Below are 129,516 nucleotides of genomic sequence, written 5' to 3'. Positions count from 1 at the left end.
AGACATGATACTATTGCACATTTGGACTACAGTGTTTCCATGACAGCATGCTTGCACAGATTCTGGCTAATGGACAATGCTCTCAAACTTTCACAGTCACCGATAGAGTGAAGCAGGGCTGTGTGCTTGCTCCCATGCTTTTTAGCATAGTGTTTTCAGCAATGTTCAGATGCCTTCAAAAAGGATGAAAATGGCATTAAGGTCAGCTACTGCACTGATGGTAAATTATTTAATGTGAAAAGGCTACAAGCCAAGACTAAAGTGGAGGGAGAGTTGGTGCTCAACTTTTTGTTTGCAGATGATTGTGCACTCAATTCAACCTCTGAGGCTGAGATGCAACAAAATTTGTAATGATTCTCTGCAACTTGTGCCAATTTTGGTCTGACAATTAATGCTAAGAAAACGGAGGTTCTCCACTAGTCAGCTTCACATCATCCATGCATGGAACCATCAGTTACAGCAAATGGAGAAGTTTTGAATGCTGTGGATAAGTTCTCTTACCTTGGTAGTACACTTGCCGGGGACGTACACATAGATGATGAGGTTGATGCATACATTGCCAGAACTAGCTCAGTGTTTGGGAGGCTCTGAAAGAAAGTGTGGAAGAAAAGAGGTATTAGACTGCCTGCCAAACTGAAGTTCCACAGAGACATTATATTGACCTCATAGTTGTATGCTTGTGAAACCTAAACAGCCTACCAGGGCCATGTCAGGAAACTGAATGGCTTCCATTTGAACTGTCTTAGGAAGATTCTCAAGATCACCTGGCAAGATAAAGTAGACACTGAGGCCCTTTCTCAAGCTAAATTGCCCGGCTGCACAGAGTGCAACTGTGATGGTCTGGTCATGTTGTTCATAGGCCAAATGTGTATTTGCCTTAAAGACCACTTTATGGAGAACACACACAAGGTAAGTGCTCACACGGAGATCAGAAGAAGTGATACAAAAGACATTCTCAAGGTCTTTCTGAAGAACTTTGGAATCTGCTGTGAGACATGGGAGTCACTGACACAGGACTGACAAGCCTTTCTGTGGTAGAGCCTTCCAAACTTATATTGGTTTGATCAGCCACAGCTAGACACATTATACCTTGACCCCAACAAAGATGTCCTTGATGGGGAGCTTGGGTGCCTGTGCTTGGACCCCAGTTCTAAAATCACATTTCTTCCTAGCCTCAAAACACTATTTCAGGTAGTTTAGGACAGCATGCTCTAGCAAAATAGGACAGCATGCCCTAGCAAAATACTTATCTCTCTTCCTGATACAGTAGCCAGCTGCACCTATAGAATTTATTAGTTTGAACTGGCTGTGTACTGGCTCATAGAGATATTTACTACTTACTGGACTATCATATGCATCCTGAACTCCTCATTATGCGTATCCTAGACTTAGATATATGTATACTCCCTTACATTTATCTTGTCTAACAAGACATTGATGGAGGGCAGCTTGGGTATTTCTCAGTCAGCCCTGGCCGTTAGTTGACTCAGTGATGCTTCAGGCCAAAAACCACACCTCCCTGTAGCCCCGCTTTGGGCTATTCCCGGTGAACTCTGGATAAAATGCCTGCGCAGTAGATACTAAATGTGCATGTTCCTTTAAGAAATGACTACTCCTTAACCACTCCCTAATCCCACTTTGAATCACCTAGTTAGCATATTTGGCACATGTTTTACTATAGTTTATCCTATATAAACTTTAGCCGTACCCCTCTAATGTTGCAGGTTCCCTAAGAACTCTTGCCCACTAAAAAGCATAACATATCTTTGCCATCTTGCCTTAAAGAATACTTGAGTCTTTGAATTCATTCCAGACGACCCTGTCAGGGAACTCCAGTCTTGGGTTCCTGTATCTCTCTTAACCCTCATCATCCTCTCTTGGTCCTCTTTGAGCATGAATGACAACAACCAAGACTACAGTATAGTGTGAACATAACTTTTATATGCACTGGGAAACCAAAAAATTAGTGTGACTTACTTTATTGCAGTCTATGTTTTACTGTGGTGGTCTGGAACTGAACCCAAAACATATCTGAGGCATATATAATAATAATAATAATACCAATAACAATGTTGACATTCATATAGCACTTTAAGGTTTGTTCTACATATATTGTCATGTTTGATCCTCACAACAACCCTGTGAGACAGGTTCTATTATCATTTCTATTTTACAAATGAGGAAACCAAAACTGGAAAAGGTTAAGTTAACTTGCTCAGGGTAACAACAGCTAGTTAAGTGTTTGTGTCAAGATTTGAAGTCAGGTCCCACTGATTCAGGTCAGGCACTTTATCTACAACTTCATCTTCTCTCTGGGCTTCAGCTTCTTCCTCTAAAATAAAGAGAATGGACTCGAAGATCTTTAAGTTTCCTTCTAGCTCTGAAATATCATGATTCAAAGACAATCTTTGGCTAGATGGTAAGAGATACCGTAAATCCGGGTCAATGATTTCTAAAGTCCATTCCAGGTAGAAATCCTTTTATTCTGTAAATTCAGAACCTTCAGGCCCCTTTGTGACTTTTTCTTTAGACCTGCTGCTGCCCCAGTGGTTTTGATGGAATAAATTTTCTCTGAAATACTAAGCTGGGACAGTTGCCTACTCCTCTCAGTCCCCCCACCCCCTTTAATGAGAGGCAAGCTGCACCTGCAGCTCTTGGTCACCTGCTTTGGCTGCAAATACAATGCTACTAGCCCTTGTCCCATACTGCCGAGGAACATGAAAGAAGGCAGAGAACAAATGGACTCTGTTCTGGGCTCAGAGACTCTTTTTGGTTTCTCCTACTTGCTAGTGGTATTCTTGCTAACTTTGACCTCCTAGGCTTTGAACCATACTCACTGCTAAAATTGCAGGCCCGTTGGGCATAAAACACCCTTGTGCTTGCCTTCTGCTTACTGTCACTACAGCTAGCTGGGGGCTTTATAGCTCTATATCTCCTTATCTCTCTTCTAGGCTTTATCATTCAAGCACTCTGACTAAATGAATGGAGATTTCACCTCTACAATTCAAGAAGGGGTTATTTTTTCGTTTTACTGAGCCCTTCTGAACTTGGATGGAGCAGGTATCCTTGGAGACATTGGGCATTCATTTTCCCTAATTTCCCACAGCCATAGTAGAATGGGTCAACTGTCTCTCTGTCCTACTTGTCTTCAATGTATATTAAATGCTTGCTCTGTGCAAAGCACTACTGGAGAAATGCCAAAATTAAATCAAACCAAACAACTTATGTTCTAAAAGGGGGATATGACACATACTGTGATAAATCAATGAATCTTTGATCTCTTCGATATGGGATTCCTTCCAATGGTACAGATAGAAACTCATCCATGCTGTCTTATGTGTGAGTCTTGTCTGTGTTTTTCCATAGATCCTATACAGGGAGTTCATCCCAGGTATTGTCGGTCTTCTTCTAGATTGCCTGATGTTTTGTGGATATTTACAACTCAAACCAAGCTGATTGTTAAATTTTAATGTGAGCATTTATACCTCAGAAATAGGCGATACTGAATGAGATCTATTGAATGTATGCTTATAATTATTAAAATTTTTTTTGTTCAGTCATTTCAATCTCATCTGACTCTTTATGACCTCATTTGGGATTTTCTTGGCAGAGATACTAGAGTGATTTGCCATTTCCTTCTTGAGCTCATTTTACAGACGAGCAATTAAGTCAAACAGGGTTAAGTGTCTTGCCAAGGGCCACACAGCTAGTAAGTGTCTGAGGCCAGATTTGAACTCAGGAAAATGAGTCTTCTTGACTTGAGGCCCAGCAGTTGATCCACTACACCACTTTGCTGCCCCATTTTTTGTTATATGTGTGCTATGTATGCTATTTCTGCTCATGTTTTTGCTTGTTCTTTGCAATTGTAATGCAGATGGCATATACTAAGTAAATGCATAATTAAGCTCATCACCTTTGACCTGTCATATGCTAATTTATGTGTGCTTATAATTTATATTTATAAATATTCAAATTTTTGTTCCATCTATCTTGAAGGAAATGCATTTTGGGGTTTTTTAATTAATTTATTTATTTTTAGTTTCATTCACTTCCACAAGATGTTGAGTTCCAAATTTTCTCCCTATCTCTCCCCTCTCGCCACCCAAGACATCATGCATTCTGATTACCCCTTGCCCCAATCTGCCCTCCATTCTATTATTCCCTCCCCTTCTCTTATCCCCTTCCCTTCTGTTCTCCTGTACGGCAAGAAAGATTTCTATACCCCATTGTCTGCATATCTTATTTCCTAGTTGCACGTAAAAACAATTTTTAACATTTATTTTTAAAACTTTGAGTTCTGCATCCTCTCCCTTCCTCCCTCCCCACCCACCCTCATTGAGAAAGCAAGCAATTTGATATAGATTAAACAAAAAGAAAAAGAAAAAAATGCTTGAAAGTCCTGTATTTCATTGAATATCCATTTTTTCCCTTGAAGTATTACATTCAGTTCTGCTGGGTAGGTAATTCTTGGTTTTAATCCTACCTCCTTTAACCTCTGGAATATCCTATTCCAGGCCCTTGTGACAATAATGGAACTAGCAGCTGCTGTGGGGGCATAAGACCAATAACACCAGCACATAGGAGGGCTTCTAGCACAGGTTCTTTGATCTGCTTTTCTAAGGAAAGCAACTTTAAGAGGTTAACAATCTTACTTTAATTACACATACATATATCATTCACTTAGTTCAGAGGAAAAAGTCAGCACCCTGAACTTTCAGAGAAAATACAAACAGAAAATAGAAACAGAAATTACAAGCAGAGAGAGTAACAGAAACCAACAAACAGGCTTCTATCTGTCCGACCAAATCACAATACATAGTTACCAGAGAGAGAAGCACCAACATCTGGGTTTTCAAAGCCAGGGGGGCTCTTAATGGCTACCCAGAGTCTCGTCTGGCCAAACCACACAACCACTCTTCCAATGAGTGAACCCCCCAGAATAAAACACTAACCTCCGAGTATATATACACTTCTTCAGGGTCAGCCCACAGAGAGTGTCACAACCATGTGACTCGATCTCATGTGACTTGGGCTTTCTTGTGACTCAAGCAGGTCATCAAAAACTCTTGATTAATCAAAGACTCTTGATTCAAACAAAAGCAAATCTCAGTCAAAGGCACTTGATTACCTTAGTGTTGAGAAGCATTCCAGAACAAAAGACACCAAAAAGTCCCACTTTGCTTGCCATTACATTTGAAAGGCAAGACTCATCAAAACTTGACTGCCTTAGTGCTGAGAAGCACTCCTAAAGAAAAAACAAAGGCAAAAAGTCCCACCCTGCTTGCCATCATAGCCCTCTATCCCTTAATGTAGCAGCTGATAAATCTTGTGTCATCCTGATTGTGTTTCTACAATAGTTGAGTTGTTTCTTTCTGGCTGCTTGCAATATTTTCTCCTTGAAATGGGAACTCTGGAATTTGGCTACAATATTCCTAGAAGTTTTCCTTTTAGGGTATCTTTCAGGAGGTGATCGGTGCATTCTTTCAATTTCAATTTCACCCTCTGTTTCTAGAATATCAGGGCAGTTTTCCTTGATAACTTCTTGAAAGATGATATCTAGGCTCTTTTTTTGATCATGGCTTTCAGGTAGTCCAATAATTTTTAAATTATCTCTCCTGGATCTATTTTCCAGGTTGGTTGTTTTTCCAATGAGATATTTCACATGGTCTTCTATTTTTTTTCATTCTTTTGGTTTTGTTTTATAATTTCTTGATTTCTCATAGAGTCATTAGTTTCCATTTGCTCCATTCTATTTTTTAAGGAATTATTTTCTTCAGTGAGCTTTTGGACCTCCTTTTCCATTTGGCCAATTCTTCTTTTTAAGGCATTCTTCTCCTCATTGGCTTTTTAGAACTCTTTGCCATTTGGGTTAGTCTATTTTTAAGATGTTATTTTCTTCAGCATTTTTTGGGTCTCCTTTAGCAAGCTGTTGACTTATTTTTCATGATTTTCTTGCATCCCTCTCATTTCTCTACCCAAGTTTTCCTCTACTTCTCTTACTTGATTTTCCAAATCCTTTTTGAGCTCTTCCATGGCCTGAGACCAATTCATATTTTTCTTGGAGGTTTTGGATGTAGGAGCTTTGACTTTGTTGTCTTCTTCTGGTTGTATGTTTTGATCTTTCTTGTCACCAAAGTAAGACTCTATAGTCTGACTTTTCCCCTACTGTTTGCTCATTTTCCCAGCCTATTTCTTGATTTTTTAACTCTTTTTTAAGGTAGGACTCTACTTCCAGAGTAGAGAGTGCACTGTCCCAAGCTTCAGAGGTTTTGCACAACTGTTTTCAGAGATATTTCTAGGGACCTGTAAATTTTTCGTTCTTCCAAGGTTATATGATCAAAAGAGAGGTATTTACTTCTGTTCTGGTCCATGCTCTGGTCTGCATGTGACCACAAGCACTTTTTTCTGCCTTGGAACTGTGAGGAGGATTCCTTATGCACCACTGCCACAAGCTCCACCACACTATCACTCCTCCTTTCCCCAGGACTGCCTAGGACTATGACCCAGATTGAAGCACAGGCAAAGCAAGAGAATCCTGCCTTAGTACCAGTAAAAAGATCCCTGCAATCCCCCTCTGATCAGCAGCTCGATCCCCCCACTGTCTGTGGAACAAGAGCTCCAGAAGCAGCTGCTGCCACTGCTGCCACCACCACCCTGGGGTTGGAGTCAGACCACGCTCCTCTCTCCCCTAGGTCCCACAGACCTTTCCTACTGACCTTCTAAGTTGTCTTTGGCATTTGTGGGTTGAGAAGTCTAGAAAACACTGCCATTGCCAGTGATTCCTGCAGCCTGCAGCCTATTCCTGATGTTGCTGGGGTCCAGTCTGTGCCAGCATGGCCAGCGTTGGTCTGTGCTCCTTTCCCAGCCTGGTGCAACAGCCCTTTCCTGTTGACCTTCCAGGTTGTCTTGGGCTAGAAATTTGTTTCACTCTGTCATACTGTGGGTTTTGCTGCTCTAAAATTTGTTTAGAGTCATTCTTATAGGTATTTGGAGGGGTTTGGGGAGAGTTCAAGGAAGTCTCTGCTTTCACTCCAGCATCTTGACTCCAACCCCCATAAAAACTATTTTTAATATTCTTTTTTTTATTTTGAGGTCCAAATTCTCTCCTCCCTCTTTACCCTCCCCCCTTAATTGAGAAGACAAGCAATTTGATGTAGATTATACATGTGGTGTTTTACAAAACATATTTCCATATTAGTCATGTTGTGAAAGAAAATACAACCCCCCCCAAAAAAAAACCAAACCAAGAAAAATAATATTTAAAAAGAAGTATGCCTCAATCTACATTCAGATTTCATTAGTTTTTGCCTCTGTAGTGAATGTTGAAAACTAAAAATAAAATAATTAATTTTTAAAATAGTTTTTTCATGTAATTGGAAAAAATAGAAATAATTTTTTTAAAGCAGAATTGGCCAAGTTGAATCAGAGATACAAAATCTCACTAAAGAAAATAATTCCTTAAACAGTAGAATTGGGTAAGTGGGACTTAATAATTCCATAAGCTTTAAAGAAAAAATAAGCAAGTCAAAAGAATGAAAAAATAGAAGAAAATGTGAAATATCTCATTGGAAAAACAACCAATCTGGAAAACAGATTGAGGAGAGATAATTTAAGAATTATTGGACTACCTGAAAGCTGTGATCAAAAAGAGAGCCTAAATATCATATTTAAAGAAATTATAAAAGAAAACTGCTCCCAATATCTTAGATCAACAATGTAAAAGAGAAATTGAAAGAATACACTGATCACCTCCTGAAAGAGATCCCAAAATGACAACTCCATGGAGTACTATAGCCAAATTCCAAAGCTGAATAGTTTGCCATTTCCTTCTCCAGCTTATTTTAGATGAGGAACTTGAGGGTCATAGAGCTATTATTTGAGGCCAGATTTGAAATCAGAAAGAAGAGTCTTCCTTTCTCCAGACAGCAGTTTACTCACTGTGCCACCTGGTTGCGCAAGATCCATCCCCAATTGACAATGGTCAAGGAATAGAAACAGCAATTCTCAGAAGAAATCAAAACTCTCTCTAATCATATAAAAATGCTCTAAATCATTATTGATTAGAGAAAGACAAATTAAAACAACTCTGAGGTACTACCTCATACCTATCAGAAGTGGAAAATGGTGGAGGGGATGAGGAAAAATAGGTACATTAATACATTTTTGGTAAAGTAGTGAACTACTCCAACCATTCTGGAGAACAAAGGGATATAAAACTGTGGATACCCTTTGACCCAGAAATACCATTTCCAAGTCTGTACCCCAAAGAGATCAAAGAAGAGGGAAAAGGATCTATAGGTACAAAAATATTTATAGTAGCTCTTTTTGTGATGGCAAAGAATTGGAAATTGAGCGAATGCTCACCAACTGGGGAATGGCTAAACAAGTTGTAGCATATAATTGTGATGGAGTACTATTGTGCTATAAAAAATGATGAGGGGCATGATATAAGAAAAATGGCAGAAGATCTATATGAACTGATGCAAACTGAAGTGGAAAAAAACTAGGAGCTCACTGTGCATAGTAACAGCAATGTTGTAATGATGAACTGTGAAAGACTTGGCTGCCCTGATCCAAGACAGTTTCAAAGGACTCATGATGAAAAAATGCTAACCACTTCCAGAGAGAGAACTGATAAACTCTGAGTGCTGAAATATAATTCAACACTCTGAAGTATAATTTTCTTGCTTTTTTATTTTTGATTTTTTTGTAACATGGCAAATATGGAAATATGGCTTGCATGACTTCACATGTATAACTGTGTCATATTATTCACCTTCTCAGTGGGTGTGGTAGGGATGGAGAGAATCTGGAACTCAAAATTTCAAAAGGAAAGAATGCTAAAATAAATAAATAAATAAATGTGTTTTTTTTTTTTTAAAGAAACTGAAAATCTTCTGCCCAGAAAATAATATCATATACATAGGACAAGAAAAGAAGCAGTTGAATGGGAAAAACTTCTTCATATTATTTTTTTCTGATATAGGGTTTAGTATACATGATATATAAATAATTAGCACATATTTATATCTATATATATAGCTCTTTATCTAGAGATAGAAAGATAAAGAGAACCAAAAGTCATTCCACCAGTTGATAAGTAGTCAAAAGACATTAAAAACTGTTCTCAAAAAGAGAATTGCAGCCACATGAAAGAATGCTCCAGATCATTAATAAAAGAAATGCAAATCAGTTTAACCCTGGTATTTCACCTCAGACCCTGCAGACTGGCATAGATGACAAAAGTTGGGAATAGTCAATACTGGGGGTGTTGCAAGAGCTGGTGATCAGCACAACCATTTTGAAAAGCAATTCTGAATTATGCAAATAAAAGGATTAAAATGCTCATACTATTTGACCCAGAGATTCTCTTATTAGGCTCATACCTCAAGGAGGCCATTGATAAAAAGAAAGGCCCTAAATACAAAAATTATTTAGAGCAACATTTGGAATTAAAAACATTAAATTCTCATTGTTTGGGGAATGGCTAAAGCAACTGTGGTACATGAATATAATTGAATATTACTGAGCTGTAAGAAATTATGAATGTGATGAATACAGAGAGGCATGGAAAGATATACAAGAATTGGTGCAGAATGAAGTAAACAGAGCCAAGAAAACAAGACACACAATACAATATGATGATGTTGATGGAAAGACTAACCACAAAAAAACATCAAAAGGGAATCCTGCAAAGTTATAAAGAAGAAATATAAGAAAATCCTCTTACCCTACCCTTTTCCAGAGGTAAAGGGACCACAAGTATTGCACCCTGCACATACTTTCATATCACTTCTTTGTTGTATCAGTCAATTATGCTGCCTTTTTCCTCTTGTTTGTCATTACTACTAGTAGTACATCAATAGTACTGAAGTAATACTACTTATTATCTGAGAAGATTTGCTGGAACAGGGAAGGGAAGGAACACTAGAGGAAACTATGATGATATATTTTTTAAAAAGACATCAATAAAAACTCATTCAAAAATGAATTGTGTTAGATTGTTTTTTTTATCACTATTTGAATCCTGACCTAACAATGTGACTCTGTCTAAGCAGAATGATGAAGTAGAGATGGCAAAAAAACTCAACAATTTCTATTCCCTGTTCTAGGAGCACTGCCAGAGAGGTATAGATATCCTATTTACCACCTGATGTTAAAACAAGACAGAACTCTAGCTACTGGGATCTGGAAACTCCAGGGAATTTCCTCCCTTAGAATGGTCAGCACATTTTCAGGAAGTTATCAGATACTGACATCACAGAGAAAAGTCCCACACTGACTTTGAAAACATCACCTAGGCATCAGCCAGTTTCAAGATGGAAACACTTTTTGGAACTACCCTGGGAGATCTTTGTGAAACCACAACCTTCTTCAATACCTACTTCCCCTCAATCCAATGGCCTACTAGATCTTTTTTGAACGTCATTATCTGAATGAGTCATAGGGAGAAGGAATAGGACTATTGGCCAATCATGAGACAACATGGTATAATGGAAAGAACACTTGCATTGGTAGCTAAGAACCCTGGGTTCTAGTTTTGGATCCACTATATATGTATGACCTTGGTCACATCATTTGCCTTCCTGAGTCTCAATTTCTTCATCTGTAAAATAAGGAAGTAGGACAAATTGAAGGTTCTTAACAAGAAAATCATGATTAGATTTGGGGGCGGGGGGAGTCTGTGAACTGGATGGGAAAATAATTACATCTTTATTTTCACTAGCATCTAACTGAAATTTACCATTTCCTTCAATTATGAATGTAGACAACAAATATTATTCTGAGAAGAGATCCACAGATCCATGGACTTCAACAGATGCCAAAGGCATCCATGACACAGAAAAGGTTATGGACTGGATGCCCTAAAGTCCCTTGTCAGCTCTTCGGTTCTTTGGTTCCGAATATGATCAAAGTCAGGAAAGGGCAGGGTGGTTTTTAAGGGGTGAGTGAGTGTGTATAGTGAGCATTGAATTCATTTCTCAGGAGGCTTAGAAGCAGAAATGAGTATTTCAGAGTTGTACAATTATGTAGTGGGTGTGTATCTGTGCATGATCTCCATGTTCCCACATGTTTAGAACCAAGCACATTTTATTCATTAGAACAAATTCTCTTTGGACTACACCTTCCAAAAACTTAAATATGGACTTCACAGCATGGCAACATCTCCCTCTTTGATTGGGTAGACATGCTTCTAGTGTGTAGTTTTTTAAAAGGGAGACCCTTCTGGGGTGTGGTGAGATACAGGGTTGAGAGGGGTAAATGAGTACAAGTGTGGCTGGGGAAAATGAAACAAAGAAATGGCAGCCATATCCAGACCATTCTGAGGGTGCAGGAAATGTGTGCAACAGAGCCAAGATAGCATAGGGAGTGAAGCGATGGAGATAGATGAGTGGTGAATACCAGGTATAGCTAAAGGCTTCCCCTAGTTCCTGAGAAAAGTTGACAGAACTTCCGCCTTGCCAAGAGAAACAATTTTCTCTAGATTATACCAGGATCCTAGAGACAATGTACATATGTGGGCAAACTTCCAGAGTCAGGGAAGATTTCATGTAAGAGATGGTGAGTTGGATCCCAAAGGAAAATATTTCAGCAGATGGAGATAGAGCTGGCCTGCATATAATATAACCCCCGGGCCACTTGCATCATCCCATCAAAGGATTTTGGGTGGCCTGTGAAAAATGTAGAGGATGTAAAAGAAAGTAAAGATGTAATGCGTGCTTTGTCCATGTCCCACTTAACCCACTTTCCACTAGTCACTATTGTGCCCATCATGTAACTTGGCAGACAGGTTACTAGTACACATTCTCTCCTGTTGTCACATGATCCATGGCAACCAACCATTGTCAGTCTGTCTCTAGTTTGAGAGGAGTGATTTCATGATAAATAAAAATCTTAAGTAGTAAGTATAATTAATTGATATTAATTGAAATTTCCCTTTTAAAAAAATATGTTTTATTTGCAAAATAGTTTAATCATTAATTATACCTTTACTTGGAAAGTGAGTGGCTAAAAACCTATCTGCGGCCTGAAGAAGTTTAGCCTCTTTTCATTTTGGCCCCTACCTAGTGCCAAGTTGTGCAGGTCTGTGCCAGGCACTGTGCTAAGTGCTGGGGATACAAAAAGAGGCAAAAGACAGTCCCTGCCCTCAAGGAGCTATTCATAGTCTGATGGGGGAAACAAGTAAATAAATATATGCAAACAAACTATATATAAGATGAATAGGAAATAATAGAGGGAAGACACTAGAATTCAGAATGGTTAAAGGGCATTAAAGGAAGCCAGGGAAGACAATAGGCAGAGATGAGGAGGGAGAGCATTCCAGGCCTTCGTACCTTTACTTGGAAAGCGAGCCGCTAAAAACCTATCTGCAGCCCGAAGAACTTTAGCCTATTTTAATTTTGGAAAATTAAAGTTGTGCAGGTCTGAGACAGAGGTTGGGGAGAGGAATCCATAGGAGATAATATGGGCAAAGACCTAGTTATGTCGATATAAGGAGTAGTTCAGGTTTGCTGAAACCTGAAGAGGTGTAGTATAAGATCAACCTGAACAGGGCCACCATATTGTGAAGGACCTGGAACGCCAAAGTTAGGAATTTAAAATTAATTCCATTTGTTTGCTATAGGTTGTTTGGGGTCCTCTGACTCCAGTAACGATAAAATGGAAATGGGAGAAACATTTAGGAGTGGCCAGGAAAGGAAATGAGAAACGTTAAGTGTCTATAGAGAACGTGCTGAAAACATGGAGTGTCTGGAAATACGCTTTTTACCCTTGTTGACATTATCGTCAACAGTTGGGCACGTCCCGAGGATCTATGACAATAAATTCCATCAAATTCAACAAACATTTATTATGCACTTACTACATGCAAGGCAATGAGGATGCAGATAAAAATCAAGCATAAAGCTTACAGTCTAGTGGGGAATACACTCTGTTCATTGAATTTAATTGGATCACATGTAACTTTCTCATTTTACAAATAAGTAAATCAAGTTTTAGAGAGGTGAAGTGAATTCTCCAAAGTTATACAGAAGATCCAGAGCTAGAAACCAAATCTCCTCAAAAAGACCTGTGTTTTCCCCATTAATTCATACTTCCTTTCAGTGTTATGCCTTACGTGGATGGGGATCTGACCCAACAGGGGAATGTGGTCAGACAAGATGACCTCTTGAGGTTTTCTTTTCAGCTCTAAAATGCTATGAAATATTCAAAGACTTGCCACTGACTTTCTTCTCTCCCAACCCCTTCTGGCCCTGTCTCTCCAAAGGGTATTTTATAACTCCTCCAGGCCACAGCTCTCTTCTCTGAAGTACTCCCCAAATTTTAGATTTCGAGGTATTAAGTCCCTGACCTCAGGAGCAGCATCCTGTGGAATCAAAGCAACTTCTCCCGTTCCTCAGCTCTCTAACTTCTAGGGTTCTGCTGCCCCCTGCTGGATCGGGGCTTAGATGAGAGGGTCATTTCTGTTCCCTCTATAACAAGGCATAGAGCTAAATAGAGGACAACTGACTAATAGAGGGTGGGGAGGGAATCAGTTTTATTTCATTCTTGTAGTAAGGGGGAAAAAGTTAATTAAGAGTTCAAATTTTATATACAATGAAATGTTTGACTTTTTTAAATTAGGAAAAGGAAATGTAAAGCTATATACTAGATTAAAAATATAGCACATTTCAGTTTGGGAATTAATGAAGAAGAACAGAGGGGGTGGGAAGAACGAAGGGAAAAGAAATATGTAGAAGAAGTGGGGACTAAGAGGTTAAAGGAGAAAATATAAAGGGAGAAAAGAAAAATACACATAGAGAGGGAGACAGAGATTGGCAACAGATTGGGAGAAGTGGGTAGGAGAGAGCAAGAGAGGAAAGAGGAATGGCAATGAAAGTAACACAGAATTGGAAGCAGATAAGTAAGATAAAAATGAGAGAGACAGAGACAGAGAGGGAGAGGAAGAGGATAAAAGAGCCAGAGGGAAGGAAGGAGAGAGAGGGAGACAGAGGGAGGGAAGAGGGAGAGGAAGAGGGGAAAAAAGATTCCTAATAGAAGTTGTTTCTTCTAACTCTTATCTTGGCCCTGCAACTCTTTGGTCATCTAGTAGGTTCTGCGGCATGTATATGAGTCCAATTAATTTGTCCTTGCCAGATTCTACTGTTCACTTAGATTTTAATCATGAGAGTAAATTTATCGTTTAACTCTGATTAAGTTTGGGGAACTTACAAGAACACTGGGCTTAAAGTTAAGAGACCTCAGTTTGCCAGCTAGTTCTACCGCTTACCAATATGATAATATTTCACTTTTCTTGGCCTCATCTATTAGTCCATAAACACTTATTAAATGCCTACTATGTGCCAAGCACTGTGCTAGGTGCTGGGGATAAAAAAAAGAGACAAATGATAGTTACTGCCTTCAAAGAGCTTACAATCTCCCTACCTGATTATCTGTTGTAAGGATCAAGTGAGATACTGCTCGTGTCTCTGCTTTGGCACTATAAAGCACTATCTATATCTATACACACGTAAATGTGTATTATATACATATATATATACACATATATGAATTCCTAGTATTGATAACTTTCAATTGCTCTTGCCAAACAATCAGTGGATTCTAGGAGAATCCATCCTTGTGTTATAGAGATACTTCTCATAGGCCTAGAGTTTGAAGACATCTCAGAGACCATCTAGTTCATCCTCCTTATATAGATGAGGAAACTGAGGCCCAAGACAGTTATGACTTGCCTGAGTAATGCAGGTAGTAGAGGTGGGGTTTGAACCCATGTACTCTGGCTCAAGTGGCAGTGCTCTTTCTATTATACCACAATAGATTATGCTTCACTAATTTGATAACTCTAATTAATATATCCTTCCATTAATACCTGGAAATGTCTTCTCATCTTAGATGTTTCGATTCTGTGACTTCCCCTAAATCTTCAGTAAGGATAGTGAATAGAGGAGCCATCAATCAATCTGTGGAGTTCTCCAATCAATTGGATGATGTCATAGGACTTAGGATATTGTTTGGAAGTAACTGAGGGATAATTCCTCAATGAATTTGAGTTCGCCCACTGGCACCACACCACTGTGGTTTCAGAGAGTGAAGTTGTCTTCTGATAATTGACAGATTGAGAATGTGTCCCTCCCTCAGTCTATAAAAGTGAACTAGGTGCTAGGAGCTAGGTGACGCTAGGTGATGCAGTGAGTAGAACACCGGCCTTGGATTCAGGAGGACCTGAGTTCAAATCTAGCCTTAGACACTTGACACACTTACTAGCTATGTGACCTTGGGCAAGTCACTTAACCCTAATTGCCCTGCCTTCCCCCCTCCAAAAAAAAAAAGTGAACTGGTTGGTCTCAAGCCTTCTTCTTTGCATTTCCCCCCTGTGCCTTCTTTGGAGTGCCAGAAGTATGTAGATTTGGGAAGAAACTGAATAACTCTGTGGAAGAAAAGAATTTCACCAGAATATCAGAATATTACTCTAGTGGCAACCCTAAATTGACCTCCTTTTGGTAGGGGAGGAACTGCTAATAGATTGTGTAGATGCTCTATGTATTTCTCCCTGGTTATGGCCTTTTGCATCTTTTGTATTTTCTGTGTGGTAAAATAAAGTTAGTTTGGAATGTGATATGCATTTAATATCTTGAGCCCTTATGTGGGAGCTGAAGAACCCTTTTTTCCACTTTTGGGGAGACTTAGATATGCTTATTCTCCAAGTATCTTAGGAGATTTTTCTGAAGCAGTTGGAGGTGGGGGGCAATGAGCCAAAGAGAGAAATAGACTGTGGGAATCAGTCCCCATGCAGTGCTCTGGTCCATGTCAGTCTATAACCTGGGAGGGCCCTGGGGAACAAATTATAATTCCATTAAGGATCTAACCAAGGGGCTGAAGGCTTTCTTTGAGGTTGTTTTTGTTATTTTTAATTTTTGTTCCTGTCAGTATAACCCTTGGTCTTTTTATAAGTTTTCCCTTGTTCTCAGTACCTGACTGGCCCATGTCCTTTTTTTATATATTTCCTTAACATCTTCTACACTACTTCTTGACTCACAAGTTACTATTGTATGTATATGCTTCAACCTACTTATATCCATCATTGTTCTTGGAGCAATGGAAGAAAACACTCAGTACTCTCATTTTCTGTCACAAGCCCCGAAAGAAAAAATGTATTAATTAGCTAATTCTAAGCATCTCTGCTCAAATATAGAGAAATTCAAAGGGAACAATCCTACAAAATCTTTCTGCCCAAGAGGAATTAGTTACAATTTATAAGGTTCAAAAACAAAGGCAAAATTCCATAGTCAAGATTAAATAGTAGTACAAAGTTTAGGTAGCAATGTTTGATCCATCAAACAGAAAAATAGTAACTTAATATTCAGTATACTCAGGAGAATAATTTCCCTAAAAAGCTCTACCCTCCTCCCTACTGGAACCTTGGCCTCTGCTCTTGGAATCACCCTAGACTCCAATAGCATAAAGAGACAGGCAAGAGGTTTGCATATCCTAAAGCTGGGTGGGGCTAAGAGACTGCCACTCCAGAAGCAAGTCATGCACAGGGAGAGGCTGTGTTCCAGTGTAAGAGGAGATCTCAGAGCCCTGCTGGAGCACCATTAGACCCATACCAAGGTACTACAATAGGGAGGGATGCTGCCAGCTTAGTTCCTCACTACCAGTTCTGGGTCAAAGATCTACAGCACCCTGAGAAAGGAACATGTGCACAAGGGTGACATTCCCAGGTAGGGAGTCCTTGGGTAGTATATTGAGAAAAGAGGAAGTTCAGAAGCCAACCAGGGCAACAGCAGTGGTGAGTTCAGAATCCAGGCTAAAGCCTGGAGGCTCATTTACAGCATCTAGCCTAGCCTGCAGAGGGATAACCAAGGCAGGCAATGAAGACCAATGAAAAACCTACAATTCTGCCAGTCTGAACCAACAGAGCTTTCCAGGTGGATGATAGGAGCAGAATCCAGGAGCATTCTACTATTGCTTAGAGCCAAACCCAGGAAGAAAACTGAAAGAGTTCAGACCAAGGCAAGAACAATCAGAGTTTGACCTCGATCAGGTAACTACAGGAGTGCTGAAAGCTTGCAGGTTTCCATTTCAGAATAATACAACATTCAACACCCAAGGAAAGCAACAATAGGACCAGCCTAGACTTTTCTTTCAGAATTGCCACAGAGGTCAGCCCTAACCTCAAGTCAAGCAGTCTGGAAGAATGAACAAACAAAAAAGAAAGCACCACCATAAATAGCTATTATGGTGGCAAGGAAGTTCAAGACATAAACCTAAATGAAGAGAATAACTCCAAAACATCTATAAGCAATAAATAAGAGAATGATTTTAAATGGAGCACAAACAACGAGAATTCCTGGAAGAGATGAAGCAAGAGTTTTTTAAGAGTTTGAAAAATATTTTTAAAAAATTTATAAATGTCAAAACATACGGGATGCAGCCAAAGCAGTTCTTAGGGGAAATTTCATATCTCTAAATGCTCACATAAATAAAACAGAGAAAGAGGAGATCAATGAATTGGGCATGCAACTAAAAAAGCTAGAAAAAGAACAAATTAAAAACCCCCAGTTGAGTACCAAATTAGAAATTCTGAAAATCAAAGGAGAGATTAATAAAATTGAAATTAAGAAAACTATTGAACTAATAAATAAAACTAAGAGCTGGTTTTATGAAAAAAAAACCAACAAAATAGACAAACTTTTGGTTAATTTGATTAAAAAAAAAGAAAGAAAACTAAATTACCAGTATCAAAAAATGAAAAGGGTGAACTCACCAGCAATGAAGAGGAAATTAAAGCAATACTTAGGAGTTATTTTGCCCAACTGTATGCCAATAAATCTGACAATCTAAGTGAAATGGACAAATATTTACAAAACTATAAATTGCCCAGATTAACAGAAGAGGAAATAAAATACCTAAATAACCCCATCTTGGAAAAAGAATTTGAATAAGCCATCAATGAACCCCCTAAGAAAAAATCTCCAGGACCCAATGAATTTACAAGTGAATTCCACCAAATACTTAAAGTACGATTAATTCCAATACTATATTAAGTATTTGGAAAAATTGGCTAAGAAGGAGTCCTACCAAATTCTTTTTATGATTCAAATATTGTGCTGATACCTGAACCAGGCAGAGCCAAAACAGAGAAAGAAAATTATAGACAAATTTCCATAATGAATATGGATGCAAAAAAATTTTAAATAAAATATTAGCAAAGAGATTACAGCAACTTATCTTGAGGATAACATACTATGACCAGGTGGGATTTATATGAGGAATGCAGGGCTAGTTCAATATTAGAAAAACTAGAGAGGATTCTGGGAAGATGGCAGAGTAGGTCAGAAAATTCCAAGCTCTCAAAATTTTCCCCCACAAAAGAGTTAAAATAGCACCTTAGGGCAAATAAAGTGTGGGTGGAGACAAAGAAAAATAGGTGCACAACCAGGGTCTTCCTCAGACAGTTTGAGAAGAAGTGAAGAAAAACTCCAGGACTAGGTTTGGTCCCCCACAAAGAGTAAACACCTCCAGGCTAAGTTCCGTTTTAACAACAAGCCAGGAAGCCCTTTAAACAGCTAGCAGCAAGCCCCAGGGTTAGTTGGTCTGAGAGGCTGCCTCAGCCCCGGCCAATGGAACTTTTCTACCCAGGATAGTGAGGGGAGTTGGGCCTTTGAGCCCAAGGAGACTGCGGGAACCTCTGCTGATGAGGAATGCCAGACTCAGCTGTGTTGGGAGGAGTGGTGGGGGTGAGAAGGGACCAGCACACCCCCGGTGAGTGCAGAAGCAGTGGGGTAGAAAGCCCCTGGCTGTGGGCACTTACAGATGTTGGAGTTTTGGCTTTGGTTCCAGGCTAGAGGAGAGAACTAAAGATCTAGGGCAAGAGGCACTAGTTCCCATACCCCAGGGCTAGAGGTGATTACAAAAATCAAGTTATTACTCCAAAAAAAAAAAATGCACAGGCAAAGGAGAAAGAATCCAACCATAGAAACCTATTACGGGAACACAGATGACCAGGGTTCATCTTCAGAGGAGGATATTGAAGTAAAGAAACCCCCAAAGAGCAACGCCAAATGGTCACTTGCTCAAAAAGAATTTATAGAGGATCTTAAAAAAGACTTTAAAAATCAAATGATAGAGATGGAGGAAAAACTGCAAAAAAAAAAAATCCAAGAAAAACAAGAAGGTTATGAAAGAGAAATCAACCAATTAGAAAAGGAGATCCAGAATCTCAAGGAGGAAAACGACACCTTGAAAATTAGAATTGGGCAAAGTGAAGCTAGTGAAATTATAAGAGATCAAGAAATAATTAAACAAAACATGAATAATGAAAAAATAGAAGAGAAAGTGAAACATCTTATAAAATAGACTGCTTACCTTTTATGTAAGATAAAATGTAAAATGTATGTCTAACATTCTTATTAATAATTGTTGAGTGCATAAGAAAGAGGGGGATAAACCTGACTATGATATGAATTTAAAAAGTAAAACAATTTAGAAACAACTAAAAACAATAACTATTTTATACAAAAGAGGTGCAAGAAGAAGAAAGGATACAGAGGATTTAGATGAGGCAGGAGGGCTGGTAGTTCTGGTAGCCTACTTTCATCGGGAATGGGTTCAAGAGGGAAAAAAACATATATATTTAGAAGAGTTAAAAAAAAGTCTTCTAAATTTAGAGGAAATAAAATGGTAGGGCTATAGTGAGGGAGAGAGAATGAGGGAGGAATTAGGACAAAGGAGGGATTTTTTAGAGGGGAGCATGAGGGAATAGGTAAAGGGAGTCTAGATTAATGGGAATGGGGGGATGGGGAGGGATCCTTAGAGGGGGGAAGGGTGGTTGGTGGAGGAGGGGGGTAGGCAAGTAATAAGAAGGCGATGTAGAGGGTAGAAGTAAAGTAGAGGAGGCAGGAAGGATAGGAAACAAAAGATAGGTACAAACATAAAAAACAAAGATCAGGAGTAGATTATGTTTGGGAAAGTATATGTCTACATACACATGTATAAGTGTATATATATGTATATATATATATGTGTATGTATATATCAAGAAATATCTAAATTATATTATAACCTTCTGGGGGTGGGGTGGGAGGGAGAGGATAAAAAGAGCAAAGTTAAAAAGTGCACAGAAGAAGATGGCGGCTGGTAAGCAGGGACTAGAGTGAGCTCCGTACCGAGTCCCTCCAAAAACCTATAAAAAATGGCTCTGAACCAATTCTAGAATGGCAGAACCCGCAGAACAGCAGAGGGAAGCAGGGCTCCAGCCCAGGACAGCCTGGATGGTCTCTGGGTGAGGTCTATTCCACGCGGAGCTGGGAACTGGGAGCTGGGAGCTGGGAACGGAGTGGAGCAGAGCCCAGCCTGAGCGGCATGGAACAACCAAACCTGGAGTCGGGCGGCTGGGGCCCCTAGCGCCCTGAATATGTGAGCTGTGGCAGTTACCAGACCCCCCCCCCAACCCACAAACACCAAAGCCTGCGGAGAAGGTTAGTGGGAAAAGCTGCGGGAGTGGAAGGAGTTCGTGGTTCGGCTTCCAGCCCCTGGGGCAGCGGAGGTGGGGCAGCTACAGTTGCTGCTGCTTCTGGCCCCAGGCCCACCTGGTGGGAGGAATTAAGTGGCAGATCAGAGCAGGAGTGCACAGCCTGCTGAAGATCTAAGCCCAGTCTGGGTTGGGGGTTCTTGGGGAAGGAGTAGTGCTGGTGTGATAGAGCTGGCACCTCCACCCCAAACGTGGAACATAGAACTCGTTAGTCTACAAGCAGTCATACCCCACTGAAAAACTCAAGGGTCAAGTTAGTTGGTTGGGAATATGGCCAGGCAGCGAAAGCACACCCAGATTCAGTCTCAGACTCTGGATTCTTTCTTTGGTGACAAAGAAGACCAAAACATACAGCCTAAAGAAGACAACAAAGTCATAGAGCCTACACCAAAAGCCTCCAAGAAAAACATGAACTGGTCCCAGGCCATGGAAGAGCTCAAAAAGGATTTGGAAAAACAAGTTAGAGAAGTAGAGGAAAAATTGGGAAGAGAAATGAGAAGGATGCGAGAAAACCATGAAAAACAAGTCAATGACTTGCTAAAGGAGACCCAAAAAAATACTGAAAAATACACTGAAGAAAACAACACCTTAAAAACAGACTAACTCAAATGGCAAAAGAGCTCCAAAAAGCCAATGAGGAGAAGAATGCCTTGAAAGGCAGAATTAGCCAAATGGAAAAGGAGGTCCGAAGGACCACTGAAGAAAATACTACTTTAAAAATTAGATTGGAGCAAGTGGAAGCTAGTGACTTTATGAGAAATCAGGATATTATAAAACAGAACCAAAGGAATGAAAAAATGGAAGACAATGTGAAATATCTCATTGGAAAAACCACTGACCTGGAAAATAGATCCAGGAGAGATAATTTAAAAATTATTGGACTACCTGAAAGCCATGATCAAAAAAAGAGCCTAGATACCATCTTTCAAGAAATTATCAAGGAGAACTGCCCTGATATTCTAGAGCCACAGGGCAAAATAGAAATTGAAAGAATCCATCGATCGCCTCCTCAAATAGATCCCAAAAAGAAATCTCCTAGGAATATTGTCGCCAAATTCCAGAGCTCCCAGATCAAGGAGAAAATACTACAAGCAGCCAGAAAGAAACAATTTGAGTATTGTGGAAACCCAATCAGAATAATCCAAGATCTGGCAGCTTCCACATTAAGAGATCGAAGGGCTTGGAATGCGATATTCCAGAGGTCAATGGAGCTAGGATTAAAACCTAGAATCACCTACCCAGCAAAACTGAGTATCATGTTCCAAGGCAAAATATGGATTTTCAATAAAATAGAGGACTTTCAAGCTTTCTCAGTGAGAAGACCAGAACTGAATAGAAAATTTGACTTTCAAACACAAGAATCAAGAGAAGCATGAAAAGGTAATCAAGAAACAGAAATTGCAAGGGACTTACTAAAGTTGAACTGTTTTGTTTACATTCCTACATGGAAAGATGATGTGTATGATTCATGAGACCTCAGTATTAGGGTAGCTGAAGGGAATATGCATATATATATATACATAAACATATATATATATATATATATGTTTAGGTATATATATAAGTGAATGTGTATGTATGTATATATCTATGTGTATATGTATGTATGTGTATGTATGTATATATATGTGTGTGTGTGTATATATATATATATATATGTAAAAGAGAGAGAGCAGACACAGGGTGAGTTGAAGATGAAGGGAAGATATCTAAAAGAAATAAAATGAAATTAAGGGATGAGAGAGCAACACACTGAGAGAGGGAGATAGGGAGAGATAGAATGGGGTGGATTATCTCGCATAAAGGTGGCAAGAGGAAGAAGTTCTGTGGGAGGAAGGGAGAGGGCAGGTGAGGGGGGAATGAGTGAACCTTGCTCTCATCAGATTCGGCCTGAGGAGGGAATACCATACATACTCAGTTGGGTATCTTACCCCACAGGAAAGAAGAGGGAGGAAGATAAAAAAAAATAAAAGGGGGGGGATGATGGAGGGGAGGGCAGATGGGGGTGGAGGTAATCAAAACAAACACTTTGGAAAGGGGACAGGGTCAAGGGAGAAAATTCAATAAAGCGGGATGGGTTGGGAAGGAGCAAAATGTAGTTAGTCTTTCACAACATGAGTATTGTGGAAGGGTTATACATAATGATACACGTGTGGCCTAGGTTGAATCGCTTGACTTCTTAGGGAGGGTGGGTGGGAAGGGAAGAGGGAAGAGAATTTGGAACTCAAAGTTTTAAAAACAGATGTTCAAAAACAACAAAAAAAAAAGTTTTTGCATGCAACTAAAAAATAAGATACACAGGCAATGGGGCGTAGAAATTTATCTTGCCCTACAAGAAAGGAAGGGAAAAGGGGATGAGAGGGGAGTGGGGTGATAGAGGGGAGGGCTGACTGGGGAACAGGGCAACCAGAATATATGCCATCTTGGAGTGGGGGGGAGGGTAGAAATGGGGAGAAAATTTGTAATTCAAACTGTTGTGAAAATCAATGCTCAAAACCAAATATGTTAAATAAATAAATTTAAATTTAAAAAAAGTATTTAAAAAAAAGTGCACAGAAAAGAACAAAAGAAAACACAAGGAAGCAAAGAAAAGATGGACAATTCTCAACACAAGGAGTATTATTTATCATACAGGCTTTCTTGAAATGAAAATTTATTGTTACATATTTTGAATCCTCTCCTATGTTCTGCTATACACACGACATGCTTTCTTTTTTTTCTCGCTTTATATTTAAGTTTCAATATTTAAGTTTATGATATGTTTTCATTTTTTTTTCTCTATTTTGTATTTGTGTTCTGGTAAAATAAAATAAAAAACTTTTAAAAAAATATTAGAAAAACTATCAGTGTAATTGACCATATCATTAACAATTGATATGGAGTTTTCCTTAAAATTATAAGTAGCATCTGTCTAAAACCACCCCATTGATTCTTATACTCTCTAGTGTTTTAATAGGAATGGGTGCTGTATTTTGTCAAAAGCTTTTTCTGCAGCTATTAAAATAATCGCATGGTTTCTGTTAGTTTTTCCAGAGAAAGAACTATGGAGTCTGAATGCAGATCAAAGTATACTATTTTCTCTTTAGACGTAAAGGGTGATACTACAAGCAAATTAGAAGAGCAAGGAATAGTTTACCTGTCAGATCTATGGAGAATGGAAGGATTTATGACCAAGCAAAAGATAGAGAACATTAAGAAATGCAAAACAGATTATTTTGATTACATTAAATTTAAAACATTTTGTACAAACAAAGCCAATGCACCCAAGATTAGAAGGGAAGCAGGAAGCTTGGAAACAATTTTTGCAGCCAGAGAACTGAGCCAAGTTCACCAGTCACTCCCCAATTGATCAAATTGGTCAAATTGGTCAAAGGATATGAACAGGGAGCTTTCAGATGAAATTAAAGCTATCTATAATCATATGAAAAAATGCTCTAAATTGCTATTGATTAGAGAAATGCAAATTAAAACAACTCTGAGGTACCACCTCACACCTATCAGATTGGCTAACATGAAGAAACAGGAAAATAATAAATGTTGGAGAAGATGTGGGAAAATTGGAACACTAACGTATTGGTGGAGTTGTGAACTGATCCAACCATTCTGGAGAGCAATTTGGAACTATGCACAAAGGGCTATAAAACTGTGCATACCCTTTGACCCAGCAATACCACTTCTAGTTCTGTATCCCAAAGAGATCATAAAAAAGGGGAAAAGACCCACACGTATAAAAATATTTATAGCAGCTCTTTTTGTGGTGGGAAAGAATTGGAATTTGACAGCATGTTCATCAGTTGGGGAATGGCTGAACAAGTTGTGGTATATGAATGTAACGGAGTACAAATTCCATAAGAAATGATGAGCAGGCAGATTTCAGAAAAACCTGGAAAGACTTGCATGAACTAATGCTGAGTGAAGTGAGTAGAACCAAGAGAACTTTGTACATAGTAACAGCCACATTGTGTGATAACTGTCTTTGATAGACTTAGCTCTTCTCAGCAATGCAATGATCTAAGACAGTCTCAAGAGACTCATGATGGAAAATGCTATCCACACCCAGAGAATGAACTACGGAGTCTGAATCCAGATCTAAGCATACTATTTTCTCTTTTTTGTTGTTTTTTGTTTGTTCTTTCTCATGGTTTTTCCCTTTTGTTCTGATTCTTTTTTCACAACATGACTAATGTGGAATGTGTTCAAGATGATTGTACATATATAGCCTACATTAGATTTCATGCTGACTTGGGAAGGGGGGAACATCTAGACTTCAAAATCTTATAAAAATGAATGTTCAAAACTAAAAATAAAAAAGAATTCATAAATGGAATGAGAGCACTTGAGAAAAAATAAAAAGGAAATGAAAGCAATAGAATAAAGAATTGGAAAGGGAACGCAACTTGTTACAAGAGGTATAAAAACCTTGCCCAAGCAGCAAACTTTCTAAAAATTGGAATCAAAAAAGAAGCCAATGACTCCATGAAGCAAAAATATTAAAACACAGTCAAAAACACATCACAAAATTGAATAAAGTGTAAGGTAACTCATAACAAAAACAATTGACCTAGAATACAGATAGAGCAGAAAAAAATTTAAGAATCATTGGACCACCTGAAAGCTATAACCAAGAAGGTTAGACATTGTATTTCAAGAAATCTTGAGAAAACTGCTCAGATCTCTTGGAATCAGAGGGAAAAGCAGAACTGATGGGGTACTTGGGTGCCTGTGCTTGTACCCCAGTTCCAAAATCGCATCTGGTTCCAAAATCACATCTTTTCCTGGCCTCAAAATACTGTCTCTAGCAGTTTCTCTCTAGTAAAACAGGACAGCATGCCTTAGCAAAATACTTATCTCTCTTCCTGATACAGTGGCCAGTTTTACCTGTAGAATTTATTAGTTTAAACCAGCTCTGTACTGGCTGAACTGGCTGTGTACTGGGTCGTAGAGATATTTACTACTCACTGGTCTATCATATGCATGCTAGACTTACACATAGGTATACCCCCTTACATTTATCTTGTCTAACAAGACATTGATGGGAGCAGCCTGCATATTTCCCAGTCAGCCCTGACCATTAGTTGACTTAGTGACATTTCAGGCCCAAAACCATACCTCCATGTACCCCCGATTGGGCTATTTCCCAGTGAACTCTGGGTAAGATACCTGCACAGTAAATATGAAAAGTGTATGTTCCTTTAAGAACTGACCATTCCTTAACCACTCACAAATCCTGCCCTGAGTCACCTAATAAACATATTTGGCACATGTTTTACTAAAGTTTAACCTATATAAACTTTACCTGTACTCCTGTAAGGTTGCAGGTTCCCTAAGAACTCATGCCTGCTGAAAAGAGTAGTAAGTCTTTGCCACCTTGACTTAAAGAATGCTTGTCTGCGAATTCATTCCAGACCATCTGACCCTCTCTAGTACTCTGGTCCTTGGGGGTACCCTCCCCTCAACAACCCTGTCTGGACTTCACCTCAACCTCAACAGAACTAGAAGAAACCCACCATTAACCTCCTAAAAGAAGGCCCCAAATTAAAATTCCCAGAAATACTATAGTCAAAATCCAGAGCTTGCAGCCAGAAAGATAGAATTCAAGGATGGAGGAATGACAGTTAAGACCATCCATGAGTCAGCAACCACCTCTATAAAAGAGCAGAGAACTTAGAATGTGATATTTCAGAAGGCAAAAGATATTGGGTTATAGCCAAGAATAACTTACCCAGTAAAACTAAGTATAATGATACAGGGTAAAAAAAAGTGGACATTTGATGAAATATTGAGGACTTCTAAGCATTCTTGCTGAAAAGGCCACAGCTAAGTGGAAACTTATAAATTTAAACACAGGAGTGAAGAAAAATGAAAAGGTTAAACACAAATGAACAATGACTAAATAAGGATGGGTAAACAGCTTATAATCAAATATAGGAAAGTGCTACATTGTCTCTTTCTGAACATTAACATCATCAAGGGTCATAGGGGATAAGGCCTCACAGAGGTTCAGTTATGTTTTGATGACCTGATGAATGAAAAAAGAGGGGAAGAGAAATACACTAAGGCAGAAGGGAAAGGAAGTTTAGGAGAGACATCTATACAACTAAGGAAGAGGGAGTGGGGGGTGAGGCTGACTTTTGAACCTCACTCTCATCTGAAGTGGTCAGAAGAAGGAAGAATACACACACACACACACACACACACACACACACACACACACAGAGCTGAGTACAGAAATGCATTTTACTCAACTAGGAATTAAGAAGGAAAATGGAGAAGCAGGGAGGGGGAATTAGAGGGCAAACAAATTAAGGGATGATGTAGCCCTAAGCAAACAAATTCTAAAGATGTATAAAAATATTTATCACTCTTTTTGAAGTGGCAAAGAATGGAAATCTAAGGGGATATGTGCCCATAAAATGGGAAATTAATAAACATGTTAATGGTATACAAAATGTGATGGAATACAATGCTGAACTCTTATTAACATAATTACTAACAATGATTTCAAAGAACTGATTATGTAACTTGCTACACACCTCATAATAGAGAGGTGAAGGACTCCAAGTGCTGAATGGGATAAACACGTTTTTTGATATGGCCAATGGGGAAATATTTTTTATGATAAACTATACACATTTGTAATGGACTTAGTTTTCTCATGTTCACAATTGGGGTGGGAGATAATGTGGGGTTTGGCCAATTAGAACAAATATATATATATATATATATATATATATATAGTGTGTGTGTGTGTGTGTGTGTGTGTGTACATGAAAGTACTTGAGGAATAAGGAAAGGAAGGAGTTTCCTCATATGAGGGGTGGGAGTGGGAGTAAGGCTAAATAATACCCAAATTAGAAGCTAATATCAAGGGACTTGATAATAACGAATGCATAAGGGGAAAAGGTTATGATCAAAGCTGAGGGCTGAGAATAAACAAATTTCTGTATTAAGGTAAAAAAATGAACAAAAATGCATAATAGACAACTAATGCAAAGAGGGTAATGTGTGAGTAAACTGAGCCCAGAAGAAATAGATCCCAAGCTTGGGGGAGGTTATGTTGAGTAAGATCTGGGGAACAACAGGTGATATATCTACTATACGGCAAACAAGTGACAAGATTGTCTCTCACAAGTTATCGGTGTTATTTTATGGCAGCCCCTTCTCCCTCAGCTTTGTCTGTATAATTAGGAGGTTGGAACCTAATGGGACTCAGTTTGAACTTGTGACTCATGCATGTAATCTGTCTTCGCTTCAGCAAGGTGGAATTCTGATTAGGAGGAGAATTTCCAATTTACAAAACTGTTCCTCATAATGATACTAATTAATTAGACAGCTACCTGATTACTGGCACTTCGTCTCTGGCCTGCTGTTTTTCAGTCTCAGGTTAGAGATTGGCTGAGAAAAATCCTGTTAACATTGTCCTTCATGATCAAAAGCGACCAAAATGACATGGGGTCAAGGTAGAGCATATCTGACTGTGACTGATCAGACTAATACGAGCTTAGAAGTCTCTACCACAGGTTGGGCACAAAGTGTCCATATGAACACTTGGGGTGGAGATGTCCTTAAATTTGTGCATCTTGCATTTCTTTGACCTGCTGTAATTCTGCTTTGCTTGTGGAACACAGCACCTTCTTTGATAGGGGCATGTCAATGCTGGGGGCTCCTGTGCCAGTGTCTCCCATGTCTCACAATCAATTCCAGAGTTCTTCAGAGAGACCTTGAGAGTGTGCTTGTATTGCTTCTTCTGACCTCTGCGTGAATGCTTGCCTTGTTTGAGTTCTCCATAAAAGAGTCTTTCAGGCAAATATACATTTTGCAGTTGAACAACATGGACAACCCATCAGAGTCGTGTTCTCTGCAGTGGAGTTTGAATGCTTGGCAGTTCAGCTTGAGAAAGGATCTCAATGTCCAGTACCTTATCCTGCCTGGTGCTCTTCAGAATCTTCCTAAGACAATTCAAATGGAAGTGATTCAGTTTCCTGGCATGGTGCTGGTAGACTGTCCAGGTTTCACAGGCATACGACAATGAAGTCAATATAGTATTTCTGTAGGCCTTCAGTTTGATAGGCAATCTAATACTTCTTCCCTCCCACCCTTTCTGTTGGAGTCTCCCAAGTGTTGAACTAGCTCTGGCATTAACCTCATCATCTATGTGTACATCCCTGGAAAGTATACTGTCAAGGTAAGTGAACTTATCCACAGCATTCAAAATTTCAAAATTTATTCCTCCCTTATACCAAATCATTAAAGGGAGGGAGAAGAGGAGAGAGAGAGAGAGAGAGAGAGAGAGAGAGAGAGAGAGAGAGAGAGAGACAGACAGAAAGTTAGTTCAGATTTATCAATCTTATGACAGTATAGATGTTATTCCATTCCTATAGTGATCCCTACCTCTCTGAAAAGAGGAAGGATGTTCATATAGTCAATTCTTCTCCAGTGCCAAACTTGGTCAACATAATTACACAATGTTCAGGGATTTTGTTTACTTGTTGTTTCCAATATTCATACTGTTTTTCCTGGTTCTGCTTCCTCCACTCTGCATCAGTTCATGTCTTCTAATGCTTCTATTGATATCTCATAATTCTCATTTCTTAGAAGTAGTAGTTGTTTCTTTAATGTTTTGTAAGTTTCACTGCTCATGAGCCGAATCCAGTCATTTGTTTGAACAGCAACCAGTCAGTGAGTTTGGTGCTGAAGCACTGAGCCGAAGTGCTCCAACATTGCCCTCCTGTCAGTCCCAAGTCCTTTCTTCCACATAGAATTCCATTTCTGCCTAGAATCTCAGCCCTTCTCAGGGTCTCCCTCAAAACTTCACACAAAATCCACTCCCTTTCTTTCAATTCTGGAACCCACCTGCAGGCCGCAACCAAGCTCAAACCCTTCTCACCACAGTTTCATGTTACTTAATTGCTTGCTACAATTATTTTGCTACCAGCCACTCCAGCCCTCAGTCCTAAAACCTTCCTAGTATTTCACTATTATTTATTCATTTATTAAAAAAACTATTGAATTTCTTATGTTTTTCCTAAAAATATGGCACTCCAGATGTGGTCTGATCTGACCTAGTCAGAGTACAGCGGCACTATCACCCTCTTTTCTGTACATTTCCATAAAGACCCAGCACCAATGCCATCTAGTACATGAAGCCATATGGATGAATGTGTCTTTGGAAAAATTTGTAACCCAAATACCTGGATCTCAGTCCTGACTCTGACATATCTCAACTGTATTGGTGCTTTAAGTTACTTACACTCTCTAAACCTCAATATCTGCATTTGTAAAATAAGAATAACTACTTCATAAGGGTAGCTTCATAAAGTGTTCTAGGAATCTGAACTTGGGATTATTCTTTTATTCCTTCCAAACCAGGAATGACCTATCTCTTTTGGATTCTACAACATTCCTATCCCTCATATAGCACTTCCACGTTCTACTTTATTGCTATATATGTCCATTGAGTCCTAAAGAAGGAGTACCATGAATTGCATACTAGAGGACCTGGAAGTCAATCTTATTTCTGAATTAACCATGTGGCTCTAGACAAATTATACTCTAGGACTGTATTTTTTTTTTCATTGTAAAATGTGGGAGTTGGAACAGATGTTTCTAAGGACCCTTGTAAAACTAGTATTCGCTTCCCCTACTTTCAGCTCAAGATGCTTTCTGTTTCTACCTCCTTTGGGGAAGTTGTATTTGCATGTTTTTTGTTGTGTTTTGTTTTGTTTTTAAGAATTAAGGGAGTCATGATAGCTGTCTTTGAGTTTTTGCAGGGCTCTAGTGGAAAATGTGTTAGGCTTATTTTATATGGACTCAATAGTCATGAGTAGAAGATGCAAAGATGTAAATATATCTTGATATGGGCAACCGTTGCAACGATTCGACTAGCAGCTACAGTGGCTGTGTAAAACCAACAACCAGCACACAGAAAGCCGCTAACACAGGTTCTTTGATTTAAGGAAAGTAACTTTAAGGGGTTAACAATCTTACTTTAATCCAACATACAAATATCATTCAGTTAGTTCAGGAGGAAAAGCCAGCAACCTGAACTTCAGAGCAAATACAAACAAATTACAAACATACACAATATAAACAGACCAGATCACAATTCATAGTTACCAGAAAAGCATCAACATCTGCGTTTACAAGCCAGGGGCTCTTAAATGGCTGTCCAGAGACCCATGCCACTCTTCCAGTGACTGAGAGCCCCAAGGGAGAATGCCAACCTCTGGGTTTATATATCTTGTTCAGGGTCAAAGGGCGTCACAATATGTGACTCAAACCCAAGTGACCTGGGACTTAAACCCACTGTGGCCTAAAAGCCTCTGATAGTCACAAACATGTCACTCAAACCCATGCAAACCAGGCTTTCCCTTGAGGCAAGGAGGTTGTCAAAGACTCCTAATTAATCAAAGGAACAAAGGCCAGACTTTTCAAGGGCACTTGATTAAGTAAGTGCTAAAAGAGAAAACAGTAAAAAAAAAAAAAAAGTCCCACCTTAATTACTAATACAGCAACTTCCTAACAAGTAGAGTTATCTATCATAAGTAAAATGCCCCCCTTCGAAAGGTAGTGACTACTCTCTCCTTGGAGGCCTTTGAAAAGAGATTAGATGACTACTCATTCCAAATGTTGTCCTGCAGATTCCTTTTTGGGTAAGGATTGGACTAGATGTTCATTTCCAACTCCAGAATTTTATGAGCCTGCTATTTAATGTACCAGGAAGGGCAAAATCACCTATGTCCACATCTTTAGGTTTTTCTACAGAAAATAACCTCATAGTTGACCTTAGAAATCTTGGGCTAAAGTTGTGGTGTAAGCTACCTTTGCTTAATTTTACTGAAGGGGGTGGTTATATACTGTCTCAGCCTGTTTTGAAATGTGAGGTATCACTTCCTTTAGAGGGCTCTGTGGGTATACTTTGATACAAAATAGCATCATATATTTTATAGAGCTGAAAATGGGCTTCAGAGAGATGATCAAGGCCAACCTTATCATTTTGCAGGTGAGGATGTTGAAGTCCAGAGAGGGTCAATGATATTTCAAGGTTATGCAAGCATAAAACACTTAGGACTTAAACCTTGTCCGCTGATTCCCAAATCTATAGATCTTGTCATAACATCACACTACCTCTTACAAACAATTATTAAGCATTTACTGTGTGCAAAGCATTGTGCTAGGCACATGAGTGGAAATACATAGCCGAATCCTAGGTTGGGAAAAGGATTGGCCTTATTTTAACTTTGTATTCATACAAGATATAGCTCTTTAACGTGATCACTGGCACATAGATCTGAAAACGGAAGCAGAAATGTACAAGTACCTTGGCTCTCCATTTCAGTCTAACTCTGATACACCAGCATCAGCAATGACAGAGATAGAAGACCTGTAAGAGTTCATCAGGGTTGGCCTTATAATTTACTATTATCTGAATCTCAGAGCACTCAAGGGATTTAGCTTTAGACAAAGGAGCCCCTAACCTCAGCATTCCTCTTTCTTGGCCTCAGTTTCTCCATCTGTAAAATAAAGGGGTTGGACTAGATGAACTCAGACCTTCTTTCCAACCCAAGATCCAGTGATCCTTCCGTCAACGGGTCCACTTGCTTAGGCTGTGTATTGGGGTTGGGACATCTGTACTCTTGAACCTCTTATTCCAAGCTTCCTCCCCTCGTATCTTTGTACCTTAGCTTTCTTTTTTGAAGATTAGCAATAACAGTTATCTTTTTCTTCTTTCCCACAAAATGGAGTGATTTGAAGTGAGATGTTGTTGTGCGGAAGTTGTGAAGAGCAGGTCACAGAGTCTTTAGGACCCCTGTAATTCTGGATATTTTCCAAGATATATTCCGGGATATTCCTGGATATAACCCCGGATATCCAGAAATGCTTCGAAGTGGTGAAAGTAGGCGTAGAGTAGAGTGGCAGCAGGGTCTGGGACGGGGGAGTGGGAGTGGGAAAGAGAGGTGGGAAAGAGGATTATTTAGTCTAATCTCATTTTGAGGCTGAAGAGGGGAAGTGACCTAGACAAACACTGAGCAGCAATTTAGTGGCAGGTCATGGAGTAGCACTTGTCTCCTGACTCCAGGTCCAGCTGAAGGTTAAGGGGACAGATAGGGGTGGGGGTGGGAATGGGGGAAGCAGAGTGTACTAGACGGAAAACGCACCTATTGAAAGAAAATGGAAGTGGTAGGAGGAAGTGGGGGAGCTGGGCAGGAGCATAAGGAAGCAGACTCTCTAGCTTCCTCTTTCTTCCCTTATCGCTCGCTACGGACACTAAATGCTCTCTCGGGTTATGCCACCCTACTTATTCAAAAGTTTTGGGGCCAGTGATCCAGCTTCTCAGGGTCTTGGGATTTGGGATGCTGGTGGTACTTTTATTCTGTTGGATGAATCGATGCAAGTCTCTTTCCCAGTTATTTCCCCAGTTGCATCTAATCCCCTGATAGGCAGAGAACGGAACCTTCCTGAGACGGGCAGGGGGCGGGGTGAGGGTGGTGGCTTGAGTTAGAAAGTGGGCAACTGGAGAGCACAGAATCCCGAAGTCCGTGAGAGTCCGGGCTGGGTTCCGCTAACCCGGGCCTCTTTTCCCCGCCAGGGTAGTCATTGTGCACCCAAAGCTTCAACTGCAGGGCGTGGCAGCAAGAAAGCTTCGGGACTCCAGTCAGCTCCACTCCGCCCCATTTCGGGGCGAGACGCGACGGCTGGGTGGGGCTGGAAGGTCTGGCCCGAGGCTAGATGCCCCTGCCCCCGCAATTCAGACTAAGAGGGCCACAGTTGGCTGCAGAAGGAGTCTGGGATCAGTCGAGGGTGTTCGGAGCTATGGTTGGCGCCGAAGCGCAGCTACACAGACTGTAGCCAGAGAACGAGCCGGGAGCCACTCCACCTAGAGGATGGGCAAAGTGCCCGGCCCGGGCAGCAGGTGTGTTGGCAAGGGCGGCCGAGCCTGGGGCCTGGTGCCCGGGGGAGCAGGTCTTGGGGACTAGATGTGTGGGGGGGAGTGGGGGTGATAGATGACTTCAAACAGTGGGGAGGGAGTGGTATAGGGAGGGATGGAGGCTGGAGACTGCAGAGGACCGAGGATTTAGGAGCTTGCTTTTTAAATCTCTCCTCTCCCACCCCGACCTCCGCAGCCGCCTAATTTAGCTTCTATTTTAAATGCATGTGTGGGTATAGATAAAAAGCCTAGCGACGTTAAGTTACATGGACTGGACTCTCAAATTGAGGTAGTTGATGAAACTGAGTGACCCAGGCCCGGTGAGCCCAGACTCAATGTATGAGTTCAGGAGGAAGGGGAGACTTAGGAAGAAAAAGGAAGAGGAGCTGAAAAGTACAGGATGTGGTCCAAAGTTAGTTAACAAGCCTTAGTGCATATGTCGGGGGTGGGGTCGGAGTGGAGGGGGAAGGTAGAGGCGTGGAATATAGTTAGGCAAAATTGTTAAAAGGCCAAATTTATCTTTAAAAATCCCTTCTTAGTTTTTAAAATCCACAAGCCGTGACTCAGTGTCTCCATCTCAATTTACCTTAACCCATTCTCTGAGGGTATAATTCTCAACTTATGAAACAATCAGTTCAAACATCATAGATTCATACATCTAGATCTGGAAGCCTGAAGTAGTCCAGGTCATTCATGGAGGTAAGCTTTTCGAGCAGAATTTGAATCCAGGGCTTCTGACTTCAGAGACATTACTCTAAGACTTGCAGCATTTTTATAGAATTGCAGACTAGACAAGCTGGTAAGAAGCTTAGAGATCGGCTAGTCCAACACCATCCTCTTACACACAAAGAAACTGAGGCCCAGAACAGTGACGTGATCTCTAAAATTCCTTTTTAGTTCAGGAAAGCTATAATTCTGTAACTTACTTAATGTGTTCTCCAAACCTAGTGACATATTTGCATTTTAAGTGGGATTTTCTGGAGATATAATTCCTTAACCCAAGGACTTTAAAAGGGGAGGGGTAGGTGACGTGCCCAGGTAAGCCACTATTCCTCTCCCTTGGTATAAAGGAAATTATTGTTATTATTATTAGTAATAGCTAATATTTATATAGCCCTGGATTTGAAGCCAGCACAAGTGCCTGATCATATCCTTACTAATTGTGCAAGCATCCGAGAATCAACAATCGATAAGTATTTATTAATCTGCTTACTATTTATTAATATGCTTACTATGCCTATGCATTATGCTAAATACTGGAGATACAAATGTAAAGTAAAAATAGTCCCTCTTCTCAACAAACTTCCATTCTAATAGGAGCATATTTATAAATTGGTACATACAAGCTAAATACAAAATAATATTGATAGGTAATGTTGTTCAGTTTTTCAGTGGTGTTCAACTCTTCATGACCCCTTTGGGGTTTTCTTGGCAAAAATACTGGAGGGGTTTGTTGTTCCCTTTTCTAGCTCATTTTACAGATGAGGAAACAGACAAACAAGGTAAAGTGCCTTGCCCAGTGTCACACAACTATTAAGTGTCTGAGGCCAGATTTGAACTTGGGAAGTCTTTCTGACTCCAGGCCCCTGCACTCTACTAATATGACAGCTACTATACTAAGTGCTTTGCAAATATTATCTCATTTTATCATCTAAACAACCCTGGGAGGTAGGTGTCCGTGTTATCCTCATTTTTACAGATCGGGGAACTAAGGTTTAGTAACTTTGCCATTAAATGTTTCAGACAGGGTTTGAACTGAGGTCTTTCTGACTCCAATCCCAGCACTCTATCTACTTAGCCATCTAGCTGTCCCAGTAGATAAGAAGTACCAACCTTTTTTGTACTCTGGATCCCTTTGGCAGTCTGTGCTACAGAACCCTTGTAAGAATAAATGTTTTTAAATTCAAAACAAACAAACAGCACCATAGGATTACAATGGAAACCAATTATATTGAAATATACACATTTTATATATATATTTATGTAAATCCATGTATTTATATAATGTATTATACACCTTAGATACAATACATGTACGTATTTCATACATCATTTATGTATGAAAATAATTATAAATATATAAATTGTATATATAAATTTATTATACAATACCTATTTATATATGTATATATGTGTATGCACACACACACAGTCCAAGGTCATGAACGCTGAGTTATGAATCCCTAGTAAAAGGTAAGGCACTAGCATATGGGGGAATCAGGAAAGGCCTCTTATAGGAGCTGGCTCTTGAGGTGTCTTAATGGAAGCCACATAATTTACAAGGTGGAGGTTAGGAGAGAGGGAGCATTTCAGGCACATGGGATAGCCAATAAAAAGGCACTGAGATAGGAAATGGAGCATAGTGGAGCAACTGTTTGTGAGGAAAAGCAATTTTCATTGTTAAGAGTCTTAAATGTCAACTAGAGGAGTTTGTATCTGTTCTTAGATGTTATAGAGAGCCATCGGAGTCTGGTGAGAGAGCTGGGGGGGTAGACATAGTCAGATCTGACAGTTATGTGGACAGTGGGTTGGAGGGGAGAGACTTGAAGCAGGAAATTTAATTAAATAGCTATTACAAAAGTCCAGGTGAGAGGTGATGAGGGCCTGAACTAGCATGGTGGCTTGTTAGTAGTCAGAAAGGGAAATTTTGAAAAATATTGCAGAGAAAGAAATTTCCAGATTTGGCAACTGATAGGGTATGTGGTGTGAAAGAGATGACTGGAAGATGACGCTGAGATTTTGAGAAGAATGGCAGTACTTTAACAGTTATAGGGAATATCAGTGTTGGAAGGGCGAATCAGAAGCCTTCTAGTCCAGCTTATATGTCAGTAAGGATTTTCTCTATAATAAAGCAATAAAGGCAATTGCCTTTCTTGAAGACCTCAGCCCATTTTCCTTTTGGATACATTGGATACATTTTTTATGGAGCCTTAATTTGCCTTTCTGCAACTGTTCCTAGTTCTGCCCTCTAGGACCAAGCAGAACAAATCTACCTCTTTCACACGATAGTTCTTTGAACCCATGGAAACATCTCTCATGTCCTTCCCTAGGTCTCCACTTCCCTGGCATACGCTTTCCCAATTCCTAAAACAGAGCCTCAGAGAAAAGTGCTATATTTGCTTTTATCCTGCCATATCACATTGGTGACACATATTTAGCTCACAGTCCATTAAAATCCCCGGATCTTTTTCAGAGGGAGTTCTCTATGGCCCTGATGCTTCCCCATCTTACGCTGATACAATTGACTTTTTTGAATCCAGGTATAAAACTTTGCCTTTATTCCTGCTAAATTTCATCTTAATTTGTTCACTCATGTCAGACTCTTCATGACCCTGTGGATCATAACACACCAATACTGGCAAAGATACTGGGGCGGTTTGTCGTTTCCTTCTCCAGTTTAAGTGACTTGGCCAGGGTCACATAGCTACTAAGTGTCTGAAGCTGGATTTGAACCCAGGTCTTCTTAAGATAGGCACACTATCTTAAGCTGAAAATTGGTGCTGCCATTTTGGAAAACTATTTGGAATTATGTTTTTTTTTAAAGGGGATTAAAATGTCTATATCCTTTGACCCAGAAATTTTATTATTAGGTTCATAACTCAAGGAGGCCATTGATAAGAGGAAATATATGCCAAAATGTAGCAAAGATTTATAGCACAAAAAACCCCTTATACTGAAATATTTATAGCTATTTGTGATAGCAAAGAATTGGAAACAAAGTAGATGCTCGTTGATTAGAGAATGACTAAACAAATTGTGGCGCATGATAATAGAATCTTACTGTGCTGTAAGAAATGATGACTGATGAATACAGAGAAGCATGGAAATATCTATATTAACTAATATACAGTGAAGTGAGCAAAGCAAAAAAGAAAACAATATACACAGTGATGACATGACAATGTAAATGGAAAGAACTATAAAAATATCAAAAGTGAATGTTGCAAAATTATAAAGAATGTCTATGCGTGTGCATCTCACATGTGTGTGTCTGTGTGTCTGTGTAGAGAGAGAGAGAGCATCTTATCCCTTTGCAAAAGTACAAGATCTACAAGTATTATTCTTTTTTTTTTTGCAGGGGGGAAGGCAGGGCAATTGGGGTTAAGTGCCTTGCCCAAGGTCACACAACTAGGAAGTGTGTCAAGTGTCTGAGGTCGCATTTGAACTCATGTCTTCCTAACTCCAGGGTTGGAGCTCTAGTCACTGCGCCACCTGGCTGCCGTACAAGTATTATTCTTTTAACATTTTTTCAGATTTTTTGGATGTGTTAGTTATATTGATTTTTTTTCTCTTTCTTTGTCTTTAAAAATAGTGTTTGCTATACAGAATAGCTCTCTGGGAGAAAGAGAGGAAAGGATATTAGGGGAAATTAGAGTGATGTAAAAAAAAACAAAAGACATCAAAGAACTTATTTTCTTAAAAAAAAAGATATAGCTCCTTTAAACTAAGGGTTATCTTTGCTTTTGGGTTTGCTTCCTCAGTGCTTAGCAGAGTGCTTTAGAAATATTTTTTTATTCATTAATTTAACCTCCTCTTTTTTCTCCATCTCACTCAGAAAAAAACACTTCTATTATTCTTATCATTCCTTTGTTCTTTTGGTTTGCTTATTTCTCTGTGCATCACTTCATACAAATATTTCCTCATTTCTCTGAATTTTTGATCACCATTTCTCACTGCACAATAATATTCATTGAAGAAGGCTGAGGACTGGTGAAGGGCAGTCCTCACAGGGTTGTTGTGAGGATCAAATAAGATACTCTTTGTAAAGTGGCACAATGCTTGGCACATGGTACGCGCTTAATGTTTGTTTCTTCCCCCTTCCTCCCTCCTCCCTTCTTCCTAGAAAGGAATGTTTTCTCCCAATGCCTGGAGCACTGAGAAGCTAAGTGATTTGCCCACAGTCACACATAACCATGTTAGAGGTTGGTCTTCCTGGCTCCAAGATCATCCTTCTCTCCACTGTCACACGGTGCCTCTACTTCATCTCTTTTCTTGGTTCCTGACCAGCTTTTTCCTGGATATTCCCACTCCTCCCATCCCTTCCTCTTGTCTCCTTACACAGGAGTTCCTTTGAATTAGCTCTATAATGTTTATTTACTAATGAGAGAATGAGCTTTCACCCCTTAAATATTATTTCATGTAGCCTATTTACTTTCCCCTTTATTTTCCCCCATTGCTGTCTTTGCCTTCTCAGTGTCTCTCTATGTGCAAAGTGGTTTGGTTTTTTTTCTTCTTAAGTTAATCAAACTATGAACAACAGGATTCTTCCACCCTGTGTTTGTGGTCTTGTCTGTGCCTTTTTGTTGTTTAATCATTTTAGTGACGTTTGACTTTTCATGATCCCATTTGAAGTTTTCTTGGACAAAGATACTGGGGTGGTTTGCCATTTCCTTCTTCAGCTCATTTGACAGATATAGAAACTGAGGCAGACAGGGTTAAATGACCTTCCCAGGGCCATGCAGCTAATGAGGCCAGATTTGAACTCAGGCCTTTCTGACTTTACACTCCCCATTATATCTACAGTACCACCTAACTGTCCCTTATCTGTCTATAAGCACTAGAAAATGAACATTTCATTTCTTAGGCTTTTATTACCATCTGAAGTATTTAGCTTTCTTCTGTTTGGGCATTTTGCACATTGAATTACTTACTTCTGTATTTCATCATTCACCCATTCTTTTTGATGCCTAGGCTCAGCTCTTCAAGATGTGTTCTTTTGAGGTGCCAATGAAACTTTGCTTTTTAGAATGTCATATTCTAACTAGTCCTTTGATTCCTTGTAAACACTGTTGTAGTTGTCTTCCTGTAAACATTGATTTTTCTTGGAACATGTAAGGTTTTTTCTTTATTCCTATATAATTTATTTGGTGTTGTAATTCTGAAGTTTGATTGATATTTCTTGTTGAGTTAAATTGGGGTTCTTTCTTTTGTTGAGTCTCCCTATCTGTACTTTGCCATCTGCTTCCAAAATTTTTGGATCATTTTCCTGTATGATTTCTTGAAGTATGGTTTTCTTTAGGATCAGAATTTAAGAATATTTTGGACCAAGCCCATTTTTGCACCAATTGACATGCCCCCCACTATTTAATGATATTGTTCCTGGAAGACATATACTTCTTAGATTTCCTGGTTGAATCTTATCCTTGAGTCCCATATTATGGTTTTATAGAGCCCATGTTTTCTTATAATCTTATTTTTTAATTGTTTCATTGTTTTGAATCGTTAATTGTTTAATTGGTGTTTTAGTTGTTTTCAGTTATTTGTTTTAAATTGTTTTATGATCTTGCTTTTGAAATTGCTTTTGCTATTTTTCTTCTACTTCTGTTTTTGTGCATTCCAGTGTTCTCATTCTCGGAGAATGTATTATCGAACATGTCTCTGTCTTTTGTTCTAAATTTCCTAGTCTCTTGTTAGCCTCTTTGAGTTTCTCCTTAGCTTTAATTTCTGCCTCCATTTCTTCATGTGATTCCCACACACTCCCACCAATTAAATTTTTATTGTTCTACACTCCATTTTTGGAGGTTCTTAGATTTGCTGCACTCTCATTTCAGAGGAGTTTTTATTTTAAATAAATACCTTCCTCATGTGGATTTTGACTCCATTTTTTTTTGTTTCAAAATATTTGTTCATAATATGGCTCCTTTATTTTTTAATTGCTGTTCATTTTTCCTCCTTAGTCAGCTTTTATCTGCCTTTACCCATCATTGTGTTGCTTTATCTATGGTTTCTTTGATATAAACATAATCTTATAGCCAGTTATTTCCCTCCTGTAAGCCAGAGTTTTTGTTTCTCTTCCTCAGCCCCTGCTTCCTCTTCTGTGTTCTTTCAGATCACAGGGGTCTGACACAATCCATGGCCTTGAAGGAGTGAGAGTGACGTGTTGGAACATTGATTCAAGGAGACTCTGAGAGGCCACTGTAGATGGAACTATTCTATACCTTTCTAAGTTTCACCCTTCTAGTCTTTACCCTGTATTCTGAGATTGACTTCTCATTTCCTAGTTTTACTCTGGGACCAGTCAGGTAGGATTTTGGGAGAATCCCACAGAACAATGCTAGGGGTGGGAGGGAGAGAGGAGGCTCTGACAAGCCTTCGTAATTGGGACTTTCTTCCAGCTTTCTTTCACTACTTCTGGAGTGCCTGTTTCCTCCTGTGTAGTAATAAACTGTGGTAACCATTGTTGTACTACTGGATCTGTCCTTCCTCCAGAATTTTGTTCTGAAGACCACATACTTCTCCAAAGCAACCCTCTTCTTTCCACCTACTCACCTTTCCTTTCTCTAGAACCCTGGAATAGTTCTGAATTAGTTTCCCATCCCCCTGGGAATGAGTTGCCCTTGGACCCTGCCAAGGGTGAAAGTCACATCTAAAACTGCAGCTGCTAAAGGCCAAGAAGGCCCTTAAAGTCTAGTGTGGCCATGGTGTTAGAGGGGGAAGGCTGGGGACAATAGAGGCAAGTGAGAGAGCTGATTTTAGGGCATTTTTCCCATAAGGTTTGCCTTGTATCAGGCTCTTTCAGTTGATCAACAAGTATTTAATAAATGCTTACTATGTGTCAGGCACTGTGCCAAGCAGTAGGGATATTAAAAAAAAACCACATTCCCTGCCTTCAAGAAGTTTGGATTCTAATGGAGGAAACATGTACAAGATACATATAAAGGAGGTACAAGGTAATCTTAGAGGGAAAGGCACTAGCAACTGGAAGAATGAGTAAAGCCACCTATAGGAGGTGTCACCTGAGCTGAATCTTGAAGGAAGCCAGGGATTCTAAGAGTTGGAAATGAATAAGGAGAATATTCTAGGGATGGGTGACAGCCAATAGAAAGGCATGGAAATGGGAAATAGAGCATTGTTTGTGAAAACAGCAAATAGAATAGTATTACTATACCTTAGAATGCATCAACAATAGGGTAGAAAGATTTTATTGAGCAGGGGTGACATTTCAACCTTCGCTCTGGGAAAATTACTTCGACATTGTTGAGGGCGGGGGAGAGGATGGAGTGGGATGGGGTTTAAGGCTAGAGTTAGGTGTCATAGTAAATAGTGTGCTGGGCTTGGAGTCAGGAAAACCAAAATTCATATCCTGTCTTAGACAGTTACTTAGCTATGTGACCCAGGGAAAGTCATTTAACTTCCCTCTGTTTTCTCACCTTAGCAGGATTTGATGGTATCTACAATCCTTTCTAGCTCTAAATCTATGATCCTAGACTATTAGGAGGCTATTATAACAATTCAGGAGAGAGGTGATGAAGGAGTGAACTAGGGATAGTGTCTGTGTGACATGTAGAAAGAAAGGACTATATATGAGAGATATTGTGGAGCCAGGAAAAACAAGATTTGAATATGTGGGGTGAAAAAGAGCAAGGAGGCCAGGATGATATTAAGGTTGTAAACTTCAGAGTCTAGAAGGATTTCTTTCAGAAATAGGAAATTTGGAAAGGGGAACGTGTTTTTTGGGGAAAGAATTTTATTTTTGGACATGTTACATATGAAAACACTTATGGTTTAATCCACTTTGAAATGTCCAATAGGCAGTTTGTAATGTGGGATTGAAGCTCGGGAGAAAGATTGGTGTGTGTGTGTGTGTGTGTGTGTGTGTGTGTGTTAGAGGGGGAAGGCTGGGGACAATAGAGGCTCAGGGAACTTCTGAGTGTGTGTTCAGAGATGGAGACAGGGGCATGTTTGTAAGCAGCAAGGAAGGGACCAGTAGATAGGTGGACCCTGAAGATTGGAGGGGGAGAGGATCATAAAGGCAATCACCTGGAGAAGATAGGAGGGGACATCAAGAACACAAGCAGAATTTTCTCTTTGTATTGTTGCTATTTTTGCCTCATTTAGGGGCTTTTCTTATTTATTTAGGCTGGTAAGGGCGTTCAGTGTAGCAATCTACTTCATTTTTCCTTCATGGGACACCCTTTAAAAAACCAAAGCTTTCCCCATCCATTCTTGGCCGACTCTGTTGGGCCCATCTGCCCTTCTCAGCCTTGGCTGCTGTGGTACTTATCAGGAGTAAGCTAGATACCAAATTGTCACAGCAGGATTCAGGAAGCCTGGACTCACACCCCAGCTCTGTCACAGACAACTTGGGTAACTTGGAGTAGGTCACTTCCCCTCTAAGGGGCCGTTGTTTCTGACTGCGAAATGAAAGAGCTGAACTAGATGACTCAGAAGTTCCCTGAGCCTCTGACTTTCTGGACTTTTTGTTGTTGTTTTTTTGCCGTGTCACCAGTAAGAGCACCTGAAAATCGTTGGATAACTGAGGATGGAGTTAAAAGGGGGCATTTTGTATTTTGCATTTTTTCAGTTCTGAAGAGACTTGTTGTTGACCTAACCAAATATGATTTCCTTGTGGGGGATGGGGGTGAGAGAGGTAGTTAAGTATTGTGAGAGCCAGCAGTTGTTCTGTGACTCAGTCACAGACCAGGTAACTGAAATGGGCCAGCTGGTTACAGAGTATCAGGAGGGCTGGGATCTTTTTAAAAAGTTTGGGGCAATTCACAGACCCTTAAAGGGGTACCCTTCAGGCTTTCTCATGAAGCTTTGAAACTGACAAGCAAACTGAGGCAGTGTAATGCAAAGAACATTGGCCTTGCCAGGAAACAGTTGAGTTTTACTCCTGTTGCTGGCCATTTAGCAGTTTTGTGGCCATGGGCAAGTGACTCAACCTGTCTGGGCCTAATTTTTCCCATTTATAAAAGGAATAATAATGCTTACAGTACTTACTTCACAGATTATGAGGATCACATGGGATCATGATATATGTATAGCATTTTGCAAACCTTAAAGCTCTGTGTGTCAGCTGTAATATTTTGTTTCCTGAAGCCTGAAGGCGGAATTTTTTTTTTCACAGAGCTAGAGAATTACAGGGAACAGTTAGGTGGCACAGTGCATAGAACACCAGGCCTAAAGTCAGGAGGACCTGAGTTCAGATTTGGCCTCCAGACACTTACTAGCTGTGTGAACCTGGGCAAGTCACTTAACCCTGTTTGCCTAAGTTTTCCTCATTTGTAAAGTGAGCTGGAGAAGGAAATGGCAAGCCATTCCAGTATCTTTGTCAAGAAAATCCCAACTGGAGTCATGAAGAGTCAGACACAGTTGAAATGACTGAACAACAAAAACAAAAAATTGTAAACTCGGATTCCAACCTGGGTCCTCTGACTTAAAAGTCAAGGTTCTTTCTACCAGACTACTTTGCTTCTCTGTAGATTCAGCTTCCCACTTGAAGAAACTCTCGTATCTCTCTTTAGTGGAAGTTTATACTACCTCCCCCAACTCCAACCAGTAATAGGTCTGGTTCCAAGTTATGGACTTAGGGTTTGGTTTCTCTGATGTGGTGCAGGACTCTGGAACCTTATCCTCAGGCAGTAATATGGCCTGGGGAAATTGGATCAGAGGAAAAGGCAAGTACCTTGCATGACTTCATTTGGGAGGAAAGAGAAAGTGAGAAGGGAAATGGCAAAGTGTTCAAATAATCTAAATCGAAACAATAAGGATATAATAAAAAAAATCCCATCTGTACTTTGAAAAGTGCTCTATAAACACAATCTCATTTGAGCTTCAAAACAATACTGTGAGGTAAGTACTACAGGTATCATTATCATTCCCAATTTACAAAAAAGGTAATTGAGGCTTAGAGAGCTTTAGTTACTTTCCCAAGGTAATGTAATTAATAAGGATCAGAGGCAAGTCTGGCACTCTATCTACTATGCCACACTGCCCTCTTGGTAGGGTGATAGCAGCAGAGATGGAGAGAGATGACTGCACATTTCAAAATGAAAAGATTTAGTTTTATTTGGTGATGTTCTTTGGTTTGTATTGTAGAACTTCTTAACTAGAAAGGATCTTAGAGATTTTTTAATCCTATTCCTACATTTTTCAGATAAGGAAACTGAAGCCAGTGGAGGTTAGGTCAGTGAGTTGTGTCTTTCCTGGATTTCCTTACATAAAGATGCATTTTTCCATCCTGTTTCTTTTGAATAAGTTCTAGCCATTTAGAAATATAGCCCAGTGATAGACTTTATGCTACGAAGTCTGAGATACAAAGTCAGATCTCTTGCCCTTGGCTTAGGGCACCTCGTTACCTTGTTTTTTGCCCAAACTTTGATCATTTGTATATGGATACTTGAGGGCATGGATCCTTCTTGGATCCTTCTGTGAATTTGAGGCAGGAGAAGATTTCAGCTGATATTCTCTCTTCTTTGTGGTTATTTTCTGTAATAACTGACTTAGGGGACATATATACATATATGTACACTGTGTGACATGTATACATATTTACATATACATATATGTTGATATTTATATCCTAGTCTTTGTTAGGTATGCACCATCTCTGGCCAGTAATCTGTCAACTCTGTGTCCAGAAATCAGACACTTACATTCTTGGTCATTTGTGTACTTCCAAAATTAATTTTTCTCTTCTGCCTCATTTTCTTTCAGTGGGTGAGAATAACACAATCTCTACCCTTCCCTATCACAGGTTGGCACAACCTGTAGCTTCTGGGCCGCTTACATCCCTTGGCCACTTACGGCACACCAGAGGATTTCCTCTGCATTTTGTGTGGGCTGCCCAAAATCCTTTGGTGAGCTGCAAGTGGCCGGTGGGCCATACATAGGTTGTGTAGGCCTGTCCTATGGTCTTCAGTTTCTTGCTCAAGACTTCATAGACATTAGCAAAAATGTTTTGGGTTCCTTCTGCAAGGGTAATTTGTGCCTATGTGAATCACCAGAAGTAGGTATATATCATCCGTTTGATAAGTGTTAAGAGGTTCTCTGTTATATCTTGGATACTTTCCTCAGGAAGACAATAGACATCTTCTGATAAGGTAAACAAATGACTGTCTCAGTACCTTTAATTAGGGAAACACCAACTCCCCCTCTTCTTCCCTTCTTCCTCTTCTCCTTATTGGATGATCTTTCACTTGGTAGCTCTATACTTTATCATTCTTTGGAGGACAGGAAGCTTCTTTTTCCTTAGAGGATCCAATTCTCTTTCAGGAAGTGCCTCAAATCTGTGTCTTAAGCTCTAATTGTACAGGTGTCCTTTTTCTTCCCTTTCTACTCTAACATATTCCTGTTATTTTTTATCATGACTAGGGCCAAATCACCCCTCTCCTACCTCAGATTCCCCACTCCCCACCCCAAAAGAAACCTTGCTTCCGTTTACTTTACGAGCTCCCTTTTCTTCCTAAGAACCTGGAGCATGGAGAGGTGAAGACCTTTGAAGACCTTGAAGACCTTTCACTTTCTCCTCCAGGAGAGAAATCAGCCCTATTTGCAACATTGATAATAATCCCTTGACTATGGCAGAAATACAAACATTACTCACTCAAAGGAAGACATGAAAGTTTCCCTTGTTTTCCATAATAGTTGAGGGTTTTTTAGCCTTGTTTCTTGAAATTACTTATAGGCGTTTTTATCTCAATCCAAAAGACTTGTCTAATTTTTTTTTACAGCCAATTATGACTTCTTAATCACCTGACAACAGCCACTCAAATTTCTTTCCTTGTTTCAACAACAACTCCCTAGTCACAGTTATACTCACCTCCTCTTCAGCCTTACACCAGTTTCCCATATATTTGCTCCACCCTCCAACACAGTCAGTCAATTTACTTAACCCTCAAGTTCCACTTAATTTTCTTACTTAACTTACCTCATCTTGCCAACTACCTACTCCTTATCCTTCTTGAGTCTGTTTCTTCAGTTTCTACTTCTCATATTCCTTAATCCTTTTCCAGTCCCCTTAATTTTCCTTCATCTTCTCTTACAATTCAGAAGTAGGATCTGAACCTGGCCCTAGATGTTGTTATTCAAATTTTCCACTATTCATCCTGAATGTTGCCAAATTTCTTCTCCCTAAATTCAATCTCTGACCAGCTTCACAACAAATTCCATCAAATCACTTATACAGTTTTCTTCTTCTTCTTCTTCTTCTTCTTCTTCTTCTTCTTCTTCTTCTTCTTCTTCTTCTTCTTCTTCTTCTTCTTCTTCTTCTTCTTCTTTTCCTTCTTCTCCTCCTCTTCTTCCTCTCACCTTCCTCCTCTTCCTCCTCCCTCCTCCTCCTCCTTCTTCTTCCTAGTTCTCTCTTTTCCCCAAATAGTGTAATTAGGAGTAATGTAGGGTAAAGATGATGAATTTGCTTTTAGGCATGTTGATTTTAGGGTTCTGATGGGAAATCAGCAGGCATTTGGAGACATAAAACTGGAGCTGCAGGGCTGGACAGGTTACTAGTTATGTAACCTGCAGAAGTAAATTCAGGAGTCACTTATAAGTTATAATTTTACACAACTTATGGCAGGATGATAGTTGAAACTAGGTGAGGTTGCTAAGTAAGATTATAAATTGAGAAGAGAAAAAAAAAGACCTTCACTCTTTCTTCATGTTTGTGTTCTTAGGTCAAAGAGTAACATAAAGGAAATCTTAATTTATCTAAGTACATTATTATTTGCATAGACTTCTGGCTGAAAGCAAGAAGGAGTAGGTTTGCTATGTATGTATAATAGGTTTTAGAGTCGAAACTATATATGTAACCTATGTAGAGTCAAGAGGGATATGTGGTACACTGCAGTGGCTGACAGCTTCTTGAAACCCCCTCCCCTCAGCTTGCTCATTGACTTATTAATTCTCATCCTGGGTTCTACAGCAGCTATGTAATATAGCAGGTAGAACACTGGGCCTGGAGTCAGGAAGACTTGAGATACTGGTTGTGTACCCTGGGTAAGACATTTGACCCCTGTCTGGCAAAATGAGATAATATTTATAAAGTACTTTGCAAAGCTTAAACTGCTTAAATGCTAACTAGCTAGGTAGTAGTAATGAAGGTGCTGGTAGTGGTAGTAAGGCAATTTAGCAGTGTCTTCTGATAGTCCTCATAAATGAATAAAATTGCAATATTTCTCTAATTATCAGTGAGCTCCGAACCCTCAACTCCAGTTTATTAAAGCAGAGAAACCTCTTTTCCTTTAAGCTTTCAGCCATGTCTGTCTGGTGATCAATAAAACATCAAGGTTACTAAGTATACAGTGTAACAAACAATAAAAACAAGCGCAAAAGTGATTATTCATGATATATCAACTGTGAGAAACATTATAGCCGGACCCCCTTTTAACTGTTACTGCTATCCCTGACATCTCTTCAGTTCTGGAAATCCTCCCCCACATTCAGCTCTCTCCACATTTCTTTATAAGATATGTTAAACTCAGTCTACCCAGAAAATGTCTCTTCAGACTCTTTCTTCTTTAAAGTTAGATCTCTCAGTCTTTCAGGAAAGAAGATCTCTTAGTTCTTTCTATCCTCAAACAATTTCTCTGGGACTATGACAGTTAAAACACCATTGGATGAGAGTTATATTGCCAGTATCCTCACAGACTCCTCATAGATGACAATGATGCTGAAGAGACATTGATAACTGTCTTCAAGTATATGATGGATTGTAACATGGAAAAGAGATTAGACTTGAACTTGAACTTGACTTAAAAAAGATAAAACTAGGAGCAATGGATAGAAGTTGCTAAGAGGTAAATTTAGGCTTGATCTAAGGGAGGGGGGGGGACCATATTAATAAATTAGAACTATCCCAAAGTGGGATTGTTCAGATTGGTTGAACCAGATGGTATCTGAAGTCCCTTCCAACTCTAACATTCAGTTGTATTAATGCCATCAAGTAGGAGGAAATCATATGAAAATAAAGGAGGCAATAATGATGGAAAAACATATTAAAATTTCTGGGATGCAGCTAAAGCAGTTCTAAGTGGAAAAAAAATCATATTTCTGCAAACATTGTATTTTAAGGTTGTCCTGATTTGTATTTCTCTTAGGAAAAAAATTGAGGGGTATTAACTGCATTTCATGTGCATTGTCTGTGTCCTTTGATGAGGAAGTGTGCGGAATTCGTCTTAGAGTTATGTATAGTTAAGTATAGATGCATTATTTTAAAAATCTATTTCTTCTTACAAGGCTTTGAGGATTTCATTTAAGAATTTAAGAATTCAATGCATACATACTGAAAATTGACACCCTCTCATTTTGTATAAAATTTCAAATACAATGTCCACCTATATCTTAATGATTATAGTAATAGCTAGCATTTACATAGCACTTTAAAGTGCTTTCTAACTTTAATACTTAAAAAAACTTTGAGACTTTCAAATCTTAAGATTTGTAAAATACAGAAAATATTTTATTTGATCCTCCTAATAGCTCTGGGGGGTAGATGTTTTTATTATCCCTATTTTACAGATGAGGAAACTGAGCAAGTTAAATGATTTATCCACAGTCACATAACTAGCTAGTAAGTGACTAGGACTGGATGTTTGTATGACAGTGTAATTGCCATTTCTTCTTTTCATTATTTGGCAGAATGGGAAGCAGCATGGTAAAGTTTAGGCCAGCCTTTTATTTGGAATCTACTTAGATCTTTCGGCATTAAATGTGTTTCCTGAAAACAACATATTGTTGGATCCTGCTTTTCAGTCCATCCTGTAACCTTTTTGTGCATCATTGAGGGAGTTAAGCTTGTTTTCATTTGGTTTCTTTCCTTCAGACATTCTAATGGAAGGGAATATGAATTTTTTTATTTCTTTTATTATTCCAAACAACACAGGGAATCTAAAAACATTTCTTTATTATATTAATAACTAAGTAGGCCCATGAAACTTAATTTTGTAAATGTTACATTGCAGTTTCTGTTACTATATTTTGTCTCCCCTGGAAGGTCTACTACAATCCTAATTATTGATCATTGGCAAGTGATCACTTTTTTCTAGCAGCTTGTAGTATTTTTACAACATTGTTGTATCTTATAGTTTGTTCATGATGTAACTAGGCCTGTTAAGTCTTGAGTTCTTTCTTGTAGATGTACTATGGACTTTCTAGTTGTATTTCATTGGTTTTTGCTAATTCTGAGGAATTTTCTTTGGCCTTTTCCTGAAATATAGTGTGTAATTGAAAAAAAAAATCCTATCTTATCTGGAATGTCAGTCATACAGAGATTATTCCATTATGGCCTATTCTCTGGGTCTGTCACTTGGGTATCTCTTTTTGGATTTTTGGGGGTATCACTATTAGATTTTTTTGTACATGTATTTCTAGCTACTTTGCTTTGTCCACATTTCTGTTTTCTGCTATAGGAATACAATTGTTAGTCTTTCAGCAAATTTTCTTTGGGTTTTCCTTGGAGTTTTCATTATGTCCTTTTTTTTTTAACTTTCGTCTTTCAATTCTTATTTAATTTCTTTGTTTAATTAAAGCAAACTTTGTTCCATTTCAAATTTTTAAGTTCTTAAGACTTTTTTAGCATTATCAATTCATGTTTATTTACTGGAATGAGTTGTTTAACTACTTGAGACTGTTTCTTGGGATATCTTACATGGCTTCTGTTTTACTTATATCTCTTCTGATATTTTTATCGATTCAGTTGAATTGTAGTATTGGACAAAGAAATTTCAATGTAATTTTTTAATTTTTTAAATATAGGATAGTTTTTAATTAAGTGTATGCCTATGTGTGTGTGTGTATGTGTGTGTGCGTGTGTGTGTGTGTGTGCGCGCGCGCGCGTGTGTGTGTGTGTGTGTGCGTGCGCGTGTGTGTGTGTGTGTGTGTGTGTTTTTAGCCATTTTTCTTTTCTTTGTTGTTTCTGGCTCTGTGTGTGTCTCTGTTTCTTTTCTGTCTCTGTCTCTCTTTCTGGTATTCTACGTGGGGAACCTTACCTTTTGAGTTTTTCATTCAGCCATCTTGAATTATTCTGTAATAAAGATGTAAAAGATAGGAGAAAGTAGGCCAATAAGTCAGTAGTTGCTGGTATCTCTTTAGGGGCATTAAAAAAACCAATAACAGCCGTGATTTTTTTCTATTACCTCTTTGTGATGTATTAAAAATTGATCCCCGAGTGATTTTAAAATTGTGTTGCATGAATGTATTTGGTCAGGTCCAACCATGTTTCTTTGCTTTATGTTTTTAAGTGCCATTGATATGTCCTGACCCCCAGGTAATTAGGTAGTGGAATCCAAATGTGATGTTTCTACTGTTATTGCTGATGATAATAAATATTTGTTCTATCTCATGCCCTTTGCTCTCTTGCTTCCAGTTTCACTGACAAATGTCCTTAGGATAATCTGGTTCATCTAAGTCTTACATCGAGTTCACTACAAGGTAGTTATCCCTCAACAAATTTTCCGTATTTTAGGGAATTCTGCATGTAACCTTCTGTCTCCTCAATTATTTTTTTATGAGCTGATAATCTAAACTATAGTTGATATTGGCTTCCATGTTTTTACATAAGGAAAGGAGTCTGGGGGAGATAGTTTCCGGGCTTATTGGATCTCCTAATTGTGGAGGGTATTTTGTGTCTGTTTAACTTCTTAATGGCTTCACTTTTATCCATTTTGCGTTTTTTTTTTGAGTCAACAATTTTTTAAAGCAGGTTGGATTGGAATTGTTGAGATAATGTGAGATAATATTTATAAAGCACCTAGCAGAGTCCCTGGCATAGTAGGCACTCAATGAATTCTTGTTTCTTTCCTTCCTTCCTTACAATCACACGCAGTATCCTCTTATCTTAACCCTAATTTGTATTGATTTTGACCTTTTGACCAGTTGATAATTTGTACATGGATAATTGTGAAATAATTTCCACACTGATTATTATTTGAATTTTTTGTGTTTTGATAATCAGTGTTCTGACAGTTAGTGTTTTCCAATAATGTGAGGCTTCTGCAGGATTGACAAATCTTTGGCTTTCATTTTGTCATCTCAAACCATGTGTTTCTGTATAGTATTTGCTGTATTCCCTTAAGCCTGCATTAGCAATGAATCAACTGAATAGCAAGGGCAGTGATAATCTCTATTTGGAGGATATTACCAAGGTTTTGTAGAATTTCTCTATTTGTAACTCTGTGCAATAGGTGCTGCCATTTGATCTGCCACCTCCATAGTCATCTGTTTCCCTATGTTCTCTTCATGAGCACTACAAGGTAAAATGACCAAGCATCCCATGGAATTATGTTTCTTGCTACAGTGAAACCAACTCCTTATTTCTTGTATTTGCCTTTCCAGGGAAGATCTGTAAATGCCCCTTCTATTTAGCTGAAACTTTTTTTGCAATTTTATTTAGCTACAGTAAGAACACCATTATATATGTGACTCATTTACTCCTATTATGTAGTTTCTTATCTACTACTGGACAAATAATATATACGTTATGAATACTAACAGTTAAATTAATGTCTGTAAAAGTCTAAAAATGGAAATTCTTAACATGATTTTTGTTTTTATGCCACTGCAAAAGTAGAAGGGGGCTAAATTTGATGTCTGATTTGCATATTTGTTTGTTTCATGGGTCAAGATGGCCAAGAAATTCATCACATAGGCATCAACCTTCTGATGTTGAGCTTTTATTTATCTAGCTAGGTTAGTCCTTGTCCAGCAGACACAGTTCTTCACTGGGTCAGTATTCAATACTTTTCTTTTTCAAATCAATCAATCAATATTTATTTTTTTAAAAAATTGTATTTATAAAAATATTGTATTTATTTAGTATTTTGTTTTCCCTCAGTTATATTTTTAACATTTGTTTTTAAAATTTTGAGTTTAAAATTTTCTGTCTTCCTCCTTTCCCCCACCCCCTCATTGAAAAGGCAAGCAATTCAATATAGATTATACATGGATAGTCATGTAAGACATATCTGTAGTAGTCATGTTGTGAAAGAAAACAGACAAAAAAACTCAAGAAAAATAAAATTTAAAAAAAAGTATGCTTCAATCTGTATTCAGATGCCACCATCAGTTCTTTCTCTGGGGATGGATAGCATTTTTCATCCTAAGTCCTTCAGAGTTGTCTTGGATCATTGTACTGCTGAGAATAGCTAAGTCATTCACAGCTGATCATCTTACAATATTGCTGTTACTCTATACACAGTACATTTCACTTTGCATCAGCCCATGCAAGTCTTCCCAGGTCTTTCTCAGAGCGTCCTGGTCATCATTTCTTATAGTATAATAGTATTCCATCTTAATCACATAGCCCAACTTGTTCAGCCATTCCCCAATTGGAAGGTATCCCCTTGATTTCTAATTCTTTACCCCCAGGAAAGAGCTGCTATAAATATTTTTCTACATATAGGACCTTTTCATTTTTGTTTTTTATCTTTTAGGATACAGATCTAGTGGTTTTATAGATCTTTGGGTATAGTTCCAAATTGCTCCACAGAATGGTTGAATCAGTGCACAACTCTACCAAAAGTGTATTAATGGCTCATTTTCCCCACATCCCTTCCAATATTTGTCATTTACCTTTTCTGTCCTATTAGACAATCTAAAAAGCATGAGATAGTACATCAGAATTGTTTTAATTTGCATTTCTCCAATCAATAATGAGTTAGAATATTTTTTATATGGCTATAGAGAGCTTTGATTATTTCATCTGAAAACTGATTATATCTTTTGATCATTTATCAATTGGGGAATAGCTCTTATTTTTATAAATTTGACTCAGTTCTCTGTGCTTGAGAAATGAGGCCTTTATCAGAGAAACTTGCTTCAAGATTTTTTCACAGTTACTATTGCTGTTTTTCTGTCCATCCAATTCCCCCCATCCCTATTTATTCTATTCTCTCTTTTTTCCTTTCACCCTGTCTTTCCTCAAAAGTCTTTTGCTTCTGACTACCCCTCCCCCAATCTGCACTCCTTTCTATCATCTCACCCTCCTTCTCTTATCCTCTTCCTACTTTCCTGTAGAATAAGATAGATTTAGATACCCAATTGCATGTGTATATTATTCCTTCTTTGAGCCAATTCGGATGAGAATAGGGTTCACTCATTTCCCCTTACCTGCCTCCTCTTCCTCTCCACTGTAAAAGCTCTTTTTGCCTTTTTTATGTGAGATGATTTACCCCACTGTCTCTCCCAGTACATTCCTCTCTCACCGCTTAATTTTATATTTTAGATATCATCCCTTCATAATCAATTCACACCTGTGCCCTCCATCTATATATACTCCTTCTAACTACCCTAATAATGAGAAAGGTTTTGTGAGTTACAAATATTGTCTTCCTGTGTAGGGAGGTAAACAGTTTAACCTTATTGAGTTCTTTATGATTTCCCTTTCTAGTTTACCTTTTTATGCTTCTCTTGAGTCTTGTGTTTCAAAGTCAAATTTTCTCTTCAGCTCTGGTCTTTTCATCAAGAATGCTAGAAATTCCTCCATCTCATTGAATGTCCATTTTTTCCCCTGAAGAATCATGCTCAGTTTTGCTGGGGAAGTGATTCTTGGTTGTAATCCCAGCTCCTTTGTCCCCTGCAATATCATATTCCAATTTCAGTCCTTTAACATAGAAGCTGCTAAATCTTGTATTATCCTGACCGTGGCTCCATGATACTTGAATTGTTTCTTTCTGGCTGCTTGCAATATTTTCTTCTTCACCTGAGAACTCTGGAATTTGGCTATAATATTTCTGGCAGTTTTCATTTTGGGATCTCTTTCAGGAGGTGATCTGTAGATTCTTTCAATTTTTATTTTACCTTCTGGTTCTAGAATATCAGGACAGTTTTTCTTGATAATTTCTTGAAAGAGGATATCTAGGCTCTTTTTTCGATCATGGCTTTCAGGTAGTCCAATAATTGTTAAATTAACTCTCCTAGATATATTTTCTAGGTCAGTTATTTTTCCAATGAGATATTTCACATTCCCTTTTATTTTTTCATTCTTTCAGTTATTGTTTCTTGATTTCTCATAAAGTCATTAGCTTCCATTTGGTCTATTATAATTTTTAAGGAATTATTTTCTTCAGTGAGCTTTTGGGCCTCCTTTTTCATTCAGTGCATTCTACTTTTTAAGGCATTCTTCTCTGCATGGCTTTTTGGACCTCTTTTTCCATTTGGCCTACTCTATTTTTTAAGGTGTTATTTTCCTTAGTATTTTTTTGTCTCTCTTTCACCAAGCTGATGACTCTTTTCTCATGATTTTCTTGCATCCTTCTCATTTCTCTTCCCAATTTTTCCTCTACCTCTCTTTCTTGATTTTCAAAATCCTTTTTGAGATCTCCTATGACCTGAGACCAATTCATATTTTTCTTGGAGGCTTTGGATATAGGAGCTTTGACTTTGTTTTTCTTCTGAGTGTGTGTTTTGATCTTCCTTGTCACCATAATAACTTCTATAGTCAGAATTTTTTCCATTTTTTGTTCATTTCCCCAGCCTGTTATTTGACTTTTAACTGCTTGTTAGGGTGGAGGGTGCCCTCTCCAAAGCTTCAGGGGTTTTGTGCAGCTGTTTTTAGGGATGCTTCTAGGGACCTGTAAATTTTCAGTTCTTCCAGGGTTGTATGATCTAAGGAGAGGGTTTACCACTCTCTTGGCCTGTGCTCTGATCTATGAACAACCACAAATACTCCTTTCTGCCCTGGAACTATGAGTAGGGTCCCCCCTCCATTGTGGCTACAAGCTCTGCTATCCTAGTGCTCCTTCTTGCCCTGGAACTGCCATCTAAGACTGCCACCTGGCTCCGAGTATGGGCAAAGCAGCAGAGTCCTGCCTCAGTGCTAGCAAAAAGACCTCTGTAATCTCCTTCTGACCAATTGTTCAACCCCCTTATGGCCTGTGGGCTGAGAGCTTCTGAAGCAGCCACTGCCAGTGCTGATTCAGTCATTCCTGAGGCCTGCTCCTGATTTGCTGTGACCGGGGCTGTGCTGGTATGGCCTGTGCTGGACTGTGCTCCACTCTCACTCTGGTGCAACAGACCTTTCCTGCTGACCTTCCAAGTTGTCTTGGGCTGGAAATTTGTTTTGCTCTGCCTTTTTGTTGGTTCTGCTGTTCTACAATTTATTTAGAGTCATTTTTTAAAAGTATTTGGAGTGGTTTGGGGGAGAGCTCAGGTGAGTCCCTGCCTTTATTCTGCCATCTTGGCTCCACCTCCTCCCAGCATTCAATGATTTTCCAGCTTGATTTAAAACCTTCTAGAGCCTGCTTTTAATGAGCATAACATATGACCTTTCATTGCCCAATTCTGTATGATCTGCAGGGAAAATCCCAGTTCTCTCCCCTAAGAAAACTACTCCTTTTGCTGGTGACAGTATCTCATGTGTTTGGGGAAGTGTCTGCTTACAAAACTGCTGTTTACAAAGGCTTCCTGTCTTATCTTCCAAATGGACAGTGGAGCAATCTGGTTCTGCTTGGCTGTGTAGTAGTCTGTGACTGATGTATTTATATTATACTGGGGAGTGGGTGGGGGTGGAAAGGAAGGGAAATCATAAATTTAGATTTGGAAGGGGCTTCAGGTGTCATCTAATTCAATCGTCTCATTTTACAGATTAAGAAACTGAGATCCAAGAAAGTTAAATGACTTGCTGATAGTGACATAGGAAATAAGTGGCAAAGGCAGGATTTTCAATCAGGTCCTTTGACTCCAGGGTGTTTTTTTCACCATATAAGATAATTGGGCTTTATTGCTTTATCTTGGTCAAGACCATGGGCTGCCTTGGTCTGTATCAGGCTGGTACAACCTAAGGCCAACCAAAGGATTTTGGGCAGCTCATGAAAAATGTAGAGGAAACATCCTCTATACCCGAAATCCTTTGGTGGGCCGCAGGGTGTGCAGGCCTGGTCTATATGATACAGGGGAGGGAAAGCTGACAGTGTTTTTGTACTCATGCTTCTAGAATTGGTAGCAGATGTCATGTTAGTTATATTCTGAGTGCTGCTGAGTTGTAGCTTTGTTTTCTGTGGAAGTGGCAGCTTAAGGCTGAAAAATCATAGTATCTCAGAATTGAAATGGATCTCAGAAGTCATAGAATTCAACCTTTTGCCCTTGCAAGAGTTACATGTCTAAATGAATCACAGTATCATAGAAATTCATAGTCAGAGGGGACTTGAACAGCCATTCACTAGTATAATTCATACTTGAAAAGTATTCATACTCCAGCATCCCAAACAATTGGTCGTACAGCCTTTGATTGAAGACTGCCAGTGAAGGAGGAACCCACTATTTCCTCTTTCCTCATTAACAGTTTACTCATTGTTTGGTTCTAATTGATAGGAAGTTTTTCATGATACCCAAACTAAATTTGCTTCTTTGCATTTTCTTCCCATTCTTCCCAGTTCTGTCCTCTGGGGTTGAGTAGATTAAGTCTATTTTCTCTTCTAAATACTTGAACACAAGTATCATGTTCCTTTTGACTCTTCTCTTCATATTAAACATTCCTAGTTCTTTCAGTGGATCTTCATGTGACTCAAGGCCTTTAACCATCTTAATTCATCTCCAGCTTATCAATATATTTCCTAAACTGTGGTATTCAGAACTGACAAGGACAGAGTACGTAGATACTATCATGTCTTTATTCCTGGAAGCTATGTATTTCTTACTGCCATCCAAAATCATGTTAGCTTTTATAGCTAACTATAAATGGCTGCCATATCAAACGAATGACTCATTGTGAGCTTACATTCAACTAAGGACTTTGCCACTATAACTCAGCTGCCCTCCCACCATGGAACTTCTGTTGGCTCCTGGGACCTTCTCACTCTGAAATATTTCTACCCTTCTTCTAACGATGAATTCCTTTCAGGACCTCCATTTTGAGAATGGGTCCAGGCTGGCCTCACTTCATTCCTCTCCTGGCTATGCTTTTTATTCTAAGGTCTTTGACGCTGTGCCCTTGCTTAGGTATTGCTTAACCTCTTCACTACCCTTTTTTATGATTTGTCTTCCCCCACTAGAATATAAGCTCCTTGAGGACAGAGACTCTTTCTTTTTGTTTCTTTTTGTATCCCTAACACTTAGCACAGTGCTTGGTACAAAGTAAGTGCTTAATAAATGCTTGTTACTAATAAAATTCTCAGATCTTTTCCAAGCAAACTGTTCTGTAATCATGCCTTCCTTATCTTGTTCTTACAAAGATGATTTTTTAAACCTGTGTAAGACTTTCTTTAAGCTTAATTTTTGAGCTTAATTTTATTTGTATTAGAGTCAACGCAGTGCTCTAGCCAGCTGTAATCTTTTTGGATCAAGACTCTGTCCTTCAGTGTGTCAATTATCCCTTCCAGCTTTGTGTCATTATGTCATTTTGATAAGCCAGTTATTAATAAAAATGTTCACTTGCAGAATGTCGAACGCAAATATCTCGGGCACTCCACTGGAAAGCTCCTTCCAAGATAGTGATAAATACTTTGTTGTAACTTTCTTCTAATTGCAACATGAAATTGTTTATACATTCAATCCTCAACTTACTCAGTGGTAGTGTTCCTAGAAAACAGCACGAAAGTAAAAAATGTGAATGCTGATTCATTGAACCTATGGGAAATGGGGGCTAAGTTCCCATGACCCACTCAAAACTGTAATCTCTTGCTGGAGATTGCTGAAAATACACTTTTCTGCATACAATTCTTTATAATAAAACATTAATCCTGATAATATGCACTTTTTCTAACACAGTAACTGTAAAATAACCATAAAATGCAATATGCAAAATTAAATTGGTAACTTCCAAAACATTTTTTCTTGCTATTAACCCCCTAGAACTCTGGGACCTTTTGTGCTAGTATCTCGATAAAAAAAATTGATTTCATACAATACCTACTTTTCATAACATATGAAATCTACAGTACCATAAATACTTTTTGCAGATATAATTAATTTTGAATCATTGAAACACCAAACTCACAGCCAACAGCAACCACAGACATTCTGGTATGAAGTTTTTCTAATGCCATGTGAATCAAGCTTAGGGTAGCTGTGAGAGTCTCCAAACAAAGTGAAGCACAATGAGGCCTGCCCATGAATTTACCTTTACCTACAATTCCGTAGCTGGGCCAGAACCAAACCATTTCTTCTGAGAATAGAGGGTTGTGAAATAATAAAGCACACAATGGCTCAGAGGACTTTTCCCTGTAGCACAAGCATGTGAGAAATATCTGAGGAAATTCATTAAGTGCATTCAAGTCAAATCAAAAAGCATTTTTAAACTCTTATTATATGCCAGGCACTTTGTTAGGCACTGGGAACATAAATACAAACTGAATGAAAACCTCAAGGAGCTTACGTTCAAAGGAAGCTGAAAGGGGAGGGATGAGAAGAAATAGGAATAAAGAAGGGGAACATGGTAAAGATAGTCCAGAGACTTAGGAGTACAGCCTAGAAAGGAATAAAGTTATGGCTGGCCTGGATATTGTTTTAACAATGCAGCTAGCAGCTTCTGTGGGGGCGTAAGATCCACCCACAGCCAGCACCCAGGAGGCTGCCGGCGCACCGGGAAAGCACAGGTTCTTTTGATCCACTTAACTAAGGAGAGCAAGGTGAAGGGGTTGACAAGCTTTCTTTAATCCAGCATTCAGTTAGTTCAGGGGAAAAAACAGCCAGCATCCTGAACTTTAGGACATTCATTTAGTTCGGGAGAAAAACAACCAGCATCCCCAACTTCAGAACAAAATACAAACAAATTACAAATATCAACAGACAGACCCAATACAATTCATAGTTACCAACATCTAGGTTCAGCCTGAGAGCTCGGGCTAGCCCAGAGTCACACTCGCCACTGCTGCTGCTCCAACCAAAAAGGGATCTTCAAGCTGTCTTCTCCCCTCTTATAGAGTTTTTGACATCATCAAGCGCTGCCTGAATGACCAGGGCCGATTGGTTCTTGAGTTGGCCCCTTCCCCTAGGATCCTGGGAGGTTCACATCCACGCAGACCAGGTCAACACCCAACAGAGGCGGACCCAAACCCACGTGGTCCAAAAGCCTCTGCTGTCCCAGACATGTAAACTAGGCCCTCCCCGGAGTTAGCCCTAACAGGGGCCCAGCACCGAGCAAGGCTCAATGAGATAAACTGAGTCACTCAAAGAAAACAAAGGCCATTGTGCTCACAGATATCCTCCTTAAAATAGAAGATCTGTTAGGAAACAGCCAATCAGAGGGAGAGGCCACACGGAGAGTATCCATGGGTGAAGTGAGCTTCCAGGATGAAGAGGGTTCTTTGATATGGGAGAAAAGTCCAGGGAGTCAGCAGTGCATCCTGGAGAGTCATCAAACATCTTTTAAACTTTTACCATGTGCAGAGCCCTGTCCTACGTCCTGAGGAAGGTAAAACAAAATTAGGTAATACATAGTCCTTGACACAGTGGAGCTTACAGATATTAGTATACCAGTATACTATTGTTTAGTTCTCCTCCCAGACAGTATGAGTTCTAGTACAGGACAGAATTGAAATCCTTTGAGAGTAGGGGTTATTTTATTTTTTTGTATTCATAGCCTCAGTCCCTGACACATAGTGGACTTCAATAAATGCTTATTAATTGATTGACATATAAGGGATATTTTGCTCTAGGTTTTGGAGCTAGGCCTGCATTGAGACGAGGACCAGAGATGGGGAGTAGAGGGATTTCTCATGTGCTGTTTTTCCCAAGTATATATATATATATATTTAAACTTTGGCAGTCATGTATTTGTTAGCCTCAAAGCAGGAAATTGCTGAACTGGCTCATAGGTAGGAGGCACAGATGCTTACCTATGAAGAAGTAGCAAATTGAACCTTGTTATATGTCCAGGGTGATTACACCTAGAAGGAAGCTAATGCAGATGGGAGGAGGCCCATTCCAGACATGGCCAGACAATGCAAAGTCAGAGAGGGAGAAGATGGAATGTCCAGTGTGTAGAATAGCAAATAGGCCAGTTTGTCTGAAACATAGAGTGTTTGAAGGAGAGTAAAGTGAGTAAGTCTGGAAGTGTAGGCCAGAGCCAGATTGTGAATGGCTTTCAGTAACAAATGGAGGAATTTATATTTTACTCCAGAATAGGCAGCTGCTGAACATTCTTGAACAGGGGAATATGAAGGTCATACCTGTGTTTCGTGGAAGATTATTTTGCGTGGTGGAGGCTAGATTGGAAAGGGGAGAGATTGGAATCAGAGAGGTCAGGTTAGTGAGGAAGCTAATGGCTGTTATCTAGGTGAGAAGTGATAAGGACTTGCGTGTGAACTAGCTTGGTTGATGAAGAGAAGGAGATGGATGAAAGAGATGTTGTGGAGTTAGGATTAATAAGAATTGACAACTCATTGGAGGAGAAAGAATTGAAGATGGCTCCGAGATTGGGAACTTGTGTGACTATTAAGGTTGTTGGTAGCCTTATCAGAAGTAATGAAGTATGGAGGAGGGGTGGATTTAGTGGAACAAGGCAGAAAGAATGTTGAGTTCTGTTTTTTATGTGTTGAATCTGAGATCCAGGCAGAGATGTCTAGCAGGTAGTTTGTGATATGAGACAGGAAAGAGATTGGGGTTAGATTATATAAATTTCAGAGTCATTTGCATAGAGCTGATAATTAAACTCATAGGAGCTGATGAAGTCTCTAAGAAAGGTGATGTAGAGAGAGAAGAGGAAAGTGCCCAAGAGAAAGCTTTAAGGGGATACCTGTGAGGGTGATGTTATGACAATGATTCAGAAAAGAAGACTCAGAAGGAATGATCAGCTGGTAGAAAAAGACCTAAGAGAGAGCAGTGTCATAAAAGTTTAGGAAAGAGAAGGTATCCAGTTTAAAGGGGTGGATGATATTATCCAAAAAGGTCGATAAGTCAAGAAGGACGATGGTGATGGATGATGGAAGGTGAATGTATTTAACAATTAAGATATACTAGAATGAGCGTTAACAGATGGCGAGGGACTGTGAGTTGAAAGTGGGTAAATGGATGCAATGGGCCTGGTTATTTTTCAGTCTTTGAAGGCTACCCTTAAGATCTGAATATTGGGGCCATATGAGATGCCTCTTGATGAGTAGAATAAGATGTCAGAAATGGAAAGGACTTTAAAAGAATTCATCCCCCTCGTTTTTAAAGGTTTCAAAACTGAGGCCCACAGAAAGGGAATGACTTGTCTTAGGGTAATGCAGCTTGTATTAAAGTTGAGACTAGAACCTAAGTCTCCTGACTTGTAGGGTCAAGTCAACAAGCATTTATTAAGCACTTACTGTGTGCCAGGTATTGTGTTAAGCACTGAGACTACAAAATACAAGAAGAAAGAAAAGCAGTCCTTGCTCCTTAAAGATCTTACATTTTAACCTTATTATACATAAAAGGAAGCTGAGGATGAGGTAGTGGGAAAAACAGTATCCACATGGAGACCTGGTGGAGAAAATCCAGAGATTAAGGAATAGAACTCAGAAAGTGATGAAGACATGGCTGGCCTGGGCATTTTGCTTAAAATGGAGGTTATATATAGTTGGAGGAGGGGGCTATGGGGTGAATTGTAACTCTAGCATGAGGTGAAGGGCAGAGTGAACTTCCAGAGTAAAAAGGGTTGATATTCTTTATTGATCTCTTAGACTGCCTCCTTTTGTTTATGTTGACCTCTTTTTCTGCAGAAGAGGATGGTTACGTCAGTCACAGGGACTGTATATGTTTTATTTGTATATATGTTCTGAGGGTAGATCTTGAGTAGGCCAAATGTTGAAGGACTTTCTTGAAGAGAGTGTGAGTGTGGGGGAGGTGTGTGGGTATATATGTAATGATTGGGTTTCCAAAGGAGGCTGTGGGGTAAGAGAGGTTACTTGTTAGTAGGGTTAAGGAGAAGGATAAGAGGTGTTATTGAAGTCATTGGTTATGGGTGGGGGTGTTGTTAAAGAGTATTTGTTAGAGGGCTGTTGCTAAAACAATTAGAGGGTATGATACTGAGGTGTGGCTGATTTTTTTTTTTGAGGTGGGGGATATTGGTTTCAATAAGAAGGTTTCCTGTCTAGATTCAGTCAGGTGCTGCTTGTTGTGATTTTTAGGATCTCTGTCCTTCCTTGGAGGGGCCTCACAAGCCACCTGTGGCCTTTTGTGATCTCTTACTCAGCGATAGGGAGTTACCTTAAGAAGTGTTAAAGATGGAGGCCTAGGGCCTGAGATGATAGGTCTTGAGAGCTTCTTGGAGCTTTATCTCATCTTTGTTGAAGTTACCTACCATTCTGCTGAATGAAACAGGCCATTCCCTGCTGGACCAGGTGCTAGAAATAGCTTTCGTACTGCCTTTCATTTGTCTTTTTTGAGGTCTTGCTAGAAAATCATCATAGAACCCAAATAAGAAAAGGAAAAATGGGGAAGCTCCATGATGTAAATGCTACCCAAAGCTTCTCATACCTTCAAGAAGACCCATGAAAAGGGCAACAACAGAGATCCTTTAATTACATCCCATCATTCCACACCACTACTAATGACTCTGGTCAGCAACTCAAGCTCTTTTATTTTGAAAATCTAAAAGGAGTTCTTTCCAAAATGTTTATATAGAAGATCATAATCGAAACTTAAAACTTGTGAAAAACTTTTTTCCTCACCTTATCTGCTAAATTGTTTTGATATATTCTCCCCTTGCCTGGTAATGGTGATTATTTTGGTCGTATATGTAAATTACTGGAAGCTCCTTGGAGGTGGGAAGTCTGAATTTGTATTTCCTAATTTGGTCATGGTATATTGTAGATAGAAATTCCATTGGTGCAGAAGAAACAGAATTGAATTAGAGAGAAAGGGTTTTAGGTTTGCAATAAGAAAAAATCTCACAGAAAGACTGGAATAAAATGTTTTAACCTCATTTAAAAACTGAGAAAATGGAAACTCAGAGAGGGAGACTTGCCCAAGGTAATGTAATTACTTAGAGGCAGAGGCAAAATTGGAAGCCAAATTGCTTTCCTCTTCATTGGGTGGCCTTTCCACTGACCAATTTAAGTGCTAAAAAGTTAAAGATAAAGTAAAAGCATCACAGGATCATTACTTCATCTGATTTGGAACTGAGAAGGATCTTGTAGGTCACCTACTCCTACCTCCTCATTTTACAGATAAGAAAACTGAGGCACAGAGAAGGGACAGGGTTTACTCAAGGTCGAATAGGTGTAGCAAACAGCAAACCTTGAACTTAAACTCTGTCAGATTCCATTTCAGCTTACTATGGTGGTCATGTGATTTCTTTCCTTGGATTAAAGGAAGCTGGTTAGCCACTTATTGAGGATGGCTAGGGAGAAGGGTGCCTAGATGGCCTTTGAAGATCCCTTCTACTTTTAAGACCCTTCAGGTTGTTTACTGCCACATCCTGTTCCCCTACAGAGCATGGTAAGCAAAAGCCAGATGTGCAAATTCTGTGGCAGTGTTTGGGGCTGAGCATAGCACAGCCTTCTTTTCTTGGAAATCATTGGTAATTTGTTAGAACAACAGGAAATATTGGGCTGTCGATGCTCATTTTGACTTTTTTTTCACTCTATCTGAAAGCTGAGTTGCTCGGGGCAGGTCTGCCCTTTTCTTTCTCTTCTTTCTTTTTCCTTTTACCTTCCCTCTCTTCTTGCATGTCCCCCTCCTTTCCCTCTTCCTTCTTCAAAACTGGAAGGAAGGACCTGGTCACTGGGTGCTGATAACAGTTCTTATAACTTTAAATCTGTTGAATATGTTTCCATGTAAATGTTTCTTCTTATTTACTGTTGGGGCTAGTAAGGCAGGATTCTGTGAAGGAGAGTGGAACATATTGTAAAAAGGATGCATGCCTCTGTCCTGCTACTGAGGAACAGGCCAGGGAAGAAGAATCACAGAACTTTGTTCCCTTTCTGTTTCTTCTGTTTTTCTCAGGTCAGGGTAAATATAGGCATCAGATGCATTAAAAGAGTCAGAACACTTGAGTTCTAGCCCTAGAGTCAAAACAACAACCAATAACATCTGATTCTATGATATCAGGCAAGTCATTTAACCTCTAAGCCTTAATTTTTTCATCTGAAAATGAGAGAGTTGCTTGGATGACCTCTAAGGTCTCTTCTGTATTGCATTTTGGCTTTTTTCTAGTATTATATGTACCCATTTGAATCACCCTAAGTCATTTAACCTCTCAGAGCCTCAGTTTCCTAACCTTTAAAATGGGGGTAGTATTTCTTATCATAGAATTATAAGAGCTTAGAATTGGAAGACACCATAGAAATCATCTACTCCAAACCATATTTGAGAAGCTTCCAGTGGGAAGCTCACTACCTACCAAGGTGAACCTTTTGGATGGCTCTAATTTCTAGAAAACTTTTCCTTATATTAGGCTAAAATATACCTCTGACTTTAATCCATCTATTCTCCTTCTGCCCTCTGAGCTCAAGCCCAGTTAAATCTAACCCCTCTTCCTTATAACACTTCAAATACTTGAAAACAGCTTGATTTCCCTAACTATCTTACCCTCCATTGTTGTTTTCTTCCATAAGCTATGTGTCAAGTCGCTTTAAATGATCCCGATGTGGCAATATTTCCAATCCCCTTCAATATCCTGGTCAGTTCTCTCTAGATGGGCTCTAGTTCATCAGTGCTCTTACTTACAAAATATCGCGCCTTTAACTAGGCACGGTATTCCCACATAGTCTGACTAGGGCACAGCCTTTTCTTAATACAGTCCAAGTTCTCTCAGTCTATCTTTTAGGGATGCTGTTATTAGGGTCCAGTGAGATAATGTATTGCTTCCTATAAATGGCAGCCACTGTCATTATTAGCCAAGACATTGCCTTATTTGCTTCATAGCAAAAGGAAGGAGCGCTTAGTGGTAGCTGACTTTAAGAACTGGATGTTTGATGTTTGATTGTGTTTGTTTTGTTAGAGTCTCAATGAAGTTCATTCCTGCATGCTCCATTCTGGAAATTTGCAGTGTTCCCACTACAATGCACCCAGGGCCCTTAAGGGTGGAGTCAGCATGATTTTTCTGAAGCTAAAGCTGGATTGGCTTAGGGTCACAGAGATATGTGGAGCCTTCTGCTGTGGGTAGTATGGGGGGTGGGGTGGGGAGGGAAGAAGAGGCGCTCATTTGGTGCAATAACCACAGCCTCTAGTTTGGGGTTTCCCCTCCTTTCCTAAAGGGAGCTGCCATAGGGGTTGCCTTTCTGAAGTCATATGAAAAGCTCAATATGAGAAATCAGAAACTCCCTAAACCCTTTCTTGGAGGCAATTTTTAAAAAGTTTTATTGATTCTTTTTGTCTTTATTTTTACACTCATTTCTGCAGGGAAAAAAAAACCCTTCTACTCTTCGAGATTGGACTCCTCCTTGTGCTTTCTCCCCCAAGTATTATAGTGATCACTTTGAGAAATGTATACAACATTCTGCTTTAGTAATCTCCCACCTCTCTGCTTTGAGGAAGGAGATATGTTTCATTATATGTTCTTTGGGAATTTTATCAATTTTTCAGTTACTCAGAGCTGGGCTTCCTATGAGTGATCTTTTCATCAGTGACATAGTCATTGGTATAGTCACTGGGTAGATTGTCCTTTTGTTTTAGTATATTTAAATCTTTATCATTTTATGTAAACTTTACAGTGCTTCTCTTTTTTGTCATTTCAAACTGCATGATAATTATTCATTACATTCATGTGTGAAAAATTTTTCAACCTTCTTCCTATCAACAGACACCCACATTATTTCTAGTTCTTCGATTACCACAAGGAGTGCTGCTAGGAATACTTTGGTACATATTGGATTTTTGTTTCTAACATTTTATTGGGGGGAATATAACATGTATCCAGATAAACAAATACCAAATATATAAAAAGTAATACAAAAGAGTTTCAAGAGGAGAGAACTAACAGCTAGGAGGATCAGGAAAAGCATCTGAATTGTGCTTTGAAGAAAGCTAGGGATTCTGAGAAGAGGAGGTAAGGAGGGGGTACATGCCAAAAATTGGCTACCACTTAGGCACAGAAACAGTATATAGAATGTCAGGTATGGAAATGGCTCAGAGGCTAGTTTGACCAGAACAGAGAGTATGCTGAAGTGTAATAATGTAAGGGAACACTGGAAAAGTGAAGCCATGTTGTTCAGTGCTTTAAATCCCATGGAGTAGATACTGTGTTTTACCCTAAAGTAAAAGCCATTGAAGATTTTTCAGGTAGGGGAGTGTTATGATCAGATGTATTGTCAGTGTACTTCCCCCTTTAGGATTCTCCTTGAACTTGTGCTCGCAGGTTGGCTCCCCAGAGGGTAGTAACTACCTTGGGTTCTAGGATATCCTGTGGTTTTTGTCCTTCACCATTGTGCTTCCCCTTAACCATCAGCCGGTAGACATGATTGATTCAAAGCAAAAGGATTGTCTAAGGTTGTTATTGTTGTCATTGTTCAGTCATTTTGATGTGTCCAACTCTTCATGACCCCATTTGGGATTTTCTTGGCAAAGATACTAGTGTAATTTGTAATTTCCTTCTTCAGCTCATTTTACAGATAAGAAAACTGAGGCAGACAAGGTTAAGCGACTTGTCCAGGATTATATCTCTACTAAGTGCCTGAGGTCACATTTGAACTCAGGTCTTCCTAACTCCAAGCCCAGTACTCTGTGCACTGTACCACCTAGCTGTCCCTAAGGTAGCCTAGGGGGAAAAATAGTTAAAAATCATTCTTCCCCTAAACCTGAGTATGTAGTATCTCACTAATATACATAGCACCCAGGGGAAAAATAGACACAGACTTAGAATAGAGAGTTAGAGATGCATATGTATAAGGAACAAGTGTTACCCAGGCTATTCACTATTCTAGTACTGGAGGGCTTTGAACTTTCTCTCCTAATGGAATCCTCTTTGAAGTTCAACTCTCCATTTCTAAGGCTAGCATTTTCTTGAGTCCATAGCTGGCTCTCTTCTTTGCTGCCAGAGGTCCCATTCCTAGAAGCTGCTTCTGGCCTTTTGTGACTGCCTCTCTGTACCTATGTCTGTTTGGAGTACATGTCTGTGCTCTCTCAACTGTGCCTCAAGCTCTCTTAAACTAGCCCTGCAAAGACTGGATAGTTCTGATGCTAGACAATTTGGTCAATGGGGAACGAGGGGAGAAAATTCCCTTTCTCCCCTAAAGAGGTTGTGGGATTTAAAAAGTTTGGGAGACATACTTTCTGGATAATTTAATCATTTTGTTAATAATTTTAATTATTAACATTTTAGTATTTTAATAAAAATTTTAATAAAAGGGCCAGTGGCACTTTCGAATGCTAAAGGCCAGCATGGCAGGAGGCTCATGGCTTATGTGAAACTATTATAGAAACTAAGCCTAGTTTCTGCCAGACTACACTCTAGTCTTCTCAGCAATTTTTGTTGCCCCCAATGCTGGGATCTTTGCATTTGTCAAATACTAGATTACGGTGCTCGTTTGATTCTGTATATTATATACCTAATCTGTTTCACTTGTCAATCTATTTCTTACCCGGTATGTTGTGATGATTACAGCTCTGTAGTATAGTCTGAGATCTCATGCTGCTAGGCCTACTTCTTTCCCATGTTTTTTCATCGATTCACTTGATATTCTTGACCTTTTGTTCCTCTATATGTATTTTGTTATTTTTTTCTAGCTCTATAAATTAATTTTTGGTAGCTTGATTGATGTGACACTAAGTCAAATAATTTAGGTAGTATCGTCATTTTTATTTTGTCGGTTCAGCTTAACCATGAGCAATGAATATCTTTCCAATTATTTAGATCTATCTTGATTTGTGTGAAGTGTATTTTGTCTTATTCCTATAGCTAGCATTTCTAGTATAATATTGAATAATAGTAATGATAATGGAATTCTGGCTTTATACCTGATTTTGTTGGAAAGACTTCTTGCTTATCTCTATTACAGAAAATGTTTGCTCTTGATTTTAGACAGATATTCCTTATCATTTTAAGGAAAGCTTTATTCTAGTGTATTTAACAGAAATAGACGTATTTTGTCAAAAGTCTTTTCTTCACATATGGAAATAATCATGTGATTTTTTTTGTTGGTTTTGTTATTGATATAGTCAATTATGCTTATAATTTTCCTAATATTAAACCAGCCCTACATTCCTAGTATAAGTCTAGTCTTGTCACAGTATATGACTTTTTTGATATATTGCTATAATATTCTTAGTATTTTAATTAAAAATTTTCCCTCAATTAGGGAAATTGGTCTATAATATTCTTTTTCTGTTTTGATTCTCCCTCATTTAGGTATCAAGATGATACTTGAGTCAAAAAATAGGACTTCTTCTTGACCTATTTTTGAAACAGTTGTGTAGTATTAGAATTAATCATTCTTAAAATGTTTGGTAGAATTCACTTATAAATCCACCTAGTCCCTTTGGGAATTGTTTTATGACTTGTTCAATTTCTTTTTCTATAGTAAAATTATTTAAGTATTCTATTTCCTGTTCTGTTAATATGAACAATTCAAATTTTTGTGAATATTCATCCATTTAATTTACAATATTTTTTTTGGCTACATTTAGAATGTTGTTTTATTGGCTTTTAATAATTTTCTTCTTCATTGATTGTGAATTCGCCCCTTTTCATTTTTGATACTGGTAATTTGGTTTTCTTTTTCTTTTCAAAAATCATGCTAACTAATGGCTTATCAATTTTATTCTTTAAAACAGATCCTAACTTTTTTATTAGCTCACATTTTTTAACCTCCAATTTTGTTAATCTTTTAATTTTCAGGATTTCTATTTTGGTGTTATGAGAGTTTTTAATTTGTTGGTTTTCTAGTTTTTTTTTTTCCATTGCATGCCCAATTCATTGATCTGCTCTTTTTCTCTTACAAATATTTCAAGATATAAATTAGTCCCTAAGCATTGTTTTGGCTACATTCCACAAATTTCAGTATGTTATCCGTTGTTGTCATTATCTTTCATGAAACTATTGATTTTTTTCTATGATTTATTCTTTGACTCACTCATTCTTTAGGATTAAATTATTTATTTTCCAATTAATTTTTAACTTATGCTTCAAAAGCCCTTTATTGAATGTCATTTTTATTGTATTATGGTAGGAAAAACATGTATTTAATATTTTTGCTTTTATGCCTTTGTTCGTGAGATTTGGCACCGTGCACAACTGACAAAATATATTCTTCATATCACCATTCAGTATTCTCCAGATGTTTATCATATCTAGCTTTTCTAAAATTCTGTTCATCTCCTTAACTTCTTTCTTATTTACTTTATGGTTAGATTTATCAATGTTTGAGACATGTAAATTGAGGTCCCCAGCTATTATAGTTTTACTGTCCACTTCTTGTAACTCACTTAACTTCGTTAAGAATTTAGCTCGTATGCCATTTGGTGCATATATATGTTCAATTTTAATATTAACCTATTAGCAAAATCCTGTTTCCCTGGTTATCTTCTCTCCTAATTAAGTCTACTATGAGTGAGTTCTTCTGCTTCACATTCACATTTATGATAAATATGGTGTGTTTCCCTCAGTCCTATTTTCTTATACTTTTCCTTGTCTCCCCTGTGCGCCCCCCCCCCAGCCCCACTGAATCTATTTTGCTTCTGACCATGGCCTCCCTTAATCTACTCTTCTTATCCCTCCTGCCCTTTTCCTGTAATCCATTTTCCTCCGACTTTCCTCTTGTGAAGATGAATTTCTGTACCCAAGTGTGTGTATGTATATTCTTTCCTCCTTTAACAAGTGAAAATGAGATACAAATATTGCCTTTTGTCACCTCTACCACTTCCTCTATTGTATAAACTCCTCATTACATGTTCCATTTATGTATGTGAGTTAATTTTCTTCGTTATTCCTCTACCCACCTCTCATTCTTCTTTTGAGATTATTTAAATATAATGACCTTGTTTAGTGCCTTATAATTTCTAATTCATGTTTACCTTTTTAGGTTTCTCTTGAGTTCTGTGTTCAAATGTTCAATTTGCTACTCAGCTCTGATTTTTTCATCTGGAATGCTTCTGCTTCATTGAACATCAATTTTCCCCTTTAGGATTATATTCAGTTTTGCTAGATAGGTTATTCCTGGTTTTAATCCTTGTTAAGGCAATCAGTAAATGAGAAGATCTTTCCCCACCCATTTGAATAGGCTTAAGGTGGGGCCCCAGGCAGGGCCAAAGAAGGGAGATCTGATCATTTCTTCCCTCCCAAGTAGGCCCCAAATCCCTATCTATTAGGTGCTAAACTGATGTGGGTGTGAAGCCCCCCAGGGTCCTAAGGGGGGGGGTGCTAAGACCAGAGCTAATCACAGGAGCTTAAGTTCTTATCGCTCAGATGATGTTTGATGACATCTGAAACTGTATGAAAAGGGAAAACAGAGCTACTTGCTTAAGGCTCTCACTCCTGGAGGCTCAGGACTCTCGGCATCCATTCTAAGGGCCTTCTGGCTGAGCTCATGTTGATGGTTTTCTTGGTAACTATGAATTATATTTGGTCTGTTTGTAATTTGTATTTGCTCTGAAGTTCAGGGTGCTTGCTTTTTCCCCTGAACTAAGTGAATGGTGTTTGTATGCTGGATTAAAGTAAGATTGTTAACCCCTTAACGCTGCTTTGTAAAGGAGATGAAAAGAACCTGGGCTTGCAGCATTTTGTGAGCTGGTTGTTGTTGGTTTTACACCCCCAGCACAGCTGCTAGCTGGATTGTTGAAACAGTCCTAGATCCTGTTTTCTTGCTCATTATATTTTAAGCCCTCGGTTCTTCTCTAGTGTGGTTGCTAAATTTGGTGTGATCCTCACTGTGTACTTGAATTCTTTTTTTTCTGGCTGCTAGTAGTATTATTTTTCTTTACCCAGTAGCTCTAGATTTTGGCTATAATATTCCTTTCTGGAATTTATTTCTTGATTCTTTCAAGAGGCAACTGGTAGATTCTTTCAATTACTAATTTATCTTCTAGTTCTAATTCATCGGGGCCATTTTCTTTTATTATTCTTAAAATGTGATATCTAGGTTCTCTTTTTCCTCATAGGTTTCAGATGTTCCAGTGATTCTAAAGTTCTCTCTCCTTGATCTGTTTTCGAGATCAGTTGTTTTTTGAATGCGATATTACACATTTTCTTTTCTTTTTTTGATTTTCTATTTTTTTAATGTTTCATGGAGCCATTAGCTTCCATTTAACCAATTCTAATTTTTAAGGAATTATTTTCTTCAGTAAAGTTTTGTATTTCTTATTCCAAGCTGTTAATTCTCTTCATAGCTTTCTTCTACAACTTTCATTTCCCATTTTTCCTTTTACTGCTCTTTGTTTTTTTAAATAAAAATTGCTCTTTTTTTTTCAAAAACTTTAACTCTTCTATGAATTCTTGTGCCTAATCTACAGTTATCTTTGAGGCTTTTCTTTTAGATATTTTCAAATCATTCTTTTCTTCTGCATTTGTGTCTTGAGCTTCCTTGAGATTCCTTCCTTGAGCTTCACATAGAGCTCTCTATGGTGAGATTCTTTTTGCCCATTCATCCAGGCTACTTCTTGACTTTAGACTTTATGTTAGTGTTGGGCTCTATGAACTTTTGGAGACAATGTCTATCCTGAGCTTTCATTCTTTTGCATCTTGCTGCTGCTTTCACAGCTCACTCTAGGCACCTGTTAAGTTTTCAGTGATCCCAGAATGGTGTGGTATGGTGAAAGGCCTATTCTTTGCCCTCCTGGAGCTCTGCAAGTTCCTGACCTAGGCTTCCATGTGGTTGGGAGTTAGAGTATATTGCTGCTAAACTCAATCATTGTTAGCCTGCTGGGAATTTCTGCAGGTCTGAATGGTGTCTCCTATTTGGTCTGGGCTCTTGCCCTGATTATTTGACCATTGGCCTGTGTGTTGGGCTAAAGGTTAGAGCTCAGTTACCATTTTGCTCCTAGGCTCAGAGTCAAACAGCTACATTTCTGGAACTTGTTCCTTGCTTATTACATGGTTAGTTGCTTTATGAACCATCCTTTCTGTCCTGGATCTTGACTCAGAATGGGGTAAGAGATAACAAAACTGCCAGATGTTGCCCATTTTCATACCCAGTGCTAGTGTGGAGATCTCTTGGGATCTCTTTCTGCCCTGATTCTTTCTATCCTGGTTCTTCTTGACTCCTGTCTATCTCTGGGTGCTGGAATGCTTCCCACTACTGCCACTGTGCTCTCCTCACCAGCTCTTTTATGCCCCGTGTCCACAGATTTCTCCCTAAGCTGTCCTGGACTGGAAAAATGACTCACTGTAACTTTTTCTTGGCTTTGACAATAAAAATTAAATCTAGAATGTTTTCTAGGTCATTGTGGAGGAGATACAGTGGGCAAATTAGGCAGAAATGCTTCCTTTCACTACACCATCTTGACTCTGCCTCCTGATTAATGACATTGATTATTGTTTACATAAAATATAAACTAACCAGATTAACAGAATAAGAAATAGATAATTTAAATAAACAAATTTCAGGGGGAGAAATTTACTAGCCATAAACTAATTCCCAAAGAGCAAAAAAAAAAAACAAACCCAGGACCAGACGTATATGTAAGTGCTCCCAACCAAATATTAAAAAAATGTGTTTGCCAAAATAAGAAATAAAAACATCCTACCAAGTTCCATCAATGGTACAAACATAGTCCTGATAACTAAACCAGAGAGCAACAAAATAGAGAAAAAAAAACTATAGACTAAAATCCGTATTGAATTCAATGTAAAAAATATTAAGCAAAATAATTCCAAAGAGTATACAGCAATATATACCATGTCCAGGTTGGATTTACACCCAGAATGCAGGATTAGTTCAATATTAAGAAAACTTATCAACACAATAGACTATATTAATACTCAATGCAATAAAGTCACATGATTTTATCAGTGGGTGCAGCAAAATTGTGAGAAAATACAATTCCTATTTCTGTTTAAAAAAAATAGAAAAGAGTGGATCTTTCCTTAATGTGGAAAATACTATCTATCTACAACCAAGGACAGAATTATATATAATGGAGAAATACTAGTGGTTTTTCTAGTAAGATCATGGGTATTTATTGCAAAGGTATCCATTATATGCACCACTGTTGTTGTAGTTGAAATGCTAGCTCTAACAATAAGACAAGAAAAGGAAATTGAAGAAATAAACATAGGTGAAGAATAAACAAAATTATCCTTTTTTGCAGTTGAAATGACGTTGTATTAAAGGATTCCAGAAACTACACAAAAAATTAATTTAATGAAATCAAAGTAGTAGGATATACAGTAAACCCATAAGAAATCATCAGTTTTTCTTCTTATGACCAACAGAACTCAGCAGAAAGAGAAGTTCCATTAAAAATAACTACAGAATGTATAAAACATTTGGACATCTACCTATCAGGACATACAGGGGAGCCATAAGGAATACAACTAAAAGTTGCTCTTTATGGAAATGGAGACCTAAGTAATTGGATTAATTACTTGTTAGTAGGTAATACCAAAATAGTAAAAATGACAGTACAGTGCACTAGAAAAAAATAGCAATACAATTCATCCGGAAGAACCAAAGAAAAAAATAGCAATATAATTCATCTGGAAGAACAAAAGGCCAAAAATCTCAAGGGAAATAATGAAAAATAGTAGGAAGGAAGGAGCCTAGTAGCAATACCAGATCTCATGTTATACTTCAAAGCAATAATCATCAAAACTATTTGGTAATGGTTAAAAAATAGAAAAGTTGATCAATGGACTAGATTAGGTATGCAGTGTATAAAAGCAAGTTAACTTAGTAGCATAGTGTTTCATAAGCTCAGAGACCCCAACTATTGAAGAAAGGAACCCCTATTCACCAAAAACTAAAGGGAAAACTTAAAGAAATCTGGCAGAAATTAGGTTTCAGTAAGCATTTTATACCACATATACCACAATAAGCTCCAAAAAGATACATGAATTAAATACAAAATATCACATCATAAACAGATTAGAGAAATCTAGTAAGGGAAAGGAAGGAAATACCTTTTGCAGTCATAGATGGTCCATGATACTAATGCGCTCTTACTGTTGCTGTAAATTGGTCTTACCATTTTGAAAAGAAATTTGTAACTATACCCCCAAAGTCACTAAATTAGAAATACTCGCTGACCCAGCAATACTACTATCAGATAAATTCCCCAGGGAGATCAAAGACAGAGAGAAAGGACCTGTATGCTAAAAAAAATTATTCAAGGCAGTACTTTTTGATTAAGCGAAGAATTAGAAACTAAAGGAGTAGCCATCAGTTGGAAAATGGCTGTATAAATTGTGGTTCATCAGTGTAATTAGGGAATAAGTATTTGTTACATGTCTGTGATGTGACAGGCACTGTGATAAGCACATTACAAATATTTTCTCATTTTATCCTTCCAACAACCCTAGGAGGTAGGTACTGTTAATAATACTGATTTCATAGCAAAGAAAACTGAGGCAGATAAAGGTTGACTTACTCAGGATCACATATTTAGTGTCTGAGGCCAGATTTGAACTCAGATTTTCCTGACTCCAAGCCCAGCACCCTATCCATTTCGCTATCTGCTTAGATATATAATTAAATAATTTATTATAAACAATGAATTATTCTAATTAATTAAATATTGTTTAGTAAGAAGTTATGCAAGGGTAAATTCATAGGAATCAGAGAACATTCATAAATTAGTATAGAGTGAAATAAACACACAGAGGAAAACAATTTATACAATAACCAATGAAAACAAGAACTCTAATCAATGAAACAACCATCCAATGAGTTAATAAATATACATAGAATCCTGAGGATTCATGATGAAGCATGGGAAGGAGTGGTGGAGGATTTAAGGGGAAGATGAAGATAAACATTTTCAGAAAATGCCAACGTGTGGATTTGTTTTGCTTGACTGTTACAAGTGAGGGTTTAAAAAATCAGTGGGTCTTGGGGAAGGGTTATCTAGTGTTAGGGTTGGCAAAAGGAAAAAAAAAGAAGTGAGGGTTGTTGTACCATTTTTATGAAATTCACAACCAAGAACAGAATGAGATAGCTTTGAAACTGACAAGATGAATTTTTATATTTTTCAAAAAAGGTAAGCTGCAAGCAATAGAGTTGCATGGTACAAGCCTTTTCCTCTGTATATATGAAAATGCTCATATTTGATGATGTTTATCAAGAAAAAGGGAACCTGGAATTTTTTTTTCTTAATTTACAAAAAAAAAAAAAATAGAAGGTTGTTCTTCTTGATATCTAAGGTTCCTTCCAATCCAAAAATTCTGTGATTTTGTCTCTGGGAGAGGAAAGGAAGTGGTGGGTGGAATAGCTTGGATGAAAATTCTCTTTACTTACAGGTCATTTGCATATTGGGTACTTCACATTCACTGCTCTTTTCTAGCTACATTGTTTCTTTCTTAGGTATGGATTCCAGAATTATACGCAGTTCTGCTGGTGCAGTTCATCCTGTAGTTTCTTAATATTTGGTTTTGTTTCTAATACTATTCCTGATGATGGCCAGCAATTTGTTTGCTTTTTTGGACACAGACCATTTGACCATCATCTTCAGGAAGTACTATTTGTAATGTCTCTTAAGTCACGGGTTAGTTAGACTGATGGCTTCTTCTACAAATATAGTCAGTCTGGAAAAATCGTGACTGCAGGTGAAAGTTTGTCACTACCTCTGACCCAACATTTCCTTATTGTACCTACCTCCTTCCCCAGGCCTCCCACCCACCCATCCAACTTAAGGTGCCCTTTCTAGGAATGTTTGCTTTTTGAAAGAAGACCCTAGACTCTTTCTAAGGCCAAGGCATCCTTAGTCTTCAAGGATTGAATTGCTGATTATATGGTTTCTGGTACTGGTGAATTGGCAAAGATATTTTTGAATGGGTACCCCACTAGAGCTTCATCAGAAGGGGAAAACAGTATATCTTTTGGCCTTATAGTTTAGGTTATTTTTTCCTCTATGAATTGCTGAATGCTTACCCAAAATGCAGCTATCTGTCATATTTCTGCCCACCCTAATTGCTTACTGTGCATAAGGAACTAAATGCTAGGGGTCCAAAGTCAGACAGATAACATACTCTGTTCAAACAGAAAAGTAAATGCAAGAAATTTTGAGGAGGGAAGGATAGGTTAACCACATGGGCGTGAATTCCCAACCTTGTTTCATCCTTGTATGCCTTGACTTTCTATTATCCTTCCCTGTGCTTACTTGATTTAAAAGAAAATAAATTCTAAGTTTTACAATGTGTATACATATAAGAATAAAATTAAGAAATTCATTTTAATATAATATTTAAGTAGAGATTTAGTACATAACTTTTTTTAGTATCATAAAGGTCCTAAATGTTTATCAGAACTCAATCAAATAAATTAGTAAGACACTGGATTTTGTTTATTGTCAACTATCACTCTTGTTCTCAAAATTTTTTGAAAGTGACATTCAGCTTCCAATTGCTTTCTTGTTCTAGATTTGATTATATTATACAGGACGGAGAATCCTCATTGACAGAGACATGTTGAGATATACAGAATTAAAGCCTCGTGAGCACATTTAGTAAGAATGAGGTATGCTTTAAGGGTATACCAAAAATTTCGTAACTCCTTTTATTGCAGACCAGTTCTGTGTTTCTCGTTGTTGGAGAGGTTAACTAGGTTGGCTTTCTCTGGGTCATTGTTGCTGATTTTTCCTAGCTAAATATAAAATGAGTTTCACATCCAGACCTCATGCATTTGTTTTGGTCAATAGGAACTATTCCTTTAGCTGGCTCTTTCAGATTTCCTAGATGCGCTATAGCTCCCATTCTCTTTCCCATTTTACTCCTGCCTCTTCACCATTCTTAATTAACACTACTACTTTTGGAATATTTTAATAGTATAGGATATTTACCATCTACAATCCCTTGAACCAGGGGGAAGCAGAAAAGACTTCCTACAAGAGCTGGCATATGAGTTGAGCCTTGAAGGAAACTAAGGTCTCTCAGAGGTGGAGATGAAGAGGGAGCTCATTTCAGATATAGTCCTGTGACTTGTGCAAAGGCAGGAACTATACTGTCCAGTCTGGGGGCCAGCAAGTAAACCAGATTGTCTGGAAAATAAAGTATATGAAAGGAAGTATTGTTAAATAAGTCTTAGAGAAAAGGGATTTTAAATGCCAAGCTGAAGAATTTTCCTAGGTGACGATGAAGATTCTTAAGCAGAGCAATGATATTAGATTTATGCTTTAGGAACATCATTTTGGCATTGGAACAAAGGATAGATTGGATAGGGAGCGACTGGGCATGGGGAGAATAATTTGGAGGATATATAAACAGTAGTGTAAATGGGAAGTTTTGAGGTCCTGAGGTAGGATTGTGGCTATATAAATGGACAGATGGGGATGGGCATGAGAGGTGTTGCGGAAGTCAACAGGACTTGGAAATTGATTTGATATGGAAGGTGAAGGTATTATTGTACTTCTTGGAGGATCTTAGTATTATCTGTGTAACACTTATCCCAAGGCTCACTGGAATGGGACTTTCTCCTTATTGGTAGAGAGAGATGAATGCCCCACCATTCATGAGGGGAAGGGAAGAGTTGGCAAGGAGCTTGACCAGGAATCGCCCTTTGGGGCTCTCCAAGAAAGAGTCTTCCTCAAGTACAGCATCAAGTGGCTTCCAGCCTCGAGACAGAAGATGGAAGAGGCCAACTCCATTTCAGGTTGCTGAAGGAAAGATTCTTGGAAGACATGATGGAAGCTGGCAGTCTCCATCATGTTCCTACCCCAGTTTGGTACTCTAGAAACTTCAGGAAGTTTCCCCTTGGGTGAGATCCAGAACATTCTGTCTTGGTTGAGCTGAGTTAGTGTGCTCCCAATGGGAGAGCTCTTTCATTCTATATTATCTGGTATATATTCTCCCATGTACACCTTTTCTGATTTGTCTTTTGCTGTGATTTGGGGTTTCTTTGCTATTCTTTATTGTATGTTCATTTTGGAACTGGCATTAGGTAAGAAAAGAGTCAAGCCTTAGATATAGGGCTTAAGGACCCCTTTCCTCTCCCTCTCTACCCCACCCCCAAATGCAAAAGCAGTCATAAGTTGGACCTGATCACATCCCCTGCATGAACAATATGTAAAGGCGCAGAAAGATAGCTTTGTGCCTCTCCCCCTTTCTGAGGAGAGCAGAGTGGTGGCCTCTGTCCCTAACCTTCTCCATGCCTGGCAAGTCTCCCTTAGAGAAGGGGCAGGGGGAAGAAGAGGGCTAGAGAGGTCTATTGTGCTTCGCTTCTAGCCACATGTGTGGCCCTTTCTCCTGCTACATTTATAAACTTGGAGCTTTCGTTGTGTACTTCCCATTCAGGACCTTTTCTAAATGGTTCAATTATTCCCATTCTCTTCCTAACTCAAGACCTGTGAGACAGGTATGAATTCATTTTTTTAAATGACCATTATACAATTAACTATTGGATATTACACAATTGCACAAATATTATACATTATACAATTATATAGTTGCAAGCAACTAACATTATTGTTATTAATGGTAAAGTTCAAGTCAGCATTGAATTCCTTTACTGCACTTATTCCCTAAACATAGCAATGCAGTTCTTCTAGCACTGTGATGACTCAATCTTTTTTTGCAAATAACTTTTGATGTGAAATATTTGGTAGCATAAATAAATGAAATCTACCTTTTCCTCTTATTATAGGTTTACTTACGTACTTAAATAATTCCAGCCGGGCCATAATTTCATCTTCTGGAAATAATATTTTGGCCCATCTAGGACACTGTTAAATGCTTATTCTTATCTTTTATAAAGGCCTTGCCTGCCTCATGAAGATTAACTGCTCTGTACTTCCCAGTATTCTCCTTTGACAGCCTTCATAATTTTGGGTGATCTTTGAATTGGCAATCAGTCAGTTTTTCAGCAAAGTGACTATTTGTAATGATAAATTTTGGACAATTTCACCTCAGGTTTTTTCTAGACACTTGGATGAGCAGCCTTCCCTGGTCATTTATTTACATTTAGCCTGTCCATTATACTACCTTCATAACCTTCGGAAGGTCATTTAGGAAAGTCACTTTCTGGGCCTCAGTTTTCTTATCTTTAAAATCAAGGGGGTGAGACTTGATGGCCTTTAAGACCCCTTCCAGCTCCAGATCTGTGATCCTATGATCTCTAGGTAGAGTATTCTGTGATGTGTTCTTTTATTCTGTTCTTCCCCAACACCCTCCTTCCCACACTATTTAGCCTCCAATCTTTATGCTTCAAAAACAAACACAAAAAACAGATGAGAAAATTAATCCTCGTCGGGGAGCAAAGCTCCTTTTGTGGTAGAGACTCAAGTACACTTAAGAAATAAAACTTGAAGGACTCTTATGATTTAGTATAGGCCACACTGGCATTTTTAATAGTGTCATGAGCACCGGATTCTGAGGCACATAGGATCTGAATTCTCACACTGCTCCTTACTACCTGTGCAAACTTGGGGAAGGAAGGTATGTCAACCTCTCCTCTGCTTTTTAGCTATAAAATGAGAGAAGTAGGACTAAGTGATCTTTAAAAGTCCCTTTCATCCTAAAATCCTATGGATCTGAGCCTCCAAGGAGTACCAGAATATTCAGGGAGATGGTTAAGGCATATGTGTGCCTCTGGCTTAGTTTGAAAAACTGTACCACCTGTGCATTATGGACAAAACAGAAGCATTACACAGAGATGAGTAGATAATAATATACTGTGTTTGTACCTGCAAAGATCAAGCAAATAAAGTCTCCCTTGTGACCCAATTGCCAAATTATAGATCTGTACTCACCTTCATTTTGCTGACTTGGGAATACCCATGACTTCCCTAGGACCTTTGCTGCAAAACTGGCCTATGAAGAAGGAAAGGGAGCTAGACTATTTTGTGTCCAGAAAAACTCTGGGGTTTAATGTTCTTTTTTCCTTCCTCTCCCTTGCAGTCCCCTATCCTCCACCCCTCCCTGAGGCATTTCCTAGTCTGGGTAAGGGCCATTTTGGTGGAGACTTCTACATACTTGCCCAGAAGAGGAACTCAGGGGCCCCAGGCATTCCCCTTGCCTGCGTGATTTCAACATTGTTCAGATCCCTAAGTGAGAGGCAGAGGCATTCCTGTCAGGGGTTCTAAGTTTCATAATCATTACTCATCTCTGGACTGGGGAGGGCACAGAAAAGGCAAGGAGAAACCCAGGGGCCAGAAATGTTGACTCTAAGTTGTCCAGAGATGGTGCTGTCCTCTCCCCCTAGCCTTTCTATATAGACTGTCATTTTATAGAGTGACTGCCTTCTTTTCCTTATTTGTCAGCTTCTGAGCAGTCAGAGGCTCTTGAGGGCGTGTACTCATGTGTGTCATGTCACCTATGTGGTGGCAGTTGCTGGTGAGTCATGAAGTATATGAATTGTTTTTAACAGAAATCAGCATGAATGAGACCATGTTGGCTGCTTAGGGATCCCAAGTAGCCTATTCCACCCACCTGGGGGGTGCTGGAATGATCCAGGGAGATGGTAGTAACCTTGGGTGTTGTTGGGGAGCATTGAATAAAAATAAGGGTTAACCTAACCTAACTTCAGGAGGAAGCTGCGTAATTTTTTTTAAAGGGGGCAGTAGGCCAAATAAGTTTTGAGAACCTTTGGTAGAACATTCAGTGTGTTGTTAACCCACAGTGCACAGAAAACTTTGCATTGACTACGCAGGTTTACAATACCCACGGTGACTGATTTTTCATAGCCAAAGACAATGCAGACTAGCCCTCTTCCTCTGCCTTAAGGATTTAGAGTCTTTTAGACAATGGTTTTTTTAGAGTCTTTTAGACATGGTTATCTCCATTTAATAGATAAAGAAAACTGAGGCACAGTGGGACAAAAGAGGAACAGGGGAATTTAGGAAGGAAGTAAATGCTGCCAGAACTAGCAGTAGGGGAACAGCTGGGAGCAGTTTCTGCTCATCCATTACTCACGGAAACTGAAAGAAAAAAAAAGTGGGGGCACAGTACTGTTGATTCAGAATATTAATTTGCATCCTTCTTTTGCATAAATGTGTGTGGTTGGACTAGAGAAGGATATATCATCCATCTCTCCATGTGTGGCAGATAACTCATCTCAAGCTGTATTGTCTGTGTTCTAAAGCATGGTCGTAGATGGATACGTTCCCGCCCTTTTCTAGGTGAGAAGTATCACTCACACTTAACTTAGCACTTCAAGGTTTAAGATGCACTTGACTCACCACCAGCATATTCGGGCGGGTGTTTGAGTCTCAGCTTTTCTACTTGAGCCTCAGTGTGAGGCCTCTGGGCCTCAGTTTCCTCATCTGTCAAATAGTGAGGCCGAGCCAAAGGATTTTGAAAGTTCCTTCCAATACTATAATTTTATAAAATTGTTCCCATAATCCTTGTATTATTATTCCTGTTTTATATATGAGGAAACTGAGGCTCAGAGAGGTGAAAAGGACTTGCTTGGGGTCATCAAACCGGTGTCTGAGGTAAGATTCCAACTCAGGTCTTCTGACTCCACGTCCAGCACTCTTTCAGTCAATCAATAAATATTAATTAAACACCTACTAAGGGCAGCTAGGTGTGTGGAGTCAAGAAGACACTCAGTAGCTGGGCAAGTCTTAGCCCTGTTTGCCTCAGTTTCCTCATGTGTAAAATGTGTTGGCGAAGGAAATGGTAAACCATTCCAGCATCTTTGCTAAGAAAACCCCAAATGGTAGCATAACTGAAATGTCTCAGCATTACCATCTAATTTACCATCTACTGGGAGATACAACATATATAATTAATAGAGGAAAAGCACTGGAATTAATGAATTATTAGTAATTTGCATTCTACAAAGCCTTTAGGCTAATTTAGACAAACTTTAAGTGGCTATCTGCTATGTGGCAGGCATTATACCAGATGACATCGTCATTTCTTAAGCCAGCCTTCTCACCCCTTTTTTGTCTTTTAAAAATATCTGTCTGGAGCCAGCGCAGATATATGTAGTAGGGAAAGTGTGAAATATCAGTGCAGTACTGAGGGCTGTACCTTTGTCACCTCTTTTTCCAATCAAACATGTCCTTGGCGGTGTCTTTAAGCCACTTTCTTTTAGCAAGTCGTAATTGGCATTAGGTTAAAAACCTAGTTATACACATCATATGTTTTCCATTTCCATTTGGTTCCCCTGCAATTTGAGATTTTGTTGTTCCAAGATTTGTCCCAATTCATCTAGGAGAATATTGGTTTTGAAAATTTGAACCTTTTTAAATAGTAAGCAGTTTGGGATTATTGAAAATATCCTACAATCTGCTTTCTTCCTACTACTCTCTCTGGGCTCACCACACTGCCAGTCCAAGATTTATGTCTTGATGGCTTAATTTAGGTGTGTTACTTGTCTAGCTGTGTGCCTGGCTGATATGTATTCTTCATAGAATACTAGGCCATTTTCTTTTGAGTGACTGTAGATTCTATTGATAGGAGCTCTGTAGTGTCCCTATAGTGTCTTAGGGCCCAGTGCTATTCAAAGATGACTATATGAAGAGCTCAACCTTTGAATGAACGAAGCATTTATTAAGTGCTTCCTGTGCAAAGTGCAAAGCACTAGGCTAAGCTCTAGGAATACAAACTGAAAAGTAAGCCTATATCTGCTCCCCTTGGGTAGCTAGGTGGCACAGTGGATAGAGTGCTAGGCCTGGAGTCAGGAAGACTCATCTTCCTGAGTTCAAATCTGACATCAGACACTTACCACACACTTACTTGTGTGACCATGTGCAAGACCAGTTTGCCTCAGTTCCTCATCTGTAAAATGAGCTGGAGGAGGAAATGACAAACTACTCAAGTATCTTTGCTAAGAAAACCCTGAATTGGGTCATAAAGTGTCAACAGCGACTGAACAATAAATCCCTGCCCTCCAGGAGCTCACATTCTAAAAGAGGAGAGAACACATAAATACGGCCTCTTTTTTTCTCAATAAAGGCTCAGTAAGAAGGGGGAGGAGATGATATGAGAAGTCTGAGGAGAGAGATAATTTGGAATAACCATGTTAGTGTGATAGAGGATCAGCCAAGAGAGAATGAAAGAATTATTGTTCAGACTTGAGTACTCAGTAGAGATTAGATAAGTGAATCTAATCAGCATGTTTGTGTAAGTTTTCCTAGGAGCATTCAACAATGTGAAATAGAAAAGGAGAAGGCAAGTGTTGGGAGGCATCTAGGGTTAGGATTTGGTTGAGGATGAGAGGGTAAGGCATTAAGATTGAACTGGTTAGCCTTAGGCTTAGTATTGTCAATGGAGGGAATAAAGGGAAGGGAAGTCAGAGAAATCGTGATATAGTAAAAGAATAGAGAAAAGTGGAGGACTAGAGGTCATAGTGAAGGTCAAGAAGAGGTGGGTCCCTGCCCACAAGCCCTATAAGCCCTTTAGTCAGTCAGTCAGTCAATCTGTAAACATTTATTAAGAACCTGCTATATGCTAGGTACTGATACAAAGAAAGAAAAAATAAAGTCACTGCTCTCAAGGAGGGCACAGTCTGATGGGGGAGACAGTAGATAAACAGCTATGTATAGATAAGCTATATACAGGACAAATTGGAGATAACCAACAGAGGGAAGTCACTAGAATTAAGGGGGATGGGTAAATGCTTCCTGTCAAAGGAGGGATTTTAGCTGAGTTTTCATGGAAACAAGAGAAGCCATGAAGTGGAGAAGGAGAAAGAACATTCTAGGGATGGGGGATAGCCACTGAAAATACTCATGGTCAGAAGTTGGAATACTATGTATGAGGATGTGATATTAATTAAGGTGGGACTTTTTTTTACTGTTTTAGAATGCTAAATTAATTAACTGTCTTTGATTGAGCCTTACTAGGTGCAAAGCCCCAGGCCCACACCCTTTTGCCAAGTAGGCTCTGAGCCCTCAGGGCCCTGAATAGGATATAAAAACTCAAAGGTCAATATTTTGCCTTGGGCTCTTACTCTGGGAAGAGTGTTGATATGGAGACTCTGGGCAGCTGTCATTAAGAGCCCTCTGGCTTGTGAACTCAGATGTTGATGTTTTCCTGGTAACTATGAATTGTGATTTGGTCTGTTTATATTGTGTATGTTTGTAATTTGTTTTAATTTGCTCCAAAGTTCGGGTTGCTGGCTTTTCCTCCTGAACTAAGTGAATGATATTTGTATGTTGGATTAAAGTAAGATTGTTAACCCCTTAACGTTACTTTCCGTAGTAAAGCAGCTCAAAAGAACCTGTGCTTGCAGCTCTTGTTGTTGGGCTTGTGTTGGTCTTTCACTTCCACAACAGATGGTAGCTGAATTGTTGCTACAGAGGAACAGCAAATAGGCCAGTGTCACTGGATCTCAGAGAACATGGAGGGGTATATAGTTACTATAGTGTATATTAAAGTATGTGAAAACTGGAATGGTAGTGGGGAGGGCAGGTTATAAACAGTTTTGAATATCAAGCAAAAGATTTTATATTTAATCCTGGAGGTGACAATCACTGGAGTTTATTGAGTAGGGGGCGTGACATGATCAGACCTGTACTTTCAGAAAATCACTGTGGCAGCTGAGTAGAGGATGGACTAGAGTAGAGGGAGATTATGGAATGGGGACCACCCAACAGGCTCTTGCAGTAGACTAGGTGTGATGTTATAGGACCCTGCACCAGGCTGATGGCACTATCAGAGGAGAGAATGGAAATGTATGAGTGTTGTTACAATAGTAAACTAGACAGGCATTAGCAGTAGATTGGTTATGGGGAGGGGTAGAGAGTGACGAGTAGAAGATGGCACCGAGGTTGTGGGAGAATGGTTGTACCTTAGATAGTTAGGAAAGGGGGAGGGTTTGGGGGGAAAGAATTCAGTTTTGGACATGTTGAGTTTTAGATATCTGTAGAATCAAAGACAAGAATGAAACAGCTTTCAAGGAGCCATTTTACCTTTGTTTCTGGATAGGGTTTTCTTATACTCACTTATGGCTTCACTTACCATCCCTGTGTAAAGTTCTCTTCCTTGGCTACTACTTACCTATATGTGTGGTGTCCTCCCCTTCCTCCCATTAGAATGTAAGTTCCTAGAAGACAGTTTTTGCTGTTTTGTTTTGTTTTCCTGGTGCTTAACAGTCTTGGCTCAGAGTAAGCACCTGATAAATGATTTTATTCCTTTTTGTTCATATTCATTCCAAGCATAGTGGACAACCCCATGAAAAGTGATGTGATTTTAGGGGTGCATGGACCCCAAAACTATTGAGGTACAGGGTGGAATCATCTGGAAAGAATTCATGTACTCAAGCAGTCTTCTAGTTAAGTGGCAAAAGTTTATTATAATGATAATAAAGCGGGCTCAGCTTCTTAGGGCACTGGCAACCTAATGGGTGTGAATCTAAAGTTTATATAGAAAAAGTTCAGTGAATGGTGTGCCAAGTATGCTAATTAGGTGGTGTGAGGTGGGATTAAGGAGTGGTTAGGGAGTGGTAGTAGCCTCAGGAATTAAGTCTGTAGCTTGACCTCTGGATTGTGTATGGTGACTGTGAGAATCAGTACATGATAGTTCTGCTGGTACAAGATAGTCCTGTTCATGCAAGGGAAATTCTACAGAGGTCATCTTGTAGGCCTCATTGGGGTCCACTCATGAGTTATTCCCAGATGTATGGTTTTTGGTCTTAGGGCTGGAATCCAAGTACTCCATCAAAAAGGCATAAAGAGTGTTACAAGGAATGGCAAACAATCCAAATTGACAAGCATGTGTAATAAGCTTGGAGAGATAAACTGGAGCCAGATTGTGCCAAACTGAAGATTTTTGAATTTTGTTCTAGTGGCAGCAGAGAACCACTGGAACTTCCTGTTCCAGGGAAATCACATAATCAGATCTGTGCTTTGGGGATATCAATTTTGTAACTATGTGAAGGATGGACTGGAGAAGGGAGATATTAGAGAGAGGGAAACCAGTTAAGAGTCTATTATAATATCTAGATCAGAGGTAATGAGGGCCTAAATAAGGGTCATGGTTGTGAGAATAGAGGGAAAAGCATATGTTACCCCCCCCAAAAAAAAATTATTTATAGATGTTGCAAAAGTAGAATTGACAAGACTTGGCAACTGATTGGATATTGGGGAAGAGGAATAGTGGAGAATGGCTTAAAATAAACTTGGTGATGACAGACCTGGTTGGCTGGAAGGGTGGTGGAATTTCAGCAGAATGGCGAAGCTAGAAAGAGGGGTGCATTTGAGGAGAATGTTTTATTTTCATAATGTAGTGTTTGAGGTGCTTATGGGACATCTACTTTGAAATATCCAATAGGCTGTACAATGTAGTCTCAGAAGAGACTAAGGCTAGGTCCATGGAGTTGGGATCATTTACTTAACTGAACCCAAGTCACTTGATAAGATGTGGGTATCTAAAAGTGCTACTACTCAGAAAAGATTCTTGAGGCATAGCCATAGTTAGGAGGCAGGACATAGATGATGAAAGGAGACTGATGTAAATGGCCAGACAGGCAATAGGAGAACCAAGAGAGAATGGTGTCAAAAAAAACCAGCAAAGAGAGTATCCAGTGTAAAATGCTACAGAGAGGTCAAGAAGAGTAAGGACTGAGGAAAGGCCATTGGATCTGGTAATTGTCAGGTCATTCATAAGAGCAGTTTCAGTTGAGTGATGAAGTCAGAAGACATTACAACATTACAAAGAGTTTTGAACAGAAAAAGTGGATTATCTTTTTTTCTAAGGGTTTGAATGCAAAAAGGAGGAGAGTTACAGGACAACAGCATGAAGGGGTAGTAGTATTAGGCAAGTTTTTTTGTTTATTTTGTTTTGTTTTGTTATTAGGATGAGGGAAAACAACACGTTTGTAGTCCCAGAAGGAGGTAATACATGGGAAGAGATTGAGATGATGGAGAGGAGAGGGTGTTTGCTGAAGCTAGATTCCAAAGGGGATCAGAGGGGATGGGATCAAGGGTACAAGTGTAGAGGTTTGCCTTGGCTAGAAAGTGGGCTACTTGTTCATCAGAAACTGGGTCAAAGGAGGGATGGGAAATAATATTAAGGAATTTTGAGATGCAGAATTGGGGAAAAGAGGGCAGTGGCCTCTATTTGTTTATTAAAGTATGAAATAAGGTCCTCTGTTGAGGAGAGGGAGAGGAGGGAAATTTGGAAGACTTGAGGAGAGAAAGGCTGGATATAAGCCCTTTGGAATGTATGGTTGTGATTCAATTAGAAGAGAGTGAAAGGATGGCCTTGCATTAGTAATGGGCCAGTTGAGATTATATAACATAAATTTGTATGTTATCCACAATTACCCGGCAACACAGTCACATGACTTCCTCCAGTGCCATTGTGAACCACATGAAGAGAGGCCAAGAAAGACAGATTGGGGGGAGGGGGTATAATCCAGCCTTGGGATTTGGCAAGCAATGAGAGACAATAGGACAAAGGTTCAAGGGTAGAAGACGGTAGTCAAGCCTGTTAACTATAGGGTCAAGATTAGGAAGGGAGGAGCAGTGAGAAGGAATGGAGGTTAGGTTCAGAAAAAAGGAATTTCAGAGGTCTTGATCAAGGAAATGGTGATGGTATGATAGTGTTTGTGCCTGAGTTGGAGTGAAAGTGTGGGTGATGGGAGTTATGAAGGTTACAGCATGATAGAATTCCATCACATCAATGTGCCACAGTTTTTTCAGCCATCACTCAATAGATAAGCATCCTCTTAGGGCACTTAAGTACCTGTCCTAAAGGAACTTACAAGCTCTGATCTTCATGGAGAACATTGTCCATTATGCCTTTTGATGCTTTGGTAGAAGAAGGAGAAAGGCAACCCTTTGATATCACAGCCGGCTATGGTGTCTGGGCCATCTGTGGGGCCTGATTCTCTCTGAGGAAGCCTCACCTTGGCTAGTGTAATAGTAGCGTCTCTAGAATCCTCCCAACAAAAGTCTCCAGAGAGGAAGAACTTCTAATGATATCTCTCTTCTCCATTTAGGCAATGATTCAGAATGCAATCAACGGCCACGACATGCACGGAGGACAGAATCCAGCATGCCTTAGAACGGTGTTTGCATGGGCTCAGCGTCAGCCGGGGTACCACCACCTGGACAGGTACCTGTATGGGAAGGAAGGAAGCCAAGGAGAAAGTGGGAAACAAGTGCCTTGTTTCCTACATGAGGTCTCACCAGCCCTGGGTGAGGGGCTGGACCCAATCAGGAGTTGAAACTGGAAATGCTCCTTCCCTTCCACATTCTCCTGCTTGCTATGAGCTGCTATCCTAGTGCTTTCTCTGGAAAGAAAGATCCTTAGGAAAGAAATTGTGGACGGTGAGGATACTGAAAACCTTATCAACAAAATGCCTAGAGAAAAATGGCTATTGAAAAGCTTTGGGAGGAATGGGGTTCCACAAGCTTGAGTGATAGCAAGGACACATTTATTTGGAGAATGTTCATCCTCTTGGTTTGGCAAATGAACAGGCATGACAGAAGAAGAGAGAATAGGCTGCTGGGTATCAGCAGTCTTTCATGTAGAGAGAAAAGTCAGCATCCCCTTGGTTCTTGGCACAACCAGAGTTTGCATGTTACTTTCCATAAAATATTATTATTGTTTGCCCTTTGCAGCCCTCATTTCTCCTGCCCTTTGACCCCAGATTAGGTACAGAATGCCTATGGCTGCCACCTGAGAGAAAAGGAGGTGCCACCTAGTGAGTGAAAATATAGGTGCCTTTATGAAAGTATGTGCTGTAATGACTAAAGCAGAGGAAGGAAAATGGATAGACCAGAAGGCCTGATCTCATACTTCTCCAGGATGGAGAAACTGGGGACCACAGGGACTGATGTGCTCCTATGCCAGGTAGAGCTTCTGTTAAGAGAGACCCCAGTGGCATCTATGTTTGTGCTGTCCTGAAGTTTTTTAGTGGGTGGATATCATTGGGCTGCTCTGATGCAATGGAAAACACAAGCTCAGGGGTCAGAATTGTGTTTGGATTGTGGCTCTGCCCTTGAATAGCAATGTGACCTTCAGCAAGTAGCATAACTGCTGTGATTCTCAAATGCTTCATCTGCAAAACAGGGACAGGACTAGCATTATCTGCTTCACGAGATTGCTGGGAAAATCCACTGAAATCACTTAGGTAAAAATGCTTTGTAAACAACAAAGCATTGTAGAACTGTCAGCTACCATCCTTGTTACCAAATCCTTTAAAAACTAAAATCACTATTAAAGGCAGGAAGAGAGAAATTAGACCTTTCTGCCTATGGAAATGGGGAAGATGGTTGGCTTTCTTCTGGCTTCTCTATGTCTCGGAGAATTACCCATAGCTAAAACCACCATTTACTATGTTTCGCTAGCCCTTGGCCATGGGTGAGGTATGGGAAGGGCTGGGCTGATACTGAAGCTGGTATAGCAAGGAAGCACAAAAGGCTGACCTCCGTACCTACCTGCTTGCCTGGCTGCCCTCCACTGAAGCAGAGACCTAGGATTAGCCTAATACCAGGCTAGTTAGATGGGACATTGGATGAAGCATTTGGGTTGTGCGGTGAATAGAGTGCTGGGATTGCAGTAGAAGCACATGAGCTCAAATCCTGCCTCAGACACCTGCCAGCTGTGTGAACCTGGGCAAATCACTTAACCTCTGAGCCTCAGTATCATGTAAATGTAAAATGAGGTGATTGGATTCAGTGGCTTCTAAGGGCCCTTCCATCTCTAAATCTCTGTCTTAGCGCATGATATAAGATCATAGATTTAGACATAGAAGAGACCTTAGAAATCAGTTAATCCAATTTTTTCAGATCATAGAATCATACATTTGGAGCTGGAAGGAACCTTAGCACCTTTCTAGACCAACCCTCTCATTTGATAGAGGAAGAAATTGAGATCAGCGAGTTTAAGTGAATTACTCAGACTCATGTAGGTCATGACAGATACTGAATTTGAATTCAAGTCCTCTGTGCTTCCACATCCAGTGCTCTTTTATTTAATCTTTCTTTTGCCTTATTTGCTTGAGTCCAGGCCTCCATGGGACTTCCTGGCTGTTTTCTTACTCTCCTTCCGTCTCCACCCCACTAGAGACTTAGATTGCCCCTGGGTCCCTTGACTCTTGTTCAGCTTTTGCCTTGTCTTGCCTTGGCCCATGCTGTTTCCTCACCATGACCCCAGACAAGTGCCTTCCTTTCCTATCCCCCTACCAGTACCCATTTATGTTTTGTCTTCATTATACTTCATTAAACTTATTAAACTCCTTGAAAATAGAGACTTCTTACTTGCTGGTATCTGCAACCCCGGTGCTTAGAACATTACCTGGTGCATCGTAAGCACTTGATAAATGTTTTATCTGTCTATCTTTCCGTTGGCATGCTACCTAGACAAACGGATCCAGAGAGACTGACCTGCCCCAGGTCACATAGGTAGTAAGTAGTAGTTAGTATTTGGACCTGGGACCCCTTGATTCCAAATCCAGTGTTGTTTATACATCATGCTGCCACAGTCATCTAGTACAACCTATACATGGAAAGGAACACTCTCTGTAACAGCTCCAACAAATGGTTATTCAGCCTTTGCTTAAAGACTTTCAGTGAACGGGTAACTCATTACCTACTAAGGCAGCCTGTTGTACTTTTGGATGGTTCTAATTTTTATGAAGTTAATCCTTATTTTGAGCCAAAATTTGCTTCTCTGCAATTTCCACCCATTGATCCTACTCCTGCCCTCAGGGGCCAAGCAAAACAAGACTAATCCCTCTTCCACGTGATAGCCCTTCAAATTCTTTAGTTATCAGGTTCCCTCAAGTTTCTCTTCCAAATTAAACAAATCTAGTTTCTTTAGCTGATCACTGCGCAGAATAGTTTCTAGTCCCTTCAGACCCTTACTAGCTGTGTGAACCTGGGCAAGTCACTTAACCTTTTTGCCTCAGTTTCCTCATCTGTAAAATGAACTTCAGGAAGAAATGGTAAACCACTCCAACATCTTTGCCTAGAAAATCCTAAATGGGGTCACTAAGAGTCAGACATGATTGAAACAACTGAACAACAACAAATGTGGATTAATTCCAGCTTACATTTGTATAGTGCATTCATGTTAATTTTTAAAGCACTGCTAATACCTTATTTGATCCTTAGAACAATTTTATGTGGTTGATGTTACTATCTCTATCTCTGCTTTATAGATGAGGAAGCTTAGGCTCCATAGAATGAAATAATTAGCTTTAGGATTACAGAATTACTAAGTTTCAGAGCCTGGAATTCAGATCTTTTGATTTCCAGCTGTGTACTCTTCCTTAGAGAATATATGTTTTTCATAGGAGCTTTCTCCAGAGAGAGTCTGTAGAGAACTGGACTGGCAGAATGCTAAGAAGGAATTGAGAGGTTACCTTGGATTGTAGCATCATTCATGAAAATCTAAGTTGTGGGGTACCAAATATTCCCTAATGATGCTTCATCCCTACCCTTCTGTACACAATTGTTTGGGAATGAAGGATGGGAGTGGGGTGGGTGGTGCTAAGATTGAACTTAGGATGTCTAAAGCTTTTCTTCAAGGTTTCTATAGGGGTCACTAGCTTTTTTTCTCCTCCCCTCACTTAGAAGAGGCCCATGAGTGACCTCTTTTCCTTTATTTCGCTTTCTAGCTGGGCTGTGTCTAAACTGTTGGAGCCTCCAAGAACTAGTGAGCAGGGACCCAGATAATTTCCTCATCCTCCTGGAGCAGATCCTGCAGAAAACCACAGAGGTAAGGCCTGGTCTATGGTTCTGGTGGAAAAAACAGGGGTGAGAAAACATAAAGTGAGGTGAAGGAAGAGGTGGAAAGAATCTAGGAAGTGAATCTAGGATGTTAGCACGAATCATTTAAACCTCAAACCTAAAAGCAATCTCAGAGGCCATTCAATTCAGTTCAGAAATCATTTTCTGACAGACATTGTACTAGGTACTAGGAATAAAAACAAAACAGTCAAGAAGCATACTTTCTACTGGGTAGAAACTATATGTACATGGAAAAATAAATAATATGTATGGACATATGCAATAGCAGAGTCTTCAGTAGTGACTTAGTCCACTAGGTGGTGTAGCGGTTAGAGAGCTGAGACTGGAGTCAGGAAGATCGGATAGTTCATTCCAGACTCAGACATTTCTTAGTTGTGTAACCCTGGGCAAATCACTTAACTGCTGCCTGCCTCAGTTTCCTTAACTGTAAAATGGGGGTAATGATGGCACCTACCTCACAGGGTTGTTGTGAAGATCAAATGAGACAATATTTGCAAAAGTGCTTACCATAGTGCCTAGCCCATAGTAGGCAATATTTATTAAGTAACAAATGCTTATTCCCTTGCCGTTCCCCATTCCCTCTATACCAGTGACTATGAATAATGTTACTGGGTCTTTTACAGAGAATAGGATCTTGGAGAGTTATATGGTTTTTCTGTAATTCTGAAAACAGTATGATGAGAGAGACTACTGCACAAAGCACAGAAAGGACTAAAAGAATTTCTTTCTTGAGAGAATGAACGAGTTAACTGTCAAGGAGAAAGAGTCTAAAGAGATATTTTAGGAGAACTGAATTTAACTTTTATTCTGTAAAGACGTCTCCAGAAGAGACTGCACCAGTCTAGGTATGAGGGGAGAAGGGTGATTAACAGACGTGGTTGACAGTCCTGGCCCAGGATTATCTTTTCTTACAACTGATTCATATTCTCTTTGCATTATTCATTATTGTTTATAAACTGTATAGTTAGTAACATCGATGGGTATCTAAGCCTATGTTTCCAGACATCAACCAGAGTTTGATGCTGAAAGAGGAAAGTTTGTGGATAAGAGGTTTCTTCAGTTTTTATAAACTGAAGTGGGAGCTCAAAGCTAATTAATTAATGAGAAAGATTGTGCATTTCTATTCATTTATGAAGAAATATCAGAACGCACACCTTGTTTGCTTTAGAATGCAGGATGGATATTAATAAGTAAATCAGTCAGCAGCAGGTAGAAAGAGGTGAGAATTGATATGGTTGTCAGCTAGTGCACACACAGTCCATTCTGTGAAATGCTACAACTGGAAAACATAATTTTTTTTCCTTTCCTGTAAGTATTTTATTTTTTGTTTTATTATTTTATTTGAAACATATTAGTTACATATAAATATTGTTTCATTGTTTATTTCTGCATATGATGTACATTCAATATTTAATTATTGATTTACTAAATATAATTTTTAATTTATAACTAATTGAAAAAGGAGGCTGACATGTTTAATAGGAATTATGAGTTAATGGGTGTTGATTTTTTTGATCTTAGGAATAAATCCTAAGTGTAAGATTGAGGACATTATAAGATCATTTAAATGAAAAAGAGTTGGGATTATATAAAATGATAACTTGCACATAAGACTGAAACTACTCAATTAGTATTTTGTGAATTACCAGACTCTACTGACCACTAAAAAAGTTCTGGAAGTTTTCGCTCACAGAGGTTTGCCACTAGAAAAATTGAGAGGTATGTTTAAACCAGAGAAAGATGATTTACATGTGGATGGTGAAGAGTGTAGATTTCTATACCACAAAATTATTATATCCCCCATTAGTAATGCTCTCAAGACAGGATCCTTGACTCTAGAAGTTTGGAATGAACAGAGGATAGAATTAAAAAGCTAGCAGGTATCTGAGATATACGAGATGTATAATTAAGTGGAATGTATGAGAGACCCCAATTTTGAATTAGTAAGGTCTCCAAGAGCAGAAAAACCTGAAACCATATATCAATAATGCTTACAAGAGCTAGAATTGACTACAGGTCTTATCCAGACTCTAGGCCTGACTAAGATGGCATTTACTAGGTTCAGCAATACTCTTCAGCACAAAGATGAACTTCCATCTGAAATGGTGATGCAAGTGGATAGCTAAATAATCTGAAATAATAAGAATGCAAATTGAACCGATCCAACCATTCTGGAGAGCAATTTGGAACTATGTCCGAAGGGCTATAAAATCGTGCCATATCCTTTGATGGAGCAATACCACTGCTAGGTCTGTGTCCTAAAGTGATCCAAAATAAGGGGAATGGGGGGTGGGAAACCTATTTGTACAAAGATTTTTATAGTAGCTCTTTTTATGGTGGCTAAGGATTGGAAATTGAGGGGATGTCCATCAGTTGGGGAATGGCTGAATAAGTTGTGGTATATTATTATAATGGAATATTATTGTGCTTTGAGAAATGAAAAGCAGGAAGCTTTCAGAAAAACCTGGAAAAATTTACATGAACTGATACAAAATGAAGCAAGCAGAACCAAGAGAATATTATACTTAGAAACAGCAATATTGTATGATGAAGAGTTGCGAATGACTTAGCTATGCTCAGCAATACAGTGATTCAAGATAACCCTGAAGGACTAATGATGAAAAATGTTATCTGCCTTCAGAGAAATGACTGATGTTGTCTGAATGCAGACTGAAGCATATTATTTCATTTACTCTTCTTACACAAAATGACTAATATGGTAATGTTTTACATGATTGTATATGTATAACTTATATCAGATTTGCTTACTGTATCAGGGAGAGAGGAAGGAATAGAATTTGGACCTCACAACTTAAAAAAAATAACAAAACCAAAAAAAAATCCCAAATGTTAAAAATTGTTTTTAGATGTAATTGGGGATAAAATAAAATATTATTTTTTTAAAAAGAGGAATACAAATCAAAACGGCTCTTAGGTTTTACCTCATACCCAGCATTAGCACAGATAACAAAAGATGAAAATAGATAGTGTTGTAGGAATTATGGAAAGATGGACATTCAGATGCATTGGTGGTGAAGCTATGTATTGGTTCAACTATTCTGGAAAGAAATTTAGGATTATACTGGCTTCAGGATTATACTAGCAAAGTAACTAAAATATGTATACTTTTTGACCTAGAGATTCCATTATTCAGCAACCAAAGAACTGTTCATTGTTCAACCCCAAAGAATTCAGTGATTAAAAAAGGATGTTAACAAAAGCAAAATCAGGCAAGCAATATACACAGTGGTCAGAGCAATGTAAATAGAACAACAGAAAAATAATCCAAACCGAATGTTATGAAATGACTAAATTTGGCCCTAATAAAGAGACATGAAAAGACTCCACCCAACCTTCTTTGCAGATAATGGATGTGGAATACTATATATAATGTGGATTTTTTTTTGATGTTTTAGTGAGTTTTGCTGAACTATTTTTCCCCCTCTTTATCTATTCTTTGTTATAAGAGGTGTGTGTCGGGGCAGCTAGGTGGTGCAGTGAGTAGAGCACTGGCCCTGGAGTCAGGAGGACCTGAGTTCGAATTTGACCTCAGACACTTGACACACTTACTAGCTGTGTGACCTTGGGCAAGTCATTTAACCCCAGTTGCCCTGCCTTCCCCCCTCCAGAAAAAAAAAATACAAAAAAAAATAAGAGGTGTGTGTCTCTCTGGGAGCAAGGAGGGGTTACATTGGGAAATAGAGCAGATTTAAAAACAAAAGATATTGATTAAAATTTGTTTTTTCAAAGGGAAGGAGGAAGTTTAGAGAAACCTTTCAAAGAGGTTATCTGTAGGAGAGAAAAAGAAAAATATGGAAAGGCAGGCCATATGGATGGAAATATTGTAAGATTTCATGGAGATATACATGCCTATTCCATTCTCACTGTTCCTTTTCTTTCCCCTCCTTGCCTCCTCTCTCTTACCTTACCTTACTTTACTTTCCCTTTTTCTCTCTTCTTCCCTCTCCTCCTTTCCTTATCTTTTTTCCTCACCCTCCTCTCTTTCTTCTTCCCCTCCCCCACAGGTTTGGCTAACTTTCTGTCTTGCCTGTTTCCTACAGGTCCAAGAGAAATGCAGCTATGATCTTCTGGCTCCGCTGGCTCTGCTTTTCTACTCCACTGTCCTTTGTGTAAGTTCTGAGGTGGGACAGACTAAAGCCTCTGAAGTCTGGCCAGAATTCTGCTAGCTCTGGGTCCTGTCTCTTCTGCAAAGGAATAGCCACCAACTATCTGACTCTTCATTGAAGTTTTCAATGATATTGGAATATTGGAACAAAAGCCAAAGCATAGCGTATAGGGGCTGGCTAAAAGTAGTGATGCCCACCTCACCAAGGTATTTTTTGTTTGTCCATTTCTTTGCAAAAATCAGAGTTTACCTGTCCAAGTGAGAATTGTTCGTTCAGAGCACCTCCCTTCAGAAGCAGTACAGATGCTTCACCAATGCTGCTGCTCAGAGCACGCCTCCCTTAATGGAATCACCTTCAGATCCACTTTATCAGCCACAGGGGAAAATCAGTCTTGTTAATTTATAATCACACCTCTTTCCCACCTTTTGGCCCAGCTTGGTTGTCTGTTGTATTCATCAGCCTTGACTCTTTTAGCTCTTTTTAAAAACCAAATCCGTTCTCAAAAGGCAAAAATTTGCTTCTGTTCATTCATTCAATAGTCATTAAGCACTGAATTACATGATGGGGATCCAAAGATGAAAAACAATTTAGCGCTTACCCTCCTTGAGCTTTCAGGGTAATAAGAGAGATATATTGTAAGGTATAGTGGAAAGAATATGGATATGTATTCAGAAGACTTCAGTTCAGGTCCCAGCTCTGGAACGTAATAGATATGTAATCTTAGCCACTTACTTAACATCTTTGAGCTTCAGCACTTATGCCAACCATCACTACATGATGTAGGCTTAGAATACAATTCCCAAAGAGAAGTCATCGGCGCTGTCTGAAGATTGGCAAGATTGCTTGGTCATCAGCTTTTCATGAGAGCATTGTGGGACCGGGAAGATTAAGTTCAAATGTATTTGTTTAAAATATATCAAAATAGATTTATGTATAGATTTAAAGTTAGCAAAGTGTGTACTTGCTTACATTATCTCAGTGGATAGTCACAACTCAGTGAAGTAGAGGCCTTTATTATCCCCATTTTACAGGTGAGGAAACTCAGGCTGACAGAAGTCAAGTGGCTTGCCTGTGATCACACATCTTAGTGTCAGAGGCAGGATTCAAGCAGGTCCAGCACTTTATCAACTAGACTACCTATCTGCCTCTTTGTTAATTGTACCTAGACTACTATTTTACCATTTGTAATCTATAACACGAGGACTGTCCTCTAGGAGAGGTGTCCCATTAGTCTCCATTTAGCCACTGCCTTACTACATACATCCCTGCTTCTGAGATGACTCAAATTTCCCAGTGGTATGTATTTGTTCTTTTGAGGAACTAGCCCAGAAAGAAACGTGGTCTCCTCTCCTGTATTATGCCATTGTCCTCATTCACAGTCAAATCTTGTCCCACTTCTGACTTTGTTTTCTACTTTGTGTTTGCTTCCCTCTCACAGACCCCACACTTCCCACCAGATTCTGACCTCCTTCTGAAAGCAGCTAGAACCTACCACAGATTCCTGACCTGGCCCATTCCTTACTGCAGCATCTGTCAGGAACTTCTCACCTTCATTGATGCAGAGCTCAAGGTGCCAGGTATGTATGTGCCAATGCTCTAAAGTGGAGAGTGGCAGCAAGGGAGGCATGCCAATAAAGATGTTAATAGGCACTCATATTTTAGCTTTGGAAATAGCATCCCTTGTGATTATTAGCCAGTTACACTCGTCAACTCTTTCTCCTACAATTTTGAGCCTGGCTACAAGTTTATTTTACATAGCTTTTTCTTTCTTTTTTAATATATTTATTTAGTATTTTATTTTTCCCCAATTACATGTAAAAACAATTTTTAATATTCATTTAAAAAATTTTTTTTGAGTTCCAAATTCTCTCCCTTCCTTCCTCCCATCCCCATCATTGAGAAGGCAAGCAATTTGACATAGGTCGGGGCTGTCCAAAATGTGGTCCATGGGCCACGTGTGACCAGCAGTACAATTTATACGGCCCACCAACAAGCATAGAAATGTACATAAATGCTTTAGCAAATGAAGCCGAGCTACCACAGAGCTCTCATTAAAATGGCAAATCAAAATATATTGTCTATTGTTTCAATAAAAACCTAAAGTTGGACAGCCCTGATATAGGTTATACGTGTGCAGTCATGCAAAACGTATTTCCGTATTAGTCATATTGTAAAAGAAAAATTAAAAAAAAGTATGCTGTGATCTATATTCAGACTCCATCTGTTCTTTCTCTGGAGACAGATAACATTTTTCATCACAAATCCTTTAGAATTGTCTTGGATAATTGTATTGCTGAGAATAGCTAAGTCATTCACAGTTGATCATTATACAATATTGCTGTTACTGTGTGACAATTTTCTCCTGGTTCTGCTCATTTCAGTTTGCCTCAGTTCACATAAGTCTTTCCAGGTTTTTCTGAGAGCATCTTGCTTATTATTTCTTTTAATACAATATTATTCCATCACAATCATGTACCACAACTTGTTCAGCCATTCCCCAGTTGATGGGTATCTCCTCAATTTTCAGTTATTTGCCACCACAAAAGGAGCTGTTATAAATATTTTTTTTACATATTATCCTTTTCCTTCTTGTTTTTTATCTCTGTAGGATACAGTCCTAGTAGCAGTACTGCTGGGTCAAAGGGTATGGCACAGTTTTATAGAACTTTGGGCACAGTTCCAAATTGCTCTCCAAAATGGTTGAATCAATTCATAACTCCACTAACCATTAGTGTCTCAATTTTCCCACTTCCCCTCCAACATTTGTCATTTTTCTTTTCTGTCATGTTAGCCAAATATGATAGGTATGGAGTGGTACCTCAGAGTTGTTTTAATTTGCATTTCTCTAATCAGTAGTGATGCAGGGCATTTTTATATGATTATAGATAGCTTTGGTTACTTTGGCTTAAAATTGCCTGTTCATATCCTTTGACCATTTATCAGATGGAGAATGGCACTTATTTTTATAGCCTTGACTCAGTTCTCTATATATTTGAGAAATGAGGCCTTTATCAGAGAAACTTGGTGTAAAAATTTTTTCACAGTTATGATTACTGTGGATTTCCCTCTATCCTATTTTTCTCCCTGTTTATCTTTCTCTCTCCTTTCACCCTGTCCCTCCTCAAAAGTGGTTTCTTTTTGACTACCACCTCCCTCAATCCACTCTCCCTTCTCTCAGCACCCCCTCTTCCCTTTTTTCCTTCCTGTCCTGCTTTCCTGTAGGGTAAGAGATTTCCATACCCAACTGAGTGTGTATGTTATTGCCTCTATGAGACAATTCCAGTGAGAGTAAAGTTCAAGCATCCCCTCTCATATCCCCCATCTTCCTATCCCCTACACAAGCTCCTTTGCACCTCTTTTATGTTAGATAATTTACCCCATTTTCCCTCTTCCTTTCCCCTTCTGCCAGTGCATTCCTTTTTATCACCTCTTAATTTTAGTTTTTTAGATATCATCCCATCATGGTCAACTTATATGTGTGCCTCCATCTAAGTATACTCCTTCTAACTTCCCTGATAAAGAAGAAGCTCTTAAGAGTTACAAGTATCATCTTCCCATGTAGGAATGCAAACAGTTAATCTTACTGAATCTTTTATGGTTTCTCTTTCCTGTTTACCTTTTCATGCTTCTCTTCTTGAGTCTTATATTTGAAAGTCAAATTTTCTATTCAGCTCTGGTCTTTTTATCAGGAATGTTTGAAAGTCATCTATTTTATTAAATATGCATTTTTCCCTTAAAGAAATAATACTCAGTTTTGCTGGGTAGGTGATTATTGGTTGCAATCCTAGCTCCTTTGCCCTCTAGAATATCATATTCCAGGTTCTCTGATCCTTTAATGTAGAAGCTGCTAGATCTTGTGTTAGCTTGACTGTGGCTCCATGATATTTAAATTGTTTCTTTCTGACTCCTTGCAGTGTTTTCCCCTTGAGCTGGGAGCCCTGGAACTTAGCTGCAATATTTCTGTGAGTTTTCATTTGGGGATCTCTTTCAGGAGGAGACTGATGAATCCTTTCAAATCTATTTTATCCTCTGGTTCTAGGATATCAGGGCAGTTTTCTTTGATAGCAGTACCAAATCTAAAACAGTATTATAAAGAAGCATCATATGTCAAAACAGTAATCATCAAAACAATCGGATACTAGAGTGGAATAGATAAAGTATACAATTTGTTGTTGCTGTTTAGTCATTTTAATCTTGTCTTACTCTTCATGACCCCACTTGGGGTTTTCTTGATAAAGATAATTTCCTTCTCTAACTAATTTTACAGATGAGGAAACTGAGACAAACAAGTTTAAGTAACTTTCCCAGCAATACCAATATCAGTTCTATATCCCAAAGAGATCTAATGCAAAGAAAAAGGGCTTGTGTGAAAAAAATTATTCATAGCAGCTCTTTTTATGGTGATAGAGAATTGAAAATTAAAGAGATGCCCAATAATTGAGGGATGACTGAACAAGTTGTGGTATGTGATTATAATGGAATGTGCTGTAAGAAATGACAAGCAGCATGGCTTCAGGAAAACCTGGGAAGACTAATGCAAAGTGAAGTGAGCAGAACCAGAACAATGTACACACTAACAGCAATATTGTAATGGTGATCAACTCTAAAAGATTTAGCTGCTCTAATCAATATAATGATCCAAGACAATCCCAGAGGACCCATGATGAAAATGCCATCCACCTCCAGATTGAGAACTAATGAACGAATAAAGCATACTTTTTCACTTTGTTTCTTTTTCTTGTTTGTTTTTTTTAACATGGCTAATATGTAAATATGTTTTTCATGACTTCACGTGTATAATTGATATCAGACTGCTTGCCTTCTCAATGGGTGGGGGCTGAAGGAGAATTATGAACTCAACACGTAAAAAAAAAGAATGCTAAAAATCAATTAATTTATTTATTTTAAAAAGGAATCATAGGATGTTAGAACTAGAAGGGGTATCATAGATCATTTAGCTTAGCTCCTTCTGAGAGTTTAGATGATTCCTACAGGTGTTATAATTGGTTAGCAGCAGAGCAAGAATCCAAATCTACTGATATCTAGACCAGTGCTTTATCCATTGTATCATCTTGCCTCCTAAGGCAGGAAGTGACTTAGTGCCTAGGAAATCAGAGAAGTATCAGAAGAAGCAAAGGCCAGAGTTTGATTTGGGATTATGGAAGACAACATGGGGAAGCTTCAACCTTGACTTCTTCAGAAGACTTGACTTAGCTTAGTGACATCGTAATGTGACCAAAGCTTCTAGAGCATGGGAGAAGTTTGGAACAGTGGCTTCTTCTGTTCTCAAGAAGACCTCACTTCCTACTTTACTGCGAAAATAGAGTCAAGTAACCTGAACTACCTCTTCTTTCCTACTCTGTATCTCAAAATCCCTGATACTGTTAACCCATTCTTTTCTTCTTACTCCAGACTCTGATGAAGAGGTGGCCAGCCTCTCCATTTGTTCTCTTGAACCAATCCCCTCCTATCTTCTTTGGTAGACAGCCCCTACAGCCATCCTCTCTCCATTCCTAATCTCTCCTTATCTACTAGCTACTTCCCTGCTATTTAAAAACACCCAGTTCTCCCCCATCCTTAAAAAACTGTTGAGCCATCCACGCCTGTTTTAATTCTCCTCACTTTCACAGCCAAACGTCTAAAAAAAAATACATTCACACATACATATATGTGGGTGTGTGTATATATGCATGTATACACACATACATACATGTTATATATATATATATGTGTGTGTGTAAAATATATGCATAGCTTATATATGAGTGTGTGTTTATATATTTATGTACTCATTTTCTCCATTTCTTCCCTCTTGTTCATCTGACTAACCTTCTTACAATCTGACTTCTTAACTCATACTTCAACTGGAACCGTTCTTTACAAAGTTACCAATGATCTCTTAATTAACCAATCCAAGAGCCTTTTTCTCAATCTTCGCCTTCCCCCACCATCCTATATAGCCTTTAACACTGTTGATCCTGCTTCTCTCCTACATACTCTCCCCTCTCCATCCTTGGTTCTCTTCTTAACCATCTAGCTGTTTCTTCTCAGCCTCTTTTGCTGGATCAACATTTCTGTCCTGCTCCAAACTGTGGCTCTGTCCTATACCGTCTTCTCATCTTTTTCTGTACTCCATCACTTGGTGACCTCATCAGCTCCCATGAGTTTAGTTATTTCTACACAGATGATTACTAGATCTATATATCTAGCCTTAGTCTCTCTGCTGAGCTCCAATACTATGTCAGCAACAGCTTATCACACTTATAATAATAGCTAACAGTCACAGTGCCTGCTATATGCCATCCGCTGTGCTGAGTGCTTTACAAACATCTCCTTTGATTTTCACAACAACCCTAAGAGGCAAGGGCGATCGTATTCTCATTTTACAGTTGATCAAATTGAAGTGAACAGACCATAAGTGACTTGCCCAAAGTCACAAAGCTAGTAAGTGCCTGAGGCTGGATTTGAACTTGGGTCTTCCTTACTTCAGGCTCAGAGCTATATCGACTGAACCACCTCTGCTCTAGGCATCTAAAACTCAGTATGTCCCAAATATAATTTGATAAATTTCCACCAAAACCCACATTTCTTCCTAATTTGCCCATTTCTGTCCAGAAATACCATCATCCCTGCGCTCAACAAGGTTCACAATCTTAGAGTCATCGTTAATGGCTCACACTCCAACCCCTCCTATGTCCCACATAGCCAAGCAGTCATCTAGCGCTGCTGATTCTGCCTTCACAGCTCTCCACTCACATGACTACGCGCCCTCGTCCAGGGCCTCACCGCTTCTCTCCTGTGCTCTTCTACAGCTTCCCTATGCTCCTTGTACGATGCGTCACAACTGCCAAATTTATATTCCTAGAGCGTAGATGTGACTGTGTCAGTCTTTCGTTGAAAAAGCTCCAGTGGAAAAAGCTCCTCTTGCCTCCAAGATAAAATGTAAACTCCTCCATTTGGCTTTTAAAACCTTTCACAATCTGCCCGGTCCTACCTTTCCAGACATATTACTCCTTGCTCCCCGTCAAATACTCTGAATTCCACATCTGGAACATGTGGCTTGAACAACATCTCAGACTGTTCTTCACACCTGAAATTCCATCTCCCATATCTGTAAATTTGTACAAGCTTCCGCCATAATCTGGAATGCACTCCTTCTTCATCTGTGTTTCTTAGGATCATTGTCTTCAAGGATTTCCTCAGGAGCTGCCTTTTTTTAATTTTTATTATTTTTTATTAACTTTTAAAAAAATCTTTGGGGGGTGCAGGGCAATTGGAGCTAAATGACTTACCCAAGGTCACACAGCTAGTAAATGTGTCAAGTGTCTGAGGTCAGATCTGAACTCAGGTCCTGACTCCAGGGCCTACTCACTGCGCCACCTAGCTGCCCCCAGGAGCTGCCTTCTGCATGAGGTTTTTCCTGGTCCCTTGCCTCATTTCAGTATTACTTTGTACTTAGTTTTTATGTTTTCTTTACTCATCTATGTACACGATACTTCCCTCAGTAGAATATAAGCTCCTTGAGGGCAAGAATTACTGCATCTTTGTCTTTTTATCTCTTGGGCCTAGCATAGTGCCTAACATAGAGTAAGCACTTCATAAATGCTGTTGATTGGTTGACTGACTGGGTGATACCTACATTAGATCTCCATGATCTATTTGTCTCCCACATGTCAAGGGCAAGATGAGTGGTACCCAGAACCATCTTCCTACCAGGTATCTCTGCTGAGGGTTTCCAAAGTGTGAGGCCGTTCTTCTTTCCTTGGTAGTGAAGTCCCCTTTCCTTTCCCTTCATTTTCTTAGTAATCATCTCCTCTCTCCTTTCTGATATTGGAGAGAGCCCTGGGAAACGTTGGTGGTATGGAGGACTTGGCAGCATAGTCCTTGGTGAAGAACAAGGTGTCCTTTCTTGCGGTTCTTTTGGACTAAACAGTTTTCTTTTGTTTGCAGGCATCAACTACCAGAGACTAGTGAGGGCAGAACAGGGACTGTCCATCAGACGCCACCGAAATTCCACTGTGTGAGTACTCAGAATGGAGGCATGGGAGCAGGGAGACTCATAGACCCTTTGAAATCTAAATGCTTACCTCTGCAACTCTAGGAAGCAAGAAGCCAAACCTGATTGAGAGGTAGAAGGAAGGGAGGCTTGTGCCATTATTCATTACTACCCCTCTTTACTATGGCATACCAGTCTAATTCTCCTTGGGCCCCCGGGGATTCATCGGTGTGGTTAGCTTGAATCTTCCTTAGGTCTGCTGCTTCAGATTAAGTTGTGGAGTAGGGTGGGCAAGTCCATGCTTTGGGAATCCTATTTTGTATCCTGGACCATCTTAGCAATGCCTTTGTCAGGCCTACCCAGTGTTCTCCTAAGGGACATGAGTTGGGTATAAAGTACAAGGACCCAGGGAAGAGGGTATCCTGGAATGAACCTCACCCCCTGCACTGCCCACAGAACCTGAACTCATCGTCTCATTTGTCCCTAGCACCGTACTGCTTCTGAACCCCCTGGAGGTACAGACTGAGTTCTTATCCGTGGCCAATAAGATGAGTTTCCCAGAACCTTCTCCTCATAGCGCCTATGTCACACTGTTGCAACATGCTTACCAGGCTGCCTTTGGGGCATGCTGTGACCTGGTCCGTCTACACCGTATGCTTCAGGTACAAATGCCAACCTGTCCTCTTGGAACTTGGGGAAATGGGGCTTGCACACACACTGGTTCATTAATACTTAGGACTGAGGAGAGGCAGGAGAGTTTTTCCAGATGGCTTCCAATATTCCCCCATCTCAGGCCCTGGTCTGCTTAGGATTTGACGAGTAAATTTTGAATAATTAAAACCAGCCTGTAGAAATATATAGTGAATCCTTCGTCCATAGAAATATTCAGACAGATCAGAGATAATGTAGGGAATTGAGGAGAGAGGAGCAGAGAGATTAGGTGATCTCTGGGGTCCTGTCTTTATGATTCTGTGATCATGATGTGGACTGATGGGGAGCTATCCCTTTTGGCAAGTACAAGTAGATGGGCCCAGAGCAGTGTCTTTTCACATTGACACCTTATATCATATCAATATGAGATCATACCAAATAGCTATGGATAGTCACAACCTTCTCAAGCTTCCTGACATCCTAATGAAGAAAATAATATTTGTAATAATTCCCTCATAGAATTGTGATAAAAAGAGAACTCTGTAAACTGTAAAGAGATATATAAATTGAGTTGTTATTATCTTCTGATCGCTGGTGGGGGGATAGCTGTGACTTAGGCATGGGGCAGGAGGTACTAAAGATGGGGAAGATGCTGAAGCTTATCATGATTAGAATTTTTCATTGTGGGTGACGGCCAGGGTCTTTATTAGGTTCACTTTGATTAGGTAGGAACAAAGGCAAAATGCTGGAAGTGTTTTGAGGTTGTTTATATATGTTTAGGTGAGAGAGACAGAGACAGAAAAAGAGATTATAATGTAGTGAAAGGTTCCTTGGATATGGAATTGAGAGAACTAAGTTTTTGTCTCAGTTCTAATTAAGATTATGACATGGGGCAATATATTTCCTTTCTTTGGACCTCAGTTTCCTCACCTGTAAATTCAGGAAATTAGGTGATCCTTTCTGGCTCAGATGTCCTGTTCCTCTTCTTGCACCTCCTTCCAGGAGGACAGGGTTACCCAGTTGTGCGGATAGGAGCATGTTGGTCAGTGGGTTAAGAGTGCAAGGATCAAACAGTGAAGGGCTTGAGAGTGACTGAGTGAGAACTGGGGCTTGGGCAGGAATGATGGGCTGCTAGACCATGAGTGCAGTGTCAGACCTGTCTAATCTGTGAGGGTGTTTTTAGTCCAAGACTCTAACTGAACTGGAGGCCATCTTTGAGGAGACTACAGAGGCTCAGGAACTAGCATCTGCCATCAGAGACCCCAAGGAGGCCCGGCAGTGGCTGAAAGCCAAGCTGAAGGCTGTAGGAGAGAAAGCTGGCTTCCCCTACATCTCAGGTAAGGCTCTGGGGTAAGGAAGACGGATGTGGAAATGGACCTTGCAGATTTGAAGGAAACAAATTTTCCAAAGTTTTACTGAGTCTTTACTGTGTATGCTTCTACAAACATTCTTCCCCAGAGGTGACCTGGAGTCCTCAAATGATATGCCACCGGAGCACAAGATTTGGAAGGTTTTACCAAGTTCGAAAGTTTCTAAGTATGATCATAATGACAGTTTGTGCTTGTCCTCTGAGGATCAACATTTTGGTCATGCTCACTACCTTTCACCTGGGTACTTACTTGAAAAAAATATTTATGGTAGATGGCTATGAAGTTTTTTTTTTCACCTTGCCTATTCCTTCACATGGACACCAAAGTATAGATTGGCCCTTTTTTGAGGATCTCGTCAGGTTTTTTGTAAAATTTCGTTACAACCAAGCCAAGTGTTATAAGTTAAGTGGAGTAGGTAGCTCAGGGCTAATATTATAACGACATGAGACATTTCTAGATCATTCAAAAGTTTATTTTAAAAGGAGCTTTACTTAGTTATAGTATAGAAAAGATACTCAAGGTTATAATATTTAGCTCAGATAGCATGGCCTCCTTCATCTCCATAGAAAAATACTTCTGGTCAACAAAGAAGACTGATGATTTGGAGCATCCACCAAGTCTGAAAGTCCCCAACTGCACTTGTGTGTGCCTCTTTTGTGCTCTTGGATGGCCAGGAAATGACAATGCTTGAATCTTAGCCCCCTGGCCAATCAAGTCTTGTGGATACATTTCTTGCCTTTTAGGGAAAGAACTCGCCCAACCTACATAAAAGGAGGAGAAACCCTGGTAGACACTGATTACATCACCCAACACATCCCATGAAATGATTCTTTTTGTTACCCTTGGACATGCAATTAAGTCAATCCTGCCAACTCTTTTAGTTACTTAAACTAAAAGAATTTCTGAGTCATCATTTCATTTCACTGCAGCCCCTATTTCATCTGGATTAATTTATAAAAAGAATGTTATTGTAGATGTGGTTCATTTCCTCCAATCTATCAATCATTTTTCCTTGGGAAAAAGTAACCCATTTATATTTGCGTGTGGCCTAGCCCCTTTTCCAGCATCCCACCACAATCCCCACAGAAGCTAAAAGGACCACACAGAATCGAAGGCCGTTTTTTGTTTTTAATCTATCTTCGAGTTGCCATAGCCAAATAATTCATCACTTAGTTTGCAAACTACTTTTGATGAGCCTCTCTACATTTAGTGAAGCTGCTACATAGCAATCAATCTGCGGTTGGGCCCATCCTTTCCAACTTGATGTAAATGGAGCCGAACAGACTTTGTGCTTTAGCAAGAACCTTGGAGGACCTCCAGGATATGATGAGGAATCAGAGGAGGTCTTTCATGGAGGAACACACACATGAAACTCAAAAGTTAACTAACAATGCAAGACATTATATAATAAAAGCTACAAGTGCTATAGAAGTTCAGAGGATGGGAGGGTTCATTATCACTGGAGTAGAGGCTTCATGAAGGAGGTATGACCTGAAGGCTTGATAGGACTTTTACATAAAGAGAAGGAGAAGTGGGGAAGTTATTGTCCCTTACTAGGGAGGCCCATATGGGCAGAAAAGGCTAAGGGAGCTAGCAACTGATTCCAGTGACCCATGGAGGAGAAAGAATGGGAAGGAATGTAATTGATGCCCAAAAGAGAAGCAGTATGGTATAAGAGATATAGAGACTGACTTTTGAGTCAGGCAGACTTGTGTTCAAGTCTTACAGCATTACTGACTGTGTAACTCTGGGTAAGTGACTAAACTTCTCAGTGCCCTAGGGAGTTGCCCAAAATTGTAAATTACAGACTACTTGTTGATTTGCATTAGTAGAAAGAGTTTTCTTATCAGAAACATCATTGAAATCATAGGCCCAGATGGAAAAAATAAAACAAAACAAAATACCACCACCTGAGCCGGAGTATGATTCATAAGAAATAGCTATGCTAGGAATTTTTCTTGTAATAACTGTACTGGTTCTTATGTTGAACAGCTGAATAATGTTTCTTTCTCTAGGCTTCACTGTCCTTCCCTAGAAAATTAGGAGTTTAGATTTAGATGACCCCTTAAGGTGTCTTCTTCCGGCTCTAAAATTTTATTCTTCTTATTTCTACAGAGACAGCTCAGCCCTGTAAGCTGTATACCATCCCCATTCCAGTAGCCAGGTGCTACACCTGTAGCTGGAATCAGGACAGCTTTGGTAAGGAATCTGTGTGGCAGTTCTCCCGCTGATACCAAAGAAAGGTTATCCGCCGCTTCCCTCTCCACCTCTGTTTTGGCTTCAGCTCCTTCATGGCTTCTATAACAGCCATCCATTATTCCGGGACCGGTAGCTCTCTCACTCTGCCATTAGTTCTCAGTGGTAGCTAGTCAGGCTCATTCCGATGAAACACAAGAACCCTTAGAGTCCGCATCTAGCTGGTAGAGTTTGGGTTAGTTTTGGAGGTGGGAAACCTTGTCCTCCATCTCAGCCCTCTCACTAAAGGATGATGTTACCTGATAAACATCCCTGGCTTGCCTCTTCCTATGAAATAATCCGGAGAGAGTTATCCCTGCTTACACTCACTCTGGACACTCTTGAAAGGGGCTAGGAGAAAGTGTAAGAAAGTCCTCTAGTGGGTAAACCCAATTCAATAATTAATTATTTGTACAAAGTACTTTGTTAAGCACTAGGAGAACTATGCAGTTTAGATGAGACACACTCTCTGCCCCTATGGAGCTTGGGATGTAGGGGGAGGGGAGAGAACATTGACATGTAATTAAAGCATATCATGTATAATATTTGTATAAGAGAGGTACAGGCAAAGCTCTATAGACAGTTAAGATCTGAGGGGGGAGAAGTTTTGTCATAAATTTATTCATTTATTTTTAAATGCATTTATAATCTGCCTTTCATTAATCTCCACCCACCATTGAAATAACAAACAAACAAATCCTTATTATAAACATGCATAATCCATTAAAACCAATTTCTGCTTTGGCCACATCTTTCTTTGCATTTTAAGTTATCACCTCCTTTGTGTTTAGTTAGTGTTTAGTTAGTTAGTTAGTGTTTAGTCTCTTGGACTTATAATTCATCTTTGCATTCAAACTTCTAAAGCCTTTCAAAGTTGTTTTTCTCTATAATTTTGTTATCACTGTATAACTTGTTCTCTTGGTTCTGCTCACTTCAGTCTTCCTTAGTTCATAGAGACTTTCCCAGTTTCCTTTGAAACTGTCCCTTTTGTCATTTGTTATAGCATGATCATTCCATTACATTCAAATACCTTAATTTGGTTAGCCAATCCCCAATCGAAGGACACTCCCTTAGTTTACCACTTTGGGCTGCTATGAAAAGAGCAACTATAAAAATTTCTTATATATATGGGTCTTTTTCTTCTTGATTTTTTTTGGGCTATTGAGCAAGGAATGGTATAGCTGGGTGTAAGTGCAACCACACTGGCATACCCAGGATGGCTGCTAGTGCAGGTTCTTAGATCTGCTTTACTAAAGAAAGATAGCTATTTCGGGGGTTAACAATCTTACTTTAATTAAACATACATATATCATTCACTTAGTTCAGGGGAAAAAGTCAGCACGCTGAACTTCAGAGAAAATACAAACAGAAATTACAAACAGAAAAAATAGCACAAATCAACAGACAGGCTTCTAACTGTCTGACTATAGCAATACATATAGTTACCAGAGAAAAGCACTGACATCTGGGTTTTCAAAGCTGAGGGACTCCTTAACAGCTACCCAGATTCTCATGTGGCCAAATCACACAAACACTCTTCCAATGAGTGAACCCCAAAGCAAAATGCTAACCTCAGAGTATATATACTGTTTCCAAACAAGGACTCTTGATTCAATCAAAGACTCCTGATTCAAACAAAGGCAAGACTCAATCAAAGGCACCCGATTGCCTTAGTGCTGAGAAGCAGTCCAAAAGAAAAAACAGCAAAAAGTCCCACTTTGCTTGCCATTACACTGGGTCAAAGGTCACAGTTCAGTAACTTTGGGAGCATAGTCCTAAATTGCTTTCCAGAATATCTTGACTAAGTCACAAGTCTACCAACAGTTCTAGGGTACCTGTTTTCCTGCAGCCCCTCCAATATTTATTATTTTCTTCTTTTGTCATCTACCAATTTTATGAATGTGAGATTGAACCTCAGAGCTGCTTTAATTTGTATTTCTCTAAGTATCTATGATTCAGAGCATTTTATATGGTTGTTGATAGCCCTTTACATATTTTAATCCTTTGACCATTCATCTGTTAGGGAATCATTCATAGTTTTATAAAGTTGAATCAATTGCTTATAGTCATTTAGTCAATAGATATTTATTTAGTTCCTACTATGGTACAGGCACTGCACTGGGGGATACAAAGAAAGGCAAAAGGTAGCATCTGCTGTCAAGGAGCTCACAATCTAATAGGGGAGGGAGGAGAACGTCTAAACAGCCACGTACAGATAAACTACAAATAGCATAAATTAGAAAGGTCAGAAGGAAGAAGGCACTAGAATAAAGAAGGATTAGGGAAGGCTGACTATAGAAGATGGGACTTGAAGGAGGCTGAGAGGTGGAGATAGGAAGGGAAGCATTCCAGGCATGGGAGATAGATAGCCAACGATTTACAGAGTGTGAAGGTGAAAAGTAACAGCAAGATCATCAGTGTCACTGGATCAGAGTATATGGAGGGAGGATGACGTGTAAGAGGGCCTTGGATATGAGACCTTTATCATTTACTAATTTCCCTTCTAATTTTTGACTACATTAGATTTGTTTGCACAAAACTTTTTAAATTTTATATAATGAAAGTTGGCTATTTTATCTTATATCATCTTCTTAATTACTTGCTTACTAGTGAATTCTTTCCCTATCCATAGATTCTAAAAACAGTTTCTTCATTGCTCCTTTAATGTGTTTAGGATATAACCTTTTATATTTGGGTCATGTATCCATTTGGAGCTTTTCTTGGTATGTGGTATGACATATTAATCTAAGCCTAATTTTTACCAGACTCCATCTAGTTTTCCCAGAATTTTTTGTCAAGTAGTGAGTTTTTTTCCTCAATACTTGCGGTCTTTGGGTTTGTCAAATATTATGCTACTGTGCTTGTTTGCTTCTGTATGTTGTGTATTTAATTTGTTCCATTGATGAACCTTTCTATTTTCTAACCAATATTGAATAATTTTAATGAGTACTGCTATGTCATCTCCAGCATTGATAGATCCCTTTCCTTCCTACTTTTTTTCATTATTATCCTTGAGATTCTTGACCTTTTGTTCTTCCGTATGAATTTTGCTATTATTTTTTATAGTGCTATGCACAGCATTGAGTAAGTTAATTAATCTAGGTAGTATTGTCATTTTTATCATCTTGGCTACACATGAACAATTAATGTTTAGATCTTAATTATTTAGATCTATCTTTATTTCTGCAAAGAGGTTTTAAAGTTGGATTAATATAGTTCCTGAGTGCATCATGGTAGACACACTCCCAAATATTTTGTAGCTTCTGTAGTTATTTGGGATGGAATTTCTCTATCTAGGTTTTCCTACTTGGGTTTTATTGGAAACATACAGGCATGCTGATGATTTAGGTGAATTTATTTTATATCATACAACTTTGTTAAATGAATTGTTTCAGTTAATTTTTTGGTTGACTTTTCATATATGTGCACTTTCAAGTTTGCAAAACACAATTTATTTGAGCCTTAGCAACAACCATATAAACTAACTACTACACATATTATTATTTCCATTTTATAGATGTAGAAACTGAGGCTTAGAGAGCTTAAATGACTCGCCCAGTTTCAAATAGCTAGTAAATATCAGAGGAGGAATTTGAACTAAGTTCAGTACTTTGTCTACTATGTTGTCTTGTTTCTTTCTTCTATGGAAAATTTAATCTGATAGCTGAGAATGAACTGAAGGTAGAAGAGAGTGGAGATGAAAATACCTTTAGGTCATTGTAGTAGCTCAGAACTTATTCTAGGGTAGCAGAGAAGAAATATTGAGAAATATCAGAAAATTGGAATCATTAGGACTTAGTAACTGATTGAATATGAGAAATGGAGAGGAGAGAAAAGAAAAACCAAAATATTGACCATGAGAATGAGTGAATTGTGGTGCCCCAATGGATTTTATGAAATTAGAAAGAGGAGCAAGTTATGTGGAAAAGATGTCTTTGGACATGAGTTTGGAATGCCTGAGCTTTGAATGCCATTGGGACATGCAGACAGCAGTGCCCTGTAGGTATTCAGAAATATCTGGATAGAGATGATAGTCAAACAAGAGACAAGGTATGATCAGAGGACCTGCATTCAAATGCTGACTCTGCCACTACCTGTGTAAATGTGGGCAAGTAACACATTTCACACATTTCACACACAAGTTACACTGAGGTACTAAGTACCTCAGTTATTCATTTGTAACCCGAAGAGATTAAACCAAATGCCCTTTTAAGTTTCTTTCACTTCTACATCCATGACTCTAAGCCATGGAAATGAGATGGGAAAGTAATGACTAGCATTCATATAGCACTTTGATGTTTGCCAGGTGCGTTACATATATTGGCACATTTGACTGTAGAGAGAGAACTGAGGACAGAATCTTGGGAAACACAACCTTAAGGGCTTGGGAAGAGGATAGCCAATATAGACAAGTTACAGTTAGACAGGTAGGATGAAAACCAAGGGAACTTTATGCCTCAAAAGTCAAAGTGTTAGAATGCCAAAAGAAGGGGATGGGATAAAAGGCAAATAGGTCACTAGAGAACTTTCAGAGAATCTTTCCAATAGAATTGTGGGAACTGATCAATAAACAAGCATTTAATAAGTGTCTACTATGTGGTCTGGCACTGTGCTCTGTGGAAAGAATGCCAAGTTGCAAGGGAGAGTGGGTGGTAAGAAGGGAAGACTTTGTATATAAACAACTTTTTCATTTTTTTTAAAACAATTTTTTGAAGAGACAGCATGGTACAGTGGAAAGAATGCTGGATTTGTTATAGAAAGTCCTAATTTTAAGTTCTAGCTGTGTCATTGGCTAGATATATGATCTTAGGCAAGTCATATAACTTCTGTAAGCCTCAGTTTACTTATCTTCAAAATGAAATAGTAATTTTTACATTGCCTCCCTCTTTGAGTAATTGTGAGGAAAGTGTTTTGGAAAATTAAAAGCACCATATAGATGTTGGTTATTATTAAGAAGTTTGTCCATGAACGGTCAGAAGGAATGGGGATGGTAACTAGATAAGGAAGTCAAAACTCCTAACAATGACAAGGCATTTTTTTATTTTGTTTATTTGCTTTTGTCTTGTTTGTTTTCTGATGGAAAGACCTGAGCCTGTCTGGAGAGGAGAAATTAAAAGGTGCATTAAAGAAAAGGGATGATTACTAGTTCAAAGACCTATAAGAAGGAGGGAACATGGGATCAAAAGCACAAGGAGGGAGAGTAGCTTTGGCTAGGATATCACCTCCTCTGAGACAGAAGGGAAGGAGAGGAGAAATGTATGATTGTGAGAAGTCATGAGAAGTGAAAGAGGGGCATTCTCACCAAAAAGTCAGGGAGCGGGGGGTTAATGCTCCCTTTCCAGAACAAGGGGTATTAACCTAGCAGTCCCTTCTGCTGAGTTTTGGGCTACATATGACTAGGATCTGAGATACACCTATGCTTTTCTATAGACATCCTAAAGGAGATTCTGCTTAAGGAAAGAGAGTTGCTCCAGCCAGAGACCCTTGAGGATGAAGAAGAGGAGGAAGACTTGGAGGCAGATGGATGCTTTGCTGAGCGGGACTCCCTACTCTCTACTACTTCTATGGCATTCAGAGACTTGACCAGGTCAACAGCTTCACTCCCGACCTCTGTCCCTGGCCTTTCAAGCCACGTACTGACCTCTTTTGTCTCAGGCCTCTCAGACTACATGGACAGTGGTTACATGGAAGACAGTGATGAAAGTTCCCCTGATCGGCCACGGAAAGAAAGCCAGGAGGAACAAGGACCCCAAAGATCTGGGAGAAAGCTTAACAGAATCTATAAACTTTTAAAGAGCAAAAGCAATATGGTGCTTCGGAGAGACTCCCAGAGCCCGGTGAAAGGGACTGGCTTGGGCACACTCCCTCTTCGGCGGACGGGGAGTCTATGCAGCCCTTTAAACACACCTTCACCACTCTCTTCCTGTTCCCAACGTTCCCATTCCCTTCCCCAGCATGTGCTGGAGAGCCACCTTTCAAGCTGGCTCTACCCCACTGCCACACGTCATCGACATCGGAGGCCCTTCCTTAGTGGCGACGAGGACTCCAAGGCCTCCACACTGCGTGTTGTGGTCTTTGGCTCAGACCGGATCTCCGGGAAGGTTGCCCGTGCTTACAGCAATCTCCGGTGAGGGGTGGGAGAAGGAGCATTGCTTTCTCCCCCATTCAGGCCCTTTATGATCAGCCCTGGTAACCAAGAGACAGAGGAATTGTAGAGGAAAGGATTGCTTTCTAGTTGGGAACACAGTCAGCATGATGGCTTTGTCCGCTTCTGTGCACTAAGACATCCTGGACTGTTTCTCAGGTGCTGTGGGCAGGCCCACAGGTGAAGGGCCAGAGGATTAAAGAAAATGGTGATGAGGGAGGGTGCCATATGCTCATTTTATCACTTATCTTATCCTCACACCAGGAAGTTGGAAAGCAGTTGCCCACTCCTGACACGGTACTTCAAGCTCCAGTTCTTCTATATCCCAGTAAAACGAAATTATCAGCCTACATCTAGTACCTCTCCTGCTCATGCGAACCAGTCCCACCTCATGTCCACAGATTCCCTAAGGCATCTGACTCCAGTGGTACGTGCTGAGCCTCAGAGAGAAAATGGATGATACGCTGACACTAACATAACAAATGTCTCCACTTAGGGAGCAGGACGGGAGAGGGAAGAACGAGAATGGGGACATGGGAAGGAGGGAAAAGATGGAGTGGGAGGCTATTTTTTGAATCATTTATTTTTGAGGTAATCAAATCAATAGCCAGTATTTACTGAGGTCCTAATATGTGTTAGACTAGCAGTGTTAGACACTGCTAGTAAGTGTTATGGGATGTATAAAGAAATAAAAGACACTGTCCTTGCCATGCAAGAGCTTAAAATCTAACTGGAAACAAGTATAAACATGAAAAGTTAAAAGAATTATACAGACCTGGCAGATCTGTTGTGAAGAAAATGTATGTAAGCCTTAAAATAGGTTGTTCATACTATTAATAATAATAATAACAATGAGAGACAGTCTAGCATTGTGGATAGAGAGCTGGCTTGAGGGTCAGGAAGACCTTGATTGAAGCCCTCCCTCTGTCATAATCTAGCTGTTTGTCCATTCATATGTCATGTAAACTCTCAGTGCCCCAGATATCTCATTAGGTTATAGATAAGTTGCTCATCTGCAGTTTCCGTACTGCCTACCAGTTTCTTACACCATTAAAATCAAAAGTTTTTTTTTTTTTAAGTCATAGGAGAAACTCAAAAGAAGGAGAAACAAAAGATGTGGGTTTCCGGAGGAGTTGTCTAATTCCATCTCCCTGCTGGATGGTTCCCTTTAGTTGAGGGTTGATTCTGCCTCATGGAATGAGAATCTTGAGCCTCACCCCTCTTGTTTCTATTCCCACTATAGGACATTCCTCTGGCTTCATGGGAGGACAGCACCAATGACATTTCCCATTACCTCGGAATGCTGGATCCTTGGTATGAGCGTAACGTGCTGGGACTGATGCACCTGCCCACTGATGTCTTGTGTCAGGTAGGCAGGTCAGAGGAAAAGGGGAGGAGGAAGGAGGATTTTGCCTCAAGACCTAAATTTGGGGATCCCTTACCTTACTTGGGCTCAGGTCCTATCAGCCGTCATTGGGCCTGGAGGAAGTATGCATAGAGAGCTGGCCTTGAAGCCAGCAAGACCTCTGACATACTGGCTGTGAGACCCTGGGGAAGTTATTTTACTTCTCCGTGATCCAGGTAACTCTCCTAAGATGATACACTGCAGAGAAGGTGCATCTTCATTGGTAAGAGGAAGTTTCCTCATCCGGGAATTCCCTATACCATAGAAGCCTCCGTTCCAGTCCCTGTCCCTTTAAATCTGGGACGAGCCACTTCCCTTTGACTCATCCTCCTCCTTTAATGTTGCCCATTTCACGCTGTTCGTGCCGATGCCATCTCTGTCTCGGATTTCTCTTTGCAGCAGACTTTGAAGCCTGAGGCTGGACCACTGGAGAGTGCCCAGGAGCAGCTGCCCATCCTGGCAGACATGCTGCTTTATTACTGCCGCTTTGCCACAAGACCAGTCCTGCTGCAAGTCTATCAGACAGAGGTTAGAGGGGAGAGTTTCCCTCCTCTTTTTTCCTCCCTACTGCATTTTCCCACACCATACTGATTTGCAAATTGCCATTAGCACCATCTCTTTTGGGGTATCCGATCAAACAAATTGTGTAGTTAAGATTATCTAAATGAAGAAGTAGTAGAAAAAGGAAAAGGGGAAGGGAACAAGCATTTATTAAGTTCTTACTGTGTACCAGGCAATTGTACCCAATCTGATCCTCACAATAACCCTTTGAGGTTGGTGCTGTTTTACAGTTGAGGAAATTGAGGCAGACAGAGGTAGACAGACTTGCCCAGGGTTGAACACCTAGTGAATGTCTGGAGCTGGATTTGAACTCACATCTTTCTGACCCTAGGCCCAGCACTCTATCCACTGCACTGCCTACCTGCCAAAAACTCTGCACTGCAACTGGGGGACCTTGGGTAGATTATTTCCCTTCATTTGGCCTTAGTTTCTTCATCTATAAGTGAGGAAGCAGAATTAGATGTTCTTTTAATGTCCCTTTTATCTCTAATATTCTAAAGTCTATAAAGAGAAGCTGGGTTCTTGGGGAACTGGCATGAACTTGAATTCAGTCTGTTGGAGTTAGTTACTCCCTCTCCAAGGCCTCTTCTTTGGCATATGTCAGAAGGGAAGGCCTTAGAAGAAGAAGAAGGGAGGCCAGTGTGTAAACAGCACCCATTGGCTCCCTGTGATCACAGACATTCTTTTCTGTAGTTGACCTTCATCAGTGGGGAGAAGACGACAGAAATTTTTATCCATTCCCTGGAGCTGGGTCACTCTGCAGCTGTCCGTGCCATCAAGGCTTCTGGTAGGTATTACCTTTTTAAGAGGCCTGGGGAAGGCACGATAGGTGGTGGCGATAGCCTTAGCATTCTCTCTTCCTTCCCATCCAATACGGAAAACAATGTCAAGGTAGTCTTTAGCTCTGGCTGAAAAGTAGTGCGCCACACCGGTCTGGAGAAACAAAAGGCATCATGGTCCAAGACAGAAAGAGCACTGACACACTGGATGTTAGGAGACCTGGATTCTAGTCTCAACTCTGCTATTTACTTAACCCCTATTCAATTTGGGGCAAGTCTCATCCTCACTATCTTCTATACAATGAGGGAGTTGGACTACATATAGCATTTCTTTCATCTCTAACATTCCTTCGAAAAACTGACTCCTAGAGGAAGCATTGTGGACACATTCAAAAATAATGTTAGGAGACTTGCAGCAAAATGGTAGAATCACGTCTAAGTAGGCCCCATGTATCCCTCCAAAGCGAGGACAAGTATACCAAAAACTTTACAGTTCTTTTACAAGAACAACAACCAAAAGAGGGGAAAGGAAAGAAACCCTTACAAGAAAACAGACAAAACCTGAAGAACTGAATAAGCAAGAAAGAGGCCCTAATACAACCAACAAATCTATACAAGCTGCTAAATCTTGTGTTATCCTGACTGTGGCTCCATAATACTTGAATTGTTTCATTCTGCCTGCTTGCAATATTTTCTCCTTTACCTGGGATCTCTGGAATTTGGCTAAAATATTACAGGGGGCTCATCACCTCTTTCAGGAGGTGATTGGTGGATTCATTTAATTTTTGTTTTGTTTGGTACTAGACTGTCAAGACAGTTTTCCTTGATAATTTCTTAAAAGATGGTGTCTAGGATCTATTTTTGATCATGGCTTTCAGGTAGTCCAATAATTTTTAAATTATCTCTCCTGAATCTGTTTTCCAGGTCAGTTGTTTTTCCAGTGAGATATTTCACATTGTCTTCTATTTTTTCATTCTTTTGGCTTTGTTTTATTGTTTCTTGATTTCTCATAAAGTCATTAGCTTCCATTTGCTCCATTTTAATTTTTAAGGAATTATTTTCCTCAGTGAATTTTTGTGCCCTTTTCCATTTAGTCAGTTCTGCTTCTTACAGCATTCTTCTCCTCATTGGCTTTTTGGACCTCTTTATACCATTTGACCTAGTCTTTTTTTTAAGGTGTTATTTTCTTCAGTATTTTTTTGTGTCCCCTTTGCCAAGCGGTTGACTCTTTTTTCATTATTTTCTTGCATCACTCTCATTTCTCTTCCCAATTTTTCCTCTACCTCTTTCTTGATTTTCAAAATCCTTTTTGAGCTCTTCCATGGCCTGCTACCAATTCATATTTTTCTTGGATGCTTTGGATATAGGATCTTTCACTTTGTTATCTTCTTCTGAGTGTGTGTTTTAATCTTCCTTGTCACTATAGTAACTTTCTATGGTCAGAATTTTTTCTGTTGTTTGCTCATTTTCCCAGCCTATTACTTGACCTTAAACTCTTTGTTTTAACAAAGTTAGGGCTCTGCTTCCAGGGTGGCGGGCACACTCTTGTCCCAAGCTTCAGGGGTTTTATGCAGCTGTTTTCAGATATTTCTAGGGACCTGTAAGTTTTCAGTTCTTCCAAGGTAGTATTATCTAAAGACAGGTGTGTTTATTACTCTCCTCACCTGTGCTCTGGTCTGTGAGTGACCACAAGTACTCTTTTCTGCCCTGGACTGTGAGGAGGGTCCCTGCTTCACTGTGGCTGTAACCTCTGGTGTGCTAGTGCTCTTCCTCATCCTGGGACTGCCACCCAGGACTGCAACCTGGATCTGAGTATGGGCAAAGCAGCAGAGTCCTGCCTCAGTGCTAGCAAAGAGACCCCGGTAATCTTCTGACCAGTTGTTTGATCCCCTTACAGCCTGTGGGCTGAGAGCTTTGGAAGCAGCCACTGCCACTGCTTATTCAGCAGCTCCCAAGGCCTGCTCCTAGTTTGCTGGGGCCAGGGCCATGCTGGCACAGCCTGCACTGGATTGTTCTCCCCTCTTCCCTTGGTGCGAGAGACCTTTCCTGCTGACCTTCTAAGTTGTCTTTGGCACTGTGGGCTGAGAGGTCTGGAAACTGCCACTGCTGCCACTGGTTCATTCACCCCAAGGCCTGCTCTTGGTTTACTGGGTGGTACTAAGTTTTAAAAGATACGTCTCTCCTTTTTTAACAAATGAAAAACTATCAGAGTATAAAGTTGCATGTTTTATCAGCCAAAATTATTCTTTTATTTTATTTTGGAAGTTTGTACATTTTAAGAGATTCAGTTGGTTTTATGTTCAATGTATAAATGATGTTTTGAAATCAAAATTACCAATTAAAAAATTTTAGCACAGAAAACACTATCAGTTCAGAGAGGGCACCTACCTTCCCAGGCATAATAAATAAAAATAAAGGAAAAAACTGCAGGGTTGAAGTCATATTTCAACTTGTATTGAGTTCTTCCTGACCTCCAATCCAATTTCATTTGGACACCAACTGATTTCCTTCAGAGTCTGTGTCTTTGGATTCTTTTACTTGTAATCATTCTCATTAGCTGCTCTTAATAGGCAGGGATTGGTGAGACCAGATGAGAGAGTGATGGAGGCTCTGAGGGAATGCCTGGGGTGAAATGACTGTCCAGATCTGGCCTGGTTTCCAAAGATTATGATTCAGCAAATCAAGAACATTTCCTTAAAGCAAAGAGGGTTTTCATTGAACATGAAGTGTGACTTTCTGGTAGCAGAAGGGAAGAAAAGGGTCTAGATTTAAGAGAAAGGAGTTGTTGAGGCCTGGAGTTGAGGGGTATAAGGAAGGAGAGGTGAGTAGAATCATAAGACATCTGTGCATGTGGGTGCGGAGAGAAGGGAAGAAATGTTTGGATTGAAAAATTTGGATCTGTATCATATAGGTCCCGGCAGTAAACGACTGGGCATTGATGGAGACCGAGAAGCCATCCCACTTACACTACAGATTATCTATAGCAAGGTAAGGGGTGACTCTCTAAATACTGAGCCAATGCAAGAATTGTGAACTGCTTCTCTCTCTGGCTTTTCTTTGACCAGAGATTTTATCCAGGGCCATATCCTTTGTTTTTTCTGGATCTTAGTTCCTGAATCTAGAAAAGTTCTAGTTCCATCTCTACATATATGACCTTGACCACCAAATCCCTTCACGTGTCTGGGTCTAATTTTTCTCCTGTATGAAAATGCAGGAGTTAGATTAGACTGTCTTTAAACTTCCTTTAAGTCTTCACCTTCTATAGTTCTATGACACCGAGGTAAAAATAACTTAAGAAATGTACAAAATAATATTAATATATGTGACTACAAACTTAATGCACAAATGTTTGGTGAAGAGGCATCAGACAAAGGCTTGCTGGAAAAATATCACTGCAGGATCACTTGGACTAAACTACTTACATGCAAACACCATAATGGTCAGGATCGTTATCTCTGCATGTAAATGTTAACTGGTAATTAGGGTGTGCATTTGGAGTAGGGCTGAAGGGCCTCCTTGGAGTTGAGATTGGCTACTTTTATGTGGTCTTACAGGGGGCCATTAGTGGACGGAGCCGCTGGAACAATATGGAGAAAGTGTGCACCTCTGTCAACCTTAACAAAGCCTGCAAAAAGTTGGAGGAGTTAGGTAAGTGAAACTGGATTGAGTTGGGGGAAGGAAGAGGTAAGGGTTATGTACTTGGCAGGGTCAGTGGCTACTAGGAGTCAACACCTCAGTTCTCTGGGGGCCAGCTCTAACCTTCTTCCTCTTTCAGGGTGTATTGTACATTGACCACAGGCAGAGGGTAGCTCCAGAGCCTATGTTCATGACTTGAGAATTCTTTCTTGTTTAGATTCTAACATGGAATCTCTGACCTTGACCCTGACTGAGGTGGTGAAGAGACAGAACTCTAAGTCCAAGAAGAGCTATAACCAGGTATTAACATCCTTTGTCTCCTTGGCCTCCACTCCACTCTCACACACAGGTGGCCAGTAAAAGTTTGGGGGACATCAGGGAACAAAGTGAGAGAAAGGAAATGAAGTCAGAGTCATACATGTAATCACATGTATAGGAAAGGAAATACAGGGGCACTTGTGGGGGAATGATTTGTAGGCTGTCTGTTTTGTTGGAAAATCCTCAGGTCAGAGACTAGAAGAAGCTCAAGCTCAGGGAATTTGGAGAACTGTGGTTAGCTCTGATTTTCTATTTTCCTGCCTTTCTTTCTAAAGGAAACATGCACCAGGGCCCAAGAACAGAGAGAGAGAGAGAGAAAGAGAGAGAGACAGAGACAGAGAGAGAGAGACACCTATGGCTTTGGCCCAAGTTGTCGGTCTCATTCTTTCTGGCCCTGATGCTTTGGACTGTATGCCGTATAGATAGATGAGTCCAGGCTTCCATGGGAACAAGTTAGGCAGATGCCCATAGGAAGATGACGGGAGCTTGAAGAAAGAGAGGATAAGTCAAGGATTCCTGAGCGGGCTTTGGCAATTCTATCTCCCTTTCTCCTGACCCCTGGCCTAGTTGTTGGGTCACTGATCCAAAGCTTCTCCACAGATCAGCACATCACAGGTTAAAGTGGACAAGGTACAGGTCATTGGCTCCAATAGTTGCTCTTTTGCTGTTTGTCTGGATCAGGATGAGCGAAAAATCCTGCAGAGTGTGGTCAGGTAATGGAAGAAGGGGTCCATAACTTTGCCCCAGGAAAAACTGCGGCTGTGTGTTGGGGGAGGAGTGGGTTGCATCTGCCCCACATCTTTCCTTTCTCCCAAACTAACCCATCTCTCAGAATGGATGGGAAGAGGGGTGGGACTGGAGGCTGTTAACCATCAGATCCTCCCCTGAGCCAAGGCCTCCCCAACAGGTGTGAAGTCTCTCCGTGCTACAAATCTGAGAACAGCAGCCTTTGCCCACAGCCCCAGAGACTTTCCTTCCTGCCACCTCAAAACTCACCTGACCTCTGCTCTTTCCTGTGTTTGCCCATCATGACCTTCAGTGGAGCTCTGCCCTAACACAGCAAACTCATGATCTTCATCTGGATTTGATAAATCACAAGCAAGCGTGGACCCCCACTTCCCAAGCCAGAGCCCTCCCAGTCCAGAGAGCTAGGACTGGCAGTTGTGGCTTTTCCTACAGAGAATGGAATTCACTATCAATTAACTAGTTTCCACATGCGATCCTGATGATGTTTTTGTTTTTTTCCCAGCAGGAAAAAGACACAAACCTTTAGCCCTGTAGAGAGAGATTGTCTTCTGCTCATATGGGAGGGGGAAGAGAGGGTATGAAGGTGGTAAGGGTTAAGTCCATCTTTTCTTCTGACTATGTAGGTGAGTAACTTTAAGCAAGTCATTTAGCTTCTCTCTGGGCCTTGGTTCTCTCATCTATAAAATGGAGAATCCCTTACCCCTCCCTACGGCTAGGCACCTGGAATATATCATCTGGCTCTAAAATCTATGATTTTGTCTCAGGGCCTGGTTGTTCTTAAGTTATGTGCCTTGGCTGATGTATAGCATTTGAATGCTCGCTCTCTGTTCTTTCATTCCAGACCCTGGTTTGAGAGGCTGGGAAGAGAGTGGAGAACAAATGGGGGGAAATCGTGTTCCAGAAAGCTATTCAGTCCCCACCCTACTGCCTTTTTAGAACTCTGTTCTCTGCAGAGATGCATATCAAGGTTCTAACAAGTGCCTGGCATTATTTTAAAGGTTGGAGAAGACATGAGATATGTAAGGAGTTTACATTATAGTTAATACATGACACTTTATGTGCAGCAGTAGATTAATTATACGGTTAAATATATAGTTAATAATTAAGAATATAGTGAAGAATTAATGGTACCTCAATCTAACTGTAAACAACTCACTATAGTGGGGAGTTTGGTCTAAGGCAGCTCCATCTTGGCCTGATCCAAGAAAGCACCAAAAAAAGATCTTGTTATACTAAAGCTTCACCTGAATCAAGGTCCTGTACCATGGTTTCAGAGCTTTGTATTTATGTTCTATTGTATTGCATCACTCTTTATGTACTGAGGGTCCACATAATGTACATACATTATGTTCCTTTGTCATAGGCCCTTTTGGTAGAAAGGGGACTCCAAACCAGGATGGTTTGCCTGGAGGAAAGAAGTATTTGAAGGACTATCATGTGAAACAGGGTCTGAAGGTCTGAGGCTTTGACCATAGAAGGCAGAATTAGGAGCAATGGGTAGAAGTTGTTTAGAGTCCAATTTTAGTATGATCTGAGAAAATGTTTCCTAACGGAACTCTGCATACAACAGGTACTTAATAATGTTTATTGTATTTCATCGTACATACAGTAGAAATATGACAGTGGGTAGAGTCTAGGAGACTAACATTCAAGTCTTACCTTTGATATTTCCTGGCCATGTGACCCTAAGTAAATCATTTAACCCCAGGCAACCTCTAGAACTCTTAAGTTGCAGAACTGTTGTCCAGTTGTTGGGGGAATTTCCACATAAACAGTTCCCTACACCAAGGAGATCACGGGTCCATTAAAAAAAAAAAAAGACTATCCAGAAGGGAACTCCCTGGGATGGTAGGGACTTACACATCTCTGGTGGACTTCATGCAGAAATTACATAACAACTTGTTAGAGATGATGTAGGGGAGATCCTTTCCAAGGTGTGAGTTGGACTAGATGACATCTGACTTTTCTTTCACTTTGGAGATTCTGCAAATTCTGATGGAATTTAAAATTAAAAGTCCATCCCTTAATTGAGGAGAGAAATCTTTAAGGTGGAGAATAGGTTTTAGCTAAGCAGGAAGGAGAAGAGGTGAGGAATAAAGTGAGTGATAACCAGGTACAGGATTTCTTCTCTTATTAAAGTGTCAAGTTTATGCCAAGAACTGCATTGGTGCTGGAAATAAAAATATGGTATGACTAGGACACCCAATCTCTTTACGCCTCCACCCTTCTCACTCTCTCTGGACTATCTCACTCATTCGATTGCACTCATTCTGGACAGGTCTGGCATTCCCAGAGGAGCAACCCACTCCTATAACTCTTTCTCTCAGGAATCTAGAAGTTACCCTGATTGGAAGAATACACTCCTACTGTACACTATAGCTACTGAGCCCCCACCATTGTGCTTCCCTTTTAACAAAGCAGCCAATTTAACTCCATTTAGTCTTAATTAGAAACACTTACTAAATTCAAAGTGAAGCAGGAATAATAACATAACATTCCACCAAGGAACACACAGTGTCCATGTCATGGACACTACCATGGTGAACACAAAGTTAAGAGAACCATAGCAAAGAGGCACAGGTGCCTGGAGCAACTAACAATTCTGGACTTTGGACTTTTTCTTTTGGGAACAATTCTACAACAATTCACTGATGGGTGGGGCCACTAATGGCTGCTCCATTTGAGTTAATCCTTTTCTAGGCTTCCAAGGTAGTGTTATGTTCCTTCCCCCAAAATAGAGACCTTGAGCCTGGGATCTTCAGAGCTTCTTCATGTCTGCTCCTTTGGCTAGACTCTGAAGAATTTCTATCTGTCAGACATTGTGGAACAGTGAAGAAAAAAGCAAAAACAAAAACCTCTCTTCCTCGAGTTAGCCCTTCCAAGCAGTAGATGAATGAATGAGTGAGTGAGTGAATGAATGAATGAATAAAGCACTTATTAAACACTGTGTGCAAAGCACTCTGCTAAGTAAGCACTAGGGATAGTAAGATAATGTAAATAATGGAAATGTCAGATAGTCTCTGCTCTCAAGAAGCTCACATTCTATCTAAGATGGCAGTGCACATTCTAAGGTCTCTTCCCAGACTCAACTAGAAGTCTTTCCTGAGTTACAAGGTCTCTTCATTAGGATCACTTCTGTCACGTGAGGACAAACCAAAATCCCCATTTCTGCTATCTATACCATAACTAGGGAATATACATTTATCCCAATGTCAGCAAACCAGATGAAACCAAGCAGGTGGTCCCCAAGCAGGAAAAAATTTCCCAGCTGTTACCTTCAAAGTCCTTACTTCAGTCATTTGCAAATTAGATGCTGGAATCATCTTTAAGTAGGTTCTCTTTCTCTGTAGGGCTGCGTTTTAAGTGTTTGTCTCAGAGCTGTCTCAATCTGAAAGAGGTATACTTTTATACAAAATTAAAAATCCCATCCTCTGTACTGAAGTTACTTATAGCTTGATGTGGGGTGGGAACAAAGGATGCTATGTATACAAGTCACTATAATGGAATAGGACAGATACTACAGTGCCAGAGGTGGGGAACCTGTGGCCTTGAAGCCTGGTGTAGACAATGAAATTCAGTGAAGGAAGAGTCACTTATTGTGTGTATTGGGGGTGGGGTTAGGAAAAGTTTAATGGAGAAAGCTATACCTGAAAAAGGAGAAAGATGTCTGTAGGGTAGTAGTCTATTTTAGTAGACTGTTTAGTAATCTATTTTAGGCGAAGGCAACTGGCCTGTGTAAAGGCACAGGTGTGAGCACAGGATCTGATTGGGAAAGAACCAGTACATTTGGCCAACTATCAAGTACACAAGGCGGTACCATGGAAAAGAGTCTCTGTCCCTCACTTCAGTCTTCCATTCCTTCTCACTCTGCTGTTTTGATAGGATACCAAGTGCAAAGGTGCTGCCTGAAGTCCTTACAAGCCTAAGGTTCAAATTCTGGGAAGGATGCTTCTGAGACAGTTGTTTTTGAGATCAGTACTAGTTAAATTATATTGAATTCTCACTTGGAGGATGCGGTATGTAAAGAATCAAGAATGCTAGGAAAAACAAAAAATTTTGATGTGCTGTGTTTCCCCACTGCCTCAAAACCCCAAACCCAAAAGCAAGAAATGATCCTAGGTTCACACAGTGGGCCCAGGGTTTAGAGAGAAAAGTCTTAGATTGATAACTTTTGGGGCAGACGAAACATCCAGCTAGTTCCTGCCCTTTTTGGCTGTCCAGTCTTTACAAGTAACTTAAATGGGGCCCTGTCCTGGGTGTCCTTGGGCAAACTAACTGCCTCCTGAAAGTGTACATCAGAGCTTTGGGATTCCATGCAGGCAACATGGTGTATTGGGGAAAAAAAAAAACTTTGGACTTGGAATCTAAAATCCAGGTTCAAGTACCAGATCCGACTCTTGCTGTCCTTGTGACCTTCCTTGGATAATTCATTTCATCTCTTTGAACTTCAATTTCCTCGTCTGTAAAACAGGAATGAACATATTTGCACTACAAACTTCATAGGGTTGTTATATATAACAAGCTAAACTATCCTCTCCCAAGATCAAGGGAAAAGTCAGAAACCCTTCACTACTGACTAGTGAAAACCCAGTCCTAGAATTCGGCAGCACCTAGTGCATCTCTTTTCTCTTCCTTTTTGGCTCCATTGCTGATCACAGTGTGATATTTCACGGGTTCCTCAGGAGAGTGAAGAGAAAGAAGGTTTAAGTTATTCAGAACTATCCTCCTACTTTGTCACTACTTCATCAACATCCCATTTTATATGCAGTATGGTATGGGGAAAAAGCAAGAATTCTTCAGTCAGAAGATCTGTATTCAAATCCTGCCTCTGATGGTTACTGTTTGTGTGGCCTTGGACAAATCATTTAACCCTCCTTGGCTTTCAAGTTTCCTCATCTGTAAAATGAAAATGTTTGACTAGATGGCCACTGCAGCCCTATCATCCTATATGCACTAGTAGGCCAAACCTGCTAGCCAGAACAGAATTACAGTTTTGTCCTGATGCTCTCTGCCACTCTAGGCCAAAACTGCTAACTTGAACTGTGCTGTGGTGGACATTTCTTCCCCCTCCTTTATCTTTTGTTTGGGGGAGGGAGGAGGGGTGAGTTGTGAATGTGAAGTTCAGATGGCTGTGCCACAAAAAACAAGACACACATAGAACAAAAAAAAGCAACAAATTCAGATAGGCAGAACAGTTACATACGATATTATAATTTGGCATAAATGGTAAGTAGTTTGCTCAGTTCAGCTCAATGACCACTTATTAAGCATGGTCGTGTGCCAGGCACTAGGTTCTGGGGCTGCAAAGATAAAACATCTCACAATCCCTGCCTTCAAGCTAAGCACCATAAGCATGGTGTAATAGGAGGAATGTCACATGTGCACAAACATCCTACAAGGCAGAGTGTGATTAGTGGCAACAGAGATCCAAAACACTCTAGGAGGATTTTGAGAAGGGAGAATTCTTTCTTTTTTAAAAAGAAATCTTTCATCAGGGTTGGGGGCAGGGTATATGGATAATTGTCTTGAAATAAGGTTTCACGATGGAAGATGGTACCTGAGCTAAAAGAAGAATATCAGTGAGACAGAGATGAGAAGGAGGCAGGCTCCATTCCCAGAATCTGGCCATCAAGAATGTGATGAACCTGGAAAATGCAAGATAATGCTAAGGAATATGCTGATAGTTTAATTACAGTAGAGGACAGAGTTCCTGAGTGTGTAAGGATGAATAATCAATAAACATTTATTAAGCACCTACTATGTGTCAGGCTTTATGTTATAGATACAAAAACTGTCCTGTTTTCATTATTGGTCTATGTTCAAAACAACCAATTGCAACCCTAATTCAAGTGTTTGTCACATTTTGCTTGATCTAATATAATAGACTCTTAACTGGTTTCCCTAGGGAGGGAGAAAAATTTGGAACTCAAAATCTTGTAAAAATGACACGTAACTGGAGAAAAAATAAAATTGAATACTATTTTTAAAATTTTTTGAAAGAATGTTAAAAAAGAGTAATGATTTCTTAGCTACCTTACCACAGATGACCCTGATCCATGATGAAAAAACTTCCAGAGAAGTCATCACCCAGGCTGTAGCCCTGCTTCATCTGTTCATTGCCACTGCATATTATCAGCAGACCCACTGTGTACTGGAAAGATGTGGCCTTACTTACTTAGGCAGTTAGGTGGTCCGATGGATAGGATGCTGAACGTGGTGTCAGGAAAAACTGAGTTCAAATTCAACCTGAGACTTTTACTAGTTGTGACCCTGGTCAAGCCATTTACCCTCTCTCGGCCTCAGTTTCTTCATTTATAAAATGGGGATAACATAGCCCCTGCCTCACAGGGTTGTTGTGAGAAGCAAACGAGATGATATTTTTTAAAGTGCTTTGCAAACCTTAAAGCACTATATAAATGCTAACGTTATTATTAGAGTTATCCAGTAACCACCCGAACTACCATTTATATGGTAGAAAGAACTCTAGAACAGGAGGTATCAAACACACCAGCAACACTTTCCAAAGAAGACTGAACCAGATTAAAATGTATTTGGAATATTTAACAAAATAAATAAAAATACAATAAAACAGATATTGCATTTTAAAACAAATTCAACATTCAGTCCACAAACATTTTAGTGGTGCCAGTTTCTATTTAAGTTCAACATCACTGCTTTAGAAAACCTTTAAGACTGCCTACCAGACACCGGCATCCCTCTCTTCCCCCCTCCCCTTCTCCATCTCTCCACTATATGGGTTAGGCTGGTTCTTTCCCAAAATGGTAAGGAAGCTGTCTCCAAGACTCGAGCGGCCCAGAGAGCTAAGGCTCACAAGCATAGGCTTCTGGTTGTGTTGATGTATCTTTCTGGTCCCCTGAGGGCATGAAAAGGCCCCACCAGGGAGCCAGTCAAGGCCTATCACATTTCCCAAACATCCCATAGCAAGCTACACACTCCACCCCCTCCCCTCTTCTGTTGATCAGAAACATTTGGAGATGGAGAAGGGATGGAGAGGGTGGTTCATCAGGCTGGCTGCTAATATCTTTATTGAGTTCCCTTTCTGTGCCATAGCTAAGTGAACCTCCTTCTATTAACTGTTGAGTGACTTGTTGGACCTAAACACCAGAAGCAGCCTGAATCAGATCTAGTGCACCACAGCTTGAGTTTGCTTTCTCTTTCCCAGGCCCTTTGGAGCTTTCATGTACAATCAGAAGTCAGCTTTTTGCACATTGTTAAAAGGGCGTGCACCACCAAATTTAGTATTAAGTTTTTGATTTTTTGACTGGAGGTGGCTCCTGAAGCCTCAATTTCTTCCTTGCTAAGAGCATAACATTGCAAGAGGTCCCCAGGGAATCAGCTGATTGCCATGGCAAAGTCATTTGGTTCCCCCCTGTATTGGTAATTAAGATGAGCTTTTAGTACTTATTCAATCAAGTGCCCTTAAAGAGTTTGGCCTTTGTTTCCATGATTAAATTAAGAGTTCTTGATGACCTTCTTGCCTCAAGGGAAAGCCTAGTTTACATGGGTTTGAGTGACATGTTTGTGACATCAGAGGCTTTTAGACCACGTGGGTTTGTCTCATTTTTGTGATGCTTTTAGGTCGTGTGGGTGAGTTTCATGTATGACTCACCTTTGACCCTGAACAAGACATATAAACCTAGAGGTTGGCGTTCTCCCTTGGGGCTCTGAGCCACAGGAAGAGTGGTGTGTGACTCTGGGCCAGCCGTTGTTATGAGCTCCCCGGCTCCTGAACTCAGATGTTGGTTTCTTGGTAACTATGAATTGTATTTGGTCT

General features: G+C 39.5%; 1 protein-coding gene across 1 annotated transcript; it reads left to right on the top strand.

The window, feature by feature from the left end:
* Positions 1-33,324: 33,324 nt before the first annotated feature.
* On the top strand, positions 33,325-123,920 carry PIK3R5 (phosphoinositide-3-kinase regulatory subunit 5). Its single transcript, XM_036769369.1, has 19 exons — positions 33,325-33,446; positions 87,992-88,107; positions 91,619-91,719; positions 95,813-95,881; positions 97,317-97,455; positions 103,829-103,898; positions 104,362-104,536; positions 105,709-105,862; positions 108,011-108,094; positions 113,561-114,257; positions 114,540-114,702; positions 115,519-115,644; positions 116,080-116,208; positions 116,935-117,028; positions 119,932-120,008; positions 120,575-120,668; positions 120,874-120,956; positions 121,575-121,687; positions 121,882-123,920. The coding sequence occupies exons 2-19, from the start codon at positions 88,005-88,007 to the stop codon at positions 122,027-122,029; spliced, it is 2,619 nt and encodes an 872-aa protein (XP_036625264.1). The 5' UTR covers positions 33,325-33,446; positions 87,992-88,004; the 3' UTR covers positions 122,030-123,920.
* Positions 123,921-129,516: the final 5,596 nt, after the last annotated feature.

The sequence above is a fragment of the Trichosurus vulpecula genome, chromosome 7 (genome assembly GCF_011100635.1).
Source record: "Trichosurus vulpecula isolate mTriVul1 chromosome 7, mTriVul1.pri, whole genome shotgun sequence".
In the NCBI taxonomy this organism is placed as follows: domain Eukaryota; kingdom Metazoa; phylum Chordata; class Mammalia; order Diprotodontia; family Phalangeridae; genus Trichosurus; species Trichosurus vulpecula.
The sequence above is the reverse complement of the archived record's forward strand: the minus strand, read 5'-3'. Positions and strand labels throughout refer to the sequence as shown.

Excerpts from the sequence above, each read along its gene's own strand:
- PIK3R5 (XM_036769369.1), top strand. The coding sequence starts at position 88,005 with ATGCAATCAACGGCCACGACATGCACGGAGGACAGAATCCAGCATGCC. Across the intron at positions 88,108-91,618 it reads GGGTACCACCACCTGGACAG|CTGGGCTGTGTCTAAACTGT; the intron begins GTACCTGTATGG and ends TTCGCTTTCTAG. Across the intron at positions 114,258-114,539 it reads CGTGCTTACAGCAATCTCCG|GAAGTTGGAAAGCAGTTGCC; the intron begins GTGAGGGGTGGG and ends TCCTCACACCAG.